Below are 144,179 nucleotides of genomic sequence, written 5' to 3' on the forward strand. Positions count from 1 at the left end.
CTGGAAACTCAGTGCTATCTCTGTATGACCTTTAACCTGGTGTTGAGGTAGGTAGGCTAACATTTAGGCAAAACATTCCCTGTACTTCCTTTACTCTGTTTTTCTTTAAACATTTTAGGCTAAACTGTGGGACTAGGCACCAAGTGGAAGCTAATATCTGTCTTAATAATTATTGTTATTTTTTAGTTGCTAAGTCGTATCTGACACTTTTTCAACCCCAGGGACTGTAGCTCACCAAGGCCCACTGTCCATGGGATTCTCCTGGCAAGAATACTGGAGTGGGTTGCCATTTCCTCCTCCAGGGGAATCTTTGCAACCAAGGGATGGAACCCGTGTCTCCTGCATCTCCTGTATTGACAGGTGGATTCTTTACCACGAGCCACCAAGGAAGCCCCAGCCTTTCTTAATGATTAGGAAGAGAATTTTTAAGGCAACCAAATGAAACTTCAAGTAACTGTTTAATTGAAACTTCTAAGGCAAATAAATGCCTTTTGGTTCAGCAGCATAGAAAAATGACAGGGTATCCAGACAATGCTGGAAGGATAAGCAATATTTGACTTAGCTGCGATGTAAATAATCAGAAAGAAGACCAAATATATAATCTTTTTGATTAAAGCAAGAATTTTAAATGAATTTCTTTTAACATAAGACTAAATATGACATATAGCCATTTTTTTGTGTGTATTGCAAGGAAGCAAAGAATGATATTTATATTTTAAAGACTTCATTTTTAAAATGAAGGAGAGTGAAAAACAGAGATTATATATGGCATATATATTAAGTATGTGCATTTTTATATCATTTATACCTCACTGTATCTAAAACACAAAAGCATCTAATTGGCCCTTTGTAGAAGAAAATTGGGGATATCCATGTGAGATTACATACTAATATTAAAGAATTCCAAGCACTTTGGGTCTTATTACCATAAAAGAGAAGGGAAATTTCACTAGTTGAGAAAGCAATCTGCTTGTTCTGAGTCACATGTACATATAAAATTTGTAAATTTTATAATAAACATATTTATTGCACTCCCTAGACTTTGAATAGGGCTAGCTGTTGTGGAATCTCAATGAACAAAACATAGCCCAATGCTAACAAAATTACACTCACATATTTAGAGGTAGCAAAGAGATAAGCATAGTAGGCTAGAAAGCTTTTCTCAAGAAGTCAAACTAAGCCAAAACTTGAAAAATCTACATACATCAGTATCACTTTAGTGAAGGCAAAAACAGCAGTGAGAAGCTGGTAATGAACAGAGTTGTATCAGGAAACAGACTCCACTCAAACTTGTCAAGACATTACTTTGGTTTGTGGAAAATGAATGAGTACTTTGGTGGAAACACTGAAGAGCTCTTTCACAGGTAACTTTCCTTTCTAAACATGAACATTCTCATCACAGGAGTATAATATCAGTGGGTCAAAAAAGCACTTCAGGTCTTATTCAGTTCAGTTCAGTCATTCAGTCGTGTCCGACTCTTTGCAATCCCATGGACTGCAACACGCCATGTCTCTGTCCATCACCAACTCCAAGAGTTTACTCAAACTCATGTCTATTGAGTCAGTGTTGCAATCCACCCATCTCATCCTCTGTCGTCCCCTTATCCTCCTGCCCACAATCTTTCCCAGCATCAGGATCTTTTTAAATGAGACAGTTCTTTGCATCAGGTGGCCAAAATATTGGAGTTTCAGCTTCAGCATCAGTCCTTCCAATGAATATTCAGGAGTGATTTCTTTTTGGATGGACTGGTTGGATCTCCTTGCTGTCCAAGGAACTCTAAAGAGTCTTCTCCAACACTACAGTTTAAAAGCACCAATTCTTCGGTTCTCAGCTTTCATTATAGTCCAACTCTCACGTCCATACATGACTACTGAAAAAAACCATAGCTTTGACTAAAAGGACCTTTTTTAACAAAGTAATGCCTCTGCTTTTTAATATGCTGTCTAGGTTGTTCATAACTTTTCTTCTAAGGACCAAGCATCTTTTAGTTGATGCTAAAATTCTGGCTTTTAGGTACAGATAGAATCCATGCAATTCAAGTATTGCAGATCAATATTAAACTGTAATTTTAACTGTAAATGTTAATTTCAAATTATATCTTATCTACTTATGGAGAGAATAAAATGGACATCATCAAAAAATACAGCTGAAGAAGTAGAAACTACTGGAAGAGAAATCATGTTGTACCAAATAAATAATTCATGTGAAGATGCTCCAGCATACTGTTGCTTTTTTTGGCTTTCTTTTTTTTTATTTATATTAGGTAAATTTTTAATTATGAAATAATTTTGTACTTGCAGAAGATTTTACATACTAATGCTGACAGTTCCTAGATATCCTTCACACAGCCCTCCTAAAGGTGGCATCCTGCATAATCATAGTACAATAATTATTGCCAAGGAATTAACATTGTATTGTGTTGCTCAGTCACTCAGTTTTGTCCAACTTTTTGTGACCCCATGGACTGCAGCATGCCAGGCTTCCCTGTCCTTCACCGTCTCCCAGAGCTTGCTTAAATTTATGTCCATTGAGTCATCAACTATCTCATCCTCTGTCATCCCCTTTTCCTCCTGCCTTCAATCTTTCGCAGCATCAGGGTCTTTTCTAATGAGTATGCTCTTCACATCAGGTGACCAAAGTATTGGAGATCCACCTTCAGCATTAGTCCTTCGAATGAATATTCAGGGTGGGTTTTCTTTATGATTGACTGGTATGATCTCCTTGGTGTCTAAGGGACTCTCAAGAGTCTTCTGCAACACCACAATTCAAAAGCATCAGTTTTTTGGCCTTCAGCCTTCTTTATGGTCCAACTGTCACATCCATACATGACTACCAGAAAAACCATAGTTTTGACTCTATGGATCTTTGTCAGCAAACTAATGTTTGTTTTTTAATACGCTATCTAGGTTTGTCATAGCTTTTTTTCCAAGGATCTAGTGTCTTTTAATTTCATGGCTGCAGTCATTATCAGCAGTGATTTTGGAGCCCAAGAAAATAAAGTCAATTACTGTTTCCATTGTTTCCCCATCTATTTGCCATGAAGTGATGGGACTAGATGCCATGATCTTAGTTTTCTGAATGTTGAGTTTTAAGGCAGCTTTTTCACTCTCCTTTTTCACTTTCATCAAGAGGCTCTTTTTTTCCTCTTCACTTTCTGCCATAAGGGTGATTCATCTGTATATCTGAGGTTATTGATATTTCTCCTGGCAATCATGATCCCCTCTTGTGCCTCATGCAGCCCAGCATTTCACATGATGTTCTCTGTATATAAGTTAAATAAGCAGGGTGACGATATACAGGCTTAACATACTCCTTTCCCAATTGGGAACCAGTCTGTTGTCTACGTCCCATTCTAACTGTTGCTTCTTGATGAACATACAGGTTTTGCAGGAGGCATATAAGGTGATCTGATATTACCATCTCTTGAAGAATTTTCCACAGTTTGTTGTGATCCACACAGTCAAAGGCTTTAGCATAGTCAATGAGGCAGAAGTAGATGTTTTTGGAATTTTGCTTTTTTTTCTATGATCCTACGGATGTTGGCAATTTAATCTCTGGTTCCTCTGCCTTTTCTAAATTCAGCTTGAACATGTGAAAGTTCTCAGTTCACATACTGTTGAAACCTGGTTTGGAGAATTTTGAGCATTACTTTGCTAGCATGTGAATTGAGTGTAATTGTGAATGTGAATTGCGGTAGTTTGAACATTCTTTGTCATTGCCTTTCTTTGGGATTGGAATGAAAACTGACCTTTTCCAGTCCTGTGGCCACTGCTGAGTTTTCCAAATTTTCTGGCATATTGAGTGCAGCACTTTAACAGCATTATATACACTGTATACAAATGTTAATCATTCAAATTGAGATTTAAGGATGGATCCAGTTCATGGCCAGGCTAGGGTAGGCACCTAGGTTGCTGCTGCTTCTGCTGCAGCAGGTCCTTTGTGCTCCCTGGCCACCCACTACCACCGCCTAGATCTGGGGCTGCATGCTGGCTACTGACTCTCCATCTTGGATCCCTCAGACTGAGCATGTGCAAAGTGCTGCCTCCCTCACTGTGGCCTGTGAGTCCCTAGAGACACAAGAAGAGACTTACTGGGAATCATAGGATTTCAGGGTCTCAGAAGAAAGAAGGATTACCTAGGAAATAAATTAAATTAATTAAATAATTATTTTGTTTGGATTTTCCTAATTTTACCACTGATGTCATTTTCTGTTGCAGAATCCAATGCAAATTACTATTTGAAAAGGAAATGTCATGTGTCCTTAAGTCTCCTCCTGAAAGGTTGTTGTTGAGTCACACGAATACACCAGGATTCTTGGCCCCCGGAGGAGAAGAATTCAATCCAGGGCCAGAGACGAGGCTTGATCACTCAGAGCTTTTGTGTAATAAAGTTTTATTAAAGTATAAAGGACATAGAGAAAGCTTCTGACATAGGCATCAGAAGGGGGCAGAAAGTGTACCGGCTTGCTAGTGTTAACAATGAAGTTATATAATCCAAAGAATGTCTGGAGGTTGTAAAAGACCTCATCAGACCTACTCCCATAATTTCCATTTTAAGATAACACTGTCCTCAGGCAAGATACATCCTTGTAAAGACCAGGTCTACTCCCATAATTAACATTTTAAGATAACAGAATTAGCCAGAAGATTTAATCCAAAGACTGTCCTCAGGCAGGATACATTATTGTTATATAATCCTAAGGAATGTGGAGAAAGAAAAAAAGTTTGTCCTTTCTTCCTCCTTGAGAATTCCAGACCCCTCTCTCCTTGGGGACCCCTAGACTCCCTATCAACCTACCTAGGAACTGACTCTCTCACTCCAATCTGTGTCTTATCCTGTCTCCTCTCTTCCTTTGTGACCTTGCAAGTACTAACAGTTGAGGTTAAATTCTTCAGGGTTTTTAGTTTTGGCATATAATAGTTTTTTTACCCAATACAGCAGCAGGAAACTTGTTTATGTAGTACTTATCAAACACTGTTCTATTAGACTGAAAAATGGAAAGAAAGTTGGACATTGATGTAGAAATTTCAGGATGAATAGCAAGCCTGGAAAGCAAATGGGTATTATTTGGATGACAATTCTGATACCAAAAGTAAAATATATAAAATAAAATAATTTTTTTAGTCATTGCAGTAACAGCAAACACTCAAATACTGCACACATGACCTCCAGACTATGTATAAAATGTCAAACTCAGCCACTTATTTGCATTTAACAGGAACCCACACTTAAAAAAGCATGTGCGCTCATTCGAACTTGTGAATAGTGAAGAATTATTAGGGGCAAAAGAACATTATAATATGTACAAAATAGTATCACATGGATGACATTTTTAATTCTAAAGCTTAATATATTTCAGAGAATAAAGGACAGAGTTTAGATTAATTGAAAAATAGAGATGTGAGAGCATGCAAGGTGGTATATGGACACTAGTAAAAACATATCAGAAAAACATGATCATAAGGATTCCTATAATTCACATCAAAATATCTGAGAATTCTGAAGTTTTGACTCATCATTAGCATGACTCACAGAAGAAAATGACTATTCATTTCTGTGATTGGATATTTTCACCCAATAGCTATGGCCTCATAATTTCATGCAAGTTTTCTCAGTTCAATGTCACTTGAGTTTCTGAGGAGTTTGATAAGTATAAGTCAGCAATGAGAAACCATACATCATTACCTACACTCATATTGCTGGGACTGACAGATGATTCTCCAATGCAGGTTTTGATTTTTTTATTTCTGTTTATATCCTACTTATTGAGTGTCACTGGGAATCTAAGCATCATTATACTCACTTTAGTAGACTCTCACCTTAAAACTGCCATGTACTTTTTCCTCAAACACTTCTCCTTTTTAGAAACCTTATTCACCACGGTGTGCATTCCCAGACTCTTATACAGCTTATCAACTGGGGACAAGACTATTTCCTTTAATGCTTGTGCTAGTCAACTATTTTTTGTCTTTCTTTTTGCAATAACAGAATTTTTCCTCCTGGCCATCATGTCCTATGACCGTTATGTGGCCATCTGCAAACCCTTACGTTATGCAACCATCATGAACGCCAGAGTCTGTGGATGGCTTGTTGTCTGTTGCTGGATAGCAGGTTGGCTGGTCATATTTCCACCACTCTGCCTGGGCTTAAACATAGAATTCTGTGATTCTAATGTCATTGATCATTTTCTCTGTGATGCTTCTCCTATGATGAAGATCTCTTGTTCAGACACATGGTTCATAGAACAGATGGTTGTTGCCCTTTCTGTGTTGACTGACATTGGGACATTTCTGTGTGTAGTTCTGTCATATATATATATACATTATCAAGACCATCACAAAGTTCCCTTCTGCCCCGCAAAAGATGAAGGCCTTTTCTACCTGTTCTTACATGATTGTGGTTTCTATCACTTATGGCAGTTGTATCTTCATCTATGTCAAACCTTCAACAAAGGATGAAGTGACAATTAATAAGTGTGTGTCGTTGCTTATTACTTCAATTGCCCCCATGTTAAACCCATTTATTTATAGCTTGAGGAACAAGCAAGTGAAACAAGCTTTTACAGACTTAATCAAAAGAATTTCATTGATCTCAAAACAGTAAAGAAATGTTGAAACTAAGCATAAAATATCAATTTAAAAAGAGCAATGGGCCTCAAGGTCACAATCTTCATTCATGAACTATTAAATTCTAGTATATTGTCTGTTCATATTAACAGGCTCATACCACTGTTATTACTGAATCTCAGACCTAAAATCATCTTTTCAGTGCTTGTTGAAATAAACAACTTGAGTTATTTCAACTTTTGTTGAAAATAAACTTTCTCCAAGATGGCATCTCATATCAAGAGAATGTAAAGGACCTTACTGAAATTCTAACTTGGTTCTGATCAATAAAAGAACTATTAAATGTTACATGGAAAAAAATTGAATTCTTGAGCTGATAGGAAAATAGTGGAGTAATAGTATCCATTGTGTCTTTTAAGCCAAACATCCAAATGCATTATATAATTGTAGTTACTCTTCTCAAGAAGGAATTAATTATTCAACATAAAAATGAGTTCATTTGAGCAAAAAATGAATAAATTTTAACCATGAAAAGGAAAATATATGACTTTAGACACCTGGAAATCCACATTGACCTTGTAAAAGAAACGTTAAAGCCCAAAGACTTGAAGTTTAGATTCATCAGATTCTCTCTAAAGTGAAAACCTCTCTGTTAATTCTAAAGCACAACCTCTCTGTTAATTCATCACCCTGGTGGCCAAGATCAGATAAAATCTGCTGACATAATAAAACAAGTTAGTGCTGAAATATATAATACAATGCAAGTCCTAAATATAGTAATTTAGATGAACAGGAGCAAGAAAATCTCAGCAAATTAAAGCTCTAGAGATCAAGAAAATTAAGCTATCAAAATACAAAGAACCCCTGGGTTATAGACAAGGAATCCATTATCAAGGCATAATTGTTTTCTCAATGATTATTTTTAACATTGCAAAAGCATAAGTATGATCTTCACTAACATTTTACAAAGGAAGATGTGCTCCTACATGTATAGTGTGAAAATATCTCTTTAAGACCCTTCTTTCATTTTTTTTTTTATTTTGATATCTGTCCAGAAGTAAGACTGCTTGATCATATGGTGCATGCATGAGTGCTAAGTCACTTCAGTCCTGTCTGACTCTTTGCGACCCTATGGACTGTAGTCCACCAGGCTCCTCTGTCCCTGGGATTCTCCAAGCAAGAATACCAGAGTGGTTTGCTGTGCCCTCCCTCCAGGGGATCATCCTGATCTAGGGATCGAACCCACCTCTCATGTCTTGCACATTGGCCAAGCAGGTTCTTTACCACTAATGCCACCTTTGAAGTTCACTTGATCATATGGTAGTCTTATTTTCTTTTTGAGAAATCTTAATACTGTTTTCCCAAGAGGTTTCACCATTTCTACAATCCCATCAACCGTGTGCAAATATCCTGTTTCTTTGTATCCTTGCCAACACATGTTATTTTCTGATTTTTTGAAAACTATCCATCCTAATAGGTGTGAGGTTACACATATTTATGGGGGTTTTTTTTATATATTTTATTTATTTTTTAGCTTTACAATATTGTATTGGTTTTGCCATATATCAATATGAATCTGCCACAGGTGTACACGTGTTCCCCATCCTGAACCCTCCTCCCTTATGTATAATATCATATATGAAATAAGTTGTCAGTCCAGGTTTGATGCATAATTATGTTTCATCTATATTTATATGTTGATTGGTCATGTTGAACATCTTTTTATTTGTTTGTTGACCATTTGTATATTATCTTTGAAGAAATATCTATTCAAGTCCTTTTTACCCATTTTTGTCCTTTTGTTGTATTTAAGTTGTGGAATTTTTATGCATTCTGAAAATCAACTTCTTATTAGGTATAGGGTTTGCAAATATTTTTAAATATTTTGTTCCTAATATATTTTTGCATTAATTTTTATTTTTTATGAATATTGCATTAAAGTATGAATTTATGTTGATACTGAGTTTTCTGGCACCCACTCCTCAAATTTGTGCCCAAAGTGAACACGTTGCTTCATACACTCTAGTACCTTTTGTGATAAACAGAACACTCTTTCCTAACACTCTGATATGATCGTGTTCTTAACCAATGGGTTTTAAGTAAAGAAAACTAGGAGTAACTAAACTTCAGAGGATGGGGTAACACCATTTTGTTTTGGCAATTCTCTCTCCTTTTCCAAGAAACAGCCTGCCCAGTAATAACCATGAACTCTTCATTCTCTGGGATAAGTGGCTGAGTTCAGGTTTTGCACTTAGAAAATCTGAGACAGGAATAAGTCATTAGTGGAAATAACATAAAAGTCAAACAGTGAGTTCAGACTGAAAAAATCTAATTTCTATTTCCTATCTTATTAAAATAAAAAACAAATCCTTGAAAATTCCCTGAGCAGACAAAGCTAATTTGGGTTATTTCTTATTTATGCCTCTGGAAATCATAAGTAAAACATAAAAACTTTTTTAAGGTCATCACTAACCAAAGGTTGATATAAGGTCATCACTAACCACTTCCCGTTATTTAAGAAAATTCTAATATTATAAACAGTCACTTTGGAGAATAAACAGTCACTTTCTTCTTAATAGATAGACTGCTTTATAACGATATACTCTTTTTAAAAATACACTTATTTATTTATTTTTGGTTGTGCTGAGTCTTTATTGCTACATGTGAGCTTTCTCTAGTTGTGGCAAGTGGAAGCTACTCTCTAGTTACGGGGGGTGGGCGTCTCACTCTCCACTTTCACTTTCATCAAGAGGCTTTTTGGTTCCTCTTCACTTTCTGCCATAAGGGTGGTGTCATCTGCATATCTGAGGTTATTGATATTTCTCCTGGCAATCTTGATTCCAGCTTGTGCTTCATCCAGCCCAGCGTTTCTCATGATGTACTCTGCATATAAGTTAAATAAACAGGGTAACAATATACAGCCTTGACATACTCCTTTTCCTATTTGGAACCAGTCTGTTGTTCAATTTCCAGGTCTAACTGTTGCTTCCTGGCCTGCATACAGATTTCTCAAGAGGCAGGTCTCTTTCAGAATTTTCCACAGTTTATTGTGATCCACACAGTCAAAGGCTTTGGCATAATCAATAAAGCAGAAATAGATGTTTTTCTGGAACTCTCTTGCTTTTTCCATGATCCAGCAGATGTTGGCAACTTGATCTCTGGTTCCTCTGCCTTTTCTAAAACCAGCTTGAACATCTGGAAGTTCATGGTTCACGTATTGCTGAAGCCTGGCTTGGAGAATTTTGAGCATTACTTTACTAGGGTGTGAGATGAGTGCAATTGTGCAGTAGTTTGAGCATTCTTTGGCATTGCCTTTCTTTGGGATTGGAATGAAAACTGACCTTTTCCAGTCCTGTGGCCACTGCTGAGTTTTCCAAATTTGCTGGCATATTGAATGCAGCACTTTCACAGCATCATCTTTCAGGATTTGAAATAGCTCAACTGGAATTCCATCACCTCCACTAGCTTTGTTCGTAGTGATGCTTTCTAAGGCCCACTTGACTTCACATTCCAGGATGTCTGGCTCTAGGTCAGTGATCACACCATCGTGATTATCTGGGTCGTGAAGATCTTTTTTGTACAGTTCTTCTGGGTATTCTTGCCATCTCTTCTTAATATCTTCTGCTTCTGTTAGGTCCATACCATTTCTGTCCTTTATCGAGCCCATCTTTGCATGAAGTGTTCCCTTGGTATTTCTAATTTTCTTGAAGAGATCTCTAGTCTGTCCCATTCTGTTGTTTTCCTCTATTTCTTTGCATTGATCGCTGAGGAAGGCTTTCTTATCTTTTCTTGCTATTCTTTGGAACTCTGCATTCAGATGCTTATATCTTTCATTTTCTCCTTTGCTTTTTGCTTCCCTTCTTTTCACAGCTATTTGTAAGGCCTCCCCAGACAGCCATTTTGCTTTTTTGCATTTCTTTTCCATGGGTATGGTCTTGATCCCTGTCTCCTTTACAATGTCACAAACCTCTGTCCATAATTCATCAGGCACTCTATCTAACAGATCTAGTCCCTTAAATCTATTTCTCACTTCCACTATATAATCATAAGGGATTTGATTTAGGTCATACCTGAATGATCTAGTGATTTTCCCTACTTTCTTCAATTTAAGTCTGAATTTGGCAATAAGGAGTTCATGGTCTGAGCCACAGTCAGCTCCTGGTCTTGTTTTTGCTGACTGTATAGAGCTTCTCCATCTTTGGCTGCAAAGAATATAATCAATCTGATTTCAGTGTTGACCATCTGGTGATGTCCATGTGTAGAGTCTTCTCTTGTGTTGTTGGAAGAGGGTGTTTACTATGACCAGTGCATTTTCTTGGCAAAACTCTATTAGCCTTTGCCCTGCTTCATTCTGTATTCCAAGGCCAAATTTGCCTGTTACTCCAGGTGTTCCTTGACTTCCTACTTTTGCTTTCCAGTCCTCTGTAATGAAAAGGATGCAATCTCAAAAATGACAGAATGATCTCTGTTCTTTTCCAAGGCAAACCATTCAATATCACAGTAATCCAAGTCTATGTCCCAACCAGTAATGCTGAAGAAGCTGAAGTTGAACAGTTCTATGAAGACCTACAAGACCTTTTAGAGCTAGCACCTAAAAAAGATATCCTTTTCATTATAGGCAGATGTCCTCAGGAGATTTCAAATAATAACAGGTGTGCTGACCACCTTGGACATTTGAGTCAGCAATGTGAATGCCAACTCTCAACACTTTAGGCTAAAAAATGGTTTTAAAATGTGTAACCATCAGCCTAATTAAACTTTCTCTGTACCCTATTTGCCTGTTGGAAAACCAGAAAATATCCCAGAGCAAGATTTTCTCCCTTTATTAAACCTATATTTGCTCAGTCACTTCAGTCGTTTCTGACTCTTTGCAACCCCATGGACTGTAACCTGCCGGGCTACTTTGTCCATGGAATTATCCTGGCAAGAATACTGAAGTGGGTTGCTATTTCCCTCTCCAGGGATGAAACTCATGGCTCCTGCAGCTCCTGCATTGGTAGGCAGATTCTTTACTACTGAGCCACCTGGACTTCCCTTATTAAACACCACAATTGTTTTATAAAAGCAAAGAAAAAAAGCTGAGCCTAACTCCATTTTGGTTTGGAGTCTATTTACTAGATCACTGGCTCTTTTGCCTCCTGAAATTAGTCTATGTCTAAATAATCTCTTGTCCTCCAGTAGATACTCATTTTAGAGGACAGGATGTTAGAACTGAATGGTTCTTTAGTTCTAACGCAACTCTCTTTGCTCATAGATGAAATAAGAGTCTGGGAGAAAAAAAGAAAATTTGCCAAATGATTTATTGATTAGAGCAATTGGAAAGTTGAGATGCTCCAACCCTGCCTGCTCAGATGTGTTTATCTTGTTGTTATTGTTCAGTCACCTAGTTATGTCCAAGTCTTTGCAACCCCATGGACTGAAGCACTCCAGGCCTCCCTGTCCCTCACCATCTCCCAAGTTCATGTTCGTTGCATTGGAGTTTGCCCAAGTTCATTTTCATTGCATTGGTGATGCCATCCAGCCATCTCATCCTCTGACACCCTCTTCTCCTTCTGCCCTCCATCTTTCCCAGCATCAGAGACTTTTCCTAATGAGTCATCTGTGTGCATCAGATGACCAAATTACTGGAGCTTCAGCTTCAGCATCAGTCCTTCCAGTGAATATTCAGGGTTGATCTCCCTTAAGATTGACTGGTTTGGTCTCCTGGCTGCCCAAGGGACTTTCAGGAGTCTTCTCCAGCATCACAGTTCGAAGACATCAATTATTTGGCATTCTGCCTTCTGTACAGTCCAGCTCTCCCTTCTGTACAGTCCAGCTCTCACAACTGTATGTGACCACTGGAAAGACCATAGCCTTGACTATACAGACTTTTGTTGGCAGAGTAATGTCTTTGCTTTTCAATACACTGTCTAGGTTTGTCATCTAGGTTTGTGTATGTCTTAGGCCTCCAAAACAAAATGAGTTACTTATAGACAGAGACCAAACATGTATATCTGTATTATTAATAGTTTTCTTAAAGTTGCCATACCAAAGTACCAAAAATTGGATGGCTTAAAACAGTAGGAGTTTACTGTTTCACAATACTAGAGGCTAAAAGCCTGAAATCAAGGTCTCAGCTGAGCCATACTCTCTCTGAGAGTTCTAGGGAAGAGCTCTCCTTGTTTCTTGTATTTTATAGAATTTTCCAGTAATCCTTGGCATTTCTTGGTTCAAGGATGCATCTCTCTAATCACTGCCTGTCATCATATGCATGTCTTCTGCCTGTCTGCCATTACTTCATCTTTCCTCTATGCCTGTCAGTGTCTATGTCCAAGTGACTCCTATTATCAGGGTGTCAGATATTCTGAAATAAGGCTCATCACAATATTCAACATATCGTCTTGGGGAAGCACAATTCAATTCCTAAAAGTGTGCCCAATGACCTCCCAGTAGTTACGTCTTTCCTATATGCAAAACTGTTGATGAAGTCTGGGGAAAGTATAGACAGATCTTTCTAAAGGGGAAAAATATTCACTCACTTTTGTGGAAATTGTCAAGATGAATCTAAATTTTATATGGAAATTGTAGGACTGCACAGGACAATTTCGAAGATGACTAGCAAAGCTAGGAGAAAGTGGTGCTAGTGGTAAAGAACCCTTCTGTCAATGAAGGAAACATAAGAGATGTGGGTTCGATCTCTGGATTGGGAACATCTCCTTTAATAGGGCATGTCAGCCCATCCTGGTATTCTTGCCTGGAAAGTCCCATTGACAGAGGAGTCTGGCGGGCTACAGTCTGTAGGGTCCCAAAGAGTCAAACATGACTGAAGTGACTTAGCATGCATACATGGTATGTATGACAAACCAATACAAATAGAACAATATTTTCAGAAAAGCTGAAGCATTAGAAGCATTGTTTTTTATTTTTAATTGGTTAATTTTGTTGTAGTCAACTATAACCAAAGCTTGGTTTTGTTTTTGTAGTTTGCTAGTTGTAGTTTCACCTAGTATACTTGTGAAAACCTATCTTACTATTAACATATGATTTGTAAACTATTAAATTTGTTTATTATAATTCAATACAAATATTTAAAATTAAATACAGCTTAGATCATACCTAATGGTGAAAAACTCACTGCTTTCTACCTAAGATCAGGAATAAGAAAAATAGTCATAGCAAAATTTCATAAAAACAAAAATTAAAGACTTAGAGTTTTTGGTTTTTTTTTAAGGTGGATCTGTCTTTTTTGGCAAATAACACATTTGTTTATGTAGACAAGAATACCCAAAAAAGCTACTAAAAATAAGAGACTAATGGCAAGGGCATAACATAAAGGATCAATAAGAAAAAATTAATTATATTTCTACATACTAGCAAAAAGAAGTCTGAAAATAAAATGAAAAGAACTGAAAATAGTCTAAAATGTCTTTGGAATGAATTTTAGCAAAAGATGTCTAAGACTAGTATGTTGAAACTACAAAACTCTGTTGAAAGAAGTCAAACCTACATAAATGGAGATATAGACCGTGTTTCCTTGGGCTTCTCTTGTTGCTCAGCTGGTAAAGAATCCACCTGCAATGTGGGAGACCTGGGTTTGATGCCTGGGTTGGGAAGACCCCAGTAAAAGGGAAAGGCTACCCACTCCAGTATTCTGGCCTGGAGAATTCTATGGACCGTATAGTCTGTGGGTTCACAAAGAGTCAGACATGACTGAACAACTCTCACTTAGTATAAAAGACTGCTTATTTATCTACAGACTCAATGAAGCCTAGTTCAAACTCCAAGCAGGATTTTTTGTAGAAACTGATAAGCTGATACTAAAATTCATATGGAAATTCAAAAGACCTAGTATAGTCTTAGTATAGGGGCTTCCTGGGTGGTGCTAGTGGTAAAGTACCTGCCTGCCAATGCAGGAAATGTAAGAAATATGGGTTCAATCCCTGGTTCAGGAAGATTCCCCTGGAGAAGGGAATGGCAATCAACTTCAATATTCTTGCCTGGAGAATCCCATGGATAAAGGAGTCTAGTGGGCTACAGTCCATGGGTTGCAGAGTTGGACACAACTGAGCATGCACACACCAGTATAGTCAGAATAATTTTAAACAAGATTAACATATTTGTTAATATGTTAACATATTTCCCTTCCCCTTCTAATCACAGGTTTGGTTGAGTCTCCTAGCAACCAGCCCCAATTCTTAGAAGAGGTCCAAAATTCACTTCACTAACATAACAAAAGATAAACTTGATCATTCTCAGCACTCAGAAAATTCCAAGGGTTTTAGGAGCTCTGTGACAGAAACTGGGTGATGACCCAATAAACACTTATTATAAATTGTATATCACAGAAGGCTAGTGGGGTGATTGGCTGGTGACAAAGATTCTTTGCTTGATCAAACTTTATTTTTACTTTTAAAAAAAATTTTTGTCCATGTCACCTTGCTTTTGGGGATCTTAGTTACTTGACCAGGAACTGAATCTGTGTCTTTGGCTTTGCAAGCACAGAGTTCTAACCACTGGGTAACCAGGGAATTCCCAAGCTTGACCAAACTTTAGCGGTTTCTAGAAACTTTTCCTAGCTGCATCTGTGCACTTGCTGGTAAAGTTAAATTTTAGCATGAACCCTCTACTACCCTGGTCACTGTCATTAACTCATATTTAATACAGTAATAAATGATATCTACTATCTAGTTTCTCAAGAGGCAAATCAGGTAGTCTGGTATTCCCATCTCTTTCAGAATTTTCCACAGTTTATTGTGATCCACACAGTCAAAGGCTTTGGCATAGTCAATAAAGAAGAAATAGATGTTTTTCTGGAACTCTCTTGGTTTTTCCAAGATCCAGCAGATGTTGGCAATTTGATCTCTGGTTCCTCTGCCTTTTCGAAAACCAGCTTGAACATCTGGAAATTCATGGTTCACGTACTGCTGAAGCCTGGCTTGGAGGATTTTGAGCATTACTTTACTAGTGTGTGAGATGAGTGCAATTGTGCAGTAGTTTGAGCATTCTTTGGCATTGCCTTTCTTTGGGATTGGAATGAAAACTGACCTTTTCCAGTCCTAAGATCATGGCATCTGGTCCCATCACTTCATGGGAAATAGATGTGGAAACAGTGTCAGACTTTATTTTGGGGGGCTCCAAAATCACTGCAGATGGTGACTGCAGCCATGAAATTAAAAGATGGTTACTCTTTGGAAGGAAAGTTATGACCAACCTAGATAGCATATTCAAAAGCAGAGACATTAGTTTGCCAAGAAAAGTCCGTCTAGTCAAGGCTATGGTTTTTCCAGTAGTCATATATGGATGTGAGAGTTGGACTGTGAAGAAAGCTGAGTGCCAAAGAATTGATGCTTTTGGACTGTGGTGTTGGAGAAGACTCTTGAGAGTCCCTTGGACTGCAAGGAGGTCCAACCAGTCCATTCTAAAGAAGATCAGTCCTGGGCGTTCTTTGGAAGGAATGATGCTAAAGCTGAAACTCCAGTACTTAGGCCACCTCATGTGAAGAGTTGACTCATTGGAAAAGACTCTGATGCTGGGAGGGATTGGGGGCACGTGGAGAAGGGGACAACAGAGGATGAGATGGCTGGATGGCATCACGGACTCGATGGACGTGAGTTTGTGTGAACTCCGGGAGTTGGTGATGGACAGGGAGGCCTGGTGTGCTGCAATTCATGGGGGTCGCAAAGAGTTGGACACGACTGAGCAACTGAACCAAACTGAACTATCTAGTCGGGCTTCCCAGGTGGCACAGTGGTAAAGAACCCTCCTGCCAATATAGAAAATGCAGGAAACATTGCAGTAGGAGATAGATGGGTTCCAGGTCGGACATTTACTATCATCCAGCCTCCTCTTTGCATTTTCTGAGGCAAGAGATAGGTGGTCTCCAGTTGAGGAGTTTCTGTGTTTGCTCTCAGAAATGGAAGTAACAATAATAACAGGGTAAATAGCCAGTCTTTGTCTCTTCTAAACATCTCCAGTCAATCCTAAAGGAAATCAATCCTGAATATTCATTGGAAGGACTGATGCTGAAGCTGAAACTCCAATACTTTGGCTACCTGATAGGAAGAACTGACTCATGGGAAAAGACCCTGATGCTGGGAATGATTGAAGTCAGGAGGAGAAGGGGATGACAGAGGATGAGATGGTTGGGTGGCATCACTGACTCAATGGGCATGACTTTGAGCAAGCTCCAGGAGTTAGTGAAGGGCAGGGAAGCCCGGATTGCTGCAATCTATAGGGTCACAAAGAGTAAGACATGGCTTAGCAACTGAACAACAGTAATCTCATATCAAGTTTTTTTTGTTTGTTTGTTTTTATTTTAACATTTAACAACTTCTTTAACTTTACTGATTGTGTACTATTACAATTTGATTCCTCTATTCCAAATTTGTTTAATAATTCCATCCAAATGGATATGCTTATAATAATATTTGGATTAAAAGTTGTAAGGTATAATTCAGTAATAAAAAGTGAAAGTTTCAGTTGTTCAGTCACTGAGTCACGTCCAACTTTTTGTGATCCAATGGACTCCATCACACTAGGCTTCCCCATCCTTCACTATCTCCCAGAGTTTGCTCAAACTCCTGTCCATTGAGTCAGTAATGCCATCCAACCATCTCTTCTTTTGTCACCCCCTTTTCCTCGGCCCTCAATCTTTCCCAGCATCAGGGTCTTTTGCAGAGAGTTAGCTCTCTGCAACAGGTAACCAAAGTTTTGGAGTTTCAGCATCAGCATCAGTCCTTCCAATGAATATTCAGGGTTGATTTCCTTTAGGATTGACTGGCTTTTTCTCCTTGCTGTACAAAGGACTCTCAAGAATCTTCTCTAGCACCGCAGTCTGAAACCATCAATACTTTGGTGCTCAGCGTTCTTTATGGTCCAACTCTCACATCTGTATATGACTACTGGAAAAAACCATAGCTTTGACTTTATGAATTTTTGTCAGCAATATGAATAAAGACACTTCAAAATGTATCAAACCAAAATAAATTTAAATACAACACAGAGGTGGAATATAAGATCTCAATAGTTGCATGTTCAAAAAATTTAGAAATGATACAGTAACATGAAACTAAGATTACCAATTTGATATACATTCAATGGAAAGCAAAATTATAATTCAATCTATCCAACCACAAATTCAGATCAATTTTTAAAAAATGAGAGAGAAACAGATTCTCTAATGTATTGAAAATTTAAACCTTGATTGTAAAACACAGAAGTGGCATTTTAAAGTCTATAAATCAGAAATAAAACTTTACGTGTAAATATTTAAAATAAACCATTTAAACTTAAGTACCCAACTTCAATAACAATTAAAATTTTGAGACAAGTTAGAGCATACCTAGACAACAATAGGGCTTCCCAGATGGCTCAGTAGTAAATGAGCCATTGCAGGAGACACAGTAGATGTGGGTTTGATCTCTGAGTTGGGAAGATCCCCTGGAGTAGGAAATGGCAACCAGCTCCAGTATTTTTGCCTGAAAAATTCCATGGACAGAGGAACCTGGTAGGCTAGCCTATGGGGTCAAAAAGAGTCAACTAGAACAGAGAGAACACACAGCAAACAATAACATGATAAATATCCATATAAAGCACACATTTATAAAGTTTGTATGTCTAAAGCACATTTGCATGTATGAATTTTTACTTGAGAGTAATTTATGTACTTACTAATCTTTGATAATAACATTTTTCAAAGTAGATTAAAAATAAAGTGACATACTCATTTTAAGCAACTAGAAAAACTATACAATGAAACAATGTAGAGTGAACAATGAAAGTTGACGATAAAAAGAAAAGCAATTCAGTGCTAACTTTAAGGTAAATAATTCAGAGGTTGATTCTCTGTAAAACTTAGGGAAAAATAATCTTACATACCCAAATACAGAGAAAAAAGTAAAAAAGCAATATATTTGAGGTTAAGAATTGGAAACAAGATATAAATATGAATACATAGGAGATTCAAATAGATATAAATACATGCTTCATTCAATTTTGCAATAAATTTTACTAAAGAACTGAAAGAAAAACTTCTTGGTAAAATATGAAAAAAGAAATTATGCATTTAAATATAGTAATACCCATATAATTTATTGGGAAAATGAATAAATTTCAGACTGTAAAGTGGAAAGAAAAAAAATTTTTTTAATTCTCAATGACTTAATAAATGTCCTAAATAATTTCAGCCTAAATGAATCCATTCCAAATCAAAAAAAAAAAATTTAAGTTCATTTAAGTGTACAAATAAAGATTTTTCTCTATAAAATATTTTTAAGTACATGTTAGGGACATATTAAAAGAAAAAATAGAATAGGACCAAGTAGAGTTTAATTTAAAAGGAAAAGCTATACCTCAGTAAAATCTATCCACATACTTTATCATATCAATCTTTAACAATACAATCAGAAAAGTAGATAAGTAGATGGTGAAAACCCTTTCATAAAATTTAATACTCATGAAAAATTCACAATTAAATGAGAACATGATAAAATGATAAATAAAACTATTCACAAGAAATAAAATTTATTTTAAAGAATAAATTACCAATAGACTATGAAAACACTAGGGCTTGTAGCTCAGATGGTAAAGAATCTGCCTGCAGTACGAGAGACCCAGGTTCAATCCCTTGGTGGGGAAGATCCCTTGGAGAAAGAAATGGCAAACCATTCTTGTATCCTTGCCTGGAAAATCCCATGGACAGAGGAACCTGGTGGGCTGCAATCCATGGGGTTGCAAAGAGCCGAGCACGACTGAGCAACTAACACTCACGCCCTAGTGGTTCAGTTGTTAAAGAATCTGCCTGCAACCCAGGTTCGATCCTTGGGTTGGGAGGATCCCTGGAGAAGGAATTGTTAGCCCATTCCAGTATTCTTGCCTGGAGAATTCCATGGATAGAGAAGCAGGACAGGTTACAGTCCATAGGATTACAGTGTCAAACAGGACTGTGCAACTTTCTTTTTTTTTTTTTTTCTTTCAGACTATGTATATAAATCAAGAACCAAATATGGATGTCTAATTTCATCACTCCATGAGGACCAGCAGTGAGACAGTCAGGGCACCAGGTGTGTCATCCAGCTACATTGATTGGCTGAAGGTCATGTCCCTGATAGTTCAGTTCAGTTCAGTCGCTCAGTCGTGTCCGACTATTTGTGACCCCATGAATCACAGCACATCAGGCCATGGCCTGACAAAATTTGGTCCACTGGAAAAGGGAATGGCAAACCACTTCAGTATTCTTACCTTGAGAACCTCGTGAATAGTTTATGAAAAGGCAAGAAGATATAACACTGAAAGATGAACTCCCCATGAAGATAGGTGTCCAATATACTATCAGGGAACAGCAGAAAAACGACAACAGAAAGAATGAAGAGGCTGAGCCAAAGTGGGAAAGAAGCCCAGTCAAAACAAACACTCTCTTCCAACAACACAAGAGGTGACGACAACAACAACAATCTCATCCTTGTTATTCAACATTGTTTGTATGGCCTTGAAACACCATTAAAAAATAAAATAACTATAAATACAATTTGTTCTAAATGATAAGCAGAAGATATAAAAATATAGATTTTAGCAATTTAAATATGTATATTTTATGCATCATTAACCTGAATATGTGAAAGAGGAGAGTGAAAAAGTTGGCTTAAAGCTCAACATTCAGAAAACTAAGATCATGGCATCTGGTCCTATCACTTCATGGGAAATAGATGGGGAAACAGTGGAAACAGTGTCAGACTTTATTTTGGAGGGCTCCAAAATTACTGCAGATGGTGACTGCAGCCATGAAATTAAAAGATGCTTACTCCTTGGAAGGAAAGTTATGACCAACTTAGCATATTGAAAAGCAGAGACATTACTTTGCCAACAAAAGTCCATCTAGTCAAGGTTATGGTTTTTCCAGTGGTCATGTATTGATGTGAGAGTTGGACTGTGAAGAAAGCTGAGCGCCAAAGAATTGATGCTTCTGAACCACAGTGTTGGAGAAGATTCTTGAGAGTCCCTTGGACTGCAAGGAGATCCGACCGGTCCATTCTAAAGGAGATGAGTCCTGGGTGTTCTTTGGAAGAAATGATGCTAAAGCTGAAACTCCTGTACTTTGGCCACCTCATGTGAAGAGTTGACTCACTGGAAAAGACTCTGATGCTGAGAGAGATTGGGGGCAGGAAGAGAAGGGGACGACAGAGGATGAGATGGTTGGATGGCATCACAGACTCGATGGAAGTGAGTTTGAGTGAACTCCGGGAGTTGGTGATGGACAGGGAGGCCTGGCGTGCTGCGATTCATGGGGTCTCAGAGTCAGACACGACTGAGCGACTGAACTGAACTGAATACGTTTAAAGTAAAATAAGAATATGATAAACTACCACAATAAAATAGAAATTTCTAAAGAAATAAAAGCCACATACTTTTATTCTACTGTGTACTTATCTTAATTAAAATCAAAAACAAATGAGAAAAAAAAAGAAACAAGTAAGGGATGCTCACTTTCATCACTGATAATCAGCATTCCATTTCCATCTTGAAAATTCCATAAGATAAATAATAAAATAGTTGGAATTATCGGAATGAACTTATGAAACCACTCTAGTTAGAAATTATGAAAGCCATATTTTTTCAAGTTTTTACCTGTTCGAGAAGTGAATGTACTTTACAGTGATCACCATCTTCAGTTCAGTTCAGTCCAGCCATTCAGTCATGTCCGACTCTTAGCGACCTCATGAACTGCAGCATGCCAGGCCTCCCTGTCCATCAGCAACTCCCAGAGTCCACTCAAACCCATGTCCATTGAGTCGGTGATGCCATCCAACCACCTCATTCTCTGTCGTCCTCTTCTCCTCCTGCCCTCAATCTTTCCCAGCATCAGGGTCTTTTCAAATGAGTCAGGTCTTCACATCAGGCAGCCAAAATATTGGAGTTTCAGCTTCAGCATCAGTCCTTCCAATGAAGATTCAGGACTGATTTCCTTTAGGATGGACTGGTTGGACCTCCTTGCAGTCCAAGGGACTCTCAGGAGTCTTTTCCAACACCACAGTTCAAAAGCATCAATTCTTCGGTGCTCAGCTTTCTTTATAGACCAACTCTCACATCCATACATGACCATTGGAAAAACCATAGCCTTGACTAGATGGACCTTTGTTGACAAAGTGATGTCTCTGCTTTTTAATATGCTGTCTAGGTTGGTCATAACTGTCCTTCCAAGGAGTAACCATCTTTTAATTTCATGGCTGCAATCACCATCTGCAGTGATTTGGGAGCCCAGAAAAATAAAGTCAGCCACTGTTTCCCCATCTTAACATTTTACATATTTTATTCACTACTTTTTCATAAAAGTACATAAAATAGTGACATACATTTAATTAGAGTCAATGAAATCTAATAGAAAACTTACAGACAATAAGAACATTTAGTTATTTGGATGAAGAAAGGATAAATGGAAATGAAAAGTCAATTGACTACATTTATAGCAGCAATAAGCCCGTTCATCAAAGCAATCAATATAACTGCTAAAGAATAGATTCTATTCTGAATTCAAGGTGTTACAAAATAAAATATTAATTTGCCCACTCAATAGATAAATTTAACACAATTCCAGTTAGAATCAACTTTTTAAAAAATTTTAATTGCACAAATTATCTCAGTATGAAATAGTTAAATCTCATGAATGAGTAACACATAAATGAAAAATGATTAGTGAATAGAAGCTTATTTTAAATAATATCAAAACATATTATAGATCAGTGAAATCAAATTAGTATGGTACTTGCTTTAAAAAAGATAAAATGTTCAGTAGAACATTTGAGATCACAAAAGCATACACTAAAATGTAGCCTTTATTTTTATATAAAGTTTTACTTTACTTGTTATATCAAAGTTGGATATTTTCAGTTCATTAAGAAAATCATTCTTTTTTTAAAATTGCTTCAGACACAAAAAAAATCTCAAATGAAAAATTTTATTTTTTATTCATGCAAATTGGTTACATTTAAATAATTCAAAATTTTAACTATAAAAAAGCCATAAATATAAGCCAAAACAAAGCAACCATAACTGTTTCAACTAGTGAATGCTAGTGAGCTTTCATTGTGGTGGCTATCTCAACATACATTTATAAGAAACTATCAAATTGTATACCTTATATATACATATATTCTCATTCATACCTCAGTAAAGGTGAAAAAAATATGTTTTAGAAAAATTAAAAAATAAATGCATGCCATGACTCCATTCATAAAATATTTTAGAAAATGCAGACTAATCTATAATAATAGAGATGGATGGATGATTGACTGTGAGTAGCAGCAGCAGTAAGGATGGGCAGGAAAGAGTGATTAAATAGGAGCACAAGGAAACTTTGGAAAATGAAAGATTAGTTTGATGGGGTGACAGGAGTACACATATGTCAAAATATCAAATTGCACACTTTAAGTAGTGCAGTTTATTGTATGTCAATTATATCTCATATGTAGTTAAATGCTAAAGAGCAAAAAATATTTGATAGTTGTATAAAACTATGAATTATATGACAAAAATTAGTATCAAAATTTAAAGGCTTAAAATCTTGAAATGCATATATAAGAAATTTAAAAGAACAAGACATGAATAGGTATAAAAAATAATTTACCAAATCTAATTATGGTGCAAATGTTTGATATAAACTGATCTTATGATTTCTATGAAGTGAAGTGAAGTGAAAGTCACTCAGTCATGTTCAAGTCTTTGCAACCCCATGGACTATACAGTCCATGAAACTCTTCAAGCCGTAAGACTGGAGTGAGTAGCCTTTCCCTTCTCCAGGAGATCTCCCCAATACAGGGATCGAACCTAGGTCTCCCACATTCTTTACCAGGTGGATTCTTTACCAGCTGAGCCATAATATTATATAAATTTTCTAAAACTGAAATATTTTTATTGAGAAATTTCACTTCTATAAATTATTCTCACACATTAAAATATATTTGTATGAGCATCCTTTTGATAGAATAATCAGCAACCTTGGACAATAAAAATAATTCTACACTTAGTTCAGGTTTTGTTTTAAAACTGACCAAAATTGTCATTGAGGCAATGTTATTTTGGGAAAAAGAAATTGATTCTCTGTGATAAACAATGTTTAAATATATAAAAGTGTATGTTACTATTTTCATGAAATATACATAACAAAATTGACCATTTTTGTGTCATTAAATACAAAATTCAATGACATCAAATACATTCATATTGCTGTGCATACATGTGTTCATATTGCTTGCATACATGTGTTGTGCTCAGTTGCTCAGTCTTGTTTGACTCTGCAATCCTGTGAACTGTAGCCCATCAGGCTCCTCTGTCCATGGGATTTCCCAGGCAAGAATACTGGAGTAGGTTTCCATTTCTTTCTCCAGGGGATCTTCCCCACCCAGGGATTGAACCGGCATCTCCTATAACTCCTGCACTGGAGGAGGATTCTTTACCTCTGGGCCACCTAGGAAGCCCATATTGTTGTACAACCATAAAAACATGTTTTGTATCCAATTACAAGATATGGTGGCAAATTTTTACATATTCATGAATACTATAGCATAGTCTGGGCTGAGATAGAAATATCTAGAAGGATAAGGTCTGTAATGTAAATGTTAGGCTTGTGTAATTTTATAAACTTTTCCTTTCTCTTATCTGATAGGAATGGTCCAATAATAAACATTCATATAATTAAGGATTTTATTCATATAATTAAACAATTAAAACTTTCAAAATGCCTTCTGATGTGAAAGAATTTTTTTAATGATTTATGTAATTTAAATGATACCATTGTCCTCCTGACCTGTGTCAAATGCTGCTGTAACATCCTCCTGTCTCCAAAGACACAGTCCCCACTGAAGCCTGTGTTGTGTTTTTTCCAAACTTCATTACTCAGATTAAATAATGACTCTTGATTGTAGGTCAGCAAGGACCATTTGTTTTTGTCACTTAGTGGTATTTTCTGCAAATTAAAAATAAAGTGACATTTGACGCTGACTGTAAAAACATTTCTCTCTGTCCTGCTGGCTTAACACATATCTCCTCTAGCAGTTAAGAGAATTCCTGAGCTCTTACTGTAATTTATTTTTGTTTCAATCATGGAGATAGTAAGAAAATATTTGGACGTTCATAATAGCACTAAGCCCATCATAAACAAATCTTTTCAATTTGTTGGAGATGGTGAACAAAGGGAGCGCTATTCTTTCCCAGACATGCCAATTAGTGTGAAGACATAAACATCTTTATTAAAATATGACTATTAGCATTGTAATCTTAATTTTTTGATGTTTAAACAAGCACCAGAAGCTTTGATTTACTCATAGAAAAGTAAGTATGATAAAGTTTGTCTCTTGGATTTAATTCCTTTCATAGGATCTTGGTTATATTTTCCGCTGGAAACAAAAAAAATTTCAGTAGTAATTTCTATTTTTAATGTATTAAAATATATTTTTGAGATGCCAGTTTTTAGAATGAATTTCCCTTGGGTGAATAAATTTCATTTCCTGGGAAGTGTATGTCATATGTAAAAAATTCTGTATCAAAGTTAATGTAAGAAATATTCAAGATAACTTTGGATAGATACATCTCAAATAAAAATAGTGTTTTCCTGTATATAGAAGTATTTAAGCCTGCCCTTTCATTCCTCTTTACGTACCCCCAAAAATAACATAAGTACTAAAATGACACATCTCATTACGTAGCCCTGTGTTCATACTGAACATTGGTTTGAAAGAATAATCAGAAACCAGATACTAACATTTTATTGTCAATATGCTTACTAACTTCTATTATAAAATAGTCTTGTAAAAAAAATAGATGTATTTCAAGAATTGCGTGATGGTCAAAGTTTGAAAGGCAGAGTAAAATTTCACAATGATGCACATATCATCTGAGAGATTATTATGAAAGATGAAAGGAAGGTAGATGGGCTGCAATTACATATGTATGTCTATTTCTTCTACATATCAATTTGATATAAATACTTGACAGCTGTTGAATGGGAGAGTAAATTTCTTAAGAAGATTTTAACTTTCAAGTAAGCTGTAATCGTCAGTCAGTGATTTTACTCTATATCAGAAACATTGGACCTAAGTAAGTACAGTGAATCCTGACCAACCTCAGTAAGAAAAGAATACAATAAGTTAAACAATAAAGTAAATACACTTGTAAAACAAAAGAACCAATCACAAAAAGGGTGAATTTTTTTCTATTCATTGATGTTAGAAAATCTCAAGATAAGAAACAATAATTGTATATTAGAAATATTTGAGTCTCTACTGGTGTAGTATCAATGAAGATTAATTCCTTGGCTGGAAGATGTAGAAGGGAATAGAAGGTGATTATCATATATATCAGCAGCAGGGTAACACACATGGTCAGTAAAGGCAATGATGGGGGGGGGGGGAAGTGCACTATGTAGCAGTGGGTGATGGGCAAGCAGCAGGGCTTAGCTTATTTGTAAGAATTAAGCACATTTAACCTAAAAAGAAACTAGCATACAAAATTTTCTTTTGGAACAAAGACCTCAGATTTTTCTCTAGAGTCTATGAAGTAAACCCCAGTTATTTTAGCACTGTTTTTAAAAGATTCAAAGTGTCAAGAAAAGATACAAAATCAAGGATGCAATTTTCTGATTCCATTTCTGAATAAGGAAAAATTTTGAAAGTCAAAAGATATTATTGCAACCTATAAAAGTGTAGCTCCTCAGCATCTACTTAGTCACAATGGAAAATTTTAAACACATGATAGACAGACAAAATACACGTGTTTATGTATATACATATATATAGTGTGGTGTATATATATATATATATAAAATACATTATATATATAACACATTATATATATAAACTAAAAGATTAAATGTGTTAAATTTTAAATCAGTTAAAATAGTCTATAAGCAAATTTCTCTGAATATCACATACAGATTGGAGAGAAGTGAGAAGTCAGTGATGAGAAACAGTACAGTAACAAAATTCATTCTGCTGGGACTGACAGATGACCCTGAGCTGCAGGGTTTAATTTTTATCTTTCTATTCCTTACCTACACACTGAGTTTAACTGGAAACCTGATCATCATCATACTCACCTTTGTGGATTCCCACCTGAAAACGCCAATGTACTTTTTCTTAAAAAATTTCTCCTTCTTGGAGATCTCTTTCACATCTTCTTGTATCCCCAGATACCTGTATAGCATAGCTACAGGTGACAGGGTCATTACCTATAATTCTTGTGCCCTTCAAGTATTTTTTACTGATCTGTGTGGAGTAACAGAATTTTTTCTGCTGGCCACCATGTCCTATGACCGCTACTTGGCCATCTGCAAGCCCTTGCACTATGTGACCATCATGAGCAATAGAGTCTGCAGAATTCTCATCATCTCTTGCTGGATGTCTGGTTTGTGTGTATTAATCCCACCACTTAGCCTGGGTTTAAATCTAAAATTTTGTGATTCTAACAAGATTGATCACTTTGGCTGTGATGCATTTCCTTTAGTGAAAATCTCATGCTCAGACACATGGCTGATGGAACAGACGGTTATAATCTGTGCTGTGCTGACCCTAAACATGACTCTTACTTGTGTAGTTCTGTCATATGCTTGCATTGTGAAGACAATTTTGAGGTTCCCTTCTGCTCAGCAAAGGAAAAAGGCCTCTTCAACCTGTTCTTCTCACATGACTGTGGTTTCTATCACCTATGGCACATGCATTTTCATCTACATGAATCCTACGGCAAAGGAAGAAGTGGCTATTAAAAAAGTGGTTTCACTCCTCATTTTTTCTGTTTCACCTATGTTGAATCCATTTATTTATACCTTGAGAAACAACCAAGTTAAGAAAGCCTTTAAGGACTCAATCAAAAGAATTGCTTTGTTCTCATCTAAGTAAGAAAAAAATATTTTAAAAATATCATCTCAAAAGGATAGGAAGGAAATATTTTTGAAGCTTATAATTTATTAATAGCAAAATACATATTATTACTATGAACACACGTATATATCAGATAAAATTTAATAAATATTCTTTTGAATCTATGTTAAAAGTTGTCAAGAGAATGTATTAGAAATAGTGATTTAACTAAGTAGAGCAATAACCTATAAAAGTATGTGGATAATCAGGAGAGTATAGGCAGGCATATGGGAGCAAAGGCTGCACTATAGATCACAGAGACTTAAGGCTGAAGTCTCAGGATTACTGTAGTAAGAGCACTTGTGACACGATAGATGCACATTTAATGAAAGTTTGAATTAGAAAACCGTACTTATTTTCATGGAAAGATTACATTTTTTCCTGAGAAGTATTATCTGTAGCTTCTGCAGCTGTTGGTCAAGGAAAAAACATTACCCAGTATATTTGATATTTGTGCCAACATCTAACACCAATTCAGCTTTTATATTCCAGATTCTATCATAATTATCTAAATTATTAGATACAACAACTAGAAAAATCCACACAAATGTAATTTCTTGAAAATTATAGTTTTTGCACCACATCAACTAATTACTATCAGGAAAGCAATGAAATGCAGACAAACATCACAAATTATTTGGAACACTGAAAAAGCTACAGTCAATTGGAATTCTGTTATCTTAAATTATTCATTATTTACAAAAATGCAAACTAGCCCCAAAGAGGGGAATTTGTACTCATCTGAATAAATTGGAAAAAAAAATGAAGAATTAACAAAAGTAAATGGAAAATGTAACTTACTATGGGTAGAAAATGAAGTCAACTAAGTAAGCTAAAGAGATTAAAAGCCAATTCTTTAAAAAGTCCAACAGCACTACAAGAGACCCACCTCAAAACAAGGGACACATACAGCCTAAAAGTGAAGGGCTGGAAAAAAAATATTTTATGCTAATGGAGACCAAAAGAAAGCAGGAGTAGAAATACTCATATCAGGTAAAATAGACTTTGAAATAAAGGCTGTGAAAAGAGACAAAGAAGGACACTACATAATGATAAAAGAGTCAATCCAAGAAGAAGATATAACAATTATAAATATATATGCACCCATATAAGAGCACTGCAATATGTAAGGCAAATGCTAACAAGTATGAAAGGGGAAATTAACAGTAGCACAATAATAGTGGGAGACTTTAATACCCCACTCACCCTATGGATAGATCAACTAAGCAGAAAGTTAGCAAGGAAACACAAACTTTAAATGACACAATGGACCAGTTAGACCTAATTGGTATCTATAAGACATTTCACCACAAAGCAATGAATTTCACCTTTTTCTCAAGTGCATACAGAACCTTCTCCAGGATAGATCACATCCTGGGCCATAAATTTAACCTTGGTAAATTCAAAAAAAAAAAAATTGAAATCATCCCAAGCATCTTTTCTGATCACAATGCAGTCAGAGTAGATGTCAATTACAGGGAAAAAAAACTATTAAAAATACAAACATATGGAGGCTAAACAACACGCTTCTGAATAAACAACAAATCACAGAAGATATTTTTTAAAAAATAAAATATGCATAGAAACGAGCCACCAGGGAAGTCCTAAAATGAAAACACAACAACCCAAAACCTATGGGATTCAGTAAAAGCAGTGCTAAGGGGAAGGTTTGTAGCAATACAAGCTTACCTCAAGAAACAAGAGAAAACTCAAATAAATAAACTAACTTTACACCTAAAGCAACTAGAAAAGGAAGAAATGAAGAACTCCAGGGTTAGTAGAAGGAAAGAAATCTTAAAAATTAAGGCAAAAATATATGCAAAAGAAACAAAGGAGTCCATAGAAAAATCAACAAAGCTAAAAGCTGGTTCTTTGGGAATATAAATAAAATAGACAAACCGTTAGTCAGACTCATCAAGAAAAAAAGGGAGAAGAACCAAATCAACAAAATTAGAAATGAAAATGGAAAAATCACAACAGACAACACAGAAATACAAAGGATCATAAGAGATTACTATCAGTAACTATATGCCAATAAAATGGAACTTGGAAGAAATGGACGAATTCTAGAAAAGTATAACTTTCCAAATCTGAATGAGGAAGAAATAGAAAATCTTAACAGACCCATCACAAGCACAGAAGTCAAAACTGTAATCAGAAATCTTCCAGCAAACAAAAGCCCAGGACCAGATGGCTTCACAGCTGAATTCTACCAAAAATTTAGAGAAGAGTTAACACCTATCCTACTCAAACTCTTCCAGAAAATTGCAGAGGAAGGTAAACTTCCAAACTCATTCTATGAGGCCACCATCACCCTAATACCAAAACCTGACAAAGATGCCACAAAAAAAAAAAAAAAAGAAAGAAAGAAAGAAAACTACAGGCCAATATCACTGATGACTATAGATGCAAAAATCCTTAACAAAATTCTAGCAAACAGAATCCAACAACATATCAAAAAGATCATACATCATGACCAAGTGGGCTTTATCACAGGGATGCAAGTATTCTTTAATATCTGTAAATTAATATATGCGATACACCACATTAACAAAGTGAAAGATAAAAACCATATGGTTATCTCAATAGATGCAGAGACAGCTTTTGGCAAAATTCATCATCCATTTATGATTTAAAAAGCAGAAAGCAGGCATAGAAGGAACATACCTCAACATAATAAAAGCCATACATGATAAATCCACAGCAAACATTATCCTCAATGGTGAAAAGATGAAAGCATTTCCCCTAAAGTAAGGAACAAGACAAGGGTGCCCACTTTCACCACTACTATTCAACATAGTTTTGGAAGTTTTGGCCACAGCAATCAGAGGAAAAAAAAGAAATAAAAAGGAATCCAGATTGGAAAAGAAGTAAAACTCTCACTGTTTGCAGATGACATGATCCTATACATAGAAAACCCTAAAGACTCCACCAGAAAAATACTAGAGCTAATCAATGAATATAGGAAAGTTGCAGGATATAAAATTAACATTCAGAAATCCCTTGCATCCCTATACACTAACAATAAGAAAACAGAATGAGAAATTAAGGGAAAAATTCCATTCACCATTGTAATGAAAAGAATCAAATACTTAGGAATAAAGCTACCTAAAGAAATAAAAGACCTATTCTGCTGCTAAGTTGCTTCAGTCGTGTCCAACTCTGTGCGACCCCATAGACGGCAGCCCACCAGGCTCCCCCATCCCTGGGATTCTCCAGGCAAGAACGCCGGAGTGGATTGCCATTTCCTTCTCCAATGCATGAAAGGGAAAAGTGAAAGTGAAGTCGCTTGGTTGTGTCCGACTCCTAGCGACCCCATGGACTGCAGCCCTCCAGGCTCCTCTGTCCATGGGATTTTCGAGACAAGAGTACTGGAGTGGGGTGCCATTGCCTTAGGAAACAATAAAACACTGATGAAAGAAATAAAAAATGACACAAATAGATGGAGAAATATACCATGTTCATGGATCAGAAGAATCAATATAATGAAAATGAGTATACTACCCAAAGCAATCTATAGATTCAATGCAATTCCTATCAAGCTACCAACTGTATTTTCTCAGAGAACTATAACAAATAATTTCACAATTTGTATGGAAATACAAAAAACCTCGAATAGCCAAAGCAATCTTGAGAAAGAAGAATGGAACTGAGGAATGGAGGAATCAACCTGCCTGACTTCAGGCTCTACTACAAAGCCACAGTCATCAAGACAGTATGGTACTGGCACAAAGACAGAAACATAGATCAATGGAACAAAATAGAAAGCCCAGAGATAAATCCATGCACCCATGGACACCTTATCTTTGACAAAGGAGGCAAGAATATACAATGGAGAAAAGACAATCTTTAACAAGTGGTGCTGGGAAAACTGGTCAACCACTTGTAAAAGAATGAAACTAGAACACTTTCAAACACCATACACAAAAATAAACTCAAAATGGATGAAAGATCTAAATGTAAGACCAGAAACTATAAAAGTCCTAGAGGCAAAACCAATACAATATTGTAAAGTTAAAAAATAAAATAAAATTTAAAAATAAATAAATAAATAAAAAATAAAAGTCCTAGAGGAAAACATAGGCAAAACACTCTCTGACATAAATTATATCAGGATCCTCTATGACCCACCTCCCAGAGTAATGGAAATAAAAGCAAAAATAAAAAAATGGGACCCAATTAAATTTAAAAGCTTTTGCACAACGAAGGAAACTATAAGCAAGGTGAAAAGATAGCCTTCAGAATGGGAGAAAATAATAGCAAATGAAGCAAGTGACAAAGAATCCATCTCAAAATATACAAGCAACTCCTGCAGCTCAATTCCAGAAAAATAAGCAACCCAATTAAAAAAAAAAAAAAATGGGCCAAAGAACTAAACAGACATTTCTCCAAAGAAGATATACAGATGGCTAACAAACACATGAAAAGTTGCTCAACATCACTCATTATCAGAAATATGTAAATCAAAATCACAGTCAGGTACCATCTCACGCTAGTCAGAATGGCTGCTATCAAAAAGTCTACAAACAATAAATGCTGGAGAGGGTGCGGAGAAAAAGGAACCCTCTTACACTGTTGGTGGGAATGTAAACTAGTACAGCCACTATGGAGAATAGTGTGGAGATTCCTTAAAAACTGGAAATAGAACTGCCATACGACCGGAAATGCCACTGCTGGGCATAGACACTAAGGAAACCAGAATTGAAAGAGATACGTGTGCCCCAATGTTCATCGCAGCACTGTTTACAATAGCCAGGACATGAAAGCCACCTAGATGTCCATCGGCAGACGAATGGATAAGAAAGCTGTGGTACATATACACAATGGAAATATTACTCAGCTATTAAAAAGAATGCATTTGAATCAGTTCTAATGAGGTGGATGAAACTAGAGCCTATTATACAGAGCAAAGTAAGTCATAAAGAAAAACACCAATACAGTATATTAATGCATATATATGGAATTTAGAAAGATGATAACGATGACCCTATACGCAAGACAGCAAAAGAAACACAGATGTAAAGAACAGAATTTGGACTCTGTGGGAGAAGGCGAGGGTGGGATGGTTTGAGAGAATAGCACTGAAATATGTATATTATCATATATGAAATAGATCACCAGTCCAGGTTCAGTGCATGAGACAGGGTACTCAGGGCTGGTATACTGGGATGACCCTGAGGGATATGGGGAAGGATGTGGGAGGGGGGTTCAGGATGGGGAACACATGTACACCCATGGCTGATTCATGTGAATTTATGGCAAAGACTACCACAATATTGTAAAGTAATCAGCCTCCAATTAAAATAAATAAATTTAAATAAATAAAATGTCCAACAGCATAGCTAAATCCCACCCAAATGAATGTAATGAGTAAAAGACAAATGCTCAATATTTTATTGGAAGATCTGGGACATGCAATAACATAAGAAAACAAAATAATCAGGAAAATATGAGGGAGAATAAATAAATGATTGCATTTGATTGACTTCAAAGTCTTACTCAAATTTTGCTTTTCTGAAATGGAGGTCTTACATGTCATGCAATGAATGATATCAATCATGATTCAGTTTAATCAGCAACTTTTTGTTTTCAGTAGTAATATCCAGTAAAATTGTATGTCTTAAATTGATGTCTTAAAATTGATGAAATTTGATGGTTTTTTAAATCTTGAGGAAATTCTTACATATTCAGAAAACTCAAGAAACACTAATAGGAAAGCAGTGTAATTAATAAGGGAATTTGGTTTCTAGATGAAAACTGGAGATTATTTAAAAACCAGTAGACAATCATAGCAACAAGCAATGGGAAAATGTTAATATGAGCAGGTAAATGTGTATTTATGTATTTTGGAATAAATAATCTATAAGTAATTATAGATTATGTATTGTAGAATCACATATTACTTTATTTGTTCACAATCATTAAACAAGTAGAACATTAAAAAAAACACACACACAAATTTTAATACAGGATAGCTGAAACAGAAACTAAGCTATACAATCAGAAAGAAGAATGGGTAGAACAAGACAAAAAAAAATTAAAATGAAACATTGATCTTAAAATCCCATGAAATATGTGAGTTTCAGTTCAGTTCAGTTCAGTTGCTCAGTCGTGTCTGACTCTTTGTGACCCCATGAAATGCAGCACGCCAGGGGTCCCTGTCCATCACCAACTCCCAGAGTTTACTCAAACTCATATCCATCAAGTCGGTGATGCCATCCAGAGATCTCATCCTCTGTAGTCTCCTTCTCCTCCTGCCCTCAATTCCTCCCAGCATCAGTTTTTCCAGCGAGTCAACTCTTCACACGAGGTGGCCAAAGTATTGGAGTTTCAGCTTCAACATCAGTCCTTTCAATGAACACCCATGACCAAGCTCCTTTAGAATGGACTGGTCAGATCTCTTTGCAGTCCAAGGGACTCTCAAGAGTCTTCTCCAACACCACAGTTCAAAAGCATCAATTCTTTGATGCTCAGCTTTCTTTACAGTCCAACTCTCGCATCAATACAAGATCAGTGGAAAAACCATAGCCTTGACTAGACGGACATTTGTTGGCAAAGTAATGTCTCGGCTTTTAAATATTCTATCAGGGTTGGTCATAACTTTCCTTCCAAGGAGTAAGCGCCTTTTAATTTCATGGCTGCAATCACCATCTGCAGTGATTTTGGAGCCCAAAAAAATAAAGTCTGACACTGTTTCCACTGTTTCCCCATCTATTTGCCATGAAGTGATGGGACCAGATGCCATCATCTTCATTTTCTGAATGTTGAGCTTTAAGCCAACTTTTTCACTCTCCTCTTTCACATTCATCAAGAGGCTTTTTAGTTCCTCTTCACTTTCTTCCATAAGGGTGGTGTCATCTGCATATCTGAGGTTATTGATATTTCTCCCGGCAATCTTGATTCCAGCTTGTGTTTCTTCCAGTCCAGCGTTTCTCATGATGTACTCTGCATGTAAGTTAAATAAGCAGGGTGACAATATACAGCCTTGATGTACACCTTTTCCTATTTGGAACCAGTCTGTTGTTCCATGTCCAGTTCTAACTGTTGCTTCCTGACCTGCATACAGATTTCTCAAGAGGCAGGTCAGGTGGTCTGGTATTCCCATCTCTTGAAGAATTTCCACAGTTTATTGTGATCCAAACAGTCAAAGGCTTTGACATAGTCAATAAAGCAGAAATAGATGTTTTTTTCTGGAACTCTCTTGCTTTTTCCATGATCCAGTGGATGTTGACAGTTTGATCTCTGGCTCTTCTGCCTTTTCTAAAACCAGCTTGAACATCAGGAAGTTCACGGTTCACATATTGCTTAACCCTGGCTTGGAGAATTCTGAGCATTACTCTGCCAGCGTGTGAGATGAGTGAAATTGTGCAGTAGTTTGAACATTCTTTGGCATTGCCTTTCTTTGGGATTGGAATGAAAATTGAGTGTTTCCAGTCCTGTGGCCACTGCTGAGTTTTCCAAATTTGCTGGCATATTGAGTGCAGCATTTTCACAGCATCATCTTTCAGGATTTGAAAGAGCTCAACTGGAATTCCATCACCTCCACTAGCTTTGTTCATAGTGATGCTTTCTAAGGCCCACTTGACTTCACGTTCCAGGATGTCTGGCTCTACCTCAGTGATCACACCATTGTGATTATCTGGGTCATGAAATTCTTTTTTGTACAATTCTTCTGTGTACTCTTGCCACCTCTTTTTCATACCTTCTGCTTCTGTTAGGTCCATACGATTTCTGTCCTTTATTGTGCCCATCTTTGCATGAAATGTTCCCTTGGTGTCTCTAATTTTCTTGAAGAGATCTCTAGTCTTTCCCATTCTGTTATTTTCCTCTATTTCTTTGTATTGATACCTGAGGAAGGCTTTCTTATCTCTCCTTGCTTTCTTTGGAACACAGCATTCAGATGCTTATATCTTTTCTTTTCTCCTTGCTCTTTGCTTCTCTTTTTTTCACAGCTATTTCTAAGGCCTACTCATACAGGCTCAGAACACTTACATTCACCTACAGTTGGGAAAAATCATCTAATACAAAGCCTGTTTTATAATTGTGTTGATATCTCAAGTAATTTATTGACTACTGTACTCAAAGTGAAAAGAGAATGATTGTAAGTGTACAGATTGTTTACTCCAGGGGTGGGGAGTAGGGCTGATTTGGTACTGCAGATCCTACTGTTCTGCATCATGAAAGAGTACTGCACCCCATATCACTAGCTTATGGGAGATCAAATTTCAAAATTTGAAGAACATTTCATTGACTGTACCATCATGAAGTTAAAAACTCATAAATGTAACCATTCTAAGTCTGGGACTGTCTGTAACAAAATAGGAATAAAAATTGATTGCTTTGAATGACACCCACCCTTATATCAGAGTTGCATAAGGTTTCAAGAATATATGCCTTAACTAAAAACTGCTGCTGCTAAGTCGCTTCAGTCGTGTCTGACTCTGTGCAACCCCATAGACGGCAGCCCACCAGGCTCCCCCGTCCCTGGGATTCTCCAAGCAAGAACACTGGAGTGGGTTGCCATTTCCTTCTCCAATGCATGAGGGTGAAAAGTGAAAGTGAAGTCACTCAGTCATGTCTGACTCTAGCGACCCCATGGACTGCAGCCTACCAGGCTCCTCCATCCATGGGATTTTCCAGACAAAAGTACTGGAGTGGGGTGCCATTGCCTTCTCTGTAACTAAAAACTAGTGGCCAATTATTTGCACCCCAAATGGAAGTGGAGCTTGAGGAACAGAGATAAATGAAGAAATAGTATAACAGGAAAAAACTATTCTGGATAGATAATCCATATAAAGTGTTGAGTTCAATACCTGGTCAAACCTACTAGTTTAATTGCAAGAAACCAAGGAAAGAAACAGGAGGGAAATGTGGAGATGTTGTTCAAGGTGCATTTGATTACATACCTGAAATTCTGAAAAGCAATTATTTTTTGGAAATTAAGTAATTTGAAGTTCAAAAATATATCCACCTAGTGGACATGTTATGTTAAAGAAAAGAAGAGAGGAGACTGAGAAATATAAACACAGTAGAGACAATCAAGAAGACAAAGACCCAGAAAATAGAAACAAAAAGGTAGGAAGAAAACAATGTGTGTAATAATAAGATAAGTTAGGAGAAAATGTTATGAATAATGTGCAGTCAAAACTACACATTTAATAGAAGTCTGTTGCTATTTTATACCCCCCCCAAAGAAGAGTCTTTGATAGACTTTGTCAAAAACTGTTTCATTAGAATGATGAGGACAAAAGTGTGATTACCATATGGTGAGTGAACGGATGGTGAACAACAAAAGAAAAAAAGCAATGTGAACAAGGACACTGAAAAAGTGATAATATATTTATTAATGAGCTAGAAGTATTATTAGTTACTAGTTATTATGAGCTAGTAGTATTATGAGATACTAGTTATTATGAGCTAGTAGTTCTAAAACTTTCAAAAGTACACAAATTTAATTCTTAGCATATAAAGGATACTATTTGTATTTCCATGACAAACTGAATCATGGTGAAAGCAAACAGTGGTTGGGGAGTGTAACTAGTACTCCAAATCTGATATTCTTCTAACTAATGACATTTGCATCAAGACATTGGAATGTTTAAATCTTAATTTAATGGATTAGAAGTTAAAAAAAATTGTGATAATGTCATAAAATCTTGTGAATGCCACATCTAAAGTATTTTAACAATTTTCTGACCAAAATATTGCCTATATTCTACAAGTATTAAACAAAAAGTCATGAGAGGGACAGCAGAAGAAGTGAATGAGGATAAAGTTATTTAGATAATAAAATACTAGTTTTTAAAAGTGGATTACTCCTAGAGGAGAACATAGGCAAAACACTCTCTGACATACATCACAGCAGGATCCTCTATGACCCACCTCCCAGAATATTGGAAATAAAAGCAAAAATAAACAAATGGGACCTAATTAACCTTAAAAGCTTCTGCACATCAAAGGAAACTATTAGCAAGGTGAAAAGACAGCCTTCAGAATGGGAGAAGATAATAGCAAATGAAGCAACTGACAAACAACTAATCTCAAGAATATACAAGCAACTCCTACAGCTCAACTCCAGAAAAATAAATGACCCAATCAAAAAATGGGCCAAAGAACTAAATAAACATTTCTCCAAAAAAGACATACAGATGGCTAACAAACACATGAAAAGATGCTCAACATCACTCATTATCAGAGAAATGCAAATCAAAACCACTATGAGGTACCATTTCACACCAGTCAGAATGGCTGCAATCCAAAAGTCTACAAGTAATAAATGCTGGAGAGGGTGTGGAGAAAAGGGAACCCTCTTACACTGTTGGTGGGAATGCAAACTAGTACAGCCACTATGGAGAACATTGTGGAGATTCCTTAAAAAACTGGAAATAAAACTGCTTTATGATCCAGCAATCCCACTGCTGGGCATACACACTGAGGAAACCAGGAGGGAAAGAGACATGTGTACCCCAATGTTCATCGCAGCACTGTTTATAATAGCCAGGACATGCAAGCAACCTAGATGTCCATCAGCAGATGAATGGATAAGAAAGCTGTGGTACATATACACAATGGAGTATTACTCAGCCATGAAAAAGAATACATTTGAATCAGTTCTAATGAGGTGGATGAAACTGGAGCCTATTATACAGAGTGAAGTAAGCCAGAAAGAAAAACACCAATACAGTATACTAACGCATATATATGGAATTTAGAAAGATGGTAACAATAACCCTGTGTACGAGACAGCAAAAGAGACACTGATGTATAGAACAGTCTTATGGACTCTGTGGGAGAGGGAGAGGGTGGGAAGATTTGGGAGAATGGCATTGAAACATGTAAAATATCATGTATGAAACGAGTTGCCAGTCCAGGTTCGATGCACGATACTGGATGCTTGGGGCTGGTGCACTGGGACGACCCAGAGGGAGGGAATGGCGAGGGAGGAGGAAGGAGGGTTCAGGATGGGGAACACATGTATACCTGTGGCGGATTCATTTTGATATTTGGCAAAACTAATACAATTATGTAAAGTTTAAAAATAAAATAAAATTTTTTAAAAAAAAGTGGATTAATGCTAGTACTCAAATCTCAAGCAGTGGATAAGGAAAGCCTGTATAATAAGCTTTAAACTATTTTGGGTCTTACTTTCACTTTATCAATAACCAAGCTACAAAAAGAAATAGTAAAGCATTGAAAAGCTTAAGATTCGGTTTTGGTATTTGGCTTCAGTTAGTAGTAAAATATAACTATATAAGCAATCCCAATCCCAGATGAAGATAAAAGTAAAACATAATGCATGGAAAAGAAGACCCATAATATGTTGAAGTGTGATATGGATAAAGCCATCTAATATTTTTCAAAATATGCCTTAAAATTATCAAGCATACTGCTTCAGATGACCTATTAATAATAATACTTATAACCATGCCTTTGTAAATTGCATGTTAGATGGTTTTGTATAGTTTGCTGAGTGATTATTGATATTTGATATTAACATCACTCTCCATATCAAATATCTCTGAATCATAAATGGAGATTGAGTAGAAGTCAAGATTCAGTGATGAGAAACCACACAGTAACAACTTTTATCTTGCTGGTATTGACTGATGATCCACAACTGAAGATTGTGATTTTCATCTTTTTACATCTCACCTACATGTTGAGTGTAACTGGGAACCTGACAATCATCTCCCTCACGTTCATAGACTCTCACTTGAAAACTGCCATGTACTTTTTCCTGCAAAATTTCTCCTTAGAAATCTCATTTCCATCTTCTTGTATTCCCAAATATTTGTATAATATATCAACAGGTGACAAGACAATCACATATGACAATTTTTTCAGTCAAATATTTTTTACTGACTTCTTAGCTCCTACAGAATTTTTTCTCCTGGCTATCATGTCCTATGATAAATATATGGCCATCTGCAAGCCCTTGCATTATGTGACCATTGTGAACAACATGGTCTGTAGAAGACTCATCCTTTGTTGCTAGATGGCTGGCATTGATCATAATCCCTCCACTTAGCCTGGGCCCTGCATCTGGAATTTTGTGACTTCAATGTTATTGATCATTTTGTCAGTGATGCAGCACCCCTCTTAAAGATCTCATGCTCAGAAACAGGGCTCATAGAGCAAATGATCATAGTCTCTGCTGTTTTGACCTTAATCATGACCCTTGTGTGTGTCATTCTATCCTATATATACATCATCAAGACCATTTTACAATTCCTTTGTCTTCAACAAAGGAAAAAGGCATTTTCTACATGTTCTTCCCACTTAATTGTGACTTCCATCACCTATGGAAGCTGCATTTTCATCTATATTAAACCTTCAGCAAAGGAATCATTAGCTATTAATAAGAGTGTGGCAGTACTTACTGCTTCCATCGCTCCTATGTTGAATCCCTTCATTTACAGCTTGAGAAACAAGCAAGTTAAACAAGCCTTTGATAAAGCTATCAGAAGATTCACATTGTTCTTAATAAAGTAAGGGAATTTGCTAAAGTGGAAAAATCAAGTTTTTCTGAATAGATTAGACATCCTCAACCTATATCTTTAAACTTAAAGGCTTTCCTACATACTGAGGAAGCTTTATTGGGATTACATGTGTCAGTAAGAATCATTTTACAATTTACGAAGTCTTAATAAAACCACAAGCAGAAACAATAACTTCATCTTAATATTATAGATTTACTAATTGTGCTTATTGCCTATTCCCACCTCAGCACTTGAGGCCTTCTTGATTTCAAGCCCCATTCTGTTGTTGTTACTCAGTCATGTCAGATTCTTTGCAACCCATAGACTGCAGCACGTCAGGCTTCCCTTGGTCTTCACTATCTCCTGGAGTTTGCTCAAATTCATTACAATTGAGCTGGTGATGTTATCTAACCATCTCAATCTCTGCCACCCTCTTCTTTTGCCTTCAATCTTTCCCATCATCAGGGTCTTTTCCAATGAGTTGGCTTTTCACATGGGGTGGCCAAAGTATTGGAGCTTCAGTTATAGCATCAGTCCTTCCAAAGAAGCACTGTTCCAGATTATTCTATTCTTGACTTTAAACAATAAACCCAAGAGAAGGCTGGTTTAGGGGAAATGAGCTTAATATTAAAATTAAATTTAAAATTTGAAGTAATAATACTGTTTCTTTATATGTTCATCTTCATATCATGATGACAGTGATTATAGCAGCTAACAATTAGAAAATCACTAGAGAACTACTACTTTTTAATATACGGAAAACAAATTTAAAAGGTGTTTTGTCTTCCCACTTAAGAAAATTAAAGCACAGCAGAGGTACACTGCTAGTAAGAAGTAATTTCCTGATACAAATCCATTATATCTGACTCCAACACTAGTATTTGCTACATGTGTGATGTCCCATGATGTCCATTTTAATGGTAAAATGTCCTCAATGGACACTTTAGGAAAATTACATATGCCAAATGAAGGTATTAATTTATGAAAACTGAACATTATTACATGATTTGGTTTTTCCAGTGGTCATGTATGGATGTGAGAGTTGGACTATAAAGAAAGCTGAGCACCAAAGAATTGATGCTTTTGAACTGTGGTGTTGGAGAAGACTCTTGAGAGTCCCTTGGACTGCAAGGAAATCCAACCAGTCCATTATAAAGGAGATCATCCCTGGGTATTCATTGGAAGGACTGACGTTGAAGTTTGAAACCCCAAAGCTTTGGACACCTGATGTGAAGAGCTGACTCATTTGAAAAGACCCGATGCTGGGAAAGATTGAGAGCAGGAGGAGAAGGGGATAACAGAGGATTGAGATGGTTGGATGGCATCACCAACTCAATGGACATGAGTTTGGGTAAACTCCGGGAGTTGGTGATGGACAGGGAGGCCTGGGGTGCTGCGGTTCATGGGGTCACAAAGAGTCAGACACAACTGAGCGACTGAACTGAACTGAACTGAAGAGAAAATTATTTAAATACAGCATTCCATCCTAATATAAGCATTCATAATTTATAAAGAATTGAAAACATTCATTATATTAGAAAATAGTTTATATAACATTTACAAAAAGAAGACATACTTTAACATAAAACAAAGAAAAGCAGGAAGTTCTGGACAATAGCATATGAACACTCTCCCTAAGAAGACAGATAAAAATGGAACTATCTATGAATTGGTATATAGAACTGAATTTATGAGCATAATAACTGTGAATGTTTCCAGGAAAGGTCCAATGAAACCAGGGTGTGGGCTCAAAAATGCCACTAATACATGACCAATGACTGTAAACAAATGCAGGAATCCATATTAAAATTTGAGCCACCTTGAGCCACAGATGTCCCTTCAATCAGGTCTTACTTATATACTCTGTCTTAATTAGGTTCTTTTGAACAATATATAGGAGATCAGTTATGAGGGCACAGGCTCATTCTAACCTTTTTGCTCTCACCAAATTATATGAGCTTGAATTTATTCAAGACCATTTACTTTGTCTTTCACACAGCAAGGGTTTTATTCTAAGTGAATTTTTCAGCTTCTCACATAGCTCTTTGCAGAAGGTCCTGCATTATAACCTTTGTAATTATTATCCATCCCATGACTGTGGCACCTGTTCTATTTTAGAGAAGTTAATTATTTAGAAATTAAATTATCAAATAACAGAATTTACATTGATCACTCTGGTTTGAGTTGGAAATGAAATAGCCTAAAGCTTCCTGAACGTAGAGTGAATAGAGAAGCAGTAACACCAAAACACCACAAGCAAAGAAAAAAGTTAACACCATATAATAGAAACCTCAGCCACCTTAAGTGGAAAAAAATAAGGGAGTCTTTCTAAGGCTACTTTTGGTATTTGGTTTCTGACAACTCCTATTCTCCCTCTACTAAGTAGTCCATTAAACTGACCTGATGGATACAAACTACTACATATGAAATAGATTAGCTATGATGATTTACTATAGAGTACAGGGAATCATATGTAATATACTGTAATAACCTATAATGGAAAATAATCTGAATACATATATATATATAAAATCACTGAATCATTTTCTATATACCTGAAACTAAAACAATATTGTAAATCAACTGTACTTCAATATGAAAAATCACCCTAAAGTAACCTGATGAATAAATCTCTACTTGATTTCACAAAATTCTTCCTTGTTTGAAACTACTACTGTAATAATTATATGTAATAAATTAGCTTCATTTAGTAACTCTAAAAAAATACACTGCCTAATTAAGAAGTTCCATTGAGTCTTTCTTTTGAAAAATGAAAATTCCATCGGAAAAAAATATTTAAAGACAGAATATTAACATTTCCAGACTCTGTAAATTTTTCTTACCTGCTCAACCAGGACCTGGGCTAGAATAAACTCACTAATAACTGTAGATTTTGATCATGTTTTTCTTGGACAATTGTGTTCATGTACAATACACTGAATAATGATCCATCTAAAGATATTCTAACCCCTGAAACCTGTGAAGGTTACCTTACATAGCAAAAGGAACTTGATAAATGTGATAAAGTTATGGATCTTAAGATAAGTTTATCTTGGATTATGTGAATGGGCACCATTTAATCATAAGGAAAAAGAATCAAGTTAGTGGATGGAGATGTGACAATGGAAACAAGAGGATCAAATGGTACAAGGAAAAGACCAGGAATCAAAGAATGCATGCAGCCTCTAGAAGCTGAAAGAAAGTAGTTTTCCTCCTAAAGGCTACAGAAAAAAATGCACATGGATATGTACAGTGCATATTCAGCCACTGAAAAGAAAGAAATCTTGTCTTTTTAAGACAACGTAGATTGAACTTGGGGGCGTTATGCTAAGTGAGAAAAGTCAGACATAGTCAGACAATACTGCATGGTATCACTTTTACATGGAATCTAAAAAATAAAATAAAACTCAGAGAGTAGAAAAGTGATAACCAAAAATTAGGGAATGGGGGAAATAAGGAGAGTTTGGTTATTAAGAAAAATACAAACTTTTAGGTATGAAGATGTCTGAGGATCTAATGTATAACATAATGACTATGTGCCCAAGAACTGATAATTTTGAACTGTAGTGTTGGAGAAGACTCCTGAGAGTCCCTTGGACAGCAAGGAGATTAAACCAGTCAGTCCTAAAGGAAATCAGTCCTGAATATTCATTGAAAGAACTGATGATGAAGGTGAAGCTACAATACTTTGGCCACCTGATGCAAAGAACTGACTCATTGGAAAAGACCCGATGCTGGGAAAGATTGAAGGCAGGAGGAGAAGGGGACTACACGATGAGATGGTTGGATGGCATCACCGACTTGATGGATATGAATCTGAGTAAGCCCCAGCAATTGGTGATGGACAGGGAGGCCTGCTCTGCTTCATTCCTTGGGGTCACAAAGAGTCGGACACAACTGAGCCACTGAACTAAACTGAACCAATGTGCGGATGCTTTTTAGTTTGATGAGGCCCCACTTGTCTATTTTTGCTTTTTTTGCCTTAGGTTTTGGTGTCAAATCCAAAAAAATCATCACCAAGACCGAAGTCAAGGCACGTACTGCCAGGGTTTTCTTCTGAGAACTTTATAGTTTCAGGTTTTACATTCAAGTCTTTTATCCATTTGAGTTAATTTTCATGCAGTGTGTAATGTAGTACTAACCCAGTTTTATGCTATTTTATTTACTTATTGCATTTGGCTGTCCAGTTTTCCCAGGCTTCACAGATGGCTCAGTGCTAAAGAATCCACCTGCCAATACAGGAGACGTGGGTTCAATCCCTGGGTGGGCAAGATCCCTTGAGAAGGAAATGGCAACCTACTCCAGTAATCTTGCATGGAAACCCCATGAACAGAGGAACCTGGCAGGCTAGAGTTCATTAGGTCACAAAGACTTGGCCACAACTAAGCACGCATGCACAATGTCCAGTTTTCCCAGCTCCATTTATCAGACACTGTCCTGTCACATTGCATATTTTTGTCCCCTTTGTCATAAATTAGTTGACCATAGGAGCACGGAAAACTTTAAAGGACATGAATTTATAGTACTTTGATTTTAATATCTGAAGGAACATTAAGATACTAAGATGTTGAACATGAATTAATAAGAATAAATAACTAATATATAATTATATGTATATTAATTTAGACTATGTTTAGAAGGTTAAGAACATTGACTTATGTATCCAATTATTCTTAATCTGTTGTTAATGCTTATTTTTAGCCTTATAAATATGTTGATACATTTGAAGAAAAATGTCTATATGGGTTATATGATTTTACATATTTTTAAATTTCTTATCTAATTAAAAGTTCCTAAATATAGTTAATAATTTATGGTATAGACTAATAAATAAGAAATGTAGTTTTTTAATGGTCTTCCCATAACATGTGTATGGATAATCACAATGGTGTGATCACTCACCTAGAGCCAGACATCCTAGAATGCGAAGTCAAATGGGCCTTAAGAAGCATCACTACAAACAAAGCTAGTGAAGGTGATGGAATTCACATTGAGCTCTTTCAAATCCTAAAAGATGATGCTGAAAGTGCTACACTCAAAATGCCAGCAAATTTGTAAAACTTGGCAGTGGCCACAGGACTGAAAAAGGTCAGTTTTCATTCCAATCCCAAAGAAAGGCAATGACAAAGAATGCTCAAACTACTGCACAATTGCACTCATCTCACATGCTAGGAAAGTAGTGCTCAAAATTCTCCAAGCCAGGCTTCAATGTATGTGAACCATGAACTTCCAGATGTTCAAGCTGGTTTTATAAAAGGCAGAGGAACCAGAGATCAAATTGCCAACATCTGTGGGATCATCAAAAAAGCAAGAGAGTTCCAGAAAAACATCTATTTCTATTTCTGCTTTATTGACTATGCCAAAGCCTTTGACTGTGTGGATTGCAACAAACTCTGGAAAATTCTGAAAGAGATGAGAATACCAGACCACCTGACCTGCCTCTTGAGAAATCTGTATGCAGGTCAGGAAGCAACAGTTAGAACTGGACATGGAACAACAGACTGTTTTCAAATAGGGAAAGGAGTACGTCAAGGGTGTATATTGTCACCCTGCTTATTTAACTTATATGCAGAGTACACCATGAGAAACGTTGGGCTAGATGAAGCATAAGCTGGATCAAGATTGCCAAGAGAAATACAAATAACCTCAGATATGCAGATGACACCACCCTTATGGCAGAAAGTGAAGAGGATCTAAAAAGCCTCTTGATGAAAGTGAAAGAGGAGAGTGGAAAAGCTGGCTTAAAACTCAACATTCAGAAAACGAAGATCATGGCATCTGGTCCCATCACTTCACGGCAAATAGATGGGGAAACAGTAGAAACAGTGACAGACTTTATTTGGGGGGGGGCTCAAAAATCACTGCAGATGGTGATTGCAGCCATGAAATTAAAAGATGCTTACTCCTTGGAAGAAAAGTTATGACCAACCCACACAGCATATTAAAAATCAGAAAGATTACTTTGTCAACAAAGGTCCATCTATTCAAAGCTATGGTTTTTCCAGTAGTCATGTATGGATGTGAGAGTTGAACTATAAAGAAAGCTTAATGGTGAAGAATTGATGTTTTTGAACTTTGGTATTGGAGAAGACTCTTGAGAGTCCCTTGGATTGCAAGGAGATCCAACCAGCCCATCCTAAAGGAAATAAGTCCTGAATACTCATTGGAAGGACTGATGCTGAAGCTGAAGCTCCAATACTTTGGCCACCTGATGCGAAGAGCTGACTCATTTGAAAAGACCCTGATGTATGGCAAAACCAATACAATATTGTAAGGTTAAAAAAAAAAAAAAAAAAGAATCAACTCACAAAAAAAGAAAAGAAAAGAAAAGAAAAGACCCTGATCCTGGGAAAGATTGCAGGCAGGAGGATACGGGGACAAGAGAGGTTAACATGGTTGTATGGCATCACCAACTCAATGGACATGACTTTGAGTAAACTTCAGCAGTTGGTGATGGACAAGGAGGCCTGGCATACTGCAGTCCATAGGGTCGCAAAGAGTCGGACACGACTGAGCAACCGAACTGAACTGAACTGATATCATGTGTATCAGTTTATTCCATGTGACAGTAAGAAGAAGTTAAAATTTCATTTTACAACCAGACTCTTCTGTTGTCCTGCATGCATGCATGCTAAGTCACTTCAGTCGTGTTCAACTCTGCGACCTATGGACTGTAGCCTGCCAGGCTCCTCTGTCCTTGGCATTCTCCAGGCAAGAATGCTGGAGTGAGTTGCCATGCCCTTCTCCAGGGGATCTTCCTGACCCAGGGATCAAACTGGTGTCTCCTGTGGCTCCTGCATTGCAGGCAGATTCTTTGCCACTTAGCCACTGGGGAAGCCCCTTCTGTTTTCCTACTGGCTTTTATCTGCAGCATCCTCCTGTCTCCAAGGAAACTATATCCAAAGAAGATATAGTTACCACATTTTTTGCCACAAATTTTATTACTCAAAAGATTCATTAGTGACTTTGTTCTTGGGTCACCAGGGACTCTGTTTATTCACTTGGTTGTATTTTTAACCAATAAAGCAAATGTCAAGCTAGGTATAGTTAATGTGTTCATAGCCCTGAGAGGTCAGCATAGCAACTTTCCTCAAACTGGAGAAGATTTCTGACATTCCATCATCCTCATATAATATTATATTTCTTTCTTTCTTGAGAGAGGTTATAAGAATACAACAAGGAAATCCATGTAATTGTTTGAAGATGGATGCTTCAGAAAGATACCTCTAAGAGGCATCTTAGATTTGTTGTGAACATGATAGTGGATTCATAAGCAAAAGTAACCAAAAGCTCATATAAAAATCTTCATCCTAACTGTCATGTTCAATTTAGGAGTTTTAAGACTGCATATGTTTCAACAAACAACAGAGACTATGATTGACAGTCATAATAGTAAGTGAGGTTTGTCATTTCAACTTTATTCAGTTTTGTGTGATTTAAGTCTTGCTATGCTTTGGAAAATATATTTTACCTGTCTTTTAAAAATTGAAAATGTGAGCAATAAATTTCTATATTCAGTAAAATATACTTTTTTCATGTTTTTAGAACACAGTTCCTTTGGATATAAAAATATCATTTTACTGGAGTTTTATGCACAAAAATATACTGGCATCTAATGGGATTAAAATTTGATGACCATCCAGAAATATATTAAATTCACAGCAAAAAATAAGGGCTATATTCATTTAATTGGGTAAGTATACTCCTCAGTTTACCCAAAGAATGATGTGGCTGAAATTGCATCCTCATCAGAGATTCTTGTCCTCATTTCAAACATGTCTTTTGAAAAAGTAGGATAAACAAAAACCAGTTAGCCACATATCAGTGAGTCTTCTTTTAAATCTTGTTTTACTATACTTTGTGTAACTTTAGAAGGAAAAAACAGACTTTTTAGAACATTGAATGATATCCAATGGTAGTGATAGGGCTAAGTTCATTCAGTGACATGATGGATATGTTGCCTGAGATTTAGGGAAAGAGTTGGAGGAAGATACGAGATGAGCAGCAGAAATATTTCTCCTACATATCAACTTAATCTAATTTATTTGCTGATATATTTCCAATCCTCTTAGGCTGCTCAGACAAACCATGAGCCTCATTCAATTCTTCTTCATGTCAGGTACTGTAACCCTGAGGCCTTAGCTGCATCTTCTACTGAGACAGTCAGAGCTGACCCTGTCCCATATCAGTAAAATAATACACTAGTTCACACAGTAAAGTGAGTCCACATACACATGAATTGAGGGGTACGGAGGAAACATAATACACAAATAAGTGTTCTTTCTTAAGTGTTAAAATGGTAGCAAGCATTGATTTCTATGGGAACACAGAGGCTGGGATAAGAGATAGCATAGTGATTGGACTTTCGGGAAACTTTCCAGAGGGCTTCAAGGTGAAACTAAAAATCAATAGTAGTTATTCAAGTTAGCTGAAGACAGAAAACATATGATGTGTGAGAAGTATTTACCAAAAAATCTGTCACATGGAATATGCTCAATAAATGTAATCTATTATCTTTGTTGAAAGGGACATATTAAGAAGAGAAGGGGGAGAGATAAAGACATGAGTTTTATTTGCGACATAGTCCATGTGAATGTTCAAATAGATATGTCAAATTTCATCTGAGAATCAAGTATTACAAGACAAAGATATCGATTTAGAAATGACCATCTGAAAGACATAGCAAAACATAAGAATTAATGAAAATTAAAAGGGGACATTAGTATGGTGAGACGTGAAAGAAGTGAAGAGAATACTAACAGACAGATAAAAGCCAGAGAAATACATCATCTGTACTATCTTTGAAGTTTATTTACCAGGGCATTTCATGAAAATATAAATGTATATTGTGCATAAGTACAACTATATTGCACATTAAGACATTCTATATTTTGCATCACTGTGGGTTATAAGTGATTATTTAGGGACAGAGAAACCTTGACAGAAGCAGTGTCAGGTGGGGAGCTGAATAAGTTTTGTGTGTGTGTGTGTGAGTGAGTGTGTGTGTGTGCACACATGATAGAGTTTAGAGGTGTTGAGGGGACTTGTATGCAATGAACAAAAACAGAAAACAAAATTCTTTAATCATAGAGCTCAGAGATTTCAAGTGACTACAGAGTATGTGCACAGTGAACCCAAATGATCTTACCTATCTTAATACTTTAATAAAGAACAATATATCAAGCAACAACATCAACCAGAGAACTCTTGAATATCACAAGACATCTTTGCTCCTACGAAATGACAGACCCACCACAGTCAAAAGTAGTCCTTTACAAAATGAATATTTAAATTGTAAATATTTTTAAATAATGATAAATAAGGAAAAACTTGAATATGATACCTTCCATACTGCTAAAATAATCTTAAATGAAGCATTTCAATGTTAACAGCATATTTAACAGAACTCAGCAGTCAGCAATGAGAAACAGTACGGTAACAACATTCATTCTGCTGGGACTGACAGATGACCCTCAACTGCAGATTTTGCTTCTTATCTTTCTCTTTCTCACCTACATACTAAGCATAACTGGGAATCTGACCGTCATCTTCCTCATCTTCCTGGATTCCCACCTTAAGACAGCCATGTACTATTTCCTACAAAATTTCTCCTTTTTGGAGATCTCATTCACATCAGCTTGTATTCCCAGATACCTGTATAACATTGCGACAGGTGACAAGGTCATTACCTACAATGCCTGTGCCAGCCAAGTATTTTTTACTGACCTCTTTGGTGTAACCGAATTTTTTCTCCTAGCTGCTATGTCCTATGATCGCTATGTGGCCATCTGCAAACCCCTGCATTATATGACCATCATGAGTAGCATGGTCTGCAGAAGACTTGTCTTTTGTTGTTGGGTAGCTGGTCTGTTTATTATAATCCCCCCACTTAGCCTAGGCCTAGAATTGGAATTTTGTGATTCTAATATCATTGATCATTTTATCTGTGATGCATCTCCCCTCCTGAAAATTTCGTGTTCAAATACTTGGTACATGGAACAGACTGTTATCATCTGTGCTGTGCTGACCTTCCTTATGACACTGATGTGTGTAGTTCTGTCTTACATTTATATCATCAAGACAATTTTAGAATTCCCTTCTGCCCAGCAAAAGAAAAAGGCCTTTTCTACTTGCTCTTCCCACATAATTGTGGTTTCAATCACCTATGGTAGCTGCATCTTCATCTACATCAAACCTTCAGCAAAGGACTCAGTGGCCATTAACAAAGGTGTGACCATGCTCACTACTTCCATCGCTCCAGTGCTGAACCCTTTCATTTACACACTGAGAAACAAGCAAGTCAAACAAGCCTTCAATAACTCAATCAAAAGAATCACAATACTTTCCCCCAAAAAATAAGAGAATGTAAAGCCAAATAAACACATACTGAACTACCAAGTTTTGCCATCAGGTTAATTTATTCAAAACACTCTCATTCATCTTGATCTAGTGACAACTTCTTCAGAAACATCATTTAAGAACCTTCCATAACCCAGCATGCTAATAATTTTTTAAATTTAAATCCTGGCTTCACCTCCAAATTGAAAGTATCAAAAATGAAGCACAACAGGTAAAACAGAAGCATATCTCCAAATTAGACCTACCAAGAGAGAACAGTAAGTTGATAAATTCTTACATTTTCCAGAGAAAGAATAAGTAATGGTTGCCATTAGTTTTTCAAATCCAAAACTTTCAAATTATTTATTCATTGATTCACAAAACAAATATGTATTGGGTAATTTCTTTGGGGTAGGTACTGCTTTAGGCACTAGAAATAGAGACAACCAGTAGTATTTTATTCCCATGTACCTTCAGGAGTGAACAGAAGAAACACTATGTTAAAGAAAGCAAAAGTTAACTTTCAGTAATAAACATTTTTTATGAAGAAGAATTATAAACCTTTACAATTATGGAAATAATAAATAAACAGTATTTTGCTTAATACTAAATACTAAAAACTAAACAAAACAGTTTGGTACAGGCACAAAAATAGACATACTGATCAAGGGAAGAGAGTAGAGAACCCAGAAATAAACTCAGGCACTTATTTTCAATTAATCTATAGCAAAACTACATACTAAATATTAAAACAAAAATTATACAAATTGTATATTAAATTTTTAATAACAATACTTTTAAATGTTATGGTAGTAGTAGTAATGCATACATGCCCAGTCATGTCCAACTCTTTGTGACCCCATGGACTGTAGCCCATCTGGCTCCTCTGTCCATGGGATTTTCAGGCAAGAACACTGGAATGGGTTGCCATTTCCTACTCCAGGGTATCTTCCCAACCCAGGGATCGAACTGGTGTCTCTTATGCCTTCTGCATTGACAGGCAGAGTCTTTACCACTGCACCACCTGGGAAGCCTCTTAAATGTTCTAAGATTTTCTCAAAAAAAAAAAGAAAAGAAAGAAAGAAATGAAAGGGAAAATTGTGAGAATGGATAACAACTATTTTGAAGAATTTAAATATTTTGGTATTACAAAAGCCTGCCAGATGCAGACACATATATTGAAATGCCAACACACAATGTCTCTAAAATAGGCAAGCACACATCAAAAATTAAGTAAAAGAAATAAAGTAAAAACAGCCAGATGTATGGAATCTTGGAAACTTACAAATGTTTTCAAAAGAAATACAAAGAGCGGAACATAAAGGTATTCCATTTTTTAATGATATAAATGGTTATACATTGGAAGAACACACACTATTTACCACATTTCCTAGAAAAAGAAGCTTACACAGATCATCATCTGAAACTATTTCCTCCATTCTCTACAATTCATGCTATAGGCTCTTGAACCTGTGTTCAAGAGGTTCGAATTTAGTCTTTTCTGACTGCTGTTTCCCTGTATTTTATATATATTCTCATTCTTTATTGGAGCACACTTTTTTCCCTTCAGTTTTTTTACTTAAAAGTCACTCAGGTTCCTTAAAAAATTAAATATAACACACTACCCTATGATCCAGCCATCTTATTTCTGGGTATATATCCAAAAGAACTGAAAAGGATCTCAAAGAGATGTGTGCACACTCATGTTCACTGCAGCAATGTTCACAATACCTAATATGTAGAAACAACCTAAATGTCTACCTACCAGTTAATGGATAAGTTAAATGTGGTATATACACACAGTGGGATACTACTTGGCCTTCAAAAAGAAGAAAATTCAGCAACATGTGATAATGTGGATGGACCTTGAAGGCAGTATCCTAAGTGAAATAAACCAGATACAGAAAGACAAAAACTTCATGATTGTATTTACATGAAATTTCTAAAATAGTCAAATTAATAAAATTAAAGACTGGAATAGTGATTACCAGGGAACAAGGCTGAAAGGGACAGGGCAATGGAGACTTATTAATGAAAAGGCATAAAATTTTAGTTAAGTAACATTAATAAACTCTAAAGACCTGCTTTACAACTTTGTACCTATAATCAACAATAATGTATTCTACACTAAAAATCTGTTAAAAGGGTAGTTCTCACAAAGTGTTCTTACCACAATAAAATCTTCTCAGAAAATATACACACATATACATTTTTCAGATAAGAGACAAGCCATTATAAATATGATTTCAGTGAACACCTAGATCTAAACCTTGATGCTAGTTAATATTCCTGTACATGATAACCAACCCATCATTCAGCCATACTTACTGTTACTAAAAGGGCTATTCCTTTCAGATTTCACATTTTTACAACATGTCTATGCTTCACCTTTGAAATTTTATGAAAGGATCATCAGAATATCTATTGTATATTTGCCAAAAAACAAAATGGGCTCAGAAAACAACACAGTAATCATAGCACTGATACTATTATCTTATCATGAACAATAAAGATCTCTGGGCTGTGTGATTTTGTGATTTATAGTAAAAAAAAAAATCTATTTGTCATCATCCAGTTCCTGACAGGATGCTCCTACAACCCTTGGAGATTCTTAAGGGATGAGAGCAATAAAGGTATCTTTTGTTGTGTTAATGAGAAGATGTGGGAAGCCCTTAGGTCACCTAAAGATGAAGCCTGGTTGCCAGGGAAATCAATCACCTGATTAGAGGATTGGAATTTACAGTCCCCAAATTGGAAAAGAGCCTGATGCCGGGAAACATTGAAAGCAGGAGGAGAAGGGGATGACAGAGGATGAGATGGTTGGATGGCATCACCAACTCAATGGACATGAGCTTGAGCAAACTCTGGGAGTTGGTGATGGACAGGGAAGCCTGGCGTGCTGCAGTCCATGGGGTCGCAAAGAGTCAGTCACAACTGAGCAACTGTACTGAACTGAACTGAAATCCCTCACCTCAGTGAGAGAGAGGGCCCTCACTGGAGAATCAGTTCAATGTACAGAAACCAATGATTTAACCAATAATCACTACATAATAAAGCCTCCATAAAACCCCAAAAAGATGAGTTTCAGAGAGCTTATGGGCTGGTGAACATCTGGTGGGGCTGAAAAGGGAAACAGGATTCTGTTCATGGAGCCAAAGAATGAATTTCACAAACCGGCAAACGCTCACGCAGGCAAAGTTTATGTTTAAAAGGATAGAGACACAAAGCCCTCAGCATAGACACTGAGAAGGGGTAAAGAGCCCCAAAAGATGGGAATAACAGAAGTTTTTATATCTTTATTAGGATTAATCTGTTCATTTTTGGTTGGCTTGGGCCCAGATATGTGTAATTTTTGACCAATCAGTTTAAATTGTGCAATGTCCTGTTTGTCATTTTTATGGCTTTCTTGGATCTCCCAGTTTCTCAGTTTTTCTAGACTTATCGACTCCATCCCTCGACCATTTCTCGAGACCTCCAGACCGTTATTTAGGAGCCAGATGGAAACCCACTCCAGTGTTCTCACCTGGAGGTTCTCACCCCACGGACAGAGGAGCCTGTGGGGCTACAGTCCTGGGACCACAAAGAAACTGGAACAAATACAGCTGTAGGCTAGTGGAGCCAAAACCCTTGTGTGTGAGAATTAAAATTGAAATTAGAAAAAGAACAAAGACTCTGACTTCTACACTGACTGTCTAACAATTTCTACCTCAGTGCTTTCTCATACAAATCCTTGTTCATATATGTGTATTGTGACTATTTTCTCCCTGTCTGTGATTTGCTTTTTTATTTTCATAATGATGTCTTTTGAAGAGCAGTTTTAATTTTGATGAATCCAGTTTATCAGTTTTTTCTTTTATGGTTTGTGCTTGATTGTGTGTCCCAAGAAATCTTTGCCTGCATGCTGAATTACTCCAGTGCCTTTGTCAAAGTCAGTTGGTCATGTATCTGTGAATCTGGATGATCCATTTTATGTTATTTATCTGTGTGTTGATCTTTACATCAGTACCTCACTGTTTTTGTCACTGTGGCTTAAAAGTGTCTGGAAACTACATACTGTAAATTCTGCAGCATTTTCCAGATTGGTTTGACTTGATATCAGCTGCTTCCCTTTCCCATATAAATTTTACATATAGCTTTTCAGTTTTTCTTTTAAAAAAAGCCTGTTGGGATAGTGACTGAAATTGCATTTGAATTTAGAAGTCAGTTTGGGAATAACTGACAAACAACACTGAATCTGCCAACCCATAGAAGTGACATATTTCCATATTTATTTCAGCCTTTTAAAATGTATCTCAGTAATTTTTTTAGTGAAGAAGTTTTACACATATTTTCTCAAATATATTTCTAAATATTTTCTGATTTTTATGCTATTATAAATGGTATTTTAAATTTCATTTTCAAGTTTGTTTCTAGTGTATAGAAATGCAACTTATTTTTGTACATTGATTTTGCATCTGAAATCTTATTAAATTCACATATTAGTTTAGTATTTCTTTTAATTTTTCAATTTTTTGTAAATGCCTTAAAATTTCCTGTGTACACAAGCATGGAAAGACTAGAGATCTCTTCAAGAAAATCAGATATACCAAAGGAATATTTCATGCAAAGATGGGCTCGATAAAGGACAGAAATGGTATGGACCTAACAGAAGCAGAAGATATCAAGAAGAGATGGCAAGAAATCACAGAAGAACTGTACAAAAAAGATCTTCATGACCCAGATAATCATGATGGTGTGATCACTGACCTAGAGCCAGACATCCAGGAATGTGAAGTCAAGTGGGCCTTAGAAAGCATCACTACAAACAAAGCTAGTGGAGGTGATAGAATTCCAGTTGAGCTATTCCAAATACTGAAGATGATGCTGTGGAAGTGCTGGACTCAATATGCCAGCAAATTTGGAAAACTCAGCAGTGGCCACAGGACTGGAAAAGGTCAGCTTTCATTCCAATCCCAAAGAAAGGCAATGCCAAAGAATGCTCAAACTACTGCACAACTGCACTCATCTCACACGCTAGTAAAGTTATGCTCAAAATTCTCCAAGCCAGGCTTCAGCAATATGTGAACCGTGAACTTCCAGATGTTCAAGCTGTTATAGAAAAGGCAGAGGAACCAGAGATCAAATTGCCAACATCCACTGGATCATGGAAAAAGCAAGACAGTTCCAGAAAAACATCTATTTCTATTTCTGCTTTATTGACTATGCCAAAGCCTTTGACTGTGTGGATCACAATAAACTGTGGAAAATTCTGAAAGAGATGGGAATACCAGACCACCTGACCTGCCTCTTGAGAAATCTGTATGCAGGTCAAGAAGCAACAGTTAGAACTGGACATGGAACAACACACTAGTTCCAAATAGGAAAAGGAGTACATCAAGGCTGTATATTGTCACCCTGCTTATTTAACTTACATGCAGAGTACATCATGAGAAATGCTGGACTGGAAGAAACACAAGCTGGAATCAAGACTGCCAGGAGAAATATCAATAACCTCAGATATGCAGATGACACCACCCTTATGGCAGAAAGTGAAGAGGAACTCAAAAGCCTCTTGATGAAAGTGAAAGTGGAGAGTGAAAAAGTTGGCTTAAAGCTCAACATTCAGAAAACAAAGATCATGGCACCCAGTCCCATCACTTCATGGCAAATAGATGGGGAAACAGTGGAAACAGTGTCAGACTTTGTTTTTCTGGGCTCCAAAATCACTGCAGATGGTGACTGCAGCCATGAAATTAAAAGACGCTTACTCCTTGGAAGGAAAGTTATGACCAACCTAGATAGCATATTCAAAAGCAGAGACATTACTTTGCCAACAAAGGTCCATCTAGTCAAGGCTATGGTTTTTCCTGTGTTCGTGTATGGATGTGAGAGTTGGACTGTGAAGAAGGCTGAGCGCCGAAGAATTGATGCTTTTGAACTGTGGTGTTGGAGAAGACTCTTGAGAGTCCCTTGGACTGCAAGGAGATCCAACCAGTCCATTCTGAAGGAGATCAGCCCTGGGATTTCTTTGGAAGGAATGATGCTAAAGCTGAAACTCCAGTACTTTGGCACCTCATGCAAAGAGTTGACTCATTGGAAAAGACTCTGATGCTGGGAGGGATTGGGGGCAGGAGGAGAAGGGGACGACAGAGGATGAAATGGCTGGATGGCATCACTGACTCGATGGACGTGAGTCTGATGAACTCCGGGAGTTGGTGATGGACAGGGAGACCTGGCGTGCTTCGATTCATGGGGTCGCAAAGAGTCGGACACGACTGAGCAACTGATCTGATCTGATCTGATGAAAAAAGGCACTTCTATCTCCTTATTTCAGATTTTTTATGTATTTATTTTTTTTCTTAGTTTATTGGAATAGTTGGAAACTTCAACTACTGTTGAACTGAAGTTATGTGAGTGAATATCCTGTCTTGTTCCTAACATTAGAGGATAGTATCCAATTTTTTCACTGTTTAAAAATGATGTTAGCTGTAGGTTTTTCTTGCGTGCTTTTCATCAGATTGGAAAATTTCCCTTTTAGTTCTAGTTTCTGAGGATATCATGTATGTGTGCTGAATTTTGACAGATGCTTTTTCCGCATGTATTGAGATTATTTTTCTCTCCTTTATTTTGTTAATGTGGTTTGTTACATTGACTGACTAATGTTAAAACTAAACTTGCGTTTCTGGTCCAAACTCTGATTTGTAATGATGTATTAATCTTTTTATACAGTTCTGGATTCAGTATTTGGTTTCATTTTTACATCTATGCTCATGAGAAAGAGTGACCTCTGATTTTCCACTCTTGTACGTTCTGTCTTGTTTTGGTGTCAGGTCTTGTTCAGCTTGAGTGCATTTATAAACATATACATTTCCAACATAAAAATAAACATACTGTACACAGTGAAAACAAAACAAAAAGAGGGAAAAAGAAACATTCCACTACAGAAAGTCATCAAAGGACAAAAGAAGAGGGCAAAAGAAAAAGAAAGGAAAAAAGGAATTACAAAGCAATTAAAAAAAACTATTAAAAATGGCAATATGTCTAAATCATGGATATTTCTCAGTAATGTAAGTGAACTACTTGTATATGCAATAATAAAATTGAATATTAAAAAGATTATAAGGGAAGAATGCCATGATTATTCCATTCAAATGAAATACAAGAAAAATAAAAATGAAATCTGATTTAAAATGACAGAAAGATCACTAGCTGCCTAGGATAAAAAGTTTACTAGGAAAGGACACAAAGGAAATTTGTGGGAATATGGAAATGCTTATTGTCTTTACAGTGAAAGCAATGATTAGGGAAGTATATATTTTAAAAATTCACTAAAATATTTTAAAGGTTCCACTTATTGTATGTAAAAATTACTTCAATCTGCAACCCAGCCTTGACCTATATTAGTCCACAAATGAATACTTTGGCCACCTGATGTGAAGAGCTGACTCATTTGGAAAGACCCTGATGCTAGGAAAGATTGAGGGCAGGAGGAAAAGAGAACAACAGAGGATGAGATGGTTGGATGGCATCACCGACTCAATGTACATGGGTTTGGGTGGACTCCAGGAGTTGGTGAGGGACAGGGAGGCCTGGCATGCTGCGGTTCATGGGGTTGCAAAGAGTCGGACACGACTGAGTGACTGAACTGAATTGAATAATTATTTAAAGGAAAAGCAGAAGTGCATTCTTGAGTGTATGCAGAAAGATACTCTTATACACATGACTTGAAGGAACATACTAATTATTAGTACTAGTACGTTATAGTTCTAAGTATGAATCTCAGTACCTCAAAGAAATTTTTACTTTGATCCATTTTTCTGGACAATGTGCAGAAATACTTTCAAAAAATTTCTTGTAAATTTTTTGTATTGTAGAAAATATAAAAGATGCTAAAATGATTAAAGGTAATTAGAAACAGCATAATTATCTACAGAGTGATATTTTACAACGGTAAAACTGGAAACAGCATTTATTTACAACAATGATAAACTTGAATTTAAATGCTGTTGTTACAGTAATACAGTGGACTGAAATTAAATAGATTTAAAATAATGCATGCAAATAATTATTGAGACATAAATAGGCTCACACACATCTAAGTGTAAAATTGTTGTTGTTTAGTCACTCTGTTGTGGCCAACTCTTTGCAACCCATGGACTGTAGCTCACCAGGTTCCTCAGTCCATGGGATTTCCCAGGCAGTAGTACTAGAGTAGGTTGCCATTTCCTTCTCCAGGGGATTTCTCCAATCCAGGGATTGAACCTATGACTCCGGCATTGCAGGTTCATTCTTTACCACTGAGCCACCTGGGAAGCTCAAGTGTAAAATAACTGTGACAATCTGAGTACCACAGTATGGAAGTATTTTTCAATAATGTTTATGCATTTCTAATTATTACATGTGATACACATGGATAGATCTGCAGGAGGAAAAGTATGGAAGAACATGCTCCAAAATTACCTTTTACCTCTATTTTAAGTCTTCCTTTATTCTTTTTTTTTTTTAATTTATTTTATTTTTAAACTTTACATAATTGTATTAGTTTTGCCAAATATCAAAATGAATCCACCACAGGTATTCTTTTTCACTTTAATTTCTTATTGTCATATGTCTCATCAAATGTCTTAATATATAATATATTCATTTTATAACAAACAGAAAAAGTAGAGAGAGAGATATATCATCTTTACCTTACACAATAGTTAGTTAAAAGAAATTGGACTATGTTTTGTTTTTAATTAAAATCAGTTGTCCTCCCAGTCCCTAGAGTGATTCTGTTGCTTTCCCTGTCTCTGAAGGTCATTTTCCCTCTGTTACTATATTAGTTTGTCTTGTTTCAATTACCCAAAGGTTAATTGATACAAGATGATTACACAGATGCTAAATTAGTAGTTTTTGATCCTGAGTCACCAAGGGCTCTCTTATTTATTAATTTTGTTGCAGATTCAGCAAATGAAATAAATATAATATTAAGAGAAAATTCTCTCTCTCTGAGCATAATAGTTCAGAACATCAGCTTGTCCCAAACTAGTAGGTGTTCCTTTGAGCCTGGTTTTCTACTCAATTATTGAAACTTTTTCTTTTTTCTTTTAAAGCTATTTCCTAGATTTGTCTTAGCACTACATCCATTGTGAGGAAGTTGACACATTTGAAGACAAAAAGTTTTAAGGAAATTATGCATTCCCAAGCTGCTGTTACTATAGGAGTGACCAGATTCAATCAGCGTTGTTGTTGTTGTTGTTGTTGTTGCTGTTCAGTCACCAAGTGGTGTCTGATTCTTCTTGACCCCACAGACTGCAGCATGCCAGCCTTCCTTGTTCCTCACCATCTCCCAGAGTTTGCCCAAGTTTATGTCCATTGAATTGGGGAAGCCATCCAACCATCTCACCCTTTGTCGCCCATTCAATCAGTAGTAACCAGAAATTCTCATGCTTCTAATACTATTTGCATTATAGTCATTTTCAAGTGGTAGCTATAAGAATGATTAACTGCAAGAATGTAAGTATTATAAATTCTGCATTTCAGTTACATTTTTTGAGACTTGGATAATATTTGCCTCTAGTAAGTTAATCTTTCCTGATTGTACAAAATTTATCAGTGAAAATTCTAACATGGGTATCCATTAAACATCATTTTCAGAGCACTTTAATCTTAGACAGTATATAGTTATTGATAAGATTATTTTGAGCTACAAATAAATAAGAGATCATCTAAAATAACATAATTTATATGTGACAAATTAATACACGTGGAAACTAAAAACTGAAAACAAGTGGCTGAGTATGTGCTTGTCCCACAAAATTCAAGACTGGGGACAGAGATGGAAGTGGGAAATATTGGTTTGGTTATTAAAAAATAGGAAGAGAGTGTGAAAAATCAAGAGTTTCATTTTGGATGTTTTATATTTGCAGTGAATTTGGGTATATAACTGAAGATCAATCATTTTGGAGATTAGAAGTTCAAGAAAATACCCCAAAAGAGTATATATGTTAAGTAAAGCTTTAGGTAAAAACTTGCAATGAGTAGTAAGTAAATCAAAGAGATCTAATGTATATATTATAGTAATTATAGATAGTAATATTATATTATAATTATGTAAGGTGATAATTATCCACTACATGAGCAATCATGTTGCAATTATAAATGTATCAAAGTGATACCTTATATACTTTAAATTTATATAATGTTATATGTCAAGTTTATTAAATTTAAAAAATTCAGGAAAATGGTAAAGAAATGCTAAGAACTATCAACATAGAGTTCGGGGGAAAAAAGAAGTGTCTAGATATTAGAAAGCCAAATGATGACAGGAAAACGTGATATTAAAGTAAGTTATGAGAGAATTCTATGACTATTGTATGGTTAAAACTAGACTTTCCTATGAATTTTCCTGAACTCTAATAGTCAAAAGAAGGTGTTTGATGAACTTTGGCATAAATTTTTTCATTAGATTTATGTTTCATTAGAAAGTGTGACTACAATGTATTGATGATTGAATGTATGGTCTGTCTCTTAAATGAAAATCATTGTGGACCAGATCATTGAAATAGTTAAAATTTGTTTATTACTCATTATCAGCCAGGCACTTTTTATAAGTACTCTAAATATTAACTTACTTAATTTTTAAACATTATATATATATATGAAGGATAATAATATTATTTCCACTTTGTAAATGGCATAACTGAGTCACAGTGAAAGCAAGCCAATCTTGAAAAATATGCCTAAGAATTTAACCTGAATTTTTTGTAGTTAGTAACATTAATAATAATATTTTGGAATGTGTCTCAACCTTAACTAAATGGATTGAAAACTAATAAAAATTGTAATGATCTTTTACTCCCCTATATATTTATACCCAACATATATTGTTATTCTACATCATGTATTTGTCATCAAAATATTCCTTGTCTTCTGTACCACAGTAGAAAATTAGTGTTTTTAAACAGAAAATTATGAGATAGATTCAGGGGCATAGGTGAGTAACAAAGAAGTTGTTTAAAGGCAACATGGACTTTTATGTTGCAATCCTAGCGCTCAACATCTTCAGTATTGGACATAGAATGCATTTAGTGAGACAAACTATTTGTGATCAACTGTGTCAATAACAAAATTTTAAGGAAACACATGAAGGTAAAAATGAAAGTTTGGAATTCAGTTTTAGGAATGAGTCTGGGAGCAAGAAAGAACTCTTACTCTCACAAAACATTAGCAGCTAAATCCAATATAAGGGAAAATCAAATCCAAGATATAGATAAAATGTAAAGTGGAAACAAAACATAAAATGTAATGAGGAAGAAGCACCAATAATATTTCATAGCATGATATAGATAAAGCAATTCTTATTTTTTAATCTCCCCTGAAATGATCAATAATACACACTTGTGGAGCCTAGGATACCAGTGTACTGAAAATATTTCTGAACAAAATTTTTTAATGCCTGTGAGTTTGTTTGCATTGTTTTGCCTCCATTAATAACCACTTTATGCATATCAAATATTTCTGAATCATAAATGCAGATTGAATAAAAGTCAGGATTCAGTGATGAGAAACCACACAGTAACAACTTTTACCCTGCTGGGACTGACTGATGATCCACAACTGAAGATTGTGATTTTCATCTTTTTATTTCTCACCTACATGTTGAGTGTAACTGGGAACCTGACAATCATCTCCCTCACCTTCATAGACTCTCACCTGAAAACTGCCATGTACTTTTTCCTACAAAATTTCTCCTTCTTAGAAATCTCATTTACATCTGCTTGTATTCCCAGATATTTGTATAACATATCAACAGGTGACAAAACAATAGCATATAATAACTGTATCAGTCAAATATTTTTTGCTGATCTTTTTGGTGTAACTGAGTTTTTTCTCCTGGCTACCATGTCCTATGATCGATACGTGGCCATCTGCAAACCCCTGCATTATATGACTATCATGAACAACATGGTCTGTAGAAGACTCATCCTTTGTTGCTGGATGGCTGGCTTGTTGATCATAATCCCTCCACTTAGCCTGGGCCTGCATCTAGAATTCTGTAACTTCAATGTTATTGACCATTTTTTCTGTGATGCAGTCCCCCTTCTAAAAATCTCATGCTCAGAAACGTGGCTTATAGAGCAAATGATCATAGTCTGTGCAGTGTTGACCTTTATCATGACCCTCATGTGTGTTGTTCTCTCATATATATACATCATCAAGACCATTTTACAATTCCCTTCTGCCCAGCAAAGGAAAAAGGCATTTTCCACATGTTCTTCCCATTCGATTGTGGTCTCCATCACCTATGGAAGCTGTATTTTCATCTATGTTAAGCCTTCAGCAAAGGAATCAGCAGGTATTAATAAGGGTGTGGCAATGCTCACTACTTCAATTGCTCCTATGCTGAACCCCTTCATTTACACCTTGAGAAACAAGCAAGTTAAACAAGCCTTTGGTGATGCAATCAAAAGAATTGCATTATTCTCCAAGATCTAATGGAATTTGCTAATGTAAAGGAATCAATTTTTCATGAAAAGATCATTTGTTCCTAAGTATGTATCTTTAAGCTTTTGAGTCATTTCTTTCCTGGTATGGAAGCTGTTTCAGGCAGCTCTCTTAAAAAGACAGTAAGAATTAACCTCCAATTAAAATAAATAAATTTATATTTAAAAAAAAGACAGTAAGAAGAATGACATTACACACTAACAAGAGTTTACCAAAGGGCTAACAATGAAATGAAAGAAGGAAAACCTACAAGTTCATTGTACATTTTGAATAGGGTAATTGTGTGATTGTCTTTTCCTTTTTTAGATTTCAAGAGTGTTTTTTGATGTCAGGCACCATTTCAAGTATTAGAAACAGAATAGAAAACCTATAAATGTATTGCCTTTACATTTCCTATAGTTAAGAAGGGATATATGACCACGGCATTTGAAAAAACATAACCATCACAAGGAGCAACAATAAAAATAATATTTTTAAGTTAAGAAAAGAAACTTTTACAAATGATTGTATCTTAAGGTAGAAACTGAATTATAAAAATAGTCTCTTACAATATTGAATACTCTAAAAATTCCAGACTTACAGATCAATTTAAACAGAAAACATGTGAAATTAAAGTGCTAACAATTTTTCCGTGTGAATTTTTGAGGAAAACAGTTATTTATGTATTAGATGGGCCTAAAGTTCATTCAGGTTTTTCCATAACATCTTACAGAAAACTCTGAATGAACTTTTGGGCCAATCCAATACATCAGTATTTGTTTCTACACATCAACCTTTAACAGTATGCATTAGCTGGTAAGAAAATGATTAGAAGAGGGGATTCCCTGTATTTTCATCTTTGTTAAATCATCAGTAAAAGAATCAATGGCTATTAAAAAGTTATGACAGTTCTCACTGCCTCCTATGCTGAATCTCTTCATTTTGCTTACTTAAAAAGATTGCCAATTACTTCTCCAGGAAAAAAAAAAAATTGTTTATTCAAGATCAAAAAGAACTGTGATTTGTATTCTGCAACTATGGTGAGCCATATAGAAGTTCTCACACAAGAATGGGGACTCTTTTAAAGAGGGGAAAAGAAGTTGGGAGGGCTGTAGTAAGCAAAGAGTATAAGACTTTGCATTGGCTGAGTTGTGACAGTCTCTCATAGGCTGAACTCTTGCCACGGAAAAAGAGGAAGTCTTTCTTCTTCCTGTTGAGCTCTGCTGCTGTCCTAGGACATAAGAGACCCCATTCAGGCCTCTTGACCCTGGATTAGTTGAAATTGCATTTATTAACTTTCACAATTTACACCTTGAGAAACAAGCAGGTCAAATAAGACATCAATCACATTTCAAGGAACTTGATTGTGACATATCTTGAAAATAATTTTATATTGATATCAGGTTGAAATAATATTTTGATGCACTGGTTTTAAGATTCCCAAGTGGTTCATTGGTAATGAATCCACCTGCCAATGAGTAGATGCAGGAGACGCACATTCGATCCCTGGGTTAGGAAGATCCACTGGAGGAGGAAATGGCAACCCACTGCAGTATTCTTGCTTGGAAAATCCCATGGACACAGGAGCCTGGTGGGCTACAGTCTGTGGGGTCACAAAGAGTCAGACACAGCTGAGTACATCTGGATTTATTAATAATTTCATTTTTATTTTATAATATGGCTACTAGAAAATTCTAAATTGCACATATATCTCATGCTATATTTATATTAAAAGGCTTCAGATTAACCAAACTGGTTAGTAGCAGATCCAGAATTCAAATTCTGTGTGTTTGACCAAAAATTTTGTTTTTAATTTAAGGAAGCCTCACCAGAGAAAAATTTTCAATAAGATATTTTCAAGTAACTCCTCAAACAAACCCCACATGTATTAAAATCAGTATAAGTAATACATAATAAAAATGCTCACAGCAAGCTTAAACTACAAAATACATCTTTTTACTATAAGACTGACAATGTTTTAATACCATTATCCCAAATCATCCCCCGACTCCCTAAACAAATCGCCAGTCCTGGTTTGATGCAGGATACAGGAAGCTTGGGGCTGGTGCACTGGGATGACCCAGAGGGATGGTATGGGGAGGGAGATGGGAAAGGGGTTCAGGATGGGGAACATGTGTACACCCGTGGTGGATTCATGCTGATGTATGGCAAAACCAATACAATATTGTAAAGTAAAAAATAAATAAATAAATAAAATTAAATTAAAAAAAAAAGACTAACAATGAATAAATGAAATCAATCTGTGAAATAAAAATTAAAAGAGTATTGAATGAAAATATAAATGTTGGGCCTACTAGCATAACTCTAGTTTTCCTTTAAAAAGAGTTGAGGTGTTAATATAAATGAATTAACATAAATAATGGGAATCTGAATATTTAAACCATTTGGCTTCTTAGAGCAACACTCGTAAGTATTTGAGGGGTTAGTAAAAGCAGCAGGTTGGAATGAATTCAGGGAACTTGGGAAGCTCTTTCTAACACAGGCAAAATGTTTTTGGCAACTCATTATTTCAATTTTTCCACAGCATTTACTCTAGTTCGTTCTGCTACAAAATTTCTGATTCTCTGGTGACTTAACTTTTTCCACAGCATTTTTGCACATTTGCCCAATAATCTCACATTTCCTTAATTGGCCTCGTCCATTCCTTCACCCTCAGTTTGACAATGTTATCGTAAAGAGCTGACTCATTGGAAAAGACCTTGATACTGGGAAAGATTGAAGGCAGGAGGAGAAGGGAACAACAGAGGATGAGATGGTTGGATGGCATCAACAATTCAATGGACATGAGTTTGAGCAAACTCTGGGAGATAATGAAGGACAGGGAAGCCTGGCATGATGTAGTCCATGGGGTCACAAAGAATCAGACATGACTTACCAATTGAACAACACAAGAATTTATTAGAAACTTTGGGTTTCTAGAAATTTAAATTGCATAATACCCCTCACCTATCTTGAGACAGGTGTCTTGGAGAAGGCCTATATTGCATTGCAGAAATAACAGTCCCTTGCTTCTCAGGCTCACTAAAAGTTTAACAGGGGGCCCAGACTGAAAAGTACTACCCCTACAGTCCTTGTTCAAAGTGCCAACCTTTTTCAGCCCTAATCAGAACTAGTCTCCTAAGTTCTTTGAAATGTCCAAAAGTTTTTTTTTTTTTTTTTAAACTCTAACTTCAAAAACACAGGATACAGGAAGCTTGGGGCTGGTGCACTGGGATGACCCAGAGGGATGGTATGGGGAGGAAGGTGGGAGGGGGGTTCAGGATGGGGAACACATGTACACCTGTGGTGGATACATGTTGATGTATGGCAAAACCAATATAATATTGTAAAGTAAAAAAATAAATAAATAAATATTAAAAAACAAAAAAACATATATTTTGAGGTGCTTATTCTGTACCAAGCCATGTGTTCTATACTTTATTTCTCTTAATTTTAAACTGATATAAATACAGAAAATTTCATAACGTTCACTGCTGTATGCATCACAGTGTCAAGCATCAATTTATAGCCAATATTGTCTCATCTACAAACTGGTCCATTCCTCTCAGCCCCTAATTGATTATTTGAAACAGATATACATATTAATTCATCTGTAATATTTCAGTATGTGTCCCTAAAACCACAGATATTTTTTAAACATCCAGGTGTAATATAAAGAAAAAAATTCACTGTGTACAGTTTGATGAATTCTTGTAAGTATAGATACCCATGTAAAATCTTTGTTGCTGTTGTTCAGTCACTCAGTCATGTTCTACTCTTCGTGCCCCCATGGACTGCAGCACAACAGGCCTCCCTGTCCTTCACCATCTCCCAGAGCTTGCTCAAACTCATTGAGTTGGTGATGCCTTCCAACCATCTCATCCTCTGTCATGCCCTTCTCCTGACTTCAATCTTTCCCAGCATCAGGATCTTTTCCAATGAGGGAGCTCTTCACATCAGGTGGTCAAAGTGTTAAAGCTTCAGCTTCAGCATCAGTCCTTCCAATGAGTATTCAGGATTGATTTCCTTTAGGATTGACTGGTTTGATCTAAACATTACACAGATGCAAATATAGCATACTTTCAGAATCACAGAAATCTCTTTCATGCCTCTCCAGAGAAATATACTCCCAAATGAATCTGCTATACTGCCTTACAATGCTGAACATTATTAGTTTTGTATATTCATGATTATCATATGAATAGAAGTGCACAGAATGAACTGGTTCAAGTCTGATTTCATTTGCTCAACATTATGTCTGTACAGTTGTCCAAGTTGTTATGCCAGCTTTAATTTATTCTTTTAATTTATGTTGTAGTCAATAATGGAAACATAGCACAATTCATTAATCATTAGTCATTTTCTCTTAGCAGAAATTCAGGCTTTTCACATATATGGCTTATAAATAAAGCTGCTAAGAATTTTCTTATACTTCTTTTTGGCAGGCATATGCACTTATATCTTTAGCATACAGAACGAGAAATGGAATTGATAGGCTATATGGTAGCTGTGTGTTCAACTGTCAAATAATTATTGAAAATGTTGTACCAATTTACTTTCCTATTAGCTATGGATAAAGGTTGTCATTGCTCCACATTTTTGCCAATGTGTAACTTTGTCAAATCTACTTATTTTAGTCATAACTGGGCTTCCCTGGTGGCTTCAGAGGGTAGACGGTCTGCCTGCAATGTGGGAGACCCAGGTTTGATCCCTGGGTTGGGAAGATCCCCTGGAGAAGGAAATGGCAGTCCACTCCAGTATCCTTGCCTGGAGAATCCCATGGACAGAGGAGCCTAGTAGACTACAGTCCACGTGGTCACAAAGAGTTGGGCACGACGGAGTGACTTCACTTTCACTTTTCAGAGATGTTGAACACCTTATCATATGTTTTGGATATCAGACATCCTTTGTGTAACTGCTACTGCTACTGCTAAGTCACTTCAGTCGTGTCCGACTCAGTGCGACCCCATAGACGGCAGCCCACCAGGCTCCCCCGTCCCTGGGATTCTCCAGGCAAGAACACTGGAGTGGGTTGCCATTTCCTTCTCCAATGCATGAAAGTAAAAAGTGAAAGTGAAGTCGCTCAGTCGTGTCCGACCCTCAGCAACCCCATGGACTGCAACCTTCCAGGCTCCTCCGTCCATGGGATTTTCTAGGCAAGAGTACTGGAGCGGGGTGCCATTGCCTTCTCCATCCTTTGTGTAAAGTGCCTACTAAAATAATTTGCCTTTTTATTAGATTTGTTTTTTTAATTTATTTTAGAAGTTTTATGAATCTTCTATGCATCAGTCCTTTGTCAAAAATATGTATTGAAGTTCTTTTACCCTCTATTATGTCTTGATTTTTGTTTTTTAATGTGTGAAAAGGCAGAAGTTCTTAATTTTTATGAACTCCTATTTATGATTTTATTTCTGTTGTTGATAGGGCTCTTTTTTACTTCAGAAATTTTTGCATAACGTAATACATGAAAGTAGGTAACAGTGTTGTAATCTATAAATTCTCTCAAATAGCTCCCAAATTAAGGATAATTGCCCATCTGATATTAACTTATATCTATGGTTTGAGATAAGGAACAATATTTTTTCTTGTGAATATCTAAGTTAACCAGTATTATTTATGGAAAAGATTAACCTTTTCTTCTTGCATTCAGTGGCAACCCTATCATAATCAATTGTTTCATAAGTTTCTTCATTTAATTCCATTGATTGTTGTTGCTGTTGTTGTTCAGTCACTCAGTCCTGTCTGACTCGTTGTGACCCCATGGACTGCAGCACACCAGGCTTCCCTGTCCTTCACCATCTCCCAGAGCTTGCTCAACTCATGTCTATTGAGTTGGTGATGCCATCCATCCATCTCATCCTCTGTTGTCCCCTTCTCCTCCTGCCTTCAATCTTTCCCAGCATCAGGGTCTTTTCTAATGAAATAGCTCTTTACATCAGATGGCCAAAGTATTGGAGCTTCAGCTTCAGCATCAGTCCTTCCAATGTATATTCAGGACTGATTTCTTATAGGATTGACTGGTTGGATCTCCTTGCAGTCCAAGGGACTCTCAGGAGTCTTCTCCAACACCACAGTTCAAAAGCATCAATTCTTCGGCGCTCAGCCTTCTTTATGGTCCAACTCTCATATCCATACCTGAATACTGGAAAAATCAAGTGTGTTAGTCGCTCAGTCATGTCCAACTCTTTGCCACCCCATGGACTGCAGGCTTCTCTGAGCATGGGATTCTCCAGGCAAGAATATTGGAGTGGATTGCCATTCCCTTCTCCAGAGGATCTTCCCAATCCAGGGATGGAACCCTTGTCTCCTGCATCACAGGCAGATTCTTTTACCGCTTGAGCTACTGGGAAGTCATAGCTTTGACTATATGGACAATATAATTTGCCAGCATTTGCTGGCAAAGTAATGTCTCTGCTTTTTAATATGCTGTCTAGGTTTGTCATAGCTATTCTTCAAAGATGCAAGTGTCTTTTAATTTCACAGCTGCAGTCACCATCTGCAGTGATTTTGGAGACCAAGAAAATAAAGTCTGTCACTGTTTCCATTGTTTCCCCATCTATTTGCCAATTGATATTGTCTCTGAATCAATACTGAATTGTTTTATTTATATTAGCTTTATAATTAGTTTTCATATTAAGTATTGTTACTCAAGGTCTTCCCAGGTGGCACAGTGGTAAAAAATCCACCTGCCAATGCAGAAGATACAAAAGATGTGGGTTCAACCCCCAGTTTGGGAAGATTCCCTGGAGTAGGAAACGGCAACCTACTCCAATATTCTTGCCTGGAAAATCCTGGACAGAAGAGCCTGCAGGCTACAATCCATGGGGTTGCAAACAGCTGGACACATCTAAGAGACTGAGCATGGATACACTCATTGTTATTCAAACAATATGGAAATTATATTTTATTGGACTTGCAAAAAATTATTTAAAGTGCTCTTCCTATCTTCCAATATAAATGTTGCTGAAATTTTTAACTAATTAAAATTTTTTGAGTGCTTATCTCTTTACAGTTCATCATCCAGATTTATTTTAAATTGGCAATATCCCTAAACATGTTTACCTCACCAATCATCCTATAGTACTAAAAAAGTTTTAAATCACATTTAGCAGGGAGTAACATGATTCCATTGAAAAGTAAAGAAAATTAAAATCAATACATGTCCAAATAAGTGCCATTTTAAATGGAAGCAGAATATGATATCTAGGATCCTGCAGTTTATTCAAAATTAATGAACACACACAATGTTGAAATTAAAAATTAAAAAATTCACAGGTTATACAGAATAAATGCTGGGAGGGATTGGGGGCAGGAGGAGAAGGGGATGACAGAGGATGAGATGGCTGGATGGCATCACTGACTCGATGGATGTGAGTCTGAGTGAACTCTGGGAGTTGGTAATGGACAGGGAGGCCTGGCATGCTGCAATTCATGGGGTCGCAAAGAGTCGGACATGACCGAGTGACTGAACTGAACTGAACTGAATAAATGTAAGGAAAAACTCATTATTTTAAGTACAATGTCAAAATATTAATTGCAGTTGAGGAATTAAAGAATCTATTACTATTTTCAAAATTGCTCAATTGACAAAATAAAATATGATATTCAAACTCTAAATGTACACACATTAAGCAATAATTTTTGTATATCATTGAAACAAAAATTTTTAAGAAAAATCAAGGAAACCAAACCAGCAATATACATGGAAGTCTAAGATAATTAAAAAGTAATCTGAATGAAAAGTTAAAAAATAATAGTTAATTTTTTCATGAAATCAATACTTTATAGATTAGAAGATGGCAAAACGTCAATTTTTCTCAAAGAGTTCATAAAACTACTACGTAACCATTCATATTAAGTTTTCTGCAACCCTTCTAAGAAGGTCTCATGGCCATCCTTTGGATTTCTCTTGTTATCTCTATGATTTTGTATTTGCTATTGCTTCTGTAAAAAAATAAATGTTCTTTCCCTCATCCTTCCATTATACTTCTAGTTTTCATATAGGTCTTAATTTGCGTTTCATTTCCACTTAAAGGGCATTTCTTCTCCTCCACCCCAATCAAAATCACACAAACATATAAACCAGGTCTGAATAAATTATCTATTCTACCTGCTGTTTTGAACTAAGCTTTCTCTTCTACAGCAACAATGTCACTAAAACTTTTTTTTATATTGTGTATTTAAAATCTGTCATAATGACAAAAACTGTATACAAAATTCATGTATATAAAAGCAGTAAACAAAATATACTGAAAACATTACCTTCAAATATATTAAATGAAAAAAATCTCACAACTCTTGAAAAAAGAATTATTTATTAAGGAAAAATCCCAAACTCTTACATGAAAAAAATAATTATAAAGAATCAAGTGGATGGGATTACAGATTAAAGTGACAGTCCAGGAAGATCCTGAGTTTCCTTCATCTCATGGACATATCAAAACTACAGCGGTATACAGAACAATTGCCCCTGAGAATGACTAAGACTAGCAGAACAGGTTTTCTACAACAAAGAATATTTTTGAAAGGCCACATCAAGATTGGTGAGAGAGACAGAAATGCAGTCCAGTCAGATCCCACACCCGTGACATGGGGACCCACAAGCAGGATGGATACCACAACTACTGTGGTACTCACTAAGGAGCAAGGGGTCTGAAGCTCCCCTTATCAAACTCCCCAGCCCTGGGGACCTGCAGGAACTTAGTTAGTTAGTTTTCGAAACTTCCAGCTTTGAAAACTAACAGGGTTTATGTTAGGGAGAGCCAGAGGACTGTGGAAAACTGAGACTCCACTCTTGAAGGGTCTTGCACAAACTCACTCTAAGTCCTAGTGCAGAGACAGCAGCTTAACAAGAACTTGGGTGACAAGACAAAGAGATCCATTGACTAATTTTAGGGCAGGTACCAAATGAGCAGGGATCTGCAGGAAATTTCTCCAGTATGGAAGTACTGGCAGACGTCATTGCTTTACTCCTCACCACACAGCTAGCCCATCACTGGCAGGTGCCATTTCTGTCATTCTCCATCAGTCTAGCTAACATAAGCATACCCTTCTTTCGTAGCCAGTTTGTTGAGTAATTTTAATCATGAAATGGTTTCATTTTGTCAAAAGCATTTTCTGCATCTAATGACATGTTCATATTGTCTGTATCCTTCATTCTGCTTGTTGTCGTTGTTCAGTCTTTCAGTCATGTCGGATTCTTTGTGATCCCATAGACTGCAGCAAGCTGGCTTCCCTGTCCTTCACCATCTCCTGAAGTTTGCTCAAATTCATGTCAACTGAGTCAGTGATACCATCCAATCTTCTCATCCTCTGTTGCTCCTTCTCCTCCTGCCTTCAATCTTGCCAGCATCAGCGTCTTTTCCAATGAGTCAGCTCTTCACATCAGGTGGCCAAAGCATTGGAGCTTCAGGATCAGCATTAGTCCTTCCAAGGAATATTCAGGATTGATTTCCTTTAGGATTGACTGGTTTGATCTCCTTGCTGTCCAAGGGACTCACAAGAGTCTTCTCCAGCACCACAGTTCAAAAGTATCAATTCTTCACTGTTCGGCCTTCCTTAGGGTCCAACTCTCACATCTGTACATAACTATGGGAAAAATCATAGCTTTGAATATATGGACATTTGTCAGCAATTGATCCCTCTGCTTTTTAATACACTGTCTAGGTTTCTCATAGCTTTTCTTCCAAGAATCACATGTCTTTTAATTTCATGATTTCAGTCACCATCTGCAGTGATTTTGAAGCCCAAGAAAATAAAATCTGTCACTGTTTCCATTTTTCCCCATTTATTTTCCATAAAGTGGTGGGACCAGATGCCATGATCTTAATTTTTTGAATGCTGAGTTTTAAGCCAGCTTTTTCACTCTCCTCTTTCACCTTCATCAAAAGGCTTTTAAGTTCTTCTTCACTTTCTGCCATTGTGGTGGTATCATCTGCATATCTGAAGTTATTTCTCCCAGCATCTTGATTTCAGTTTGAGCTCCATCCAGCCCTGCATTTCACATGATGTACTCTGCATGTACGGGCTTCTCTGGTGGTTCAGTGGTAAAGAATCCACCTACAATGCAGGAGCCGCAGGAAACATGGGTTCAGTCCTTTGGTCAGAAAAATCCCCTGAAGGAAGGCATGGCAACCCACTCCAGTATTCTTGCCTGGAGAATTTATGGACAGAGGAGCCTGGTGGGCTACAGTCCATGGGGTTGCAAAGAGTCAGATACGATGCATGCACTCTGCATATAAGTTAAATAAGCAAGGTGACAATATATAGCGTTGATGCATTTCTTTCCCAATTTGGAACTTGTCCTTTGTTCCACGTCCAGTTCTAAATGTTGCTTCTTGACCGGAATGAAGTTTTCTCAGGAGGCAGGTAAGATGCTCTGGTATTCTCATCTCTTAAAGAATTTTCTGGTTTGTTGTGATCCACACAGTAATGTGGAGAAGGAAATGACAACCCACTGCAGTACTCTTGCCTGGAGAATTCCATGGATGGAAGAGTCTGGTGGGCTACAGTCCATGGAGTCACAAAGACTCGGACACAACTGAGCAAATTCACTTTCTTTCTTTCCATAGTTCCTTTTGGAGAAGGAAATGGCAACCCCCTCCAGTGTTCTTGCCTGGAGAATCCCATGGACAGAGGGGCCTGGTGGGTTACGGTCTATGGGGTTGCAAAGAGTCAGATACGACTAAGCAACTAACACATACACACACACACACACACACACACACACACACACAGTCAATGGCTTTAGCATAATCAATGAAGAAGAAGTATATAATTTTTTTAATTCCCTTGCTTCCTCTGTGATCCAACTGATGTTGGCAATTTTATCTCTGGTTCCTCTGCCTTTTCTAAACCCAGCTTGTAACATCTGGAAGTTCTTGATTCACATACTGTTGAAGCCTAGCTTGAAAGATTTGAGCATTACCTTGCTAGCATGTAAAATGTGTGAATTGTGCACTAGTTTGAACATTCTTTGGCATTGCCCTTCTTTGGTATTAGAATGACAACTGACCTTTTCCAGTCCTGTGGCCACTGCTGAGTTTTCCAAATTTGCTGGCATTTTGAATTCAGCACTTTCACAGCATCATCTTTTAGGATTGAAATAGCTCAGCTTAAATTCCATCATCTCCATTAGCTTTGTCCATGGCAATTCTTCCCAAGGCCCACTTGACTTCCCACTCCAATATGTCTGTCTCTAGTTGGGTGATCACATTGTCGTGGTTATCTGGGTCTTTAAGACCTTTTTTGTACAGTTCTTCTGTATATGCTTGCCACCTCTTCTTAATATCTTCTGTTTCTGTTAGGTCCATACCATTTCTTTTATTGTGCCCATCTTTGCAAGAAATGTTCCCTTTGTGTCTTCAATTTTCTTGTAGAGATCTCTAGTCTTTCTCACTGTATTATTTTCATCTCTTTCTTTGCACAGTTCACTTAAGAACACTTTCTTATCTCTCTCTGCTATTCTTTGGAACTGTGCATTCAGTTGGGTATATCTTTCCCTTTCACTCACTTCACTCACTTCACTTTCTCTTCTTTTCTCAACTATTTGTAAGGCCTCCTCAGACAACCACTATGCCTTCTTGTATTTCTTTTTCTTGGAGATGGTTTTGGTCACCACCTCCTGAACAATGTTATGAACCTTCATCCATAGTTCTTCAGGCATGCTGTCTACCAAATCTAATCCCTTGAATCTATTTGCCCCCTCCTTTTCTTACCAATGCATGTACTTATATAAAGAGTCTCATAAACAGAAAATAGTTATTATGAATGTCTTTTTAAAATTGTATGATTGGGCTTGTTTTCTGTTTAATTTGGCAATGTTTAATACATTTGCACTTTCTGTAAGTACTGCTAAAAATCATGCTTAAATCTACCCTCTCACTCTTTGCTTTCTTATTTGACTCATGCTCTCCCTCTTGCTTGTTCTCTCTCTCTCCATCCCTCTAATATATGAGATGAAAGAAAAGTTACCATTTACAACCCACAGCTCAAAAAATTACTAGTGCATATACTACACTTTTTGTTTTAAGTACACAGGTTTACTCCAAATTTACTCCACAAATTTATCATGAAAATAAAGCATATCTTTATTTGAATTTAAAGAAACTATCTTTATATGAACCCATATAGCCACATCTTAGGAATGCTCAAAGAGGAGATAAAAAGAGTATTTTGAAAATATTCATATTTTTAGAATATTAAAGAGAGTTATCACTTGCTTTGAGTTTTCTAGTGTTTTCCAAATTCCTTATCTTACTTAATGATTGAGACAAAAGTAGCAAGTGAGATAAAGTTGTGATCTTTCATGTGGTAAGGAAGGAATGTAGAAAAATCAGACTACTTCTTGACCTTCTGGTTTTTTACTGTTTTGTCTTCACCTGTGCCTGTTGCTATTGTTGCATCTTCGTGTCTCTCAGGACACTGCCCACCTACTGCACCTCTCAGGATTTTTGCCCAGGTTCATTACAAAGGAGACCCATTAGTGATGTTTGAATCTGGGTCACCAAGGGCCCAGTTGTTTATTATTTACTTGGAGGTTTAGCAAATAAATCAAATATAAATCTTAATAGTGTAAAAGCCTTTTACCCTAACCAGAGAAGTCATAATATCAATGATTTCAGAGCAAGAGGGGAAAGTAGTTGAACAATATTTTACTTTCAGTCAAGACAGAGCCAGAAATATATGCTAGGTGTAAAGGTGACCAAAGTTCTTGGTTTGAAAATTTCTGTGTATTGGAGATTAAAAGACTCAGAGTTTTAATTACTGTGACCCTCCCACAGCACCAGTCAGGTAAGTGAAACCGTAAGCTGAAAATGAAGTCTCTCACAAACTTTTTCTAATAGATTCACTTCATTAAATTAGGCTTTACGATTCTTTTTGTTAGAGAACCTGCTTAAGCTATTATTAACTCTCAGAGGAGTAAGAAGAGTGGCCATTTCTTTTACTTTCATGTTTAATAGATCTATTGGATGATTTTTCTCTGAGAAGCAGATTTCATGAGATTTACCCAAATCAGATGTAATTAATATTTGAATCATTACATGAAAATCCACAAATATCTCTGCATTATATATTTTTAAAACATATTCCACCTTATTTATTTATTTGTTGTTTTACTGGGTCTTTGTTGCCGTACATGGGCTTTTTCCAGTTACGGTGAGTGGGGGGCTACTCTCTAGTTGCCATGTGCAGGCTTCTCATTGTGGTGGTTTCTCTTGTTGCAGAGCACGGACTCTAGGGCACACAGACTTCAGTAGCTGCAACATGCAGGCTCTGCAGTTATGGCTCATGGACTCTACAGCCCAGGCTCAGTAGTTGTGGTGTCTGGACTTAGTTGCTCCACAGCACGTGGAATCTTCCCAGACCATGGCCAGAACCTGTGTCCCCTTCATTGGCAGGTGGATTCTTTACCACTGGACCACCAAAGAAGTCCTGCATTGTGTTTCTTCAATGCTGGTTTTTATAGTTTACATAATAATGATGTGAATTTATATGTAGTGAGAAGTCATCTCTGCCACATTCTCACTTCTTTTTTTAAAGAGAAAAAAAGTGTGTGTGTGTATATATATATATATGTATTTCAAAATCATCCAATATGACAACTTACATAATAATATTGACAAAACTAGTTATCTAGGCACTTTTTAAAAATATGTAAGTCTTTGAAGGATGCAAAATGTTTTCTTAAACTTTACCTCTTAAAAACGGTCATTATGAATGACTGCAATAATTGAAGAATATTTTGGAATAAGGGCTACCACCAAGAATGAAGAAAAGAGCATGTTATCATGTGAAGCTTTAGATGTCACTGAGTGGAGAAATAACAGATTAGGAAGACTGAAAAGAGTATCCTTCCCTTTAATTAAAATTATGTATTGAAATTATTTTGGTGTGTCCTTAAAGTTAGTTCCTAGGAATGTCAAAGTTCTTCAAAAAAATCATTGGTATCTCTCCTTTCCTATAATGTTTACAGTAATACTCTGGGTTTAACAGTAATAACCAGTCATACAGTTAAGAGATAATCCTGCCTTAACTTCAGGAGAAAGTGAGTATTTTAAGAGAACAAATGACAACCAATAATATATCTAATTGAATTTCACCAGGAAATTGAAAAGCAAATTGCTTTCTATTAATTTATATGAGACACTTCAGTCCTGAAGATAGTAGTTCAAAACCAAAATATATTTGAAATTTGTTAGTAAAATGTCAGTATGAGAGCTGAGGAAAACTAGTGAACAACTCTTAAGCTTAATCAAGAACTAGAAATTTCTTAAACTCTGATTTTAAAATATTAAGGAAATATGTATTGAAGAAACATAAATGGAAATTTTAATGAGAAAAACCTTTACCTGTGAAAGACAAGGTTAGAAACCTTAACTGCAGACTGATCAAATGAATATTCCATGGTGTAAATTGTGGGAGTTAAGACTCAGTGACACTATATCAAATACAAGTGTCAATAACCTTGAGAAAAAAGCACATGATACTTTGTAGTAATTTCAGTGTGGGTACAATTACACATTCACACAGTGATTTGAAGGAAAAAGTGATAAAGTTTATAGATGATACTTTGGTAAATGAGTACAAAATTTCTAAATAATATCTTCTTTTTCCTTGAGATTTTATTTCCAGAAATTATTGTGAAATCAAGCAGTAATGTTTATAAAATATGCCTTTTGCAGACATTTTATCAATTGTAGAAAACAAAATACATAATAATGTGTTGGAAACTGATTTAAAACAGTGGCATATCTGTTTACAACAGCCAAGACATGGACGCTATCTAGATGTCCATCCATCGGCAGATGAATGGATAAGATAGCTGTGGTACATATACACAATGGAATATTAATCAGCTATTAAAAAGAATCTATTTGAATCAGTTCTAATGAGGTGGATGAAACTGGAGCCTATTATACAGAGCAAAGTAAGTCAGAAAGAAAAACACCAGTACAGTATATTAACGCATATATATGGAATTTAGAAAGATGGTAACGATGATCCTATATGCAAGACAGCAAAAAAGACACAGATGTAAAGAACAGACTTTTGGATTCTGTGGGAGAATGCAAGGGTGGGATGATTTGAGAGAATAGCATTGAAAGGTGTATATTATCATATGTGAAACAGATCGCCAGTCCAGGTTTGATGCATAAGACAGGGTGCTCAGGGCTGGTGCACTGGGATGACCCAGAGGGATGGGATGGGAAGGGAGGTGAGAGGGAGAGTCAGGATGGGGAACACATGTACACCCATAGCTGATTCATGTGAATGTATGGCAAAAACCACCACAATATTGTAAAGTAATTAGTAATTATAGTAAAATAATTCGTAATTATTTAAATTATTAGTAATTTAAATAAATAAATAAAACAGTGGTGCGTTCATAAAGCTATTTCAATATAGTTGAGATTTTTGAAGAGTAAAAATTTACCAAAAGTAAAAAGAGATTTTAAAACTGGAGATACATAAATATAGTGGACTAAAATTAAATAAAAGTATGTGCATTTATCTTCTGGAGATGTAAAAATATTTATATTTTAAGATGAATAGCTTTTGAAAATTATGTATTCATATGCAAATTTCTTGGCTTTCCATTTGAGTATCTTACTGACAGATTCACCATGAAAGAAAGAATAGTCACCCAGAAGGATACAACTATTCATCTGCTTGACAGTTAAAACAAGATGCCAGTTAACAGTTTGGCCAGCATGGAAAGTAATAACGTAAACAAAGAGGGTGATACTGTCATGGTATTCATGACTTTATTCACTAGCAAAACTGCTGCTTCAAAAAAAAAAAATCCCCATGTTAAATACAAAGATATATAAAATTAAAATAATTAAGATCAGCAACAAAGCAGTATTAGGATAAAATCCAAATAAAACAGAAGATGGGTTTGAATACATAGGCAAATGAATAAGTACATATTTATACAACAATATATCATACTATTGACTAAGCCCAGGATTGTGTTAGCTTTGGTAGTTATCTCAGTTAAAAAAAAAAAGACAACAGTCCCTGATTTCAACAAACTTACTTTCTCAGAGGAAATGTTAAGACAGAAGTAAGAATTACTTATTATGGGAGCACAACTAAGGTCCAGTTAATATAGACAATATTTTTAGAAAACTTTTTAGTAGAAGTGATACTCTAAGTGAAAATCACAAATGAATAGTTGAGGCCAGGTTGTTTGGGAGTCTGGGAAGTAAAGATCAGTGTGGAAGGAGAGAGAAGAGGGGTGGATTTTTTTTTTTCAGACAGATAATCATTGTGACGTGCTTACTTTCAGTACCTATCCCAATTTCTTACTAAATAGAATCTCTACTTTTAATTACAAAGAACATGGAATAGAAAGATAGTATGAGTTACACAGAATAAAAGTCCAACATGGATTTCTGGGTTTTACAATCACATCAATTATCTGTAGACATCCAGAAAATAATAGTTGACAATTATGAAGCACAGACTATGCATCAGATTTTATTATAACAGTATTGTTTGTTCCAATCATTTTAAATATATATGGTAAAGATTATTATTATTCCCATTTTATAGATTAGAAAACTGGAAGCCTGAGAGTCTGAACGCTTGCCCAAGTTCATACTGGCATAGGCTGGAAATCCAGTGTTGAATGGTGAAGATCATTGCCTCAGAAGGTCTGCTTTTAATTGCCATGGTGCTGCCACTATCTCTAAGACTTATGGAGAAAGTCAAGGCAGGTACATGAAGAGTACATTCAGTACTAAATTTTATTTTTATTTTAGCAATAGTGACACAAGGTGTTAGAGTATTTTCCATACTTAATGGACTGAAAGCGTAAGAAAAATATGTGGCTTTTTTCCAGTTGTGTATCATTGGGCCAAACATTCTTCATATGCAGCAAATAAATTGTGCATTAAAATTCTTTCTGAGTTGTAAACTCTCTGGACACTGAGTGTAAATTGCATATTAACAGAGAAACATAAGAAGGGTCAGACAAGTTATCCAACAATGTGGAAGTTGCATGTTAAAACAAAAAACAAAATAACATAAACACACATTTGGTCTTACTGGAAAAATGTAAAATGCAAGTCACAGATAGATCAACAAAGTCTGTGCATAGAGCCTAGATTAGTAGTTACATATGTACATGTTATCATGACCAAATCTTTAAGAAATGATATGCAGCAAATAATTATATTTAAATATTTCCCTTTAAAATAGAGAAAAAATCTTAGTGGTAAGAAGAAATCATAAGTATATTCAGTCACAATACATTGTGGGTTCAATCTAATTACATGAGAAAATTCAGTCTGGGATACAGATCAAAAATGTGAGATCAAAGATAAAAATGGGATAGTAGAACAATATTTTTAATATAAGCTTAAAATCTATCCCAAAACTGCCAAAACAATAAAATATTAATAAAATAAACAATTGAGTAGCCAAGTCCACTAGAGCATTGGCAATATAAATTACCACTCTAAAGAAGAAACTGCAAGTGAATTAATATCTAGTAGTCATTCTATATTGCTATCTGGCTTCGTTACCACTTTATTGAATAAAATATCAAAGAAAATATTTTTAAATTTTATATTAAATGAATAAAATTCAGTAGCCAGTGATGGAAAACCATACAATCACAACCTTTATCCTGGTGGGACTGACAGATGACCCTCAACTTCAGATTCCAATTTTTATGTTTCTGTTTCTCACATACATGTTTAGTATAACTGGGAATCTGACTATCATATTCCTCACTTTAGTGGATCCTCACCTTAAAACACCCATGTACTATTTCCTACAAAAGTTTGCTTTATTAGAAGTTTCATTTACAACTGCTTGTATCCCTAGATATTTATACAACATAGCAACAGGTGACAGGTCAATTACATATACTATTTGTATTATTCAAGTGTTTTTTACTGATGTCTTTGGAGTAACAGAGTTTTTTCTCCTGGCCATCATGTCCTATGACCGTTATGTGGCCATCTGCAAACCCCTGCATTATATGACCATCATGAACAGCAGAGTCTGCCAGAGGCTTGTCCTCTGCTGTTGGATATCTGGCTTGTTGATCATATTACCACCACTTATTCTGTTCCTAAATTTAAAATTCTGTGACTCAAATATAATTGATTATTTTTTCTGTGATGCCTCTCCTATCTTGAAGATTTCATGCTCAGATACATGGCTCATAGAACAGTTGGTTATTGTCTCTGCTGTGCTGACCTTCATTCTGACCCTTGTGTGTGTTGTTCTATCCTACATTTACATCATCAAAACCATTGTAAGACTCCCCTCTTCCCAGCAAAGGAAAAGAGCTTTTTCTACCTGTTCTTCTCACATGATTGTGGTTTCCATCACCTATGGCAGCTGTATCTTCGTCTATGTCAAACCATCAGCAAAGGAATCAGTGGCTATTAACAAGGGTGTGACAGTTCTAATGACATCAATTGCTCCTATGTTGAACCCATTCATTTACACTCTGAGAAACAAACAAGTGAGACAAGCTTTCAGTGATTCTTTCAAAAAACTCGTACTTGTGTCCAAGAAGCAAAAGACTGCTCAAGCCTAGAAATAAAATATAAAGTAATGCATAAACCATTAACTGCCAAACCGTCTGTCTCTTTTTGATCTGATCTCTATTGAGGTTAATGTTCTCAAACATTTCTTGTACCCAGAATGAACACCCTCTACCACATGAGTTCACTCCTTTAATCCCCTGAAAACAAAATCTTTTTCTTCCTAGAAAAGTCTTTTTCTTCCTAGAAAAGATCCTAATTAGAAGTGATAACAATTATCTAGTGAATATAGTGAAAGTGAAGTCACTCAGTCGTGTCTGACTCTTTGCTACCCTGTGGAGTATAGCCCACCAGGCTCCTCTGTCCACGGGATTTTCCAGGCAAGAATACTGGAGTGGGTTGCCATTTCCTCCCCAGGGCATCTTCCCAACCCAGGAATCAAACCCAGGTCTCCCTGCATTGGCTGCATTGCAGGCAGATGCTTTAACCTCTGAACCACCAGGGAAGCCTGATTTTACTCTAATCTAGCAAACACAATTGGAAAAGAAAAAAAATTTAATGCAAATCAAACATGGAAATAAGTGTCTTATTATATTTTCTTAGACTTGCAAAAAAATTATTTAAAGTGCTCTTCCACTCTTCCAATGTAAATGTTGCTGAAATTTTTAATTGATTAAAATTTATTGAGTGCTTAGTTCATGGCAGGTCACAATCCAGACATCTTTTAAGCTGGTAATATTCCTAAGTGTATTTAGCTTGCTAATAATGCTATAGTACCAAAAAAAAAAATGTTTAAACACCTTTAATCAGAAAGATGTGTTCCTATTGAAAAGTAAAGAAAACAAAAATAAATACATGTCTAAATAAATGTCATTTTAAATGGCCGCAGAATTTAACATCTATGATCCTACAGTTTATCATAAATAAATGAACACATATAAACACACACATATCAGTGCTGAAATTTTAAAATTAAAAGATTCCCAGATTATACATAATAAATAATATCTTAAATAAATGTAAGGAAAAGCTCTTTTCAACATGTGTTGTGCTTAGTCGCTCAGTCATGTCCAACTCTTTGCAACCCCATGGACTGAAGCCCACCAGGCTCTTCTGTCCATGGGGATTCTCCAGGCAAAAATACTGGAGTGGGTTGCCATGCCCTCCTCCAGGGGATCTTCCCAACCCAGGGATCAAACCCAGGTCTCCCACATTGTGAGTGGATTCTTTGCCATCTGAGCTACCAGGGAAGTTTTTTTTCTAAATGGGTATGAGTTATTCTAAGTAAAATGTCAAATTTTTAATTGCAGTTGATAAATTGAATATTATTGCCAAAAATGTTCAACTGTCAAACTAAAATATAAATAATTTATGTAGCCAAACTCAAAATGTAGCCAAATTAAGCAATAAATTTTGTATATCATGGAAATAATTTTTTTAAAAAAAATCTAAAAACAAACCAACTATATATATGAATGTCTAAGATAACTGCAAAGGAAGTTTGAAAGAAAAGTTATAATTGAAGTAACAGTTAATGAAATAAATGACTTACAGGTCAGAAGACTGCAAAATGTCGATTTTTCTGAAAGAGTTCATAAGACTACTAAATAACTTTTCATATTGTTTTTTCTGCCATCTCTCTAAGATGCAGGCCCCATGAGCATCCTTTGGACTTTCTCTCGGTATCTCTAGGATTTTGCATTTGCTGTTGTCTCTGTAAAAAAAAAAAAAAAAAAAAAAAAAGAGTTCTTTGCCTCATTTTTCCATTGTGTGCATGCTCAGTCGTCTCCAACTTTTTGCAACCTCATGGACTGACAGGCTTCTCTGTCCATGGAATTTTCCAGGCAAAAATACTGGAGTAGGTTGCCATTCTTTCACTACACTTCTATTTTTCATTTAGGTCTCAATTTATATTTTATTTCCACTTAAAGCTATTACTTCTCCCCACTGTCCACCACCACCACAGAAACATACAATGTACTCTGAAGAAATTGTCTATTTAACCTGCCTTTTAGACCTAAGCTTTCTCTTCTATAGCACTCATGTCACTAAAACTTTTTTTTATATTGTGCATCTAAAATCTGACAAAATGGCAAAAATTGTATGCATAATTCATATATATAAAAGTAGTAAAAAAAATTATACTGAAAACATTACCTTCAAATATGTTAAATGAAAAAGCCTCCCAATCCCTTAAAAAAATATTTCTTAAGGAAAAATGCCAATCTCTTACATGAAAAAATAATTGTAAAAGAATCAAATGGATGGTTTCCAGATTATGATGGCAGACCAGGAAGATCCTGAGCTCCCTCTTCTCATGGACACATTAAAACCACAGCTACATATAAAACAATTGTCCCTGAGAATGACTTTAAGACTAGCAGAACAGATTTTCTACAACTAAGGATGTGAAGAAAAGACCACATCAAGACTGGTGGGAGGGATAGAAATTCAATCTAGTAAGAAGACCCCACACCCCTGGTGTGGTGACCAACAAGCAGGGTAGATACCAAAATGCTGAGGTTCTCACTAAGTAACAAGGGATCTGAAGCTCCCCTTACTCAGCTTCCCAGCCCTAGGAACCCGCACCAGGAATATGAACTGTGCAACATCTGGTTTTGAAAACCAATAGGGCTTATGTTTGGCAGGGCCAGCATGCGTGCATCTAAGTCACTTCAGTTGTGTCCAACTTTTTGTGACCCAGTGGACCCCATATAGACCACCAGGCTCCTCTGCCCATGGGATTCTCTAGGCAAGAATACTGGAGTGGGTTGCCATGCCCTTCTGCAGGGAAAGCCAGAGAGCTGTGAAAAACTGAGACTCCACTCTCGAAAGGTTCAGGCACAAGCTCACTCTAAGTCACTCTAAGCTTGCAGAGGTACAAGCTTAAAAAACACTGAGTCACAGGAGGAGATTCATTGACTAATTTTAGTGCATGTACCAGAGAGGCAAGGATCTGGTGGAAATTTCTCCAGGATAGAAGTTCTGGTAGGCACCATTGTTTTACTCTTAGCCACCTAGCTAGCCCATCACTGGCAGGTGCCATTTCTGTCATTCTCCATCAATCTAGCTAACATAAGGGTACCTTCCTTCTGTAGCCAGTTTGTTGAGTAATTTTAATCATGTGTTCAACATCACTCATTATAAGAGAAATGCAAATCCAGACCACAATGAGGCATCATCTCACACTGGCCAGAATGGCCATCATAAAAATTCTGCCAACAATAAATGGCTGGAGAGGTGTGGAGAAAGGGGAACCTTCTTACACTGTTGGTTGGGAATGCAAACTGGTACGGCCACTATAGAGAACAGTGTGAAGATTCCTTAAAAATCTGGGAATAGAACTGCTATATGACCCAGCAATCACACTGCTTGACATATACACAGAAAAAAAAAAAAAAAAACAGAATTGAAAGAGATACATGCACCATGTTCATTGCAGCATTATTTATTATTAGGACATAGAAGCAATGTAGATGTCCATCAGCAGATGAATGGATAAGAAAGTTGTGGTACATATACAACTATGAAAAGAAAGGCATTTGAGTCAGTTCTAATGAAGTGGATGAACCTAGAGACTTTTATACAGAGTGAAGTAAGTCAGAAATAGAAAGACAAATACAGTATCTTAACACATATACATGGAATCTAGAAGGATGGTACCAACGATCCCACATACAAGGCAGCAAAGGAGACACAGACGTAAAGACTTCTGGACTCAGTGGGAGGAGAGGGTGGCATGATTTGAAAACATATTCTTGAAACATGTACATACCAGATGTAGAATGGATGACCAAGGTGAGTTAGTTGCATGAAGCAGGGCACCCAAGGCTGGTGCTCTATGAAAACCTGGTGGGATGGAGTGGGGAGGGAATTAGGATGGGGCTTCAGGTTGCAGGGACACATGTGTATCAATGACTGATTAATATGGATGTATTGCAAAAGGCATCACAATATTATAGAGTAATTATCCTCCAATTAAAATAAATAAATAAGTTATCTTAAAAATCAAATAAAAGGCTAAGGCTGGAAAAGACCTTGCAAACTCTTTTGTCCAGCCCTTACAATACCACTTGTGGAGACATAAAAATAATTTTTTTTAATCATGAAATGGTTTGAATTTGTCAAATGCATTTTCTGCATCTAATGACATGGTCATGTTGTTTACATCCTTCATTCTGTTAGTGTGATGCATCATATATATTAATTTTCATATGTTGAAACATTCTTGCATCCCTGGGGTGAATCACACTTGGACATGGTGTATGATTCATTCCATGTGCTGTTAAATTCATATTCTGCTGAGGATTTTTGTATCTATATCCATCAAAAATGTTGCCCTAAAGTTTTCTTTATTGAAGTAACATGTTTGGCTTGGGAGTCATAAAATAAAATAAATTTGGAACGGCTTCATCTCAGTTCAAATTGTTAGAAGAATTTGAGAAGGATTGACTTTAATTCTTTAAATATTTGATAGAAATCTATCAGCAAAACATCTTATTTATAATTTCCCGTTAGATTTATTTTTTAAATATGAATTTTAAGTGTATTATTTAATTTATAGATATTTGGAGACTTTATGGAAATCTCTCTTTAATTACAATTTAATTCTGCTGTTGTCAAAAAACAGTCTTTGTGGGAAGAATGTTTTTACACTTACTGAGATGTATTGTATGGTTCCAAATATGATTTATCTTAATAAATGTTCAGTGTGCACTGAAAAGAATGTATATTCTGCAATTGTTGCATGAAATAGTCTATATATGCCTGTTGCTGCTGCTGCTGCTAAGTCGCTTCAGTCGTGTCCTACTCTGTGCGACCTCATAGATGGCAGCCCACTAGGCTCCTCTGTCCCCGGGATTCTCCAGGCAAGAATACTGGAGTGGGTTGCCATTTCCTTCTCCAATGTATAAAAGTGAAAAGTGAAAGTGAAGTCGCTCAGTCGTGTCCGACTCCTAGCGACCTCATGGACTGCAGCCTCCCAGGCTCCTCCGTCCATGGGATTTTCCAGGCAAGAGTACTGGAGTGGGGTGTTATTGCCTTCTCTGATAGATGCCTGTTAGGCTTCAGTAATTTATAGTTTTCATATTTTCAGTTTCCATGTTGATTTTCTGCTTAGTTGTTTATCCTGTAATTAGTTGATAGTTTTGCTCAAGTATTCCACATCCATAATGATTTTCTGTTTTTTCTGCCAATTATTGAGAGGGGAGTATTTAAATATCATATTATAGTTGTATATTTGTCTAGTTCTTCTTGTAGTCTATCAGGTTTTGCTTCATGTATTTTGAAACTCTGTTATTCAGAGAATAAAATTTAAGAATTTTTATGTCACTTTAATAAACTTTTTTATTCATTGTGATACTTTATTTATTCCTGGTAAACTTTGCTTTAAAATCTAATTTGTCTAGTGTTAATACGGCATCTGGTCCCATTACTTCATGGGAAATAGATGGGGAAACAGTGGAAACAGTGTCAGACTTTATTTTTGGGGGCTCCAAAATCACTGCAGATTGTGATTACAGCCATGAAATTAAAAGATGCTTACTCCTTGGAAGGAAAGTTATGACCAACCTAGATAGCATATTCAAAAGCAGAGACATTATTTTGCCAACAAAGGTCCGTCTAGTCAAGATTATGGTTTATCCAGTGGTCATGTATGGATGTGAGAGTTGGACTATAAAGAAAGCTGAGCACCGAAGAATTGATACTTTTGAACTGTGGTGTTGGAGAAGACTCTTGAGAGTCCCTTGGACTGCAAGGAGATCCAACCAGTCCATCCTAAAGGAGATCAGTCCTGGGTGTTCATTGGAAGGACTGATGCTGAAGCTGAAACTCCAATACTTTGCCCACCTCATGTGAAGAGTTGACTCGTTGGAAAAGTCCTTGATGCTGGGAGGGACTGGGGGCAGGAGGAGAGGGGGATGACAGAGAATGAGGTGGTTGGATGGCATCACCGACTCGATGCACATGAGTTTGGGTGAACTCCGGGAGATGGTGATGGACAGGGAGGCCTGGCGTGCTGCAATTCATGGGGTCACAAAGAGTCAGACACGACTGAGTGACTGAACTGAAATGAACTGAATATAGCTATTCCAGATTTCTTTTAGTTAGTGATAGGAAGTTTTATTCATTTCTGTTCTTTTAATTTTATATTGTTTGTCTCTTTATATTTAAACAAGATTCATTATACATAGCATGTATTTAGGTTTTATTTTAGTTTGAGAACCTGTGCCTATTTATTGGGGTATTTAGACTGTTTACATTGAATGCAATTTTATATGTCTAAGTTTATATCTGTCATCTTGCTAATCACTTTCTATTTGTACCATCTGTTACCTGTTTTCTTTTTTGTCTTTTTTATGCATATTTATGGATTAAGTGAATTTTTATGTTGTGGTTTCATGTCCTGTGTTAGTGACCTGCTGCTGCTATAGAACAATTAGTAGTTTGAAACAATACAAATTTTTTATTTAATCATTTTTTGGGGTCACAAATCCAACGTGAATCTCACTGGGTTAAAATCAAGGTATTTCTTTCTGGAACTTTGGAGCAGGGAGATCTACAATAATTCCTTGACTCTTCAATTTATACAGGCTGCCAACAATTTTTCTCTAATGGACCCTTTTTTCCATCTTCAAAGTCAGCAACACAATATCTCTTTTTTTTCTTCTTTATTTTATTATTATTATTATTTTTTAACTTTACAATATTGTATTGGTTTTGCTATACATCAACATGAATCCACCACGGGTGTACACGTGTTCCCCATCCTGAACCCCCCTCCCACCTCCCTCCCCATACCATCCCTCTGGGTCATCCCAGTGCACCAGCCTCAAGCTTCCTTCAATACTGCATTGAACCTGGACTGGCGATTCATTTCTTATATGATATTATACATGTTTTAATGCCATTCTCCCAAATCATCCCCCTCCTCCCTCTCCCACAGAGTCCAAAAGACTGTTCTATACATTTGTGTCTCTTTTGCTGTCTTGCATACAGTGTTATTGTTACCATCTTTCTAAATTCCATATATATGCATTAGTATACTGTATTGGTATTTTTCTTTCTGGCTTACTTCACTCTGTATAATAGGCTCCAGTTTCAACCACCTCATTAGAACTGATTCAAATGTATTCTTTTTAATGGCTGAGTAACACTCCATTGTGTATATGTACCACAGCTTTCTTATCCATTCATCTGCTGATGGACATCTAGGTTGCTTCTATGTCCTGGCTATAATAAATGGTGCTGCGATGAACATTGGGGTACACGTGTCTCTTTCAATTCAGTGATCAAATACCAATATCTCTCTAACTTTCCTCGTATGTCTCCCACCTCCCTTTTCCACTTCAGGATCCTTGTTATAGTTTTGGGCTCATTTAGATAATCCAGGAAAATTTCCTGCGACTGAGCTGAACTGACCTGAAAGGCAAGATGAACAGAGGTTCGTGACATTGTACAGGAGACAGGGATCAAGACCATTCCCAAGAAAAATAAATGCAAAAGAACAAAATGGCTGTCTAAGGAGGCCTTACAATTAGCTGTGAAAGTAAGGGAAGCAAAAAGCAAAGGAGAAAAGGAAAGATGTACCCATTTGAATGCAGAGTTCCAAAGAATAGCAAGGAGAGATAAGAAAGCCTTCCTCAGCGATTAATGGCAAAAAAAAAAAAAAAAAAAAGGAAAACAATATAATGGGAAAGACTAGAAATTTCTTCAAGAAAACTAAAGATACCAAGGGAACATTTCATGTGAAGGTGGGCTCGATAAAGGACAGAAATGGTATGGACCTAACAGAAGCAGAAGATATTAAGAAGAGGTGGCAAGAGGGTTCAGGATGGGGAACACATGTATACCTGTGGTGGATGCATTTTGATATACGGCAAAACCAATACAATATTGTAAAGTTAAAAAATAAAATAAATTAAAAAAAATAATACACAGAAGAACTGTACAAAAAAGATCTTCACAACCCAGAAAATCATGATGGTGTGATCACTGACCTAGAGCCAGACATCCTGGAATGTGAAGTCAAGTGAGCCTTAGGAAGCATCACTATGAACAAAGCTAGTGGAGGTGATGGAATTCCAGTTGAGCTATTTCAAATCCTGAAAGATAATGCTGTGAAAGTGCTGCACTTATACGTCAGCAAATTTGGAAAACTCAGCAGTGGCCACAGGACTGGAAAAGGTCAGTTTTCATTCCAATCCCAAAGAAAGGCAATGCCAAAGAATGCTCAAACTACTGCACAATTGCACTCATCTCACACACTAGTAAAATAATGCTCAAAATTCTCCAAGCCAGGCTTCAGCAATACATGAACCATGTACTTCCAGACGTTCAAGCTGGTTTTAGAAAAGACAGAGGAACCAGAGATCAAGTTGCCAACATCTGCTGGATCATGGAAAAAGCAAGAGAGTTCCAGAAAAATACCTATTTCTGCTTTATTGACTATGCCAAAGCCTTTGACTGTGTGGATCACAATAAACTGTGGAAAATTCTGAAAGAGATGGGAATACCAGACCACCTGACCTGCCTCTTGAGAAACCTGTATGCAGGTCAGGAAGCAACAGTTAGAACTGGACATGGAACAACGGACTGGTTCCAAATAGGGAATGGAGTACGTCAAGGCTGTATATTGTCACCCTGCTTATTTAACTTATATGCAAGTACATCTTGAGAAATGCTGGGCTGGAGGAAACACAGGCTGGAATCAAGACATGGGCTGAGTGAATTCCGGGAGTTGGTGATGGACAGGGAGGCCTGGCGTGCTGTGGTTCATGGGATCACAAACAGATGGACACGACTGAGCAACTGAACTGAACTGAACTGATGCAAATACACTTATATTATTAACACAATATTAATAAGAAAAGATTTTATAATTGTATAATATACTATGAAAACTGTTAATACAATTTTTTTAATCAGAATACTAATATATGGTCTTTCCAGGTGGTGTTAAAGAATTTTTTTTGGTGGGGGGAAGGTTAGACTCCTCCTATACCAGAGCCTCTTAATGTGAGTCCATTAAGACACCAAAAATCCACCCATGTTGTTGCAAATGGCAAGATTTTCTCCTTTTTTATGACTGAATAATATACCATTATATATATAATGGTATATATACAGTGGTATATATATATAGCACTATTTCTATGTCCATGCACTTAGACTGCCTCCATGTCTTGGCTATTGTGAATAATATGCAATGTACGTATGGATGCATGTATCTTTTTACATTAGTGTTTTCATTTTTTCAGATAAATATCCAGAATTGGAATTGCTGAGTTGTTTCATAATTCTTTTTTTGTATGTTAGTTGCTTAGTCATGTCCAACCCTTTGTGACCCCATGGACTTTAGCCCACCAGGCTCCCCTATCCATGGAATTCTCCAGGCAAGAATACTGGAGCGGATTGCCATTTCCTTCTCCAGGGGATCTTCCTGGCCCAGGGATTGAACCCAGGTCTCCTGCATTGCAGGAAGATTCTTTACTATCTGAGCTATAGGGAAGTTCCAATTCTCTTATATATATATATATATTCATACATGTGTTTTTTATTTTATTTTTTTAATTTTATTTTATTTTTAAACTTTACATAATTGTATTAGTTTTGCCAAATATCAAAATGAATCCACCACAGGTATACATGTGTTCCCCATCCTGAACCCTCCTCCCTCCTGCCTCCCCATACCATCCCTCTGGGTCGTCCCAGTGCACCAGCCCCAAGCATCCAGCATCGTGCATCGAACCTGGACTGGCAACTCGTTTCATACATGATATTTTACATGTTTCAATGCCATTCTCCCAAATCTTCCCACCCTCTCCTTCTCCCACAGAGTCCATAAGACTGTTCTATACATCAGTGTCTCTTTTGCTGTCTCATACACAGGGTTATTGTTATAATCTTTCTAAATTCCATATATATGCGTTAGTATACTGTATTGGTGTTTTTCTTTCTGGCTTACTTCACTCTGTATAATAGGCTCCAGTTTCATCCACCTCATTAGAACTGATTCAAATGTATTCTTTTTAATCCAATTCTCTTTTTAATTTTATTTCATTTAAATACAATTTGATGTACAATATTGTATTAGTTTCAGGTGTACAGCATATTTACTACTTTTGCAGGCTTATACTCCATTATAGGTGATCACAAGATAATAGCTACAATTCCCTGTGTTATACAGTACATCCTTGTCACTTACTATTTTACACATAGTAGTTTGTATCTGTCAAACCCATACCCCTAATTTCTCCCTCTCCCACTCCTCTCGTTTGATAATCATAAGTTTGTTTTCTATATCTGTGAGTATGTGTCTGTTTTGCATACATATTCATTTTTTTTTTATTTTGAATATGAACGATACCTTACAATATTTGTCTTTTTCTATCTGACATGTTTTATTCTCTAGGTCCATCCACATTGCTGCAAATGGTAATTTTTTTGCTCTTTATATATTTATTCTATAAATACTACATTGTACATATTTCATATCTTAATCCAGTCATCTATTGATGGTCATTGTTTTGCTTCCATGTATTATCTATTGTGAAGAGTTCTCCTATACTGAAGTTCATGCATCTTTTTGAATTGGTGTTTCGTCTTTTCTAGTTATATACCCAGGAGTGAAATTACTAGATAACATGGTAACTCTATTTGTAGTTTTTTGAAAAATGTCCATACTGTTTTCCACACTGGCTGCACTAATTTACATTTCCACCAACTGTGTCTAAGGGTTTCCTTTTCTCCACATCCTTGCCAATGTTTGTTATTTGCAGAATTTTTACTAAACTAACAGATGTGAGGTGATGTCTCATTTTAATTTGCATTTCTTTAATAATCACTAACGTTGAGCACCTTTTTATGTGCTTGGTAGCCATCTGTGTGTCTTCCTTGGGAAAATGCCCATTCAGGTCTTCTGCCATTTTTTTAATTTGATATTTGGCTTTTTTTCTCTTGAGATGCGTAAGCTATTTGTGTATTTTGGATGTTAATATATTGCCAGTCATATATTTTTCAAATATTTTTCCCATTAAGTTGATTGCCTTTTCATTTTGTTGATGGTTTATTTCCTTTGCTGTGCACATACTTTTCAGTTTAATTAGGTCCCCACTGTTTATTTTTGCTTTTATTTTTTTTACTGTAGGAGACATATCAAAAAATGTGATTTATATCAAAGAGTATTCTGCCTATGTTTTCTTCTAGGAGTTTTATTGTTTCCATTCTTACATCAAGGTCTTTAAACCATTTTGAGTTCATTTTTCATGTGGAGTAAAGGAATGTTTTAATTTCATTGTTTTATAAGTGGCTGTCCAGATTTCCCAGCACCACTTGTTTAAGGAATTGTCTTTTCTCCATTGTATATTTTTGCCTCCTTAACCATAGATTAATTGACCATACATGCATGGATTATTTCTGGGCTTTGTACTCTATTCCATTGATCTATGTGTCTGTTTTTGTGCCAATAACTTGCTGTTTGATTATAATAGCTTTGTAGTATAGTCTGAAGTCAAGGAGCATTAAATCTCTGGTTTTGCTTTTTTTCCCAAGATTGCTTTGGCAATTCAGGGTCTTTTTTGGTTCTATATAATTTGGGGGATTATTTTTTCTAGTTCTTTGAAAAATGTCATGGGTATTTTGATAAGGATTCCATTAAATCTATAGATTGCTTTGGGTAGTATGGACATTTTAGCAATGTCAATTCTTGCAATCCAAGAGCAAATGATATCTTTCCATTTCTTAGTGTCATTTTCCGTTTCCTTCATCAGTGTTTTACAGTTTTTAGATATGGATCTTTCACCTCCTTGGTTAAGTTTATTCCTAGGTATTTTTATTCTTCTTGAAGCAATTTCAAACAAAACTGTTTTTTTGTTGGAAAATACATACTTTTTATATATTTATTATTAATATATTATATGTATAATATATTAACAATTATATATTATATCTATTATATATTAATTTTATATATAATATATATTTATATACTAAGTATATAAATATATATTTATATACTAAGTATATATAAAATATATACTTTTATATATTTTATTATTAGCCTATAGAAACACAACTGATTTCTGTGTTTAATCTTGTACTCTTAAGCCTTATTGAATTCATTTATTAGTTCCAATAGTTTTGTTCTCTATATAAACTACTACCATGTCACCTGCAAATAGTGACAATTTCACCTCTTCCCTCCTGGAGTTTTCTATGTTTTGAATTTTTTTAATTAAAATTTTCATTTCACTTTTTGTGATTGATCTGTTCAACTTGTCTGTTTCTTTTTTATTCAGTCTTGACAGACTGTAGATTTCTAGAAATTTTTCTATTTCCTCCATGTTGTCCAATTTGTTGGCATATATTAATAGCAGCTTATAACCCCTTTACAATTTTTTGTATCTTTTTGGTATGGTTATTATTTCTCTTATTTCTTATTTTATCTCTTATTTTGTTTACTTGAGTCTTCTCTCTTTTCTTCTTCATGATCCTGGCTAAAGGTTTGTTCATTTTGTTTATCTTAAAAAAAAAAAAAATAGCGGTTCTTGGTTTCATTGTTTTTTTTAATCTCTATTTATTTCCTGATCTTTATGATTTAATTCCTTCTGCTGACTTTAGACTTTGTTTGCTCTTCTTTTTCTAATTATTAAGGTGGTAAAATAGACTATTTGAGGGGTTTTTTTTGTCTGTTTATTGAGAAAGGACTGTATTTCTATGAAATTCCCTCTTAGAACTGCTTCTGCTGCATCCCATAGATGAAAAGTTGTGTTCCATTCTCATTTGTCATGAGGTATTTTCTAATTTCCTATTTAGATTTCATTATTGGAGAAGGAAATGGCAACCCATTCCAGTGTTCTTGCCTGGAGAATCCCAGGGACGGGGGAATCTGGTGGGCTGCCGTCTTTGGGGTCACACAGAGTCGGACACGACTGAAGCGACTTAGCAGCAGCAGCAGCACTGACCCACTGATTCTTTAGCACCGTGTTGTTTAAACTCCATATGTTTGGTCTTTTCCCATATCTCTTTCTGTAGTTAATTTCTGCTGCTGCTGCTAAGTCGCTTCAGTCATGTCCGACTCTGTGCGACCCCATAGACGGCAGCCCACCAGATTCCTCCCTCCCTGGGATTCTCCAGGCAAGAACACTGGAGTGGGTTGCCATTTCCTTCTCCAATACATGAAAGTGAAAAGTGAAAGTGAAGTCACTCAGTCGTGTCGAACTCTTAGTGACCTCATGGACTGCAGCCTACCAGGCTCCTCTGTCCGTGGGATTTTCCAGGAAAGAGTACTGGAGTGGGGTGCCATTGCCTTCTCTGAGTTAATTTCTACTTTCATATTATTGTGGTTAGAAAAAATGCTTGATATAATTTTATCATATTTCATATACATAATTTCATATCATTAATGAGTTTTGTTTTGAGGTCTAGTGTGTGATCTATTCTGGAGAATATTCCATGTGGACTTGAAAAGATATGTACTCTGTTGTTTTTGGATGTCATGTCCTCTAGATATCTGTTAAGCCCAACTGGATAATTGTGTCATTTAAGACCAATTTTGCCTTACTGATTTCCTCTTTGGGTGGTTTGTTCATTGATGTGTTCAATGGAGTGTTAAAGTTCCATACTATTATTATATTATTATTCAATATTATTATACAATAATATATTATATTTATATCTTTATATCTATTATTATTTGCTTTATATATTTAGCTACTCCTGTATCCAGTGCAGATATGTTAAAGAGTGCAATATCAACTTCTTGTATTGATCCCTTTATCATTATATAATGCCCTTTTGTCTTTTATTGAAGCTTTTGTTTTAAAGTCTAGTTTGACTGATATGAGTATTGCTATTCTCACTTGCTTGTCACTTCAGTTTGCATGAAGTATCTTTTTCTATCCCTTCACTTTCAATTTGTGTATGTCATTAGTGCTGAAATCAATCTCTTGTAGGAAACATAGTCTTGGTATTTTGTTTGTTGGTTGGTTTTTGTCCAATTAGCCACCCTATATCTTCTCATTGCAAGATTTAGTCCACTGCCTTTTTAGTCCTTCTTTTCCAGTTGTTTTTCTACTTATTCTCTGTTCATTTCTTCTTCTTCTTTTTTTTTTTTTTTTTTTTTGTTTCTCCTGTTGTGTTTGATAATTTTCTTAAGTAGCACGTGTGGGCTCCTTTCTTTCTAGTTTTTCATATCTATGGTAGGTTTTTGATTTGTGGCTACCATGGGGTCCATCTACGTGGACCCATAATTATATCTACTTGATTTAAACTGAAGGGCATTTAAGTTACATTCTTAAAGATCTACACTTTTATTTCTCTCCCTTACATTTTGTATTTTGATGTCATATTTACATCTTCATGTATATCCCTTTACTTTTTGTTGTAGTTATAGTTGCTTTTTCAATTTTCTTCTTTTACTGTACATGATGTCTTATTTCAGTGATCTTAAATTCTTGCTATTTATATGCCTTTCTTATTGGTATATTCCTTTCCTATAGATTCTTACTTTTTCTCCATTTAGATAAGACCTTTCAACATTTCCTTAAGGGTAGATTTAGTTTTGCTGGATTCTTTTAGTTTTTGCTTGTCTGAGAATTTCTTTATCTCTTCTTAAATTCTAAATTATAATCTTGCTAGATATTCTAGATAATCTTACTAGAATATCATAGATTGCAGGCTTTTCCCTTTCAGCACTTTAAATATCATGCCCTTCCCTTATGGCCTACAAAATTTCTGCAGAAGAATCAACTGACAGATTTTTGAAGATTCCCTTGCATATGATTCTTTGCTTTTCTCTTGATTCCTTTAGAATTTTTATCTTAAACTTTTGTCAGTTTAATTATAACATAAATGAATGAAAAAATAGTGTTTATAGATTGGAATAATTAATATTGTAAAAGTCCGTGCTGCCCAAAGCCATCCATATATTCAATTTAATCCCTGTCAACATTTCAATAGCATTTCTCACAGAAGTATTAAAAAATTAAAAGTTAAATGTAACCACAAAATACTTCATATAAGCACAATCCTGAGAAAGCAGAAGAAAGCTGGAGGCATCACACTTCCTGATTTCAAACTATACAACAAGCTATAGTAATCAAAACAATATGGTGCAGGTATAAAAACTGGCACATATAGCAGTGGAACAGAATTAATATCCTGGGAATAAAATAACTTGCATATACAATCAACTATTTGACAAGACAGTCAAGGTTACTCAATGGGGAAAAGATAGTCTCTTTAATAAATTTGGAAAGCTGAATAACCACATGCAGAAGAATAAAACTGGATTTTTATGTTATACCACTCACAAAAGTTCACTTGAAATGAATTACAGACTTAAACTTAAAACCTGTGACCATAAAACTCCTAGAAGAATACATTGGCAAAGAATTAGGATAGGACACCAAAGGAACAAGAAACAAAAGCAAAAATCAAGACTAGAAGGTATTAGTTGTTCAGTCATGTTTGACTCTTTGTGACCTCATGTAGCCTGCCAGGCTCCTCTGTCCATGGATTTCCCAGGCAAGACTACTGGAATGGGTTGCCATTTCTTTCTCCAGAAAATTGAGAATACATCAAACTAAAAGAAAAAGCAATCTACTAAATGGAAGAGCATATATGTAAATTATATATCTAAGAGATGAATATCCAAAGTTTGTAAAGAATTCATGATTCAATAGTAAAAAAGAAAACAAAAACCCAATTTAAAAGTGGGTAGAGAAACCAAATAGACAGATACAATGGAATATTGCTGCTGCTGCTGCTGCTGTCGCTTCAGTTGTGTCCGACTCTGTGCGACCCCATAGACAGCAGCCCACCAGGCTCCTCCATCCCTGGGATTCTCCAGGCAAGAATACTGGAGTGGGTTGCCATTTCCTTCTCCACAATGGAATATTACTGAGACACACACACACCAAAAAAAAAAAAATGAAATAATTTGACATGGATGGACCTAGAGATTGCCATTCAGAGCAAAGTAGGTCAGACAGAGAAAGATAAATATATAATATTGCTTATATATGGAATCTAAAAATGGTAAAAATAAACTTATTTAGAAAACATCTTCTTTATTTATCTGGTGTTAGACACTCATTGCTTCCACACCTTGGCAACTATAAATAACGCTCCATAAACATTGGCTTGCAAATGTCTCAGTGTTCTCATTTTCTTTGGATAAATAACAAGGAGTGGAATTGCTGGATAATACAAAACGTCTATTTATAGTTTTTGAGGAACTGTCATATCTTTTTCTATAGTGGCTGCACCAATTTACATTCCCAGCAACAGTATACTAGTGTTCCCCTTTGTCCATATCCTCTCAACATTTGTTTGTGGTCTTTTTGATCATAGCCATTCTCACAGGTATGAGGTGGTATCTCATCGCAGATGGACCTGGAGGATATCATGCTAAATGAAATAAATCAGAGATATAGAAGTACTATATGTCATCATATATATATGGAAGCAATAACACAAAATAAATAATGAATATAGCAAAACAGAAACAAGCTTACACAATTAGAGAAAAATTAGTGGCTACCAGTAGGAAGAGGGAAGGGGAAGAAGCAAGATAGAGGAATCCAGCCCTTCTCATTCTCTGTGAAGGTATGTGAATGGGATTATGCTACATTTCTTTTCCATTTCACAAGATTTCTATTTCTTTAATATATGCTAAATTAAGGGTTGGAATTGTGGTGCTTGAGAAGACTCCTGAGAGTCCCTTGGACAACGATGATATCAAACCAGTCAATCCTAAAGGAAATCAACCATGAAAATTCATTTGAAGGACTATTGCTTAAGCTGAAGTTCCAATACTTTGGCCACATGATGCAAAGAGTCAACTCACTGGAAAAGGCCCTGATGCTGGGAAATATTGAAGGCAAAAGGAGAAAGGGGGTGGAAGAAGATGAGATGATGAGATAGTATCACTGACTCAATGGACATGAATTTGAGAAAACTCTGGAGGACAGTGGAAGACAAAGGAACCTGATGTGGTAAGTAGGACACAACTTAACAACTGAACAAGGGTTGGGACATCCTTTCTTTTAATGTTTTTAATCTAATATACTGAAGAGAAATATCTTAAAGTTATTGATGTCTGGATGTTATTATCCCTTATTTCTTAAGCTACTAGAAGTGTCCTATGTTATTTACACTGCTTTGGTACAATTCTCATGTCATCATTTAGCCTCATATCTCCTTTCATTCAGTCACATTTCTTTTGGGTCTTATATACTGCTCTCCTTGTGTTGGGTCTTCAGTTCAGTTCAGTCACTCAGTCGTGTCTGACTCTTTGCGACCCCATGAATCGCAGCACGCCAGGCCTCCCTGTCTATCACCAACTCCCGGAGTTCACTCAAACTCACATCCATCGAGTCGGTGATGCCATCCAGCCATCTCATCCTCTGTCGTCCCTTTCTCCTCCTGCCCCCAATCCCTCCCAGCATCAGAGTCTTTTCCAATGAGTCAACTCGTTGCATGAGATGGCCAAAGTACAGGAGTTTCAGCTTTAGTATCATTCCTTCCAAAGAACACCCAAGGCTGATCTCCTTTAGAATGGACTGGTTGGATCTCCTTGCACTCGAAGGGGCTCTCAAGAGTCTTCTCCAACATCACAGTTCAAAAGCATTGATTCTTTGGCGCTCAGCTTTCTTCACAGTCCATCTCTCGCATCCATACATGACCACTGGAAAAACCATAGCCTTGACTAAACGGACCTTTGTTGGCAAAGTAATGTCTCTGCTTTTCAATATGCTATCTAGGTTGGTCATAATTTTCTTCCAAGGAGTAAGTGTCTTTTAATTTCGTGGATGCAATCACCATCTGCAATGATTTTAGAGCCCAAAAAGATAAAGTTACGTGCTGATATAATTGATACCAAATTAATCAGCTTGGATCATGCCACAATTCATGATAAAATTAGTATCTTTTTGTCCATCTCAACAATTTTCTAAAAGAAAAACTTTGTTCACTATGGTAGATCTAATGAAATTATATACCTTTAACCTGAAATTTTAAAATGAATCTTTGAATAATTAAATAAATGGAATCATGGCCCTCCAATTGTTCTTGTATACTGTCTCATAGATTTTTAATAACCTCAGTCCTCTCTAGGTATATTCACCCTTCATATGCTATTACAATATGCTAAACAAGTCGGTTTTATTGCATATAATTAGTGCTTCTGTTCCTTAATCTCAAGGGAAACTTTGTTTTTCCCTTTGTTGTTTTGGTGCTTTTCCCTTTTCAATGAATCCCTTGAGTGTGTAATTAAATAAGTGATAAAAGAAAGCTCACTATTTTCATGGGTGAAATTAACTATAATATAACTCCTTACTTGGAGGATATGCTAACACTTTTGTTAAATATTCTTGGATTTTTTTTTCTATTTGCATTTCCAAATGTAAAGAATATAGAATACATTATATTAATAGTACATATGATATCATTTAAACATAGTCACAGTAAATTCTACAGTATTTATCTTTATTGGGTTAGAATCAAATAAAGTAATTATTTCTACCACCCAAGTCCAGAATGTTGGCTTAAATTCAAACTTATAAGAGTGAGATGGGAGGTGGAAAATTCGGAGAACCAGAGAGTACACTCCACCTTTTGGCACTGACTTGCAACTTAAAAGTAACTTTTCTTTCAATATCTAACTGAAATAATACTGTATGTACTTTGACTACATTGATAATTCATGTATTTTTTTCTCCCTTTTCACATATTAAAAGAAAATACAGGAAAATATAGGAACTAAGGTAAGTGCTTTAGAGTTTGGGTCTTTTATTTTTAGTTGTAAATTAAGGTACTTTTTGTGGGAATCAAAGGCAGAGATTTATAAGCAGATTGATTTTTTCTTTCTGGATAATCATTTTTGCATTCTTTCTTGTATAGAAATATGTAAAGGATGCTTATCCAAAAATGCTTCTAAATCTTTCCATTGTTTTTTTTTATTATTAATTGCATAAATTTAACATAACAATGGATATGTTGAGGAAAGAAGACTAATAAAATGATCTCAATAGAGACAAATCTTCACTCTATGGCCACAGTTTGGCCACATTTAATTATCAATTTCTTTTTGCCTGACTGCATCCTCTGACGGAGAAGGCAGTGGCAACCCACTCCAGTACTCTTGCCTGGAGAATCCCATGGACGGAGGAACCTGGTAGGCTGCAGTCCATGGGGTCGCTAAGAGTCGGACACGACTGAACGACTTCACTTTCACTTTTCACTTTCATGCATTGGAGAAGGAAATGGCAACCCACTCCAGTGTTCTTGCCTGGAGACTCCCAGGGATGGGGGAGCCTGGTGGGCTGCCATCTATGGGGTCACACAGAGTCAGACACGACTGAAGCAACTTAGCAGCAGCAGCAGGAGCATCCACTGAAGTGGTATTTTTCCATTCATTATTAAAAAATAAAAGTTATTGAGATGCTGATTACATGAGAATGGATGATAAAAGAACAAATTATTTTGATTTAGCACCAATTATACAAAGAAATTTTAGACACATGAAAAACAATCACTCTAAATATTTTTCACTTGATTCTGGAAATCACTGTGATATTCAGATAAATCCTCTGATCTAAGTCAAATTTTATTTTATTTTTTAATCAAACTAGGAAAAAACTGCTAAGGAAGCAACACATAATTTTTCCAATCTGACATAAACTAAGAACCTAGGAACTCAGGAAAAGAAATAAAACATAAAAGACTGCTAAATATTGAGAAAAAGTCATCACCAGGAATTCAATTTCACAATGATAATTCTCTAAGTAGAATACTGGAGTGAGTTGCCATGCCCTCCTCCAGAGGATCTTCCCAACCTAAGAACTGAACCAGCATCTCTTATATATCCTGCATTGGCAGGTGGATCCTTTACCATAAGCACCACCTGAGAAGCCCCAATATCTATTGTACTGAGTCTTAAATATAATGTGTGACATTTGCCCTTTCTTTTAAAAAAAATTTATATATGCCCTCCTCACACATAATTTCCATAGATTTAAGAGAATTTACAAACATTCTGAAATCTATTCATGTTCCTAAGGCCAAGACCTTGTACTGGATATTTGTTATGATAAAGTTTAAAAGAGCAAAGGCAGGAAAGTAAAAGCCTTTGTGTTCAACTTCCAACTGAATTACTAACATGGTACTTCCTCAATGAGCTATGAAATTGTAATCTTTGTAGAAATACAAATGCTTAGAACTCACCCAAGGTATTCAAATGGATTGTATCTGTTGTGTCTTGGACATTTGTCTTCATTAAAGGTTCACCAGGTTTCTGTTTGAAAGCTGAGATTTAGATACATACCCCAAACACTTTGAGATCATTTTTTTTTTCTCTAAAAAGTGGGAATGGTAACATTCTACTCAAAGAGGATTGTAGGGATTTTAACAAGAAAATTTATGTACATCCCCAAACACTGTGCCTGGCACATTGTTGGTACTGAAAAACGTTAGCTTCTCTCTTCTCCATTCTTATTGACTCTTAGAGGCAATCCTGACCATTATGTTGTTTAGCTCTTTCTGTCTATCTTTCATAAAACTCCTATGAGGTAAATGAGGAACCAATCAATGCAAACAGAATTCATTATTTTGGGGACTGACAGATGACCTTGTGCTGTAGATTGTTTTTCTCTTTCTATTTTTTTACCTATGTGTTGCGTGTGACAGGAAACTTAAACATTACCATTCTCAATATTGTGGATTCCCACCTTAAGACACCAATGTATTTCTTGCTACAAAACTTCTCCGTTTTAGAAGTCTCATTCACAACTGTTTATATATTCCAAGGTTCTTGGTGAGCCTGTTACAAAAGACAGAACTATTAGCTCTATGAGTTTTATGGCTCAGTTTTTTTTGTTTGTTTGTTTGTGTGTTTTTAATCTTTCTGGGAGTCACTGAATTTTACCTTCTGGCTGTTATGTCCTATGACTCTTACATGACCATATCTAAACCCCTCCATTACACCTCTCTCATGAGCAATAGAGTTTGCCACCAACTTGTACTCAGCTCTTGGGCAACTGGATTCCTGATGATCTTTCCTCCAGTGATCTTAGGGCTCAAGTTGGAATTCTGTGATTCCAATTTCATTGATCATTTTATTTCTGATTCTTCTCCCATTCTACAGATACCATGTTCAGATACACATTTCCTAGAGCTGATGTCTTTATTTTTTGGCTGTGGTGACACTGATGGTCACATTGATGCTAGTGATTCTCTTCTATGTGTGTATCATCAGGATAATTCTCAATTCCCTTTTGCACAACAAAGAACCAAAACCTTTTCTACCTGTTCTTCCCACATGATTGTAGTTTCCATTTCTTATGGAAGCTGCATCTTCATGTACATAAAACTACCAGCCAATGATAGAGTGACTTTAAGCAAAGGAGTAGCTGTGTTCAATACCTCAGTTGCCCCTTTGATGAATCCTTTCAATTATACCCTAAGGAACCAGCAAGTGAAACAGGCCTTTAAGGACATGGTCCAGGAAGTTTGGTTTTCTTCAAATAAATGAGAAAATTCTAAAGTGTATGAAGAAAAACAATGGGGGAAAAAGGTTGCCCTTTTAATCTTGGTCTAGTTTGTCCTCCTTTGTACATATTTTTAGATTATATTAGCCATTTCAGCCAATCTGGGGCCTCCTTCCATGTTATCATTTCTTGCTAGAAATTCTGTTCTACAAACCTATTCCTTTATGGACTTTAGATATGCAGAATTTTTAATGTGATATTTTTCACAGATCATATTGCAAGAAACAAATGCTTTCAGTAAGGCTCTGTATAAGCTGTGTTAGGTATCTTTCCACAATTTGGCATAAGAATAGAATATTTGTTGCTGAAATTATATTTTTAGAAGAAAAAGGACTATTTGAAAAAATCACAAAATCAATTATTTAGTCAAGAATAGTTCAACTATATGATATAGCATATCCTCCTGAGATTATTGTTTCATGTGTCATATTTTTAAATGTGTGAGCATACTGTACAAATTATAAAATATAATATAATTGGTTACTATTTTACAAAATACTTTGTCTCTCAGTAAGATAAAACATTTTGATTCCTTCTTATGTAATGAATAAGAAAAATAGCAATCAAATTCTGTATGATCCCAAATGAAAATATTTTTATTATTATTCTAAATTTTTTAATTTCTGAAAGAGATACAAACCCAATCATCAGCAGCCAGGGTTACCACCTCACTCAGCCTTGCCAATCAGAGGAAAAACAAACAAACAAAAACTCAGCACAAAACTCATCCTATATGAAGCTCACACAAACCACTGGACCAACCTTAGGTAGGCAGGGGAAAAAAAGGAAGAAATAATTCAACTTTCCTTGAAGCCTGGGAAAAGGAGACCTCAAACACAATAACTTTAAAAAAAAATGAAGAAGCAGAGAAACACTGCACATATGAAGGAACAAATTACAAACACAGAAGTCCAAGTAAATGAAGAGGAAATAGGAAAATTAGCTGAAAAAGAATTCAGAATAATGATAGTAAAGATGAACAAAAACCTTGAAAACAAAATGGAGAAAATGCAAGAATCAATTAACAAAAACCTAGAAGAATTAAAGAATAAACATACAAATGACACAATTACTAAAATTAAAAACACTCTAGAAGGAATCAATAGCAGAATATCTGAAGCAGAAAAACAAATCAATGAGCTGGAAGATTAAATGGTGGAAATAACTTCTGAAGAGCAGAATAAAGTAAAAAGCATGAAAATAACTGAGGACAGTCTCAGAGACCTCTGGGACCATATCAAAAGCACCAATATTTGAATTATATGGGTACCAGAAGAAGAAGAGAAAAAGAAAGGGTATGAGAACATTTTTGAAGAGATTACAGTTGAAAATTTCCCCAATGTACAAAAGGAAACAGTCAATCAAGTCCAAGAGGCACAAGAGTCCCATAAAGGATAAACCCAAGGAGAAACAATCAAGTTCAATTGCTCAGTCATGTCTGACTCTTTGCGACCCCATGGTCGGCAACACACCAGGCCTCCCTGTCCATAGCCAACTCCCAAAATTTACTGAAACTCATGTCCATTGAGTTGGTGATGCCATCCAACCATCTCATCCTCTGTTGTCCCCTTCTCCTTCCACCTTCAATCTTTCCCAGGATCAGGGTATTTTCAAATGAGTCAGTTCTTCCCATCAGGTGGGAAAAGTATTGAGTTTCAGCTTCAGCATCAGTCCTTCCCATGAATATTCAAGGCTGATTTCCTTTAGGATAGACTGGTTCTACCTCCTTGCAGTCCAAGGGGACTCTCAAGAGTCTTCTAAAACACCACAGTTCAAAAGCATCAATTCTTTGGTGCTCAGCTTTCTTTATAGTCTAACTCTCACATCCATACATGACTACTGGAAAAACCATAGCCTTGACTAGACGGACCTCTTTTGGCGTGCTTTTTAATATGCCGTCTAGGTTGGTCATAACTTTCCTTCCAAGGAGTAAGTGTCTTTTTTTCTTTTTTTTCTTTTTTTACTTTTTTTAAATATAAATTTATTTATTTAAATTGGAGGTTAATTACTTTGCAATATTGTATTGGTTTTGCCATACATCAACAAGAATCTGCCACAGGTATACACTGGAGTAAGCGTCTTTTAATTTCATGAGTGCAGTCACCACATGCAGTGATTTTGGAGACCCCAAAAATAAAGTCTGCCACTGGTTTCTGCTGTTTCTCCTTCTATTTGCCAGGAAGTGATGGGACCGGATGCCATGATTTTAGCTTTCTGAATGTTGTGCTTTAAGCCAACTTTTCACTCTCCTCTTTCACTTTCATCAAGAGGCTCTTTAGTTCTTCACTTTCTGCCTTAAGGGTGGTATCACCTGCATATCTGAGGTTATTGATTTTTTTCCGACAATCTTGATTCCAGCCTGTGCTTCATCTAGCCCAGAGTTTCTCATGATGTACTCGGCATATAAGTTAAATAAGCAGGGTGACAATAAACAGCCTTGATGTACTCCTTTTCCTATTTGAAACCAGTCTGTTGTTCCATTTCCATTTCTAACTGTTTCTTCCTGACCTGTGTACAGATTCTTCAAGAGGCAGGACAGATGGTCTAGTATTCCCTTCTCTTTAAGAATTTTCCACAGTTTATATTGTGATCCACACAGTCAAAGGCCTTGGCACAGTCAATAAAGCAGAAATAAATGTGTTTCTGGAACTCTCTTGCTTTTTCCATGATCTAGCAGATGTTGGCAATTTGATCTCTGGTTCCTCTGCCTTTTCTAAAACCAACTTGAATATCTGGAAGTTCACAGTTCACGTATTGTTCAAGCCTGGCTTGGAGATTTTTGAGCATTAATTTACTAGAGTGTGAGATGAGTGTTACTGTGTGGTAGTTTGAGCATTCTTTGGCATTGCCTTTCTTTGGGATTGGAATGAGAACTGACCTTTTCCAGTCCTGTGGCCACTGCTGAGTTTTCCAAATTTGCTGGCATATTGAGTGCAGCACTTTCACAGCATCATCTTTCAGGATTTGAAATAGCTCAGCTGCAATTCCATCACCTCCACTAACTTTGTTCATAGTGATGCTTCCTAAGGCCCACTTGATTTCACATTCCAGGATGTCTGGCTCTAGGTGAGTGATCACACCATCATGATTGTCTGGGTCATGAAGATCTTTTTTGTACAGTTCTTCTGTGTATTCTTGCCACCTCTTCTTAATATCTTCTGCTTCTGTTAGGTCCATACCATTTCTGTCCTTTATTCAGCCCATCTTTGCATGAAATATTCCCTTGGTATCTCTAATTTTCTTGAAACATGCAAAAATACACTAATCAAACTTACAAAAACTAAACACTAAGAAAGAATATTAAAAGTAGCAAGGGAGAAGCAACAAGTAACATATAAGGGAAACCCCATATGCTTAACAGCTGATCTTTCAGCAGAAACTCTGCAGGCCAGAAGTGAATGGCAGGATATATTTAAAGCACTGAAAGGGAAAAATCTACAACCAAGATTATTATACCCAGCAAGGATCTCATTCAAAATTGATGGATAAATAAAAAACTTTTCAGACAAGCAAAAGTTAAGAGAATTCAGTACCACCAAACCAACTTTACAACAAATGTTAAAGGGACTTACTTATATAGTCAAGAAATACAAGAGAAGGAAAAAGATCTACAAAATCAATCCCTAACAATCAGAAAATGGCAATAGGAAAATATATATCCATTATTACTTTAAATGTAAATGGATTAAATACTCCAACCAAAAGAAAAGACTGGCTAATGGATACAAACACAAGACCCATATGTATCTTGTCTACAATAAACCCACTTCAGACCTCAAGACACACATAGACTGAAACTGAGAGAATGGGAAAATATCCCATGCAAATGGGAAGCAAAAGAAAGCTGGAGTAGCAATCCTCATATCATACAAAACATACCTTAAAATAAAGAAGATTACACGAGATAAAGAAGGACACTACGTAATGATCAAAGAATCCTTCCAAGAGGAAGACATAACAATTGCATACATTTATGCATCCAACATAGGAGCACCTCAATACATAAGACAAACACTAACAGACATAAAAGGACAAATTGACAGTAACACAGTAATAGTAGGAGACTTTAATACCCCATCCACACCAATGGACAGATCATCAAAACAGAAAAGCAATAAGGAAACACAAGTCTTAAATGATACATGAGATGCAATGGATCTCATTGATATCTTCAGGATATTCCATCCAGATGCAGAACACACCTTCTTCTCAAGTGCACATGGAACATTCTCCAGGATAGACCACATCTTGGGTCACAAATCAAACCTCAGTAAATTTAAGAAAATTGAAATCATATCAAGCATCTTCTCTGACCACAACACTATGAGACTAGATATCAATTACAAGAAAAAAAAAACTGTAAGAAACACAAACACATGGAGATAAAACAACACGTTTCTGAATAACCAACAGGTTACTGAAGAAATCAAAAGGGAAATAAAAAAATTCTAGAAACAAATGACAATGAAAACACAACAACTCAAAACCTACGGGATGCAGCAAAAGCAGTTCTCAGAAGTAAGTTTATAGCAATACAATCTTACCTCAAGAAACAAGAAAAACATCAAACAGATAACCTAACTTTACAACTAAAGCAACTGGAAAAAGAAAAACAACAACAAAAAAAAGAACAAAATTGGTAGAAGGAAATAAATTATAAAGATCTGAGCAGAAATAAATGAAAAACAAATGAAACAAACAATAGTAAAGATTAATTAAACTAAAAGCTTGTTCTTTGAGAAGATAAACAAAATTGACAAACCCTTAGCCAGACTCATCAAGAAAAAAAGAGAAAAGAATCAAATCAACAAAATGAAAATGAAAAAGGAGAGGTTACAACAGACAATGCATAAATACAAAGGATTAGAAGAGACTATTATGAACAACTATACGGCTATAAAATGGATAACCTGGAAGAAATGGACAGATTCTTAGAAAAGTTCAATCTTTCAAGACTGAACCAGGAAGAAATTGAAATTATGAACAACCCAATTACATGCACTGAAATTGAAGCTGTTCTGTTATTCCAAACATATATGTTAAAAATAGTTGGGCAACACAAGCATTATACATAATGGACCTGTCACCTGTTGATATACTACTCAAGAATCTAGGAATGCAGGCAGAAGTGAGTGAGTATTCTAAGAAGGAAAAGTTTTGGAGAAAAAAGTACATCACCATTTTAAGATGAGAATCCACTAATATGAGGGTGATGATGATCAGGTTTCCAATTATACTCAACATATAGGTGATGGGAAGAAATATAAAAACCAAAATCTGCATTTGTGAGTCTTCTGTTAATCCCAGGAGGATGAAACTGACTACTGAGGTGGGATTTCTCATTTCTAGGTCCTGGCTTCCTCCCAGTCTGCCTGTAAAATTGTTGGAAGAAAGATCTGAAAAGAGAGTAAGAAAATATTTTATATTTTACCTGTAGATTTTGTTTAGATAAGCAAACAATGCGATTTACAAGTATCTTCTTTCATTTAATAATGAGTGCTGCTACTGCTGCTAAGTCGCTTCAGTCATGTCAGACTCTGTGCGACCCCAGAGATGGAAGTGCAGCAGGCTCACCCGTCCCTGTGATTCTCCAGGCAAGAATGGAGTGGGTTGCCATTTCCTTCTCCAATGCATGAGAGTGAAAAATGAAGTAGCTCAGTCATGTCCGACTCCTAGCGACCCCATGCACTGCAGCCTACCAGGCTCCTCCATCCATGGGATTCTCCAGGCAGGAGTACTGGAGTGGGGTGCCATTGCCTTCTCCGTTAATAACGAGTATTTTTTTTTTTTTCTTTTTTTTTTTTTTTTTAATTTTATTTTATTTTTAAACTTTACATAACTGTATTAGATTTGCCAAATATCAAAATGAATCCGCCACAGGTATACATGTGTTCCCCATCCCAATGTTCATCGCAGCACTGTTTATAATAGCCAGGACATGGAAGCAACCTAGATGTCCATCAGCAGATGAATGGATAAGAAAGCTGTGGTACATATACACAATGGAGTATTACTCAGCCATTAAAAAGAATACATTTGAATCAGTTCTAATGAGGTGGATGAAACTGGAGCCTATTATACAGAGTGAAGTAAGCCAGAAAGAAAAACACCAATACAGTATACTAACGCATATATATGGAATTTAGAAAGATGGTAACAATAACCCTGTGTACGAGACAGCAAAAGAGACACTGATGTATAGAACAGTCTTATGGACTCTGTGGGAGAGGGAGAGGGTGGGAAGATTTGGGAGAATAACGAGTATTTTTAATTAATTCATGTTGTAAGCTCTGTTGATATATTTTTTGATAGGTTAGAAACTTGGCTCACAAACATTTTGACCATGAAATAAACTAAAATATACATTTTACATTGTAGTTGAGTGTATAGGCACATAAACAAAACACAAATATATGGATAAAAATAAATCTGCAACCAAAATTTCATTGAAATACTAACCCTAACATGCCATGATCTCTGAGGTTTTCTATAAAATCTATAAAAATATTGAATCACTCTGCTGTATACCTGACACTAATACAATGCTATAAATCAAATATACATTCATTTAAAAATAAATAAACAGAAATATCACCAAATCATTTTTCAGTTCAGTTCAGTTAAGTCACTCAGTCGTGTCCGACTCTTTGCGACCCCATGAATCGCAGCATGCCAGGCCTCCCTGTCCATCACCAACTCCCGGAATTCATCAGACTCACGTCCATCGAGTCAGTGATGCCATCCAGCCATCTCATTCTCTGTCGTCCCCTTCTCCTCCTGCCTCCAATCCCTCCCAGCATCAGAGTCTTTTCCAATGAGTCAACTCTTCACATGAGGTGGCCAAAGTACTGGAGTTTCAGCTTCAGCATCATTCCCTCCAAAGAAATCCCAGGGCTGATCTCCTTCAGAATGGACTGGTTGGATCTCCTTGCAGTCCAAGGGACTCTCAAGAGTCTTCTCCAACACCACAGTTCAAAAGCATCAATTCTTCGGTGCTCAGCCTTCTTCACAGTCCAACTCTCACATCCATACATGACCATGGTCATAACCTATAATTATTTTAAAATTTTCATTTGGGGGAATTCTTTAAATAATACTGTCCAAGTAAAACTTACATTTTCCATAGTATTTTTTAAAGTATGCTATGTTTTCAATTTACACTTTGGAATTAATTTTTCTCACAGCACATTTGTCTCCTAAGAGCAATGAAATCATGAACCTTAGGATAGACTGTTTTCTTAGAATTTTTTTTTTATTATGAACTGATATTTTACACAAGTTATTTATCTGCTTGAAGTTTATATTTTCTTGATATTTTAAAAACACATAAGAGTTTCTATATCCATTTGCAAAAGCAGTTGAAGACTCTGTTTTACTGTAATTCTAAGAAAACAGGATATAAAAATTGCCATGACCAAACCTAATCTACAGAGGACAGTTTCTGTATTGAAAACCCTTTCCTAAGCTTTTCCCATGAATTTCTACAAATAGACTTCATCCTTAGCATCTAATAATTTAGTCTAACTGCATTCAAACTTCCAACCTACTTCTCAACTGCTTCCAACCTGGCTTCTGAACACAGCACTACACTGAAACTGCACTTGGCACTTGTAGCTGTTATTTCTTTAAGTTTCAATGAAGTTTAGCTTATTTTATTTGCACATTTTGTCACATTTGTCACTGTGAATCATATCCTCTACATATGTTGTTCTAGACACATATCCACACTCCTGGTTTTTGTTCTGCCCTTCTGGTTTCATCCTTGTAGGAACCTTTTCCCATATTCATCTTATAACATTGATATTTCTCACACTTCACTTTGACATCATCTTCTCTGCTTTCCTCTGGAAATTGTTGAAATTCCATGACATCAATTTATCATGTAAAATTTGATATCAAACATTTCATATTTGATATTATCACTGTCAATGTTAAACAACACCACTACAATTTCATACTCCCTCTAAGAGCACATTTTACAATGGAATGGCAACTCAACTGCATATGTGTTCATTTCTGCCTTATTCCTTGTTCACTGTACTAAAACCAAAAGCCATCATATTGTTTGAAAGGGTTTCCATGGTAGCTGAGCTGGTTAAGAATCAGCCTGCAATGCAGGAGACCTGGATTCAATCCCTCGGTTGGGAAGATCCTCTAGAAAAGGGAAGGGCTACCACTCCAGTATTCTCATCTGGAGAATTCCACGGACATAGGAGCTTGGCAGGATACAGTCCATGGGTCACAATGGAATGGCACCTCAACTGCATGTCTGTTCACTCCTATCTTACTCCTTGCTCACTGTACTAAAACCAAAATCCATCATTGATTGCCCTATATTAACAACAGCAATCAAGCTAGAATTTTTTTTTAGGGCAACCCTATCTTGAAACTCTACTGACACTGCAGGTGTTTTTACTTAATTCCACTGTTTCCCTGACTTGAACACAGAGAAGTTCTAATTCTTTGTTTGAAAGTCTTGGAGTTATTGAGAGTGGCTCTAGAAACACACCATCATGAGAACCAGATACTAGAGTCATCTTAGGTGGACTACCTGTCTGGAAAGTATTTTTATCTAGCCATTTGTGCCTTTCACCTCCTCAGGATTCCATCTGTTTTCTGCTTCTGACCCATATCTGGCATTTAGTGATTTCTTCCTCCATTTTCTATTTAGACTCTTCCAAGGAGTCTCCTAATCTCTCAAACCACAGTAAGATCTGTGAATTTTGTCACACCCTATGCTCACATTCTGTTCAATATCTCATTTAATGTAATAACCACAGAACATAAGGATTCTGAGGTACAGAATTAACTTGAGATAATATTTACCCTTAGACCTAGATCAATTTATATTGCATAATATGTGGAATCAATTTTATAACTACTCTGATACTTTTAACATTTGCCATATCCTTGACTCTGACACCAGGGATTCTTGTTGGCTTTTACATTTGGTGGAGGAAATGTTCTAGGTGACTATTCTTTTTTATTCATTTATCAAGTAACACATTTATTTATATTTTTGGCTCAGATATGTAGATGACACCACCTTTATGTCAGAAAGTGAAGAACTAAAGAGCCGTTTGATGAACGTGAAAGAGGAGAGTGAAAAAGGTCACTTAAAGCTCAACATTCGGAGAACTAAGATCATGGCATCCGGTCCCATCACTGCATGGCAAACAGATGGGGAAACAGTGGCTGACTTTATTCTTCTGGGCCCCAAAATCACTGAAGATGGTGATTACAGCCATGAAATTAAAAGACGCTTACTCCTTGGAAGGAAAGTTATGACCAACCTAGACAGCATATAAAAAAGCAGAGACGTTACTTTGCCAACAAAGGTCCATCTAGTCAAGGCTGTGGTTTTTCCAGTGATCATGTATGGATGTGAGAGTTGGACTGTGAAGAAAGCTGAGCACTGAAGAATTGATGCTTTTGAACTGTGGTGTTGGAGAAGACTCTTGAGAGTCCCTTGGACTGCAAGGAGATCCAACCAGTCCATCCTAAAGGAGATCAGTCTTGGGTGTTCATTGGAAGGACTGATGTTGAAGCTGAAACTGCAATACTTTGGTCGCCTGATGCGAAGAGCTGACCCATTTGAAAAGACCCTGATGCTGGGAAAGATTGAGGGCAGGAGGAGAAGGGGATGACAGAGGACGAGATGGTTGGATGGCATCACTGACTTAATGGACGTGGGTTTGGGTGAACTCCGGGAGTTGGTGATGGACAGGGAGGCCTGGCGTGCTGCAGTTCATGGGGTCACAAAGAGTCGAACACGACTGATGGACTGAACTGAACTGAAGCTAGGACCGCTTGCTTTGTGTACACTTTCTTTAGTTGCGGTGAGTGACGTTTACTCTCTAGTTTTGGTCCCAGGCTTCTCACTGCAGTGGTTTCCCATTGCAGAACCTGGGCTCTAGATCATGGGCTCAGTGGTTGTGGTGCATGGGCCTTGTTGCCTGGTGGCATGTGGAAATCTCCCTGGACCAGGGATGGAACACATGTCCCTTCACTGGCAGGAAGACTCATAACTGCTGGACCACCAGGCAAGTTCACATGGTGTCTCTTAAATAACCCTATAACCTTTCCACTCAGCACACACACACAACACTTGCATTAAAACCAAAAGTTACCACTGTGTTTGGCAGAGAATGACTTTTCTTTTTGCTTCAATTTATGCTTCTTCAAAACACCTGACAGATATATATTAACACCATAGATTAAGGACTACAGTCCTGGATTGGACCAACAGCTGATTTATGATTGTTTGTCAGCCTACACCAACTAAACACACTAGCATCTACGGAAATAATTTCACTTTCCAAATTTTGTTCAAGGCCATCAGTAATTGTTTTTTTTAATGAAAGCATAGTTTCTGTTAGAAATTCTGATTAACTGGCTTGTGACAGTGTCACTTGATTGCTTTAACATATTCCTTTTCTGCAGAAGCAGGAGCTATTCATGTGCTCATTTCCCCCAATAAACCCTCCAGAGTTTACTGGCTCCATTAAGGAGACAGGACTCACTCTGTTTGAAAACATCTTTTAGGATGAGCTGGGGGCTCTTCCAAATATGTGAGTATCACACATTTAACAATAAACTAAATATATTAACAATAAACTAAATATATTAACAATAGGTTAAATCATTACAATATGTGAATAACAGATTCAAGATAATTTATAAAAGGATTGCAGATCCTGCCACCTTTCTCTATTTTCTTCAGTCTTCAGACCTCTAGTTGGAGACTTCAGGCCCTGTCCTTGCTCCAAAATATTTTGAAAACAGACTCAGTTGTCTGACTTCTTGTTAACTCTCTTACCTTTTAGAGAATTGAACATTTAAAGAGTGCAAGGATTTAAATCAAATCAGCAGATAATGTCCACTTCAAGGATACTTCTAGAAGTCCTTCATTCCACCTCTTTTTAAGTTGCCTGCTATTTTTTAGTTCAAAAGCCAGTCCCATCAGCATCCTCGATCAATTTAAAGTTATGAATCCTTTGATTTTTTTAATCAAAATTTAATTACCTATTTATGCCTCTCTAGTTTTGCCAAGACATATCAAACTGTTTATGAGATAATCATTTTTTTCTGTCTCTTAAAAACCAGTGATACAGTGGTTTCAGTTGGTTATTTATCCCTGGACATCCTGAGGGTTAGAAGGATGAAGAAAAATCCTGCATGAACTTGTAACTGGACTTCTGGTCACTCTTACTCATGGACCCACACTCATCTTACAGGCAGCTCTAAGATGACTCTCATTTATTTCTAATTCTCCTTTCATTTCTAACATGTTTCCAAGACTTTCCTGCCAAGGTATTCATTTGTGAATGAAAGAAATATCATTCTTTTGAAAGATATTTCCCACTCCAGGGTCTGGGGGCATATGAGGAACTTTCCCAATTTGGATACTCATGATATTCAAATCTTCCTGGCAAACTAAGAATTTCTGACAGTAACAAGATTCATGCTTGTTTATATGCAGAACAGGAAATCAAGTAAATAAAGATGTGTCCTAGGTGAATTAGGTTTTCAGTTCAGTCCAGTTCAGTTGCTCAGTCGTGTCCAACTCTTTGCGACCCCATGGACTGCAGCACGCCAGGCTTTCCTGTCCATCACCAACTCCTGGAGCTTACTCAAACTCATGTCCATAAAGTCGGTGATGCCATCGTGAATTAGGCTTTAAAGTCACGTATGAATCTTTGAAGCAGTCTTCTGGCAAAAATCCTGAAATATGCAGCCATGGGGACAGTGTCCTCAGAGAACAGAAGATTCCACAGTAATATGCAACACAGAATTTTTACATAAAATGAAAATAAAAAGATAAAGCCTACATTTATTTACTCTTGCTCAATAATATCTATAGCTGCTAATAGCTGCTCATAGAATACAATTACACTTTACTTCTTCTAACTTAATTTTAAGAAATCAAGAAATTTCTATTTATTATAAATGACATCAGTTTTATTTTATTTGTAATTACCCTCAATAATTCTTTAAGGTTTTGTTTACATTTTGTCATGTTCTTTTTTTATAATTTTGGTAAACTACATATAACATGAAATTTACCATCTCAACTACTTAATAGCAGTTCATGCTATTAAGTACATTTCTATCATTATATAGTTCCCTAAATACTTTGACATATATATCTAGCTTTGCATTTTTCTTATAATATCTAGTGCTTGCTATTTGTTATAAATTATAAACTAATTTCTAGTTATTATCCAAAATTGCTATTTATTATAGAATTAAATTAATAAAAACAAAATTTAAACTTAAATATGAAAACCAATCTTAATAGCTCAGATTATAATTTTCTAGAAATTTCCTATGTAGAAATATTCATATTAATTTGTATATTTCAAAATGCCAAATATGATTTGTTTTCCAAAATATTTTATAAAAAATCTTAAATAAACTATTTTTCATCTCAATAATTGTAAATTTACATCATCATTTAAGGAACTGTGTAGTATTCCCTTTAGAGCATTCTATCATAATCTTAAATCAATTATAATAATTGATACTTTGTAGCTCCTTAAAAAATATTTTCAAAACGTGACTGCCTCAAACTAATATGATGTCATATAATTCTACATAATTTTAAAATAAATTTATGTAGTCTTTCTACATAAACTATAAACTGAGATGAAAAATGCAGTTTTGTACAAATATCTTTGTCTTCTTACTATATTCTCTAAAAATGAGCAGTATTGTCGGAGAAGACAATGGCACCCCACTCCAGTACTCTTGCCTGGAAAATCCCATGGACTGAGGAGCCTGGAAGGCTGCAGTCCATGGGGTCGCTAAGAGTCAGGCACGACTGAGTGACTTCACTTTCACTTTTCACTTTCATACATTGGAGAAGGAAATGGCAACCCACTCCGGTGTTTTTGCCCGGAGAATCCCAGGGACAGGGGAGCCTGGTAGGCTGCTGTCTCTGGGGTTGCACAGAGTCGGACATGACAGAAGCAACTTAGCAGCAGCAGAGCAGTATTGTTATTATTTTTGCATATATTCACAACTTGACTTACATGTATTGCAAACAATTCTATTTATTCATCTTTAATTGTGCTTATGGATTTTCCTGAAATAGAATCTCATGTTACAGCTCAGAAAAAAATTATATTTTTCTGATTAAGACTTATATTTCTTCCTATTCCTCATACTTTATACTTCTGAAGTGAGATGCTGTTGCATTTTTAAAATTATTTTTGTTTAATAACAAAGCTAAATGTTTTAATTTTGACTTTCATAGTTTTCTTTCAAAGTTGCTCAGTCTGTTTGACATCTTCTGAGAAGGATTCATCTGTGTTTTTGTATTATGTGTATATTATGTGTATATATATATTTGTATCAATATATATCTGATTTTGTTTATACTTTCTCATTTTTTATAATTTTAACTAAATACATATAACATAAAATTTCCCATCTCAGCTTCTTTACAGTCATTTGTCAGTCCTTCCAATGACTATTCAAGGTTGATTTCCTTTAGGATTGACTGGTTTGATCTCCGTGCTGTCCAAGGGACTCTAAAGAGTCTTCTCCAGCACCACAGTTTGAAAGCATCAATTTTTCAGTGCCTAGCCTTCTTTATGGTCCAGTTTTCACATTTGTACATGACTACTGTTGTACATGTACTATTTGTACGTGACTATATATCTTCAACTATACGGACCTTTGTCAGCAAAATGATGTCTTTGCTATTTAATACACTGGCTAGGTTTGTCATAGCTTTTCTTTCAAGGGGCAAGGGTTTTTAATTTTGTGACTGCAGTCACTGTCTACAGTGATTTCAGAGCCCAAGAAAATGAAATTTGTCACTGCTTCCACTTTTCCCCCATCTATTTGCCATGAAGTGGTAGAACCGGAACCAGGATCTTAGTTTTTTGAATGTTGAGTTTTAAGCCATCATTTCACTCTCTTCTTTCAGCCTCATGAAGAGGCTCTTTAGTTCCTCTTCAGTTTCTGCCATTAGAACAGTATCTTCTACATATCTGAGTTTGCTGATATTTCTCCTGGCAATCTTGATTCCTGCTTGTGAGTCATCCAGTCTGGCATTTCACATAATGTACTCTGCATATAAATTAAACAGAAGTGTGACAGTTTACAGCCTTGACATACTCTTTTCTCAATTACGAACCAGTCCGTTGTTCCATGTCCAGTTATAACTGTTGCTTCTTGTCCTGTATACAGGTTTCTCAGGAGACAGAGAAGGTGGTCTGGTATTCCCATCTCTTTAAGAGTTTTCCACAGTTTGTTGTGATTACCCACAGTCAAAGACTTCAGCGTAGTCAATGAAGCAGAAGTTTAAATGATTTTCTGGAATTCCTTTGCTTTCTCTATGACCCAACGAATGATGACGGTTTGATCTCTGGTTCCCCTGTCATTGCTAAATGCAGCTTGTACATTTGGAAGTTCTCTGTGTACTGCTAAAGCCTAGCTTGAAGGATTTTGAGCAATATCTTGCTAGCATGTTGTTATGGTCTTCTTGACAGACCGGAACCTGGGGACGGAAGTCGATGAAAAGAAGGTGAAGAAAAGGACGCAGGGAACCCAAGTCTCTAGTGGAATAAGAGTGCTTTAATCATGGCAGCTTGTGCTTATATATTGTTATACAAGGAAGCTTTAGGCAGAAAAATAAAGTTGAGCAAAAACAAATGCATAACAACAGTAACTAAGGGAATAACAATGGTCATGGGGCCAGAAGACAATCCATATATTGGAAATAGGAATATGACTAAGTAGTTTTACAGAAAAGTAAAAGGTTACTGAAAAGAATCCACGTACGTGTTCCGTCTCATGACCTCAGTCCTGAGAACTGAGTGCAGCTCTGCTCGTTCCTGTTTTCCAGGACTTGATAAGGAACAGAAGGCCCTTGAGAAACAGAAAACAACATATAGGATTCCTTAAAATTAAACGTTCCCCGACAGCATGTGAAATCAGTGCATTTGTATGGTAGTTTGAATATTCTTAGGGGCTTCCCTGGTGGCTCAGATAGTAAAGAATCTGCCTCTAATGCAAGAGAGCCAGATTCAATCCCTGGGTCAGGAAGACCCCCTGGAGAAGAAAATGGATCCCACTCGAGTATTCTTCTCTTTAGAATTCCATAGACAGAGAAACCTGGCAGGCAACAATCCACAGAGTCGCAAAGAGTTGGACACAACTGAGCAACTACCACTCCAAACATTATTTGACATTACCCTTCTTTGGGACTGGAGTAAAAACTTCCCTTTTCCAGTTTATGGCTGAGTTTTCCAAATTTGCTGACCTATTGAGTGCAGCACTTTTAACAGCATCATCTTTTAGGATTTTAAATAGCTCAGCTGGAATTCCATCACCTCCACTAGTTTTGTTCATAGTAATGCTTCTTAAGGCCCACTTGACTTCACACTCCAGGATGTCTGGTTCTAGCTGGATCACTCTGGATTTAGTGAAACTTAAAAGCTTTTGCACAGCAACGGAAAACATGAACAAAACAAAAAGACAACCTTCAAAATGGGATAAAATATTTCAAACAAAGCAATTGACAGAGGATTATGTACAAACAGTACAAACAGTGTACAAACACTGAATGCAGAAAAATTAAAAATTTAAAAATAAAAACAGCAACCAAATCCAAAAACAAAGGAGGCAAGAATATACAATGGAGAAAAGACAATCTCTTTAACAAGTGGTTCTGGGAAAACTGGTCAAACACTTGCAAAAGAATGAAACTAGAACACTTTCTAACACCATACACCAAAATAAACTCAAAATGGATTAAAGATCTAAACATAAGACCAGAAACTATAAAACTCTTAGAGGAGAACATAGGCAAAACACTCTCCAACATAAAGCACAGCAAGATCCTCTTATGACCACCTCCCAGAATATTAGAGATAAAAGCAAAAATAAACAAATGGGACCTAATTAAAAGCTTCTGCACAACAAAGGAAACTATAAGCAAGGTGAAAAGACAGCCTTCAGAATGGGAGAAAATAATAGCAAATGAAGCAACTGACAAACAACTAATCTCAAAAATATACAAGCAACTCCTACAGCTCAATTCGAGAAAAATAAATGACCCAATCAAAAAATGGGCCAAAGAACTAAATAGACATTTCTCCAAAGAAGACATACAGATGGTTAACAAACACATGAAAAGATGCTCAACATCACTCATTATCAGAGAAATGCAAATCAAAACCACAATGAGGTACCATTTCACACCAGTCAAAATGGCTGCGATCCAAAAGTCTACAAGCAATAAATGCTGGAAAGGGTGTGGAGAAAAGGGAACCCTCTTACACTGTTGGTGGGAATTCAAACTAGTAGAGCCACTATGGAGAACTGTGTGGAGATTCCTTAAAAAACTGGAAATAGAACTGCCTTAAGACCCAGCAATCCCACTGCTGGGCATACACACTGAGGAAACCAGAATTGAAAGAGACACGTGTACCTCAATGTTCATCACAGCACTGTTTATAATAGCCATGACATGGAAGCAACCATCACAGATGAATGGATAAGAAAGCTGTGGTACATATACACAGTGGAGTATTACTCAGCCATTAAAAAGAATACATTTGAATCAGTTCTAATGAGGTGTATGAAGCTGGAGCCTATTATATAGAGTGAAGTAAGCCAGAAAGAAAAACACCAATACAGTATACTAATGCATATATATGGAATTTTAAAAGATGGTAATGATAACCCTGTATGCGAGACAGCAAAAAAGACACAGATGTATAGAACAGTCTTTTGGACTCTGTGGGAGAAGGTGAGGGTGGGATGATTTGGGAGAATGGCATTGAAACATGTATAATATCATATAAGAAACGAATCACCTGTCCAGGTTTGATGCAGGATACAGGACACCTGGGGCAGGTGCACTGGGATGACCCAGAGGGATGGTACGGGGAGGGAGGTGGGAGGGGGGTTCAGGATGAGGAGCACGTCTACACCTGTGGCAGATTCATGTTGATATATGGTAAAACCAATACAATATTTTAAAGTAATTAGCCTCCAATTAAAATAAATAAATTTAAATTTAAAAAAAATTTTTTAAAAGATGGCAAACAAGCACACAAAAAGATGTGCAATATCACTAAGTATTAGATAAATGCAAATCAAAACTATATTGAGGTGGCATTCCATTATGGTCAGAATGATCATCATCAAAAATCTATAAGAAATAAGTGCTGGAGAGTGTATGGATAAGATGGAATACTCCTACATTGTTAATGGGGATATGAACTGATAGAGCCACCACAGAGAAAAGTATGGAGGTACCTAAAAATCTAAACATTATCTACCATATGACCCAGCAATCTCACTACTGGGCATATACCTGAACGGGGGGAAACATAATTCAAAAAGATACATGTATCTAAACATTTATTGCAGCACTGTTTACAATAGCCAATACATGGAAGCAACCTAAATAGACTAATGGATTTTTAAAAATCGATTGATGGATTCCATCAATAGAAGAATGGATTTTTTTAAAGATGTGGTACATTTATACAATGGAAAATTACTCAGCCATATAAAGGAACAAAGTAGTGCATTTGTCCCTACAAATAGAAGGACCTAGAGACTGTCATACAGAGTGAAGTAAGTCAGAAAGAGAAAAACAAATATTGTATAATATTACTTATATGTGGAATCTAGAAATATGGTACAGATGAACTTATTTGCAAAACAGAAATAAAGACCCAGATGTAGAAAACAAGCATATGGATACTAAAGAGGGAAGAAGGTGGTGGGATGAATAAAAAGATTGATATTGACATATGTACACACTATGTGTGAAATGAGAATCTACTATATATCACAAGGAACTCTACTTAATGCACTGTGGTGAGCTGAATGGGGAAAAAAGTCCAAAATGGAGGATATATACAGCTGATTCATTTTGCTGTATGGTAGAAACTAACACAGCAATGTAAAACAACTACAGTCCAATAAAAATTAATTTATAAAAGAATAGTATAAATAAAAATCCTAAACACCTAAGAATGATTATCAATCTACTGTATTGTATTAATGTATCAGTATACAAAATATGTTCATCACTGAAAGTTTTAGTAAAGAAGAAATTTCTCCAGAAAATTGTGTCCAATAGAAAATTATACACGTGGGATAAGAACCACCTAAGAATGAGACTTCAGTTAATACAATTTAAGAAATGATAGGACTCAAAGGGTGTAACTTTTATGATAATCAATAGAATTCTTAAATGGTATACTCTAGCAAGAAGGAAAAATGCAGCAATCCAAGAAAGGAAAATACCTGTGAACCAACAGGAGTAAGATATTACAAAGATGAATAATACTTTTTTATTAAATCTGAAATAATATGGTTAATTAAAAGAAAGTATTACCATTCAGCACAATACACTAGCCAAGAGTGTGCTGTAAAGTAGTCCAACAAAAGGAAGAATGACAAACATCAGGTTGAGCGACTTGCCTTGTTAGGAACTAGGATCTTCACATCAAGTATTCATAGAGATTACAAGAAAAGAACAGCATTGATTTGTGTCTTAGAGTATTAAGGGGAATATGCAGCAACAGAAATGTACTTAATACTACTAAACTGGCAAAACTAATACAATTATGTAAAGTTTAAAAATAAAATAAAATTAAAAAAAAAATTCAGCAAAGGAAAAAAAAAGTTGAAAAATATGACACTATCTCATTTTAAAAATATAAAGGATGAAGATTTGAAAAACTATATGTCTTAATCAGAAAAATATAAACTTTTTCAGAAATGTAACATGATATTCTATTTAAGGAAAAACTGTAAACACAGATAAAGAACAGTAAAAACTGGGAAAATATTTGTAACACACATTAATAGCAAAGTTGTGGTTACACACAGAAGAAATAGCAATAATGCTCACTTCTAGGGAATGTTGTAAATAGACAAAGACATTTGTACAAAAATGTATTTTGCATTGCATCTTACAGTTTACTTAGAAAGAAACTACATAAATTTATTAAAAATCTGTAGAATTATATAACATCATACCAGCTGAGGCAGTCATTTTTTTAATATAAATTTATTTATTTTAATTGGAGGCTAATTACTTTACAATATTTTTAGGAACCACAAAGTTTCGATTGTTAGAATTGATTTCAGATTATGCTGGAATGCTCTAAAGGGACTACTACATAGTTCCCCAACTGATAATGTAAATTTATAATTATTGAGTTGAAAATTAGTTTATTTAAAAGTTTTTATTATAAAATAGTTTGAAAAACAAAATGGAAAGAAAGTTGTATGTTTTGAAATATAACAATTAATGTGACTATTCTTATTTGCATAAGAAATTTCAGGAAAATTGTAATCTGAGCTATTGATATTGGTTGTTATATTTAAGTTTTAACTTTTCTATTTTGGTTAATTTAATTTTATAATAAATAAAAATTGTGGATGATAACTAGAAATTACTTTATAACTTATAATAAATAGTAAGCACTAGATATTATAAGAAAAAAAAAACAGAATTAGATGTATGTATTAAAGTATTAAGAGAAATATACACCAATAAGAATGTACTTAATAATATGAGTTGTACCTTTTAAAGAGTTCAGAATGATTATTTTATGTTATCTGTAACTTCCCAAAAATATTTTAAAATAGCATGAGAAAGTATAAACAAAATCCTCCAAAATTACTGAGGGTAATCACATTAAAAACCTTGTGCCTATGCTTGTTCAATCATGTCTGGCTCTTTGCACTGAGCACCATGGACTCTAGCTCACCAGACTCCTCTGTCTGTGAAATTTTCCAGGCAAGAATATGGGAGTGGGTTGTCATTTCCTAGTCCAATGACTATTCCGGATCCAGGGATCAAGCCCCTCGAACCTTACTCTCATGCATTGGCAAGCAGATTCTTTAACACTAGCACTACCTGGGAAGCTCTTAAACTTTTATCTGTGTGTCTGTGCTCAGTCGCTCAGTCGTGTTCAATTCTTTGTGACTCTATGGACTATAGTCCCCCAGGCTCCTCTGTCCACGGGATTCTCCAGGCAAAAATATTGAGTAACTTGCCATTACTCCTTCAGGGAATTGATTGTCCGGACCCAGGGGTCAAACCGGCATCTCCTGTGCCTTCTGCATTGGCAGTCAGATTCTTAAACCACTGAGAAACCTGGGAAGCCTGTTTATATTAATAATAAGCAGTAATTACTAAAAGTAAACTTAAGTTGGAAGGAGTAAGGTGTAATTTTATTCTGTGAACAGCTAGTAGCAAATATAGATGTTATGGAACAGAGGAAGAAAGATAGGTTTGCCTTTTATCATTCTATTTTTATTTCATGTAAAAGTTCTCTGTTGAATGTCATTGTGGAATCTTTAGCTCCCTGAGGACACTGTCCCCATGGCTGCATATTTCAGGACTTTTGCCAGAAGATTACATAAAAGATTCATAAGTGAATTTAAACCTTAATTCACTTAGGACTCATGCTTATTCACTTGGTTTCTTGTTTGGCACATAAAACAAACACTGAATTTGTAACTGACAGAAATTTTCACATAGTCTGGGAAGGTTTGAATAGCATGACTATCCAAACTAGAGAGAGTTCCTTATATTTCCCCAGACCTTGGAGTAGCAAATACCTTTCAAAGGAGCACAAATGCCTTGGTAGGAAAGTCTTGGCAACATGTTAGAAATGAAAAGATCAGATAAGTCAGTGTCATCTCAGAACTGCCTGTAAGGGGAGCATAGGTCCACGAGTAATAGCGACCAGAAGTCCACGTACAAGCTTGTGCAAACATAGTCTCCTTTACCTTCATCTCTCAAGATGTCCAGGGATTAAAAACCAACTGAATCTGCCACCTCTGTGATATTTAAGAGACAAAAAATATCACTTATAAATAGTTTGATATATCTTGGCATAGTTACAGAGATGTGAACAGTTAGTTGAATTTTTATTAAAAGAAGCAAGAGTTTGTAAATTTGAACTGATCCAGGGTACTGATGATGCTGGATTTTGCACTCATAAATAGCAGGTGAGTTTAAAATACATGAAATGAAGGACTTTTAGAATCAGCCTTCAGTTGTGTATTATCTCCTGATATTAAGATCCTTGCACTGTTTAAAATGTTTAGTTCTCTAAAAGGCAAGAGAAGTACACAGGTAGCAGTCAGACAAGCAATGTCAATTCATTTTTCAAGATATTTAGGGGCAAGGACAGTGCCTGAAGTTTCCAGAGTTGTGTAAGGCACCAACTAGAAGGCTGAAGACTGAAGAAACGAGAAGTAGGTGGGCTGCAATTGCAGTTCTTTTCTGTATCTTTAGTCTGGTGCTTCTATTTAATTATCCCAATGATTTAACTTATTGTTGGTACTTGGGTTAGTTGCTCAGTCTTGTCTGACTCTTTGTGACCCCATGGACTGTAGCCTGCCAGGCTCCACATCCACGGAGTTTTCCAGGCAAGAATACTGGAGTGAGTTGCCATTCCCTCCTCCAGGGGATCTTCCCAACTCAAAGATTGAACCCAGGTCTCCTGCATTCCAGGCAGATTCTTTACCAGTTGAGCCACCAGGGAAGCCCAACTTGTTGTTAGTATTTGTTTAGTTTATTGTTACATATGTGATGCTCACATATTTGGAACAACCCCCAGCTCATCCTAAAACATGTGTTCACAGTCTTCTTTCTCTTTAATGGAGCCTATAAACTCTGGGAGGTTTAATACGGGAAATGGGCCAAGAGCAGCTCCCAGTTCTGCAGTAAGGGAATATGTTACAGCAATAAACTGACACCAAAGCATATCCAGATAACTGGCATTTCTAAGGGAAATTATGTTTTCTCAAAAACAATTATTGATTGCCTTGAACAAAATTTGGAGAGAGAAATTGTCTCAGCCGGTGTTGGTGTCATGCTCACTTGGTGTTGGCTGAGGAACCACCACAGAGCAGCTAGTGGTCCAAATCCAGAACTGCAGTCCTTAATCTCTGGTGTTAACATATTTCTCTCCAGTGTATCAATGAAGCATGAAGAGAAGGCATAAATGAAAATATTCTCTGCCAGGCAAAGTGATAAGTCATGTAGTACTTTTGACCTTAATGCAGCTGTTGTGTACATGCTGAGTGAAGAGGTTATAGTGTGATTTGAAAGTCACCTAAACTTACTTCACTCTGTATAATAGGCTCAAAACCAATACAATATTGTAAAGTAATTAACCTCCAATTAAAATAAATAAATTTATTTTTTTTAAATGAAAGTCACCTAGAACATTTCCTCTACCAAATACAAAAGCCAACAAGAATCCCTGCAATTGGAAGCAGGGATATGGCAAAAGTAAGAGATGTCAGCTTACTTTTAAAATTGATTCCATTTATTATGGAATATAAATTGGTCTAGGTCTAAGGATAACTGTAGTTTAGTTGCAAAGTTGTGTCTGATTCTTTTGCAGCCCCATGGACTGCAACCCACCAGGCTTCTCTGTCCATGGGATTTCCCAGATAAGAGTACTAGAGTGGGTTGCCATTCCCTTCTCCAAGGAATCTTCCCCACCCAGGGATTGAACTAGCATCTCCTGCATTGCAGGTGGATTCTTTACTGCTGAGTCACCAGGGAAGTCCTTAAAGGTAAGTATTATCTACATTTATTTATATATGGCAGAATCCTTCAGTTCTGTGGTTATTACATTCAATGGGATTTTAAATACAATGTAAACATACTGTGTGGCAAAACACATAGTTCTTACTGTGGTTTTGGAGGTTAGGAGACTCCTCCAAAAGTCTAAACAGGAAATGGAGGGACAAGTCAATAAATGCCAGATATAAGTCAGAAACAGCAAACAGATGGATTCACCAGGAGAGAAAAGCACAAATGGTTTGATAAAAATACTTTCCAGAGAGATAGTCCACCTACGATGACTACAATACCTGACTCTCACATGGTGTGTTTCTAGAGCCACTCTCCATAACTCCAAGACCACCAAACAAAGAAATAGAATTTCCCTGTGTCTGGGTCAGAGAAACAGTGGAATTAAGTGAAAATATACCTGCAGTGTCAATAGAGTTTCAAGATAGGGTTAGGCTAATAAAATTCTAGCTTCATTTCAGTTGTTCATATAGATCAATCCAAATTAGCTTTTGGTTTTAGAACAGAGAACAAGGAGTAAAGCAAGAAGTGAACAGAGATGCAGTGGAGAAGGCATCCCACTGTGAACATGTGTGCTTAAAGAGAGTGGGAAATTGTCAGATGAAGATGATTAACATTGAAAGATGTAATATTAAATATTCAATGTTTTATAATTATAAAATTTCAATTAATGTATTTTAATTGGAGGGTAACTACAATGTTGTGGTGGTTTTTTGCCATACATCAAAAATATGTACATGTGTCCCCCCATCCTGAACCTCCCCACCTCCCTCCCCACCCTACCTCTGTGGGTTGTCCCAGAGCCCTGGCTTTGAGTGCCCTGCTTCATGCATCCAGTTTGTACTGGTCATCTCTTTTACATATGGTAATGTACATGTTTCAGTGCTATTCTCTCAAATCATTCCACCCTCACCTTCTCCCACTGAGTCCAAAAGTCTGTTCTTTACATCTGTGTCTCCTTTCCTGCCCTGCAGGTGGGATCATTGTTACCATCTTTCTAAATTCCATATATATGCATTAATATACAGTATTTGTCTTTCTCTTTCTGACTTATTTCACTTTGTATAATAGGCTCCTTTTTCTTCAAATAATAAATTGATGTCACAGGATTTCAACAATTTCAAGAAAAAAATTCCTAGATAAGCAGAGAAGATGGTGTACTTGCAAAGTGTGAGAAATATCTGTGTTATAAAGATGAATAGAGGAAGAGGTTCTTATAAAGGAGAAACCAGAAGGGCAGAACAAAAACCAGGAGTGTGGATATTGTGCAAAAAATGCATCTAGAACAACATAAGCATCAGGATAGATGGACCAATTTGGTCAATTGCAACAAAAGGTGCAAATAAAAAGGTCTACACTTCATTGAAACTTAAGGAAATAACAGCTAAAATTGCCACATGGTGTTTCAGTGGAGTGGCATGTTCAGAAGCCTTATCAGAAGCAACTGAGAAGGTTGAAAGTCTGGATGGAGTTACAGAAATTTATTATAATCTAAAGATGGTAGTCAGACTGGAGAATATATTTAATACTTACAGATGATTATAACATCAGTGACTTGATCAAAAGGAGTCTGAGTATTTCAGGCAGATACATATCAGACTGAATGATACACATTAAGAATAATATTCTTCAGCTGTATACAAAACATATTTTCGCTTAGTGAATTCAGTATGTGTCAAATACTCTCTGTGTTGTGCACCAAAGTGGGAAATCAGTGACAATCACTTAAAGGTATAAACAATTGTAGAAAGTCATAAGAAAGACCTCAGCAAGGAAGTTTCAATATATGAACCATACTTTGTATATTAAGTATAGGCTTGTCATATCAGTGGAACAGAATCCTCAACTGCTTTGGCAAATTGATACAGAACTGTCATTTGTTTTCAATTTATCCAGGGGAAAAGAAACCCTTCAACCAGATAATTAAACTGTGCAAAATTTCAATTAGTGATATGTGACATGTTCTTAGAAAACAGAATATCCTAAAATTAATTATTTCATTTTTCCTAGGGGAAAAATGTGCTATAAAAGATCTATTCTGAAGTATATGCTAAAATGATAGTGTTCATTTTTAAAATATCAGAGAAAATTTAGATATTACTTGGAGAGTATTATTTAAAGAAACCATTAAAAATGAAATGTCTTTTTATTCAAACACAGGTTACAACCATTCAGCAGACTGTAAAATCAATGTGATCATATTTGCATTTATTTATTTAAAAAATTGTAGTATAGTTGATATTAAGTTTCAGATATACAGCATAGTGGTTGATATGTAATCTTTATAGATTACATGTATAATATCAGAAAACAGGGCATCTGAGGGTTAGCATTTTACTTAAATTCTTTTTGCAAAGCTGTGTAAGTATATATATTTGTGTGTGTTTGCATGTACAGTAAATTACAATATAAAATGCATATCTCACCATATTTTGTGGTCAAAAATGTTTGAATGCCAAGTTTCTAACCTATCAAGGGATATATCAACAGAGCTTACAGCATGAATTAGTTAAAAATACTCACTTATTGGGTAACAGATAATACATGTAAGATATATTGTTTAGCTTTTCTAAACAAAAGCTACTGTAAAACATTTTCTCACTTTCTTGTCAGATTATACCTCCCTCAGTTTTGCAGGAAGACTGTACAGAAGTCAGGGCCCAGAAATGAGAAACCACACATCAGTATTCAGTTTCATCCTCCAGGGATTAACCGATAACCTACAAATGCAGATTTTGACTTTTATATTTCTACTCATCACATACATGTTGAATATAATTGGAAACCTGGTCATCATAACCCTCATATTAGTGGATTCTCACCTTAAAACTGCGATGTACTTTTTTCTCCAAAATTTTTCCTTCTTAGAAATCTCATTCACTTCTGCCTGCATTCCTAGATTCTTATACAGTATATTAACAGGAGACAGGACCATTACTTATAATGCTTGCCTGTCCCAACTATTTTTTACATATATGTTTGGTATAACAGAATTCTTTCTCTTGGTCACCATGTCCTATGATCGCTATGTAGCCATCTGCAAACCCCTGCATTACATGACCATCATGAACCACAGATTCTGCAAAATGCTTATCTTCTGCTGTTGGATAACCACTTTCTTAATTGTTTTTCCACCGTTTTGCTTGGGACTGAACCTGGAATTCTGTGACTCTGTCATTGATCACTTTTTTTGTGATGTTTATCCACTCCTGAAGATCTTATGCTCAGATCCATGGTTCATGGAAGAGATAACTCTTGTTTGCTGTGTGTTGATATTTATCATGACTCTTACATGTGTTGTTCTGTCCTACATATGTATCATCAGAACAGTTCTAAGATTCCCCTCTGCTCAGCAAAAGACAAAAGCTTTTTCCACCTGTTCTTCCCACTTTATTGTGGTTTCTATCACCTATGGCAGCTGCATCTTTGTCTATATCAAACCTTCATCAAAAGATGAAGTGACCATTAATAAGCAAGTAGTAATACTTACGACTTCCATTTCCCCCATGTTAAACCCATTTATTTATACTCTGAGGAACAAACAAGTGAAACAAGCATTTAAAGATTTACTCAAAAGAATTCTACTGGTCTCAAAGAACTAAGAGAATGTTGAAGTCAGGTTCCCTTAACAATTTTCAGATTGCCGGGAGAAATATCAATAACCTCAGATATGCAGATGACACCACCCTTATGGCAGAAAGAGAAGAGGAACTCAAAAGCCTCTTGATGAAAGTGAAAGTGGAGAGTGAAAAAGTTGGCTTAAAGCTCAACATTCAGAAAACGAAGATCATGGCATCCGGTCCCACCACTTCATGGGAAATAGATGGGGAAACAGTGGAAACAGTGTCAGACTTTATTTTTCTGGGCTCCAAAAGCACTACAGATGATGACTGCAGCCATGAAATTAAAAGACGCTTACTCCTTGGAAGGAAAGTTATGACCAACCTAGATAGCATATTCAAAAGCAGAGACATTGCTTTGCCAACAAAGGTTCGTCTAGTCAAGGCTATGGTTTTTCCAGTGGTCATGTATGGATGTGAGAGTTGGACTGTGAAGAAGGCTGAGCGCCGAAGAATTGATGCTTTTGAACTGTGGTGTTGGAGAAGACTCTTGAGAGTCCCTTGGACTGCAAGGAGATCCAACCAGTCCATTCTGAAGGAGATCAGCCCTGGGATTTCTTTGGAAGGAATGATGATAAAGCTGAAACTCCAGTACTTTGGCCATCTCATGCGAAGAGTTGACTCATTGGAAAATAATCTGATGCTGGGAGGGATTGGGGGCAAGAGGAGAAGGGGATGACAGAGGATGAGATGGCTGGATGGCATTGCTGACTCGATGGACGTGAGTCTCAGTGAACTCCGGGAGTTGGTGATGGACAGGGAGGCCTGGCGTCCTGCGATTCATGGGGTCACAAAGAGTCGGACACGACTGAGAGACTGATCTGATCTGATCTGATATCCTCTATTGTCTCTTCCTAAGTGAAATCTGGTCTTCCATTCTGATTAAGTCATTTCTATAGTTCCCTTCTGTATAGAAATTCCAGATGTTTGAGCTGGGTTTATAAAAGGGACGGGAACTGGAGATCAAATTGCCAACATTTGCTGGATCATAAAGAAAGCAAGGGAATTCCAGAAAAGCATCTATCTTTATTTCATTGACTACACTAAAGTCTTTGTGTGGATCATAACAAACTATGGAAAATTCTTAAAAAGGTGGGAATTCCAGAGCAGCTTACGTGTCTCCTGAAAAACCTGTATGCAGGTCAAGAAGCAATGGTCAGAATCATGTATGGAACAACTGACTGGTTCGGGATTGAGAAAAGAGTACAACAAAGCTGTTTATTGTCGCCCTGTTTATTTAACTTATACATAGAGCACATCGTGTGAAATACTAGGCTGGATGAGTTACAAGCTGGAATCAAGACTGCTGGGAGAAATATCAACAACCTCAGATATGCGGATGACACCACTCTAATGGCAGAAAGCAAAGAGGACCTAAAGAGCCTCTTGATGAAGGTGAAGGAGAGTGAAAAAGCCAGCTTAAAATTCAATTAAAAAAAAAAAAAAGCTAAGATCATGACAAACCTAGACAGTGTGTTAAAAAGCAAAGACATCACTTTGCTTACAAAGTCCCATATAGTCAAGGCAATGGTCTTTCCAGTTGTCAATGACAGATATGAAAGCTGGACAATAAAGAAGGCAGAGCACCGAAGTATTGATGGTTTCTAATTGTGGTGCTGGAGATGACTCTTGAGAGTCCCTTGGACTGCAAGGAGATCAAACCAGTCAATCTTAAAGGAAATAAACCCTCAATACTCTGGAAGGACTGATGCTGAAGCTGAAGCTCCAACACTTCTACTACCTGATGCGTACAGCTGATTCATTGGAAAAGACCCTGATGCTGGGAAAGATCGAAGGCAGAAGGAGAAGAGGGCCACAGAGGATGAGATGGTAGAATGGAATCACTAATTCAATGGACATGAACTTAGGCAAACTCTGGGAAATGGTGAGGGACAGGGAAGCCTAGGTTGCTGCAGTCCATGGGGTCGCAAAGAGTCAGACATGACTTGGTGACTGAACAATAGCCCCTTTATAAATCAAATCTTTGAGAATTACAAACTTTACCAAAAAAATAAAGAAAATCTAAGGAAGTCCTCACTCTCAAACATTCTTTCACAGTCCTGAAAATATTACATATAATTTTTCAAAAAAAAAGTACTCAAATGAGGAAAGAAATAATATTAAAAAGAAAGAATACTATTTTCACTGGTAACAAGGAAAAAATTCTCAAAATTCTAAAGCAATATTTTGTATGGGGAGGGAGGTTGGAGGGGGGTTCAGGATGGGGAACACGTGTACACCTATGGTAGATGCATGTTGATATATGGCAAAACCAATACAATATTGTAAAGTAAAAATAAAAATAATAAAATTTAAAAATTAATAAAAAAGAAAGAAATACGACCCAGAGGGATGGTACGGGGAGGGAGGAGGGAGAAGGGTTCAGGATGGAGAACACGTGTATACCTGTGGCGGATTCACATTGATATATGGCAAAACCAATACAATATTGTAAAGTTAAAAAATAAAATAAAATTTCAAAAAAGAATTTCAAAAAAGCCTTTACCAATAAGAAAGCCTTAAGTCAAAATTTACATATTTATTGTATTTATTAAATGCATCTAATCAATATAAAAGTTATTTTTAAATTACCAATAACCAATACAATACTGTGAAGTTAAAAAATTTAAAAAAGACAAAAAAGTTACCAATAAAACATAGATTAAAGATAGAAATGCCTTTGTAATGTCTGCTAAGGATTAAAACCTGTGTTGAAATTTCATAAAAGAGATTGACACTATTGTAACTACTGAAATGTTAAATCATAAAGACAAAGCAGAAAGTCTAAGGAACCCCATTGGGCTAGATAAATAAATAAGCAGCAACCCAAATATGCAGGAGATGGGGAAAATGTGCATACTAATTTCAGTAAAATGATTTATTTATTTTTGAAATGAAAACTTAGTCTTTCCAAGAGTTCAAAATATGCACCCAATTACAGCTCTCAAGAAAAGAACAGCATTTAATTACTTGTTAAATTCTTCACCGTCTTGAACTTTCAGAATCAGCCTACTTTAATGTCCTTTGACGTTTGCTCTCTTACTTGACTTTATTTATCATGGCACCTGCAGGCAGGAATTTTCCACTCATTTCAGCTACACAGTTCCAGGGTCCTCCATTTTAAATGACATTTCCACAAGAAATCTTTTGCTGATATTGTCTTATTCTTCCTCCACCAACATGACCATCAAGACTCGATTAGTCTTACTCATCCACACCTGTCATCACTTATCTGCTGCTCTCATATCTCTTATCAAACTACACTTTCATGTTTGCTTTTTCTTTATTCTAAGTTCTTACTCTATTCTAAGCGGTAAATGCCTTGGAGAAGTTTAACCCATGTGTCAAATTATAGACTTTCTTATTCCTGGCACCTAGACAAATATTGGTTATGCAATAAATCATCTTCTGACATGGTGATTTGAGTACTTCTGATAATGCAAAATGAGAAATTTTATAGGAACATGAAAAATACAAAAGTAACATTAGGGATCTTTAAACTTTTTAATGAAATAGAATATAAGCCAAAATTTATTAAAAATTGATAGTAAAAGTTCATAATACTGATAAACCTGAAAATTACCCCACACTTTAGTCATAATTTTCACTGGAAAAATATGGAGAAATAAAAATTAAATTAAGTAAACTATCACTAGCAAGTGACATAACTAGGATCCAAAACTACTTTTATTGATTTTGAATGGAGCTATTTAACAAGTAACTGTACCTGCCTCAGCAGAAGCATCAAGAGAGTTTCAAGGAAGAGCCCAAAGAATAATTACTAGTACTAAAATTGAGCGAGATGTGTCATAAACAAAATACAAACATAAAATGTTGGGTTTTCCAACATGGCTCAGTAGTAAAGTGTCTGCCTGCCAATGCAGGAGACCCAGGAGACTCAGTAGACATGGGATTGATCCCAGGGTCAGGAAGATCCCCTGGAGAAGAAAATGGCAACCTGCTCCACTATTCTTTCCTGGAGAATCCCATGGACAGAGAAGCCCAGAAGGCTAGAGCCCATGGAGTTGTAGGGTGCACATGACTGAGCAACTGAGCACAAAGTATTTATACATTAATTATATATGAATAATTCTTTGGTAATAATAAATGATATTTAGTCAGTTCAGTTCAGTAGCTCAGTTGTGTCCAACTCTTTGCGACCCCATGGACTGCAGCATGCTAGGCTTCCCTGTCCATCTCTAACTCCCAGAGCTTGCTCAAACTCACGTCCATCGAATCGGTTATTCCATACAACCATCTCATCCTCAGTCATCCCCTTCACCTCCTGCTTTCAATCCTTCACAGCATCAGGGTCTTTTCCAATGAGTCAGTTCTTTGCATCCGGTGGCCAAAGTATTGGAGTTTCAGCTTCAGCATTAGTCCTTCCAATGAATATTCAGGATTCCTTAGGATTGACTGGTTGGATCTCCTTGCAGGCCAAGGGACTCCCAAGAATCTTCCCCAACACCACAATTCAAAAGCATCAGTTCTTTGGTGCTCAGCTTTCTTTATAGTCCAACTCTCACATCCATACATGACTACTGGAAAAACCATAGCTCTGACTAGACAGACCTTTGTTGGCAAAGTAATGTCTCTGCTTTTAAATTTGCTGTCTAGGTTGGTCATAGCTTTTCTTCCAAGGAGTACTGCTGCTACTGCTGCTAAGTCACTTCAGTCATGTCCGACTCTGTGCGACTCCATAGACGGAAGCCCACCAGGCTCCCTCGTCCCAGGGATTATCCAGGCAAGAACACTGGAGTGGGTTGCCATTTCCTTCTCCAGTGCATGAAAGTGAAAAGTGAAAGTGAAGTCGCTCAGTCGTGTCCGACCCTCAGCAACTCCATGGACTGCAGCCTTCCAGGCCCCTCCATCTTGTCACTTCCACTGTATAATCATAAGGGATTTGACTTAGGTCATACCTGAATGGTCTAGTGGTTTTCCCTACTTATTTCAACTTAAGTCTGAATTTGGCAATAAGGAGTTCATGATCTGAGCCACAGTCAGCTCCCAGTGTTGTTTGCTGACTGTACAGAGCTTCTCCATCATTGGCTGCAAAAATATATAATCAATCTGATTTTGGTATTGACACTTCTGGTGATGTTCATGTGTAGAGTTTTTTCTTGTGTTGTTGGAAGAGGGTGCTTGCTATGACCAGTGCTTTCTCTTTGCAAAACTCTGTTAGCCTTTTCCCTGCTTCATTTTGTACTCCAAGGCCAAATTTGCCTGTTACTCCAGGTATCTCTTCACTTCCTACTTTTGAATTCCAGTCCCCCATGATGAAAAGGACATTTTTGAGGGGTGTTAGTTCTAGAAGGTCTTGTAGGTCTTCATAGAACCGTTCAACTTCAGCTTCTTCAGCATTGTTGGTTGGAGCATAGACTTGGATTACTGTGATATTGAATGGTATGTCTTGGAAATGAACAGAGATCATTCTGTCGTTTTATGAGATTGCATCCAGGTACTGCTTTTTGGACTCTTTTGTTGACTGTGAGGTCTACTCCATTTCTTCTAAAGGATTCTTGCCCACAGTAGTATATATAATGGTCATCTGAGTTAAATTCACCCATCACAATCCATTTTAGTTCACTGATTCCTAAAATGTCAATGTAAACTCTTTCCATCTCCTGTTTGACCACTTCCAGTTTACCTTGATTCATGGACCTAACATTCCAGGATCCTATGCAATATTGCTCTTTACATTATCAGGCTTTACTTTCATCACCAGTCACATCCACAAATGGGCATTGTTTTTCCTTTGGCTCCATCTCTTCATTCTTTCTGGAGTTATTTCTCCACTCGTCTCTAGTAGTATAGTATAGTGGGCACCTACCAACCTAGGGAGTTCATCTTTCAGTTTCATATCTTTTATTGATCACTGAATAAGTTCCAAAGAATAGTAAGGAGAGACAAGAAAGCCTTCCTCAGTGATGAACACACTGGTCATAGCAAACACCCTCTTCCTGGAGTGCACACAGTTTTGTTTGAGCCCACTAAGCATCTCTGGAGTGTATGGGGTTTGATTCTAAATGAGATTTCACCCCTGCTACCATCTTTCTGGGGCTTCTCCTTTGTCCTTGGATGTTGGTTATCTTTTGTTGGTGGGATCCAACATTCTCCTATTAATGGTTGTTCAGCATTGAGTTGTAATTCTGGGGGTCTCACAGGAGATGATGAGGGCATGTCCTTCTACTCTGTCATCTTGTGAGAACTTAAATGATATTATTGTAATAGGATAAATACAATAAAAACTGCAAGATTAAATAAAAATCAGAGTACCATCACCCTGATTATTTAATTTGTATGCCGAGTACATCATGTGAAATGTCAGACTGGATGAAGCACAAAATGGAATCAAGATTGCTGGAGAAATATAAATAACCTCAGATATGCAGATGACACGGCCATTATGGCAGAAAGCAAAGAGGAACTAAAGAGCTTCTTGATGAAAGTGAAAGAGAAGAGTGGGGAAAGCTGGCTTAAAACTCAGCATTCAAAAAATGAAGATCAAGCCATCCGGTTCCATCACTTCCTGGTAAATAGACGGGGAAACAATGCAAACAGTGGCAGTCTTTATTTTCTTGGGCTCCAAAATCACTGTGGATGGTGACTGCAGACATGAAATTGAGAGACGCTTGCTCCTTGGAAGAAAAGCTATGACCAACCTAGACAGCATATGAAAAAACAGAGACATTATTTTGCCAACAAAGGTCCACCTAGTCAAAGCTATGGTTTTGCCAGTAGTCATGTATGGATGTGAGAGTTGGACCATAAAGAAGGCTGGGTGCCAAAGGATTGATGCTTTTGTACTGTGGTGTTGGAGAAGACTCTTGAGAGTCCCTTGTACTGCATGGAGATCAAACCAGTTAATCCCAAAGGAAATTAGTCCTGAATATTCACTGGAAGGACTGATGGTGAAGGTGAAACTCCAGTACTTTGGCCACCTGATGCAAAGAACTGACTCATTGGAAAAGGCCCTGATGGTGAGAAAGGTTGAAGGCATGGGGAGCCCTTAGAGATGACAGAGGATGAGATGGTGGGATGGCATCACTGACTCGATGGACATGAGTTTGAGCAAGCTCTGGGAGTTGGTGATGGACAGGGAAGCCTGGCGTGCTGCACTCCATGGGGCTGCAAAGAGACACAATAGCGTGACTAAACTGAATTGAGAGTGCCAATATATAGAATTAAAGAGCAAGAGAAAATGAAAAAAGTAGTACAAGCAAGAGAAAAGAAAAAAAGAAAAAAAGTGGCTTTGTAATTTGTATCTTCAATGTCATTGAGAAAAACCTGCCTCCAGAAACATTTCTTGGTGCTGATCATCTGTCCTCCTAAGGCACAGATTTCGAATGTCAATCCATCTAGACCCCACAGGTTCCCTGGTTAAATTCATTCTTTGTCACTCAAGGAAGGCCTAGGAGGCTAAAGGTTTTTCTAAAATCAAGAGGCAGGCAGAGGATGTGGTAGGCATGATGGTGGGCAGGGAGAGGGGAGGTCTGTTCCAGGAAGGCCCAGATGGGTCCTGCTTGGTTATAAAATGTCCAAGTCCTCACTGACTCTTCTAGAAAACTTAAGGATGAGGGAATAGTTTACAACTCATCTTGTGAGTCCAGTATCTCTCTGATATGAGAACAAATATTTTATTAAAAAAAATAAAGAAAGAAAACTACAGACCCAATATCCTCTTGAACATAGTTGAAAAAAAAAATTTTTTTAATAAATTGAATTCAACGTATATTTTAGAAAAGTTAATGCACCATGGCCAACTGGTAGATGAAAAGAAACTAAGTTGAAGCCAGAGAAGTGTGCTGGGGTGAAAGCAGACTTCAGAGGGGCACAGGTCCTGGCTCCAGCCCCATCTGAACCACTTACCAGCTGTCTGACCTCAGAGGAAGGATGATGGTGGTGATCATGATGCTCTCTCCCATTTCTTAAGCACATGCTATGTGCATGGTGTCAGGTGCTTAAATACTTCCTCTCTCTTAATCCTAAAATCAATCATGTGAAGTTCATATTATCCAAATATTACCAAATTGGAATTTGAACCCATATCAGGATTCAGTGAGACAACAACACTAAGTAGTTGGCACAGCACTGCCTGGCACATTAGACAAATTTTCCATACCTACTTATCTAACCCCATATCTAAATTACTGTTACTCTATAGTCTGACTCTATATACCCTGTAAATCAGAATTGTACTTTGGTCAGAGAGATCCTTCAGTCGACTGACTTGGAGCCAAGCAGATCCATATTCAAATTCTTATTACATAATTTATTTGCTACCTGGTATGAAGAAGCCACTTAATTGTCTGAAATTCTCTGGGACTTTTAACCTATCAAGTGGCTTACCTACCTTGCCATTAGGATTAATTAGATTGTGTGTAGAACCCAGTGTAGCATCTGATAAGAGCAAGTGTTCAATGATACATGGCTGTTGCTATGGTAACAGGGTTAGTAACATAAAAGAAATAACAAGCATAGTGTATTGACAAGCAAAGACATCACTTTTTGCCAACAAAGGTCTGTATAGTCAAAGCTATGGTTGTTCCAGTAGTCATGTAGATGTGAAAGTCATACTGTAAAAAAGGCTGAGCACCGAAGAATTGATGCTGGACAACACTCTTGAGAGTCCCTTTGGAAGCAAGAATATCAAACCAGTCAGTCCCAAAGGAAATCAACCCTGAATATTCTCTGGAAAGACTGATGCTGAAGTTGAAGCTCCAGTACTTTGGGCACCTGATGCAAAGAGCCAACTGTTTGGAAAAGACCCTGATGCTAGGAAAGATTGAGGGCAGGAGAGAAGGGAGCCACAGAGGATGAGATGGTTGGATGGCATCACTGACTCATTGGATACAAGTTTGAGCAAACTCCAGGAGATAGATAAGGACAAGGAAGCCTGGCATGCTACAGTTCATGGGGTATCAAAGAATTAGACACAACTTGGCGACTGAACAAACAACAATAATACAATAATTAGGTATGTAGCCTTAGATAATAATAGATTTCAAAAAAAAAAAAACAAAGATCCTTCGGGAATTTCTCAAAATCTTTGAGTGCTTGAATGAGAGGTTTTCCAACTTCTGTGCCCATCTGGGACCAAAAGTGTTCAGTCTTCTTCCAGATTTTAAAAGGTTGATTTAAACAATCAACATTTTGAAATTATTTTTCTCTGTAATGCTTTAATCTTTTATTTTTGACTATCATTTAACCTAGCAGCAATGAAAATTTGGATTCATATTTTACAAAAGGTAGTTGATAAATGAGGCTGTGTGACTCATACTGCAAGACTTCATGAGCCTCATAAAGTCAGCTGGACCGCCTTTCAGTACTGCCTGATGTGTTGATTAGAAATGTCCCTGTCAAATGGTTCTTTGTACATAAGAATGAATTGCTTATATTCATCCATATATGATAAAAATATGAATCTAAATTTAATCAAAATTAAATCTAATTAATACATGAGAAGAAACTAGGCACTAGAGAAATAATTTCAGTGATCCTGCAAGTAAGCAATCAGTTAAATAAACAAGGACATTCTATACTAAAATGACTTCATTTCACCATCAATTAAAGTTAAAAAAAAAATTACACCATTATAAGAATAGACAGATACTACACTTGATCTTAGCCAAAACCACTACAATATTGTAATTAGCCTCCAATTAAAATAAATTTTAAAAAAATAAATAAAATGCTGAAAAAAACAACAACAACAAAAGAATAGACAGAAAGTGGTAAGTAACCTAACAACTGAACAAGATAAAGAATTTTCTTTGGATTTTGATTCACACACCTAATAGTAAAAAAAAAAAAAAAAAAAAAACACCTTTATGTGAACCAGGAAAGTATGAATACACTCTGAATATGAGAATCTATTTTGACTTACTGATATATGGGACAAAAGCATGGTGGAAGTAAAAGAACATTTTCTTATCAGTTAGCTACACCTACTGATACCAGGGTTTTCCTTGTAGCTCAGCTAGTAAAGAATACACCTGCAATGCAGGAGACCCTGGTTCAATTTCTGGGTCAGGAAGATCTGCTGGAGAAGGGATAGGCTACCCATTCCAGGATTCTTGGGCTTCCCTGGTGGCTTGGCACGTAAAGAATTCACCTCCAATGTGCGAGACCTGGGTTGGGAAGGCCCCCTTGAAAAGGAAACAGCTACCCACTCCAGTATTCTGGCCTGGAGAATTTCATGGACTATACAGTCCATTGGGTCACAAATAGTTGGACACAACTGAGTGATTTTCCCTTCCCTCCACCTACTGATAAACTTGTGGATAAAATAAAATGTATATATGGGTAAAATGCTATAAGGTGAAATGACAGTCAAAAAATAAATGATCAGAAGGTGACAGAGGAAAATAATTTTAGTATGTTGCTAATTATGACATCTGAAAAATGGGTACTTTTACATTAACTATTATGTCTTGTTTCCCTTTATAAATGTTTAAAAATACCATTTGAGAATGGTTTAAAACCTATATGTACACACTATTATGTCTAAAACAGATAACCAACAAAATATTGGATAACACATGAAATTCTGCTCAGAATGGATACATGTATATGTATGGCTGAGTGGCATTGCTGTACACCTAAAACTATAACAACATTCTTAATTGCCTATACTTCAGTATAAAATACAAAATTAAAACTAATAAAATCAAACCTAGATGACTGAATGACTTTCTACAAAATGTATCTGCTTACTGAGTTGAAGGTATCATCACCACTCATGACTGGTGACCTGAAAGACAAGCAAGCTGCCCTCTTCCCTGCACCTGCCTCTGAATTAGCTCCCTAGGGCCCAGTGTCCTCACCTATGACATCAGAAGTGTGTGGCTTCAAAGTCACTTCAGTCGTGTCCAACTTTGTGATCTTTACAGATTACAGTCCACCCAGCTCCTCTGTCCATGGGATTCTTCAGTCAAGAATATTGGAGTAGGTTGCCATTTCCTTCTCCAGGGGAATCTTCCTGACCCAGGGATCAAACCAATGTCTACTACATCTCCTGAATTGGCAGTGGGTTCTCTACTTCTAATGCCACAGGTATAATAAATTAGGCCAGTAAAGGAAGTTCTATTATCTTAGATATATCCTTCAGTCTGCATTCATTGTGAGTGAAACAATTATTTACACTTACTTGACTCCAGTGCCTTTTCTCAATTTGTTTGCAATGCATATTGAAGAAATGCGTGATTTAATAATATCAGTTAGCAGCCAGTTATCATTAGAAAACTAATATGGATACCCTTCACATGTGTGACCAACCTGTGAACCCAGAGGATAAACCAGGCTTGTGTAGAAAATGATTTTGCACTTTTGGTTAAAGAAGTCAGGAATCAGTAGTGTAACCACAGTTACATAAATTGATATCAGTGAAGACTATTCAGAAGGCAAACACTGCACCCTTTATCTTAACTGTATAGATAGACTAAGCAACTCTCACATGGAGAAAAATAGTAAACACTACTTTGCCAACGAAAATCCATCTAGTCAAGGCCATGGTTTTTCCAGTGGTCATGTATGGATGTGAGAGTTGGACTGTGAAGAAAGCTGAGCACTGAAGAATTGATGCTTTTGAACTGTGGTGTTGGAGAAGACTCTTGAGAGTCCCTTGGGCTGCAAGGAGATCCAACCAGTCCATTCTGAAGGAGATCAGCCCTGGGTGTTCATTGGAAGGACTGATACTGAGGCTGAAACTCCAGTACTTTGGCCACCTCATGCGAAGAGTTGACTCATTGGAAAAGACTCTGATGCTGGGAGGGATTGGGGGCGGAGGAGAAGGGGATGACAGAGGATGAGATGACTGGATGGCATCACCGACTCAATGGACATGAGTTTGAGTGAACGCAGGGAGTTGGTGATGGATAGGGAGGCCTGGCGTGCTGCAATTCATGGGATTGCAAAGAGTTGGACACAACTGAGCGACTGAATTGAACTGAACTGAACTGAAATCTTAAATAAATACACACATATATATACATGCATATGTATGTATCCTATATTTAACTTGATAGCATATGCAGAATCCAAATATCAGAGAAGCTAAATATTTCAGAAATCTGAAGTTAAACTATAGCTGTAGGGTTAGGGTTTCTAGACCCAGATGCTTTCTCTGGGTTGAAATTTGCAAGGACATGAAACATTTTTGATCCATGAAGGGGACTGAACTTGGACAACCTGTCCCTCGAGCACTCTAAGATTTTGAGAAATTCCTGCAGGGATTTCTTCTAGCTCTATATTTGAAGTCTGCCTTAGGAGAACAGATGATTAGCATCAAGGAGAGTGCCTAGAGGCAGGCTTTTCTCAGTGAGGTTGAAGATCCAAAGTACAAGGCCATTTTTTCTCTTTTCCTTTTCTGACTGGAGCCAGCATGAGGAACTCTGCCCTTGGCAAAGGTCATGAGGAAGGAGGCTTGGCATACCCAAAGTCGGGATCGAGCCTCAGGAGTCCCCCTGGATATTCTCGAGCATCTACCCCCAAAACCAGAGTCTGCGTACTTTACTGCTTTGTGCTCTCACCTCTGACTTTACGGGGGGCTGCCCCCCACCACCATCTCACTGTCTCTGAAAAGGAGTTAACTTACAGCTCCAGTTAATAAAGTTCCTGGGCATAATGCTATGCTAAGTCACTTCAGTCGTGTCCAACTCTGTGCGACCCCATAGACGACAGCCCACCAGGCTCCCCCGTCCCTGGGATTCTCCAGGCAAGAACAATGGAGTGGGTTGCCATTTCCTTCTCCAATGCATGAAAGTGAAAAGAGAAAGTGAAGTCGCTCAGTCGTGTCCGACTCTTAGCGACCCCATGGACTGCAGCCTACCAGGCTCCTCCGTCCATGGGATTTTCCAGGCAAGAGTACTGGAGTGGGGTGCCATTGCCTTCTCTGCCTGGGCATAATAGGAGTGTTTAAATCCAAACCCCTCAGATAGCTCTCTAACTTGCCTGACAAGTTTACCCAGACTCCTACAGCTATGCATATGATTGTTTACAGTCTCCCAGCCGCGAGAGGCACTGGAAGCCTAAGATATTCAAATAGCGTAGAGCCTCTCGGAGAGTTAGAAACTGTCAGAATAAAACTAGTAGAAGATTTCATTGATGAGCCAATGCTTGCTGCCAAGTTTCCACATCCCCTGTTTTGTATCCTTGAATGTGTATTGATTAATATAGTTGGTATGTAGAAAAAATAAGTAGTGGCCTTGGTGTTAGCAACTTTAGACCCTTAAGGTAATAAATTCTTTCCTTTGTTGTAAACCCACTGCACCTCTGCCCTATAGGAATGCAACTTTATCTAACACCTTCGGAGGATGGCGCCAAACTTTAAAATAATTACTCTTAGAGAAAATAAGTCTTACAGTTGGCAAACCTTTGTCAGAGTCATAAAATGTTAATAGGCCTTCTGGCCAGAAGATGATGTAAATCACCTAAACCATTTGTATACGATAAATTTGCAGAAAAATAACCCTGGTTTCAATAAGGATCGAAGACTGCTGACTTTGCATGATTTCACACCCCCTATTATCCTCTATGTGCAACTTATGGTATAAAAGCCCCTGTTGAAAATAAAGCTACAGGCCTTGCTCACCGAAGCTTGGTCTCCCCACGTCATTCTTTCTCTCAACCTCTGGCTGAGTTTCCATCTGGAGCACAGAGGTCCTCTGCGACCACTTATTTACCTGGGCTTCTAAGACCCACTCAAGAAGGTGCCTAAGGTGGGGCACCTTCCACTATTCGAGAGGGTGCCTGCAGCCTCCGTGGTCAGAGCTAACCTGATGTCACAGGTTATATTGATTTTCCACGTAAACCAAGCTGCTCAGCCTCTTTTCTCCACTGAATTTTCCTACTGAGCTATCCTCATTCTATTACTCTTTATATATTTGATTATATTTAATTAAAGCCAGTGTAATCTCCGAAGCCGTCTCCCCTTCGAATTCCCTGGATCAGCCAGGGCCGGACCCCGGCACTTTTCTATTGCTTTTATTGCTTTTTCATTTTCTCTTCCTCTTTAATTCCATGTATCAGTATGCTGATTTTTTAATTTAATCTAAAATGCTTGGTATTTTATCCAACTACAATTAATATCATTTATTATTACCATACAATGAATGTATGTGTATAATACATTATATTTTACTTTTATCTCTGTATTTTATCTATGACATATATCTTGATAAATTTTAATGCTGGTAGGTATTCCTTGGGCTGTTCCTTGAGACACTCTTGGTATCTCTGCAGAGGCAGATACAGTTACTTAAACAAAGAATTCCATTCGAAACCAATAAATAAGTTTTGGATCCTATTTATGCCACTTGCTAGCAATAGTTTATTTATTTTAACTTTTATTTCTCCATATTTTTCCAGTTTAATTTTTGACCATAATAATTGTAGGGTAATTTTCAGTTACTGATTATCAGATACAGATATTTATCAGTATCATAAATTTTTAATAAATTTTTATTTCAATTCTCTCATCCCAAAATTTAAAAATAAACATTTTTAACAGGATTATACTTTCACCATAATTTTCTTCCTTCATGTTCACAGATTGATCCTAAATGTTACTTTTGTATTTTTCATCTTCATATAAAAATTCTCATGTGCATTATCAGAAGTATTCAGATCATCATGTTGCAACATGATCTATTGTAGAATGTGGCCCACTGGAGAAGAGAATGGCAAACCATGTCAGTATTCTTGCCTTGAGAACCCCATGAACAGTATCAAAAGGCAAAATGATAGGATACTGAAAGAAGAACTCCCCAGGTCAGTAGGTGCCCAATATGCTACTGGAGATCAGTGGAGACATAACTCCAGAAAGAATGAAGGGATGGAGCCAAAGCAAAAACAATACCCAGTTGTGGATGTGACTGGTGATAGAAGCAAGGTCCGATGCTGTAAAGAGCAATATTACATAAGAACCTGGAATGTTAGGTCCATGAATCAAGGCAAATTGGAAGTGGTCAAACAGGAGATGGCAGGAGTGAACATCAACATTCTGGGAATCAGCGAACTAAAATGGACTGGAAAGGGTGAATTTAACTCAAATGACCATTATATCTACTACTGTGGGCAGGAATCCATTAGAAGAAATGGAGTAGCCATCATGGTCAACAAAAGAGTCTGAAATGCAGTACTTGGATGCAATTTCAAAAACGACATAATAATCTCTGTTCGTTT

General features: G+C 36.5%; 5 protein-coding genes and 2 pseudogenes across 6 annotated transcripts; all 7 read left to right on the forward strand.

The window, feature by feature from the left end:
- The first annotated feature begins 5,664 nt into the window (after window positions 1–5,664).
- Window positions 5,665–6,604, forward strand: LOC129641583 (olfactory receptor 6C2-like; annotated as a pseudogene).
- A 19,888-nt stretch (window positions 6,605–26,492) lies between these two features.
- LOC129641584 (olfactory receptor 6C2-like) lies at window positions 26,493–27,428 on the forward strand. Its single transcript, XM_055566259.1, has one exon. It carries the CDS (start codon window positions 26,493–26,495, stop codon window positions 27,426–27,428), a length of 936 nt encoding a protein of 311 aa, XP_055422234.1.
- An 11,581-nt stretch (window positions 27,429–39,009) lies between these two features.
- LOC129647152 (olfactory receptor 6C2-like) lies at window positions 39,010–39,941 on the forward strand (annotated as a pseudogene).
- Window positions 39,942–49,348: 9,407 nt separating this feature from the next.
- Window positions 49,349–50,287, forward strand: LOC129641585 (olfactory receptor 6C2-like). Its single transcript, XM_055566260.1, has one exon. It carries the CDS (start codon window positions 49,349–49,351, stop codon window positions 50,285–50,287), a length of 939 nt encoding a protein of 312 aa, XP_055422235.1.
- A 7,497-nt stretch (window positions 50,288–57,784) lies between these two features.
- On the forward strand, window positions 57,785–62,968 carry LOC129641587 (olfactory receptor 6C2-like). 2 transcript variants are annotated; one of them, XM_055566262.1, is made up of 3 exons: window positions 57,785–57,800; window positions 61,788–62,709; window positions 62,959–62,968. In XM_055566262.1, the coding sequence occupies exons 1-3, from the start codon at window positions 57,785–57,787 to the stop codon at window positions 62,966–62,968; spliced, it is 948 nt and encodes a 315-aa protein (XP_055422237.1). The 2 variants fall into 2 exon arrangements, with proteins under 2 accessions (XP_055422237.1, XP_055422236.1); XM_055566261.1 differs by lacking the exon at window positions 62,959–62,968 and having other exon boundaries at window positions 61,788–62,725.
- A 17,353-nt stretch (window positions 62,969–80,321) lies between these two features.
- LOC129641588 (olfactory receptor 6C2-like) lies at window positions 80,322–81,275 on the forward strand. The gene has a single exon (XM_055566263.1). It carries the CDS (start codon window positions 80,322–80,324, stop codon window positions 81,273–81,275), a length of 954 nt encoding a protein of 317 aa, XP_055422238.1.
- Window positions 81,276–128,042: 46,767 nt separating this feature from the next.
- On the forward strand, window positions 128,043–128,978 carry LOC129641589 (olfactory receptor 6C2-like). The gene has a single exon (XM_055566265.1). It carries the CDS (start codon window positions 128,043–128,045, stop codon window positions 128,976–128,978), a length of 936 nt encoding a protein of 311 aa, XP_055422240.1.
- Window positions 128,979–144,179: the final 15,201 nt, after the last annotated feature.

This window comes from Bubalus kerabau, chromosome 1 (genome assembly GCF_029407905.1).
Source record: "Bubalus kerabau isolate K-KA32 ecotype Philippines breed swamp buffalo chromosome 1, PCC_UOA_SB_1v2, whole genome shotgun sequence".
Taxonomy (NCBI): Eukaryota; Metazoa; Chordata; class Mammalia; order Artiodactyla; family Bovidae; genus Bubalus; species Bubalus kerabau.

Coding starts and splice junctions, on each gene's coding strand:
- LOC129641585 (XM_055566260.1), top strand. CDS start 49,349: ATGAGAAACAGTACGGTAACAACATTCATTCTGCTGGGACTGACAGAT.
- LOC129641584 (XM_055566259.1), top strand. CDS start 26,493: ATGAGAAACAGTACAGTAACAAAATTCATTCTGCTGGGACTGACAGAT.
- LOC129641588 (XM_055566263.1), top strand. CDS start 80,322: ATGGAAAACCATACAATCACAACCTTTATCCTGGTGGGACTGACAGAT.
- LOC129641589 (XM_055566265.1), top strand. CDS start 128,043: ATGAGAAACCACACATCAGTATTCAGTTTCATCCTCCAGGGATTAACC.